The sequence below is a fragment of the Loxodonta africana genome, chromosome 7, assembly GCF_030014295.1.
Source record: "Loxodonta africana isolate mLoxAfr1 chromosome 7, mLoxAfr1.hap2, whole genome shotgun sequence".
Classification (NCBI taxonomy): Eukaryota; Metazoa; Chordata; class Mammalia; order Proboscidea; family Elephantidae; genus Loxodonta; species Loxodonta africana.
Window position 1 is genome coordinate 33,187,363 of NC_087348.1, and position 144,179 is coordinate 33,331,541.

A 144,179-nucleotide genomic window follows, 5' to 3' on the forward strand; every position below is an offset into this window, starting at 1 on the left:
CCTAACCCCTTACTCAACAAAGTAAGCAACTTCCAGAAGACTCTTTTCAAATCTACAGTATGGACCAACCCGAATTTCTTTCACCTTGAGCTCGAATAATTCAAAAGTTCTTGAATAGCTCTAATTAAATAGAAAGAACACATTCTTGGAAATCGGGATAGCTGGGTTTTATTCCACACCGTCTCTCTACTGCCTTAGGATACCTTGTTAGGATACTTACCACATTGGGCCTCAGTTTCCTCCTCTGGAGTGTGACTTGATTTTGGCTGATGACGGAATCCTAGGAGTTCAAGGGATACATCTCAGGGCTCTATCCCTTTCAAACACAGCAGCTCAGCTCATCTTCACTAAATGTTTACTCTTCCAAGTAAAATTTCCTTTGAGCCAATTTAGCACTTGAAATGTTTTATAACAACACACACTGGAATAGATTAAAATGCTCCTCTGTTGAAATCTATTAATTTATCACAATTTCGACTTTGACTACTAGTGCACATCTAAACAGAGCCTAACATTTATGACTCTCCCCCACAACTAGTCAACCTGCTATTTTTGTTCTTCTCCCTCCCACTGCAGTCAGGCCCATCTCCTGCTACAAGAACACCCACCTCAGCCAATTATTTTGTACCCTGGAAAAGGCCATGGATTCACAGTGAGCAGACTTAGTTTTCCATTCCAATCAGGCACTGGAAAAAAACAGCTTCCTTGAGTCAATTCCAACTCACAGGGACCCCATGTGTGTCAGAGTAGAACCGTGCTCCACAGGGTTTTGCATGGCTAATGTTTTGGAAGTAGATCACCAGGCCTTTCTTCCAAGGCACTTCTGGGTGGACTTGAACCTCCAATTTTTCAGGTAGCTACTAAGAGTGTTAACTGTTTACACCACCCAGGGACTCCATCAGACTGCTTACTCACTTCTTAGTATCTACTTTCCTAACCTTCAAATCCTGCAAAAAATAAAAGAATGCAATAGTAAGTAAAGTCAACATGTGTCGTACTTACCAATTGAGGGTACATGATTTTCTCTTTTAATTCCCACAAAAACTATATGATATAGGAACTATTTTTTACCATTTTTTGAAATTCCAACCTGAATTTCTGTTGCAGTGAATGAGGCTTAGGAACTTGTGAAACTTGCTTAAAGCCTTTTGGCAGGTAGTTGATTGAGTTCACAGCACAGGCCACCAGCCACTATGCTCTACAACCCTTCCGAGAATTTTATATCCTGCCTCACAATACTGTAGTGAAGGTCAAAGGAAGTAAAAAGCATGAGATTCTTTGGAGTGCACTGTTCAAATATTCATGATTATTTTCCATTCATTTAAGTTACTGTTTCCTCTGCCCATGCCCTCGACTGTCACCCAATCCATCATCATCCCTCCTTCATGCCTCACTCCTAATACCCTTTCACCACAGTCTTCATGAATATTTTGCTTGACATTTATGGTGTTTCTAATAGTCTGCCTTTCATACAACGCAGCAATGAACATCATTTTACAAACGTCTTTGTTTACTAGTTTGAATATTTTTATTGGAGAAATTCCTAGAAACATCATCACAGAGACCAGAGGCATATCTATGGAAAGTAGTGCCTAAGGAGATTAGTTTTAAGTTGCTAAATGATGTCTCACAACTAGAGATGTAAACTGCCCTTCCCTTCCTCCCCTCAAGTGGTGTCCAGGGCCTGTCTCACACTTGCCATACCCTAGTTATGCTTCTACCCTAGATGTGCTTCTAAAAATATGCACATTTTTAACTCTAATAGATTCTGTACCATTAAAACCCTTTGCCTTGGAGTTGATTTGGACTCATAGTGACCCTGCAGGGCAGAGTAGAACTGCCCCATAGGGTTTTCAAGGCTGTAATCATTACAGAAGCAGACTGTTACATCTTCCTCCTTCAGAGCAGCTGGTGGGTTCGAGCCATGAACCTTTCGGTTAGCAGCTGAGCACTTAACCACTGCGCCACAAGGGTTCCTTTCTATAGCGTTACTCTCTCAAAGTTCTGTTTTATTCCCATCAGTAGTGTATTAAAGAGTCATTTCCCTGCATTCTTACTAACTTTAGATATTCTCAATCTTGGTTATATTCAACAAATTATAGGGTGAAAAATAATATCTCATTTAATTCGCATTCATTCAAAGAATTTCATTGATGACATAGGTTACAAATTGGTACCCAGAAAAAGCTGGGTGAAATACAATGTAATGTCTGTATAGAGATATACTGTCTATATACAACTATCCATATTAAAATAATAATAACAATAAATTCTTAAGCACCTGCATTTTTGTACTTGGTTAGTTTTTGATATAACTATCTTATTTAATTCTCACATCTGGCAATGACAAGGCACAGTTTTTGACTGAAAAAGAGCAAAACAAACAAACTGCTCAAGATTATACAGGTATTAAGTGACAAAGTCTGGATTTGAATCTATTCACCATTGCACGTTACATCTCTAGTTGTGAAACATCATTCAGCAACTTAAAACTAATTGCCTTAGGCACTATTTTCTGTAGATACGCCTCTGGTCTTGGTGATGATGTTTCTAGGAATTTCTCCAATAAAAATATTCAAACTAGTAAACAAAGACATTTGTAAAGTGATGTTCATTGCTGTATTGTAGGAACTTTATAGCCAATGTATGTTTCCTCTGCCTGAATTTCTCACAGAGATAATTTCTCCCATGAAGTCCTGGATAACAAGAAGAGGTTAGCAATGTGTTCAGTGAGTGCCTCTGGGTCGTCATTTTTAATGAGCAATCAGCAGCCCTGCTTTCTTGGGAAGGTATGTGCCCCAAGCATATACATCATCAATAAGGACTTTAAAAGGACTATTTCCGTCCGTAAGTCTTCCGAATACACCTTGCTTTTCTTGAGAGTAGAAGACTTGTTAGTGAAGATGGAATAATCTCCAGTTGTGCTTTCGTGTAGGATGGAAGTTACTATATGATTGTAAATACAAAAATTAATGTTTACTTGGAATTCTTCTGCAGAAAGGGAGGGTTATTCTTTCTTAACTTCTCCACCCTCTTCCTAAGCAAATCACCAGCATCACCCCCAACACAACACCACCACCACCCCTTCAGCAGGGATGCTCACAAATAGGTGTGTAAGTTTTTATATTGTTTGAGGGATATATTTTAAAGATTTCAACTCACAATGACATTGATAATGAAAACCAGAGATCTGAAGTATCATTTACTAAGTAAAAAAGAAAAAAATAAAAACACCATGTACGTTTTTTTCTCAGAGGCTATTACTAGAAAAATTAAGGTTAAAGAAATTGGTACAAAAGGAAACAAGATATATAGATATATATAGAGAGAGAGAGAGAGAGAGCACCCTGGTGGTGTAGTGGTTAAAGCGCTGAAGTGCTAACCAAAAGATCAGGAGTTCCAACCCACCAACCACTCTGTGAGCAAAAGATGTTGCAGCCTGCTTCTGTAAAGATCGCAGCCTTGAAAACCCCATAGGGCAGTTCTACTCTGTCCTATAGGGTTGCTATGAGTCAAAATTGACTCAACTGCAATAGATATGTACATATATATATATATGTTGCTGTTGAGTTGATTCTGGCACGTAGCGACCCTATAAGACAGAGTAGAACTGCCCCACAGGGTTTCCAAGGAACGGCTGATGGAGTCGAACTGCCAACATTTTGGTTAGCAGCCAAAAGCTTAACCAATGAACCACCAGGGCTATATATATATATATAAATATGTATATGTATTTTAATGTATTAAGTATATCTAAACATATAAGAGAGAATAGAAGGAAAACAGAAAAAAAAATTTTAAATTATCCTCATCACACCAAGTGTTCCCATTCCTTTCTACAAGCACATCTTTGAATCACATATACACACTCTTTTATTTGCTAATATCCATATGTGGATAAAGGCCCAAATATTAAATTATGACATTTCTGTTTTGATAACGTGCCAAAAGTATTAAAGTAAATGAAGCTAAAAATTGTTGATAGCTCAAGGCTCTTACCCTGAGATCACAATTTGTGTAAACAGATCAAACAGGTGAATTATTAACACATTTTAGGTAAAATTGTGTGTGTTTAGATGATTCAATTATTTCAACAATTTCAAAATAGCAACTTAAATTAATAGAAACATGTTTAATACTTAAGCTTTTAGGGCCATCTCCAAAGCTCAGTCTGGTGTCACCTCTGGTTTCTGAGAACCCAGCCAGTTACCCAATGATCTCAGCAGGTAGAGGGTAGAAGGCCGTTGAGATAAATATTCTAGGATCACGTCAGAGTAACCAAAGGTCTGACTCCGGCCAGGATTTACTCACATGAAGCTTATTTTATAGAACAGCAAGAAATTAAGACATGTGAGAGTTTCAGCTTGGTTGTTCCAAATGTAGAGGCAAGTAAATCAGGACCTGTACAGCCAACAAATAGTCCTATTACTTAATGGGGAATTATTTTTATAGAACTCGATGGCAACAGGTAGAGTGTCTAATGATTTCAAAAGAAATTTAAAACAGGTGCTCTAAGTGACAAGGACTTATATAGGAAACGACCTTTGTGGTTGGCAGAATAATTTAAATTTTCTCTAAATAGGAAAGATTGCCAAAAGACAGCCAGGAAAGCTATTTACAAAATCATTCAAGGGACTGTGCCTGCCATCTGGCTGTACTTTGAGCTTAATTTGAAAGGAGTTTCCAATCCACATCTTAGAAGAAGCATCATTAATAAGATACCTGCCTTTGGGTAACGGACCTGTACTAAAGGAGGACAGAGAGCTATTTTCAAAAGCTGGAAATGCACCAACTTGCATCACTGCAATTGCATCCCTTTGAGGCCGGGTCTCTGCTGACTCAGGAGCTAATCACCGTGCGGTGAATTCCCATCTAGCCCTCGGGGGCTGAGCAGCACTGGGACCAGGCCAAGCTGATGATTCACAAGCACAAACACAGATCCTAATATTAACCATTCAGTTATTTACTCCAGGACTAAACTCTGTCCTTAAATAACAGAATGACCACAACGATCTTTCTGCTTAATAATACAGATCCAAAAAAAAATAAAAAAGAATACAATTTATTCTTGGCCATCTAGCAAGGACCAGGACTGAATTTTCCTATCGCCTAGCCTGATGATCTTTTCATCTTGTAACAATGTCATTAAAATTATATCACATCTGACTTTGTGAATTCCAAAGTCAAGAAAGACCCTCTGTGCCTTGGGTTACTGGCACATTTCTATAATCACTTAGCATTTGATAGAATTTTTCCTTGATATTTTTAACATAATGCCTCAGTTGCATATAAGATTATGGCAGAATATGTAATTATCTCATACAACAACTTTCTAATCTTCAATGGCAGTGCACTGCTGGATTGAAGAAAGATGTTCTTGGATTATTAATTTTATATTTGAATGTTTATTGTAAGACTCATTGAGTCATATTTTCATCCCCTACTCTAGAAACAATGTGAACAATTATTTTAAGGGCAAATAAAAAACATGGTGCAACACTGGGTGTTTCATTCTGCTATGTGTAAGGTTGCCATGCATAGGAACTAGCTCCACAGCAAACAACGACAACAAAAAGTTGGTTAAAGACAAAAAAAATTGGTTTCTACTATTAAGGACTGAAAAAAGTATCTCAGCCAGGAAAAATAAGGATTAACTCTCTCTTACTTCATAAGAAATTGTATTCTCAAATAACTTGTTTCCAATTTAGATATATTTGAGGTTATAGCTTTTATTCTTTTCTACCTTCATTAATAAAAAAGATACTAATATCCTACTTTTGCAACTTGTTCATTGGAGTTTACAACTGCGTAATTCATATATTTGACCTTACACTTGGGGATTTACAACTGGTTCATTGACATATTTGACCTTACACTTTGCAAGTCTCCTGAGAGGAAATTTTACAAAATATCATCCTCACAGATGATGGACAACCTCTGCATTTGGATCGTCTTTGCTAATCTACTACAATTACTCTACCTTCTCATCTAACGATTTATACATGGAGCCTTCTAAGGTCCCTGAGTGGTGCAGAGGGTTAAGCATTCAACTACGAGCAGGAAAGTTGGCCATTTGAACCCACCCAAAGGTTCCTTGGAAAACAGGTCTGGTGCTCTGCTTTTGAAAGGTCACAACCTTGAAAACCCTATGAGGCCGTTCTACTCTTATACACACGGGTCATCATGAGTCAGAATCAACTCAATGGCAACAAACAACAAAGAGACATGCTTTTCCTTATCACAGACAGGTATATTATCTACCTATTTATGTACTTCATGTATCTCTGTGCTATATATGTACACACACACACTTCAAACAACTACACAAATCTACATCCAGTTATTGTCTTTTGCATCACTCCTTAATAAAACTATTTTCTTCATTATACTTATTTCTAACAAACTTACATTTTTCATTTATTTGTTTACTTGTTCATTACTCATTTAATCCTTACTGGAATTTAAGTTCCACACAAACACGACTCTTGTCTATAGTGTTCTACACTATTTGCCCAGTCTTTGGAACTGTCTGGCACACTGTAAGCACTGAACAATATTTCTTGGATAAAAAAAATTAGGCAAAATTTCCTAAACTTAATTGACCATACAGCCATTTTTCAAGTAATATATTGCATATAACACAGTATGCAATAACACTGGGAAAAACCCTTAAGAAACAATATTTACCTCTTCAAGATTCTGCCTTCATGCCCAAGTAGAGTATCAATTCACCTGCATGGTTGAGTTGCTTATTTTTCCTCCCAACTTCTCTCTTACTTATGGGTCACTTTCTTTTAAATTCAACAATTATTTATTTATTCCTTGAGTCCATCAAATCCCACTTTTTAAGTACACATATTCTCTTGAAGGGTAGTACATTTATGGGAATGAGATCATTTTCTCTGACACAGGAATCAAGAGAGTGTGAGTAACCTGGGAAGCAGAAGTCAAGAAAGAGATGAAGGGAAGAAAGTGGCTCCCTCAAAAACAATGGACGAAAGCCTCAAGGACAATCTTTATAAGGAACAGGTCTGTGTTTTGATATTTTTGCATCATGCCAGGAAGCATTCTGTGAAGTGAAAAGAATAAAGCAGACATAGTCTAAAAATTTGACAGTGTTGCTTAACCTCATTGAGATTTGTTTGCTTCTTATAGAAAATGGGGCAAAGGCCTACTAACAATATTGTTATTGCTAGGTGCTGTCAAGTTGGTTCTGACTTATAGCAACCCCATGTACAGCAGAACGAAACACTACCTCACCCTGTGCCATCCTCACAATCATTCTAACAATACTTGTGACTAGAATTAAGAGAGTTTTAGTATATAAAGAACCTAACAAAGTATACGCCTCAAAATTGGCCTTCCACAGTGGTTAGCTCACTACCTTCACTTAGATAATGACTAATATTCTCACTGATTAAACCAAGGTATCCTCACACAGAAGATCCAAATATGATTTATCTTATTCATTTTAGGATAAACTTTGCATACTTCCTTTAAGTAAATAGAGAAAAGATTGAAGTTGTCAAAGATTTCATTTTACCTGGATTCACAATCAACACCCATGGAAGCAGCGGTCAGGAAATTAAAAGATGCATTGCACTGGCTAAATTTTTTGCAAATAAACTCTTTAAAGTGTTGAAAAGCAAAGGTGTCACCTTGAAGACTAAAGGGCGCCTGATCCAAGCCATGATATTTTCAATCACATCATATGCATGTGAAAACTGGACAGCGAATAAGGAAGAACAAAGAAAAATTGACGCCTTTGAATTGTGGTGTTGGCAAAGAATGTTGAATATACCATGGACTGCCAAAAGAATGAACAAATCTGTCTTGGAAGAAGTACAGCTAGAATGCTCCTTAGAAGACAGGATGGCGAGACTGCATTTTACATACTCTGGACATGTTGTCAGGAGGGACCAGTCCCTGGAGAAGCATATCATGCTTGGCAAAGTAGAGGGTCAGCAGAAAAGAGAAAGACCCTCAACAATATGGATTGATACAGTGGCTGCAACAGTGGGCTCAAGCATAACAACAGTTGTAAGGATGGCGCAGGATCAGGTGGTGTTTCGTTCTGTGGTACTTAGGGTAGCTACAAGTCAGAGCTGACTTGACAGCACCTAACAACAACATAGTAACCTAGAATGACCTGCATAAAGAAACACTATTGCTGGAAAATATTGCTACATGAGAGAAATATCTGCAACAAATTTGACGTAATTTTTCCTGGAGGACAAATTGAATCATTAGGACTGAAAGTAAATTTCTTATACAGAGATGTAAACATACCACAGAAAGTATATTTTATTTGCAAAGAGAATATGACTGAGATATAGAAGTTCTGGATTTAAATTCTGTACCTGAGATCTTAGACGTCTGACCTGAGGCAACTAAGTTAACTAAACCTCTTTTAGCTTCAATTTGCTTCTCTGTAAGATGGGCATATACTGAAACTACCAATTGAGTACACAGAAGAAATGACCTAACATTCATTTAATGTAAATACATTTCCAGAGCAATAGCTTTGGAACCTTACCGTAAGTCTTTGTGTTGAGATTAAATTAAAAAAAAAAAAAGTTTACCTTCATTGTTTCAAATACCTCCTCAAGTCTTGGTAAGAAAAAAAGTCCTTCATAGTCATGAAAAACTGCATGCCACATCACATTTGAGAAAATAAAATCAAATTAAAGGTAAATTCAAAATGTCTGGCTTATATTTTGTGCTGAAAAAAATTTAGAAACCTGACACGAATTGTTTCTTCTATTAGTGCCTCTTGTTTTTCTTGGTAGATTAGTGGTGAACAACAACAACAACAACAAAAAATCGGCAGTGGTTCTTTCATTCCCGGCTGTCTATACTCCCCCACCCCCCCGCCCCATATATCCAAGAACTTCTTTTCTCTTTTTTGCTTACTGCAGGCAAAACAAAATACACAAAAAAAAAAGAAGAAGAAGAAGTCCTGAGACCAAGGTGCTGTGGAAAAGCCAATTTCACCCAAGTAACATACGACTGAAGAATTTCATAAAATAGTAGTGAGACTGGAGCAAAGTGTACTCTAGAACCACCAAACAAGGGACTTGCAGTCCTTTCTCTGATGTATATCCTGAATGTATGCACAATGAGCGTTGGAGCCTCAATAAAGTACATGAAAAACAATCAAAAGCACCTATGAAAGGGCCTAACCACCATTAAATGCTCAATAAATGTTAGTTTCTGGGCCTTGTTTTGATCAGTGATCTGCAAAACTTGAAAATCCTCTTTCAGAGTTTACCACAGATATGATCCTTCCTATCTATTTACATCATCACTTTCTGGCATAATGAATAGCCTAAGCTACCCTTGTCTTCAAAAAACTTTTCATGGCATTTTTTACCTCTGTTTCTCACTGTATAAATGATAGGGTTTAACATGGGGGTGAGGATTGCAAAAAAGACAGTCACCAACTTGTCCACTGGATAGGTGTTCGCGGGATGCATGTAAGTGAATATACAGGGCACAAAGAAAAGTACAACTACAGTAAAATGGGAGCCACAGGTGGAGAGGGCTTTGTGCTGCCCTTCAGAGCCATGGGATTTCAGGGAGCACAGGATGACTATGTAGGAGATGAGTAACATGGAAAAAATGAGCAAGCACATGGCCCCACTGTTGGCAGCCACCACCAATCCAAGTATATAGGTGTCTCTGCAGGCAAGCTTCAGCAGTGGGAAGAGGTCACACATGAAATGGTCAGTGGTATTGGGGCCACAGAAGGGCAAGTTGATCACGAAGAGAATCTGCACAGTAGCATGAAGGATCCCGCCAATCCAGGCCACAACCACCAGGAGGTGGCAGAGTCCCTGTCGCATGATGGTAGTGTAGTACAGGGGCTTGCAGATGGCTACATAGAGGTCATAGGCCATGACAATGAGGAGGATGATCTCTGACCCTCCCAGGAAGTGTTCCACAAAGAGCTGAGCCAGGCAGCTGCCCAATGAGATGGTTCTCCTCTGGTAGAGCAGGTCAATGATCATTTCGGGGGTGGTGATGGAGGTGTAAGAGGCATCTATAAAGGACAAGTAGGTGAGAAAGAAGTACATGGGAGCTGAAAGTGTGGGGCTGAAGGAGATGGTGATGACAATAAGCAGATTGGTCAGCACAGTAAATAGGAAAATGCACAAAAAGACAATGAAAAGTATTTTCTGCAAGTGTGGATTCTGTGTGAGTCCCAGGAGAATAAATTCAGTCACATTGTTGGGAGGCATGAGATGATCCATTAAGGGAACGATGTCTTTCTGAGACCTGAATTACCTGCAAAAAGATAAGAAAGATACCTAATTAATGGTGAAAGGGTTATAGTTTGAATTTCACAATATACAAATAGGGTAGTTGCCATAATTATGCAGCTTGTCCTTAGTACCCTTCACCACAGTGACTGGTTCAATTATTCTTTCCTGCTTCCTCCATGTGCTTTCTCCTTATTTTCAGAGACACCTAATCAACTATAAAACATTTTCTATAGGGCAACAACTGATGTGTAATTTACTGAGAAAATACTCGGCAATATACATGAGGGGAACTGGATTCTCATCCTGCTTCTGCCTCCGTGTGACTTTGCTAAGTCCTTTCCCTACATTTCTGAGCCCTCCTTGCACCTGGGAGCTTAGCAATCGTAACTGTGAAATGTATCTTGGGAGCTTCTAAGTACTGCACACAGGTAAGAGTTATTCCTTCTTCCAGGAGAATTTGCATTCGAGCCCCCAGTTCAAACTGCAGAATGAAAGACATTATTGTCTCCTGGTCAAGAAATATCTATCATAAGGAGACAGATTAGGGAATTTTGTAACCAGTTGGAAACACTCACCACAAAACATATGCTATTCATGTCTGTTTCCTCGCTGTGCCTACTGAAGTGTCAAAGAATGTCTGCAGTGTCTGGCACTTACCAAGTGATGAACGCTTGGTGAATTGACACACTTTCTATACAACCCTGTGTAAGAATACAAATGCTTCGCCAGTCTATAAACCTAGGAACCCAAGTGCTCTGGTCCTTCCACTCTATTTATTACTACTCTCTATGAGAAAAATAAACTTTTGGAAGGTAGTTGCATTCCAGTTTGATGTTTCCAGCAAATTTCGTGGGGTGAGTTGAAAATATTAATTGACTCTAGGAAACAGCGTATTACCAGATCATTGACTGTCAAGATAATTATAATTTTGGCTCATTAATACTGTTTATTTTATAAAATTATATTGCAATGTAATTTAACTTAGTTCCACTCAGTAAAATTACAGCCTTAATAAAATCAGATAAAACAACCAACCGACCAAACCTCTTGGATAGGTTTTCAGTCCACGAAGCTCTATCAAGAAAAGGGTACCCTTATTTCCAAAGTTTTAAGAATAGAATTTTAAGTTTGAGAAGAGAAAGAAATATATTTTTGGTAAGATAAATAAAATGTTGAATATATATGAATATATACATGCATATATATATAATATATGTCCATGCAAACCTATAAAATCTACTTATTACATGTTCACTCATTCAATAGATATTTATTAGACTCTCATTGTGTACATTAATATATATGTTTGACTAAATGAAGTCATGAAAAAAGTCCTTGTTACTGTTTTAGTGATACCTCTCCCTAACACTTTATTAGCAAAGAGCAATGGCTCATTCATCCATGAGATGAATGATCCTCCTATGTCTTTTGTGCTCCTGCTATATGAATTCTTATGCCTTCTTCTCCCATCCTGCCCAGCAGGTCCATCATCCGTCACTCTTAGTTACAAGATTTTGCATTATTTATAAAGAGAGGATAATCATCCCATATTTGGAAGCATAAAGTTCCCAAAGGGAAAATATAAAGTAAAATTTATTCTGTAAAAATTATGTATTTTCCTTTCAAAGATAATCAGATAAAGGGCTTTTATTTTTTAATTAGCCAAGATGAAAATCTTACACCTATGTGAAAACACAGTGCAGCAGCTTCTCTGCAATTTCCTTATTGCGAAGTGGACTCCCCCCAAAAGAGTATAACGTACATAATGGAAAAATAAGGCATTATGTATAAAAAGTGGTTTAAAAATAGCTATGAAGAAATAGAAATCACTGCCTTTTTTCTTTGGTGCAATAATACTCTTCCTAGGAATAAACCCTTGAAAATATTTTAAAAGGAGAAAAATTGTTATGTACAAATATGTTCAACACAATTATTATTAATAAACCAATAAAAAATAAAACTGTATGACATGTGCAGCATTAGAAAAACGGTGAGGCCAAATATTTTGCATTTCATGGAATGGTGTATAACTTTTAAAAGGATTTTTTTTTTTTTAAGAATTGTGTAATGTCATAGGAAAACTCTTCTCATCATTTAAATGGGACAATTTGCATCTGAATTTGGACATCTAATTTGATTCTAACTAATTTAAATATATTTCAATTGAAAGAAAGGAAAATAATTTGAAATGTTGTTATTTGGTTGTGGGAGGAGGGGTGGAAGGTGACCATACAGTTTTAAGGTCCGTTTAAATCTGAGATTCTATAATTATATTCTTTTAAAAAAAAAAAAATTCTCACCTATGAACTTATCTGACAGCTTCATGCCCAGGGCCCCAAGCCACTGTTAAATCACCCAGACAGAAATAAGAAATAAGTAAAGTTGTAAGATTTAAAGTGCCAGTAGCTCAGCTACAATAAATCTCTTTGCTGATTTATAAATGGCACCTTTGAATAATGCCTTTCTCTAGAGGCTTAAAAATGTTACTACATATCCTATTTGCAGGCAACTTCTCTGAAGTTTCTTAGGTGTAGCTAATGAGACCTCAGGAGTATTTCATCATCATTAGCAGAGCTTGCCAACCACCCAATTATTTCCAGTTAACTGAACATCAGAGGAGAACTTTTATAAGAATCCATCTTTAATTTTTAAATTCTTCCCTAAGTCTACAAGAAGAAAAATCACATGACAAGAGAAAAAAATGAGTTGACCTCTTAAGAATAAATGAAAAGATATTAGAATCTGGATATTTTGATAACAAATTAGCTTAGTGGGCAGTTCCTAGGTGTTTCGCATTATATAAGCAGCTGCTATCTTAGTTATCTAGTGCTGCTATAAGAGAAATACCACAAGTGGAGAGCCTCAACAAAGAGAAATTTATTCTCTCTCAGTCTAGGAGGATAGAAGTCCAAATTCTGAGTGCCAACTCTAAGGTAAGGCTTTCTTTCTCTGTGGGTTGTGGAGGAAGCTCCTTATCATCAGTCTTCCCGTAGTCTAGGAGCTTCTCTGTGCAGGAACCTCAGGTCCAAAGAATGCACTCTGCTTCTGGCATTGCTTTCTTGGTGGTATGAGTTTCCCAGGTCTCTCTGCTCACTTCTTTCTTTTCTATCTCAAAAGAAATTGTCTCAAGACACAATCCAATCTTGTAGATTAAGTCCTGCCTCATTAACATAACTGCCACTAATCCCATCTCATTAATATCCTAGAGATAGGATTTACAACACATAGGAAAATCACATTAGACGACAAAATGATGGACAATCACACAATACTGGGAATCATGGCCTAGCCAAATTAATACACATTCAATTCAATCCATGATATTCCACACTTTGGCCCCCAAAACTTCATGTTCTCGCCACATGTAAACCACATTCACCCCATTGTTTCATAGCAAAAGTCTTAAGTAACTCCAAGTCCCAAATCCAAAAACTCTTCCTCATCTGCGAAATCTAGAATAGAAGCTATCTGCTTCCAAAGTACAATGGTGAAACAGGGACAAACTAAATATTTCCATTACAAATGGAAGAAATTGGAAGGAAAGAAAGGATAACAGGCACCATGCAAGTCATCAGAACACATTACATTTGCCCTTAAGGCTTTGAAAATAATCCACTGTTCTCTGAGACCATTTACACAAAGGCCCTGTCCTCCAGATCTAGCTATTGGCCGTGCTTTCTGGATTCTGAGTGGAGGTCCCTCGGCCCTGGGCCTCTGTTCCACCTTCCAGGCCCACTGGGACAGCAACTCTGCTCCTTGAGCTTTAGGCACACCATTGTCCTAGTTCATCTGAGTGGTGACTCCACTCTTAGAAATACCAGAGGCCATGGCTCCACCCTTTGAGACCCCAGAGGTTGTGGCCATACCCTTTGAGACTGAGGCAGCTTGTTTTCCTGTGTTCCTTGTCTTTTCAGCTTCTGCCTCCTGGTTTCTTGTCCTCTCAGCCCCTAGGGCCTCACAACCCACATCAGCCCTGCTGGGGAAAGATTTCCAAAGCTCTGTAGCTCCACTGATAAGTATCTGGAGGCACCCCACTCTGCCAAGAAGCCTACTGCCAAAGGCCCTCAGCTCTCTCACTTCATGGGTGGGCTCCAGTGTCATCTCATGCTGGACTCCTTGTTCTGCCACTGCTGGTTCTCTGCCCCTGCTTCTTGCCATCTGTGCCATCTCCAGTGTAACAGCTCTCTTCATTTTCCTCTGAATCCTCTATACATTCACTGTTTCAAAACTGCTTCCACATTTTAGGTATCTCTTAGAGCAGCACCCCACTCTTGGTACCAAATTCTTAGTTATCTATTGCTGCTATAATGGAAATACCACAAATGGGTGGCTTTAACAAAGAGAAATTTATTCTCTCACAACCTGGGAGGCTAGAAGGCCAAATTCAGGGTTCTAGCTCTAAGGGAAGACTTTCTCTGTCCTTGGGTTCTGGACAAAGGTCCTTGTCATCAATCTTCCTGTGGTCTAGGAGCTTCTCTGTGCAGGAATCACAGGTCCAAAGATGTGCTGTGCCTCTGGCATTGCTTTCTTGGTGGTATGAGACCCCCATGTCTCTCTGCTCACCTCTGTCTTTTCTATCTCAAAAGAGGATGGCTCAAGACACAATCTAGTCTTGTAGATTGAGTCCTGCCTCATTAACATAACTGCCATTAACCCCATCTCTTAACGTCATAGGGACAGGATTTACAACACATAGGAAAATCACATCAGATGACAAAATGGAGGAAAATCACACAATACTGGGAATCATGACCTATCCAAATTGATACACATGTTTTTGGGAAACACAATTCAATCCATGACATGTATGTAACTATCTGACTTTTTAACTCTTCGCTATAATATTTTGTGTCTTTATCAAACTACTCTTTGTGTTGTTCATAATTTTTAAGTGTTGTATTCAGGTATACAGGAAGAGACAGACATGATCCCTTCACACTGAGTACATTGTTAAGTACTTCCTCATAGCAGTTGATTCTCTAATCTTGGAATTAGACTAATATGATAATGAGGAAATAATTTCATGTCTTGAATTATTTATACACAGAAGTAGTTTATACACGAGCCATTTTCTGCAGGCTTTTAAATTGAGTCAAACAGTAGCCCTATGTAATGGGAATGACACAGCTATCAATATTCACATTGTATAACCAGGAAAACTAAGACAGGAAATTGACTGCCAAGGTAAAAGAAGAAACTAATCCTCCTGAATCCTGGTTCAGGATTCTTATTCTTAGATTATTGTTTTACAGCAGAAGTGTCATGGCACATTTATGTTGACATCCATTTTGAGTATATTACAAGTCACCTATTAAAAATAATAAAATGCCAATGTTTGAAAAATTACTTTTAAAAACAAAATAAATTCAGTTCAGAAACATTCCTATATGGGACCACATTTATTCACCTATGTTCAACTGTGCTGTTTAAATAAAAGGAAAAATAAATTGTGTTTAGCTTCTGACTTGGTTCAAGAGGGTACAGTCACTGTGAGCAGCATGTGTAGTGGGAGAAAAATAATTTAAGAAAGCTGTCTGTGCCCATGTGACTAAACTTATTTTGACTAAACATCTGCCTATTATAGTGCTTGTCATGGCAGGTTCTATAGTTTGACAGGGGATGTGAAACTATACAAAGAACTATAATGAATATGGATTTCCATCTGTGAAAATGTCTTCAACTTTGTCTTTCAACTCTGGAATGAAAGTACACAATCAGAATTAGTCAAATTAACATGTACTTCCAAGGTCATTTTGCCCATTCTCCTAAAAGATTGAAATCCATTCACAGTGACCCATTAAATTGTCATCTAATCTCTACTAAGCAACTAAAGTGGTGAGGAGAGAGATTTCTTTAGACTCCCTTACACCTGTCTAGTCTAGTTCTGCATGGCTTAGAGTAGTACAAAATAGAGAAAGGGCAGAGTCTACGGTTGTTGTTGTTAGTTGCCTTCAATTTGGCTCCAACTCATGGCAACCCTATGTAAAATGGAACAAAACACCGTCCAGTCTTTCACCATCTTCAAAATCTCTGATATATTTAAGATCTTTTTTTGGCTATTGCGACAATCCATCTCATTGAGGGCTTCCCTTGTTTTCACTGACCCTCTACTTTACCAAAAAAGATGTCCTTTCTAGCAGTTGGTTTTTCCTGATGATGTGTTAAAAGTAAGCAATGAAAACTTTCATCATCTTTATTTCTAAGGAGCATTCTGATTGTATTTATTCTAAGAATGTTTTGTTTACTTTTCTTGCAGTCCAACGTATATTCAGTATTCTTCACCAACACCACAGTTTGAACACATCAATTCTTCTATGGAAAAAAAAAAAATTAGGTCTAAATCAGTCAGGGTTGGCTCTGAAGGTAATTTTCCAAAAGGGGTGTTCCTGAAGCTATATCAGAAAAGCTTATTTCCAGAACACAGTTTCAAGGAAAGTGTGGAAAAAACACTGGATAGACAGTAACATGATTTTCAAACTGGAAGATAAATTAGAATAAAAACAGGAGAAATGAAATATGCATCAGATCACAGTTGGGAAGATACCAGTTGAGCTACAGTTTCATGTTTGACAGATTTAGGGACTGATTCCACACCAAAAAGAAGTGTGACTGCCAAAGTGTTCATCTTATGGCCAACTTCATACATTTCAATCAGCAGAGGTCCATGTTTTCAAGGTAATAAAACCTTCAAGAGCAGAGGTCTTATCCTCAATTATTTAGTCCAGGCCAAAGATCCTTTCATCAAAAGAAAACATCTCCTGAGCTATTTACCAAAAATGGAAATGTTTAGGGTGGTGGGCTGTGGCCAACTCTTGGCCTGTAGAAATATAATCTCTTATGACTCCTCCAATTTTACTTCTTCCAAATGAAATAGAATCAAATATAACAATATTTAAGGAAATAAAAATGGAATGAACAGAATCAAAGAGCTTGGGAACACCTCCTAAGTTACCTAAGTAAACTACCTGTAAATATAGGCAGACCTATATAAGATAATACGATGAGATGGTGGCATCCCAAAGAAAACCCACTGCCATCGCACAATAAGGAAAAAAACCAGTGTCTACTGATCCTGAAGCTGGTGTTCTTACCCTCCACTGTGTTTCACAGTCATAATATCTTGCTAATTATTGCTGCATCTTAGAATCCTCTGACTTCTCGAATAAAACATATGATACCCATGAGGTGGGAGGCTAGAACACTATATCAAAGTGTTCTGTAAAGACATCTATGGCATACATTCATCTTGTGGTCGCAAACTTTGTTTTTTAAAAGAACCAAAACTTACTTGCAACAAAGTCTTATGAGTTAGGTAAGTTCTTTAGCTGAGAAATCTTCCTTTGACCAACTGAGGAGTAATGCTTTCTCTTTTCTTGTACTCCTTATGCATAAGCCATCTCTAGAAGCAGTTTGCAAAGAGGAGTCTCAGATATATACTTAATAATGTTAGATTCAAGTAACAATATAGTGAATTTTTAATAGTGAAATTGATATGTTACAAAGTGTTTTTGGGGAAAAAAAGAACAGCATGTAATTACCACTAAGGAGCCATGGTGACCCAGTGATTAAGAGCTAAGTCTGTTAACCAAAAGGTCAGCAGTTTGAATCCACCAGCTGCTCCTTGGAAACCCTATGGGGCTCTTCTACTCTGTCCTATAGGATCTCTGTGACTCAGAATCAACTCAATGGCAATGGGTTTTTTGTTTTTTTCTTTGTTTAAATGATTTTAAATCTAACAAAATGTCACTTCCTATGACACATGGAGCCCTGGTGGAGTAGTGGTTAAGAGTTTGGCTGCTAAACAAAAGGTAAGCAGTTCAAATGTATCAGTCTCTCTTTGGACTATAGGGTACTATAGGGTTGCTGTGTGTCAGAATCAACTTGATGGCAACAAGTATGACATAAAATTAAAAAAATATATATTTAAAAAAGACCATAACTAAGTATAACTAAGTACTAGCACAAAAGAATTATATGTATAATGAAAAAGTCACAGGATGTGAAGTGAGAATATTTGAGCTCAAGGCTGATTTATTTGTTCTATGATCTAATTATTTAAATTTTATGAACCACCTATTTTTTTCCAGTAAAATAATAATATTAACTAAATTTCAATGTTTTAGGGTCATTGTGACCACCAAAGGACACTTTAAAATTTCACTTAGGTTTAAATACAATTAATTTTTATTACTGACAGCTTTTACTTGACAGAACAAGAAACCCATATAATTTTAAACATTGGTATATTGTCAGTGTGCTGAGAGAGTATTAGCAAGTATTTTCTTTCTAAACTGTATTCTGCACTGTCCTAGATACCAGTAGCCAATATGGGTTCTGAGTAACAACAGCTTCCATGTGCAAGTCAGTTATACAACTCTGCAATTAGAGAAGAGAATTTGCAATTTGTAACAAAGCAAGAAAGGCTTCGATATAAAATAAAGGCTGCCTTTGATCCTGATACAATTTGAAATGGTTGAAAGAATATGGGAGTTGTAATTAGAACAAATGCAGATTCAAATAGCTCTGCCTCTGACCTTGGGCTGATTATTTAGCCCTTTTTAACTTAATTTTTATCATCTGTAAATTAGAATAATTGTTGCAAACTGTGATGTGAAGGATAACTTTTGTGTGGCCTGTCTAGCCACGGTCTTGTAACTCCCAGCAGCACTCCGTGGTAGGGTAATTGTGGTCCACCAAAGGAATTGGTCAGTTTTGCCACCCAGCTGGGCTTGAAAGGAGCCACATCAAATGGGGTAAAGAAGAGATCCCACCGCCACCAAAGAATAACAGCCAGAAGCCAGCACATCCTTTGGACCTGGGGTTCCTGTGCTAAGAAGCTCCTAGAAGAAAGAGACCAAAAGAGACAACGAGCTATAACCCTGAAGATGGTGAGAAGTGGTGGGAAGAAAGAACTGGCAGGAGAAGGCTTGGTGGGCTTCCTGGCCCATGAAGAAAGTTGAGTGCCTTTGGGCAGATGCCTAGGACCAGCGAGAGTTGTGCCTGTGAACATAGCTGGGAAGAGGCTGTCCTGATGGAAGAGCTGTGTCTTGGATGTTCTTGGGCCTGAATTGTAACTGTTACTTCCCTAATAAACACCATAATCATGAGTATTGTCTGTGAGTTCTGTGTGGCCATTGCAATGGATTACCGAACCCAGCAGAGAAGTAGAGAGTGTCATGCAGGGACAGTTGGTATCAAAATTAGTAAAGATGGCAGAGAAAGGAGTCATATCTGACTTCCGCAAGGAATCAGGCTTGGACTGCTGGTTTTGATTCTACTTTCCCCTTGTGAAGTTAGAGGAGGTCAGACGCCACCTCCATGCCATTCTTGTGCAAAGGTTCTACCACAGTTAAGTGATACAGATGGGAAAGAGCTATATATCTACATATATACGCATATATATACATATGTATATACACACACACACAAACCCACATATATATTAACATAAAAATGTAAAGATTATGATAGAAATAAAATCTTCATATTGGGTCATTTATTATCTGAAATTACATTTCTTTTCAATAACATTTTGATGGCATTTTTTACTTCTGCATTCCTTACTGTGTAGATAATGGGATTTAACATGGGAGTGACAAGGGTATAGAATACAGTTATGCCTTTATCCATGGAGAAGGTGGCTACTGGTCGCATATACATAAAAATACAGGGCACAAAGAACAAGACAACAACAGTGATGTGGGAGGTACAGGTAGAGAAGGCCTTTTTCCTTCCTGCAGAGCTGTGAATCCTCAACGAATGCAGGATGAAGACATAGGATACCAACAACATTACAAAGGTAATCACAGACATTACCCCACCATTAGCAGCAATCAGGAGACCAACAAGGAAATTGTCTGTGCAGGCAAGTTGTATCAGGGGGAAGATGTCACACATGAAGTGATCCATAATGTTGGGGCCACAGAATGGGAGCCAGAAAGTGACAAGAATCTGTCCAATAGAGTGGAAAAAACCCACTGTCCAAGACACCCCCACCAAAAGGCAGCATACATGGTGGTTCATGATGGTCACATAGTGCAGAGGTCTACAGATGGCCACATAACGGTCATAGGCCATGACCACAAGGAGGGCAATCTCAGAACCACCTAAGAAATGTTCAATAAAGATCTGTGTCATGCAGCCATTGAAGGAGATGGTTTTTGTCTCAGAGAGCAAGTCAGCTAGCATTTTAGGGATTATGGAAGAGGAGTAACAAGCATCTATCAAAGATAAGAAGGCCAGGAAGAAATACATTGGGGATTTCAATGTCTGACTGCAGATTATGGTGACCACAATGAGCAGGTTTCCTGAGACGGTGACAATGTAGGTGATAAACAAAACAACAACTAGAATTCTCTGCATCTGAGGATTCTGTGTAAGTCCTATTAGAATTAAATCAGTCACGTTCATCCTGTTTTCTTCTGTTTCAGTGCTGATGATGGACACAGATATTGGCATTATCCTGTAAAGACAACATTTTTAATAGCAGGGTGATAAGCATTTCATATTTTGTGGTTTCAAATAAGAACAAAGCATTTTAATAAATAAACTATTTTCCTTCCTGGCATACAGGAAGAGAAAAAACATGCTTCTTCTATTTTACAAAAAGATTAGAACCATTGCGGCTGTCTAATCCAGCTTCTTCTCTTGATGCTGGAATCCCATCTATAACATCTTGTGACAAGTGGTCACTGGGCATTTGCTGGAGGACATAGAGGCATAGGGACCTCATCATATTATAAATTCCTTCTCAGCCAGCAAGAAATGCTAGAGAACTCATATATGTGTGTGTGTGTGAATCCCTGGTGGTACAATGGCTAAGCACTCAGTTGCTAAACAGAATGTTGGCACTTCAAACCTACCAGTCGTTCTGTGGGAGAAAAGACCTGACCATCTGCTCCCATAAAGATTTCAGCCTAGGAAACCCTATGGGGCAGTTCTACTGTGTAAATTATGGTTGCTGTGAGTCAGAATCAACCACACAACACACAACAAAAATGACACACACACACATATATACACACAAGTGTGTGTTTGTGTTAAGTATATATATATATATATACATATACATATACGTATACATATCTGTATACAAGAAGCCCTGGTGGAGCAGTAGTTAAGATCTGCCTTCTTCACTTCTTTATCCCCGGATCTACCTTAATGTTTGACTCAGAGTGGTAGTCAATAAATATTAAGTGTGCAAGCAAGTTGGAAGACAGTTTACTTATGTCTCCTGTGTTTTCTTTTTCCAAAATAGGAGTGTTCACCATCTTACCTAGAAAAACAATTTAATAAAGTGTTGGAAAGTGAGCTAGATATACTCCTCTCAGCCCTTCAGATCTATTCTCATTCTTCTCCTCCATGGTGGGCTTCCATGGTGTTCCTCAACCAGGCCTCTTTCTTCTCTGGCCAACAGGAAGTGCTAGATAAATGTTAGGAGGACAGGGTGGGAAGAAAAGAATGTCAGGGTTTATTCTCCCGGGTCCCTCCTGTGGTTTATCAGTAACAGGGTACCTTTAACTAGGGTTACAGCTCTTGTTTGGTGGATATCTCCTAGTGTTATATTTCCTTTTGCAGTAATTTCTTCCCCTTGTTCCCTCAGGCCTCCTGGTGGTAATGATTTCCTACTGGTAGCTAGCCCTGGCAAGCTTTATCATCACCCTTAATTAATTTCCTTCATACCTTGATAAATAATCTTCAATAAACTTTTTTTAATCTGCCTTTTGAGCATGCTGTTTCCTGTTAGGACTCCAATGGATATGGAAAGTTTGTATTTTTTCTTGGTAAATAATAGAAATAATTGAAAAAAATTTAGGTTATTTAAAAATTATCTCTACTTCTTTTGATGTATAGCTGCTAAATAAATTTAACTTCCAGGAGAAAAAAATTGTGAAAGACTTTGAAATATAAAAAGATTACTGGCTATCTTCAATGAAAAGCTGTGTGTTGCCTATAGCACTCCCCTTGGGATTACATGATTCTATGAGGATTATGCCTTTCACTGTCTTTGAGCTATTTTACAACTCTTCCAGTTATAGAAAACGGATAATGCAAATAATTCTTGTCCATAAAATTGAAAATATTGTCTGAAGAGGGTTCAATTGATTTCCCTCAGTTATTGTGGATAAAGTCAGTTTTGCATCTATTTGTAAATTCATGACACATCCCTGATTGAACAAATGTGCTACACTGGATTCTCCTTTAAATGGATTATAACATACCCCTGGTTCCCTCCTTAATTAATGTGTTAAATAAGAACTTTGTCATGTATTCATTTTATATTTGTATGAGAGCCATGATTTTATATTTTTTGGAGAAGTCTTTTGTCTTCGTGTATTAGAATTACTTAGAGAGAAAGCTGAAAAACTCTCAAAAATCCTGATTCTCTTTCTCTGTGTCTTATTGCATCATGGGTTTTTCTGTATTATTTTATTTGGGGGGAGTTGTTTTAATTCATTCATAAAATCTCTTTTTGACACTTTGAAATCAAATATAAACAAGATATGATATTAAAGAATATTTTATCAGCCCCTCCAACTCTGTTCCCAAACAAAATTAGAGAAAATGAATGTCATGGATTTAATTATGTCCCTCCAAAAATGTGGCCCATTTGGGCTGGGCCATGATTTCCAGTTTTGTGTGGTTGTCTTCCATATTGTGATTGTAATTTTATGTTAAAGAGGATCAGGGTGCGATTGTAACAGCCTTACCCAGGTCACATTCCTGATCCAAAGTAAAGGGAGTTTCCCTGGCATGTGTTCTGCACCAGCTTTTAACTCTCAAGAGATAAAAAGGAAAGGGAAGCAAGCAGAGAGTTGGGGACCTCATACCACCAAGAAAACTGCACCTGGAGCAGAGTGCGTATCCTTTGGACCTGGGGTCCTTGTGCTTGAGAAGCTGCTCAACCAGGGGAAGATTGATGACAAGAAATCTTCCTCCAGAGCCAACAGAGAGAGAAAACTGGCCCCTGGAGCTGACACACTGAATTTGGATTTGTAACCTACTAGACTGCGAGAGAATAAATTTCTCTTTGTTAAAGCCATCCACTTGTGGTATTTCTGTTATGGTAGCACCAGATGACTAAGATAATGAATATCCTTATTTATCAAAATAAAACCTGTGGAGTTTGGGGAGAGGTGGGGGAGAAGGATTACCTAATCAAATATAGTTTTGAGGTCCATTTAATAAGCCATTTACCAAATATTTATTAATCATCTATTATGTGCCCAACACTCTAGAAAGTTGAGAGATAGCAGTGAACAAACAGATAAAGTCTCTACACTCACATAGCATACATTCTAGTAGGGGGAGGCAGAAAATAAGCTAATAAAAAAGAAAGTAGATAGCATTTCAGATTGTAACTTCTGCTATGGACAATATTAAGCAGGGTAATGGATATTTGGAATCTGGGGGTGGGGTGCAGTTTTCTATAAGGTAGTCAGAGAAGGTTTCTTTGAAAAGGGAACATGTAAACTAGACTAGAAAGAAGTGAAGAAGGATGCAAGAAGACATCTAAGGAAAGAACATTCCAGACCAAAAAAAAAAAAAAAAACAGTAAGTGAAAACACTCTGAGGAAGGAATGTGTTTGGCATCATTGTCTAAAGGAGATCAGTGTGGCTGGAGAGTAATGAACAAGGACTGATAAGTAGCAGGTCTGATAGGGCTTTGTAGAACATTTTAACAGGTATTAATTTATTCTAAGTGAAAAACAAAGCCATTGAAATGTTTTGCACAGCAAAATGGCATGGTCTGACTAAATCTTAGAAATGATTGTTCTGGCTATTGAGTGGGGAAAAGACTATAGAGGGGCAATAGTAGAAGCAGGGAGATTATTAGTTAAGAAGATATTGTAACCATCCAGCAGAAATGTGATGGTGATTTGCGCCAGGATGGGCGTAGTGGAGGTAGATGTATGATGATGGTAGCTTCAATACTACCTGCTGATGACTTGATGTGGGGTGTCAGAAAGGAAGAAGGGTAAAAATTATTTCAAAGTTTTGTACTTCACCCCATGAAGGACATTGTTGACCTTTATTGAGACTACTTCATGTACAGATGCCATGATTAACGTGGCTAATGTTTACTTGGGTGCCTTTGAACTGCCAGGCACGTTTAATCCTTGTATCAACATTGAGTCATACATTGTTATTATCTTTATTTAGAAGATGAAATAACTAAGATAGAGGGTAAGGAAGTTTTTGGATGTTAGTCAGTAAGTTGTAACCCTAGTCTTACACTGAAATAAAGAGTTAGCAAAGGTAATTCTGTAAAATGTGTTTAACCTCTGCGCCTCTCAACTATTTTCTGTCAAATGAGGACAACTAGCTTGAAGGGTGGCTGTGAGAGTGTCAAGACTACTAGCTCTGCAATTGGCCCAAAGTAGAGGCACAATCAATATCAACTACTTTTATTCTTATTGAAATTTTTAAGAGTAGGGTATGTTTACTGCCTGTGAAATTTCATAACATACGACTGTGACTATTAAAATTATAGTGTTCTTTCTATGAGGCTGTATGTGTGCCGCCCAAACGCAACTACTTATAAAAAAGGATGAGGACACATTTTACTCTCATTTATCTGCAAGGTTTTTAAGAACCTAGCATGAGCCTTTTATTTTTTTTCTTCTTTAACAAAGTGTTTGTAAGGTATTTCACTCACACATACACACACCACCGCCGCCACCACCACTATCACCAGAATTAATGGTTAATTTTGGCTTTGAGTAGATAGAGGCAGAATCTGTCACACAATTAGTGTTTTAATATGAAGGGTGAAATCTAATTTTCTGACATCAATATATATTCTTACAAGGTTGATGCCCTCCCCTTCAATCCCACTTTTTTTTTTCCTTATTGCTAAGCGTTCCCCAACCCCAAAAAGATCTCTGCTGTCCACTGGTCTCCATCCCTTTCTCATACCTCCTTCTTATCTTTACCTCCATTTTTCAGATCTCAGAGTGAGTTCTGAGGAAATTAAGGACTGAAGAAGTTAAGCCTACTTTCCCCACAGGACATATGAAAACGTTTCATAAATTATAAAGTTCTGTATAAAGGTTAGGCATTATTATTACATGCATTGATCAAAAACTAATATTAAATGATTGCTTCTTATGTTCTTATACACTAGGCACTGTGCAAAGCACTTTACATAAATTACCTCTTTTAATTTTTTTTAAAGCACTGTATATAGTAGGAAGGTTATTCTTCCTATTTTACATATGGAAAATTGAGACACAGAGTTAGCCTTTTACCCCAGAACATATGGTTAGTGAAGAGTAGGTCAGAAGATCTAATTCAGCTCTCTCTGGCCTCAAATCCTGCTCTTGACCTTGACCCCATGTTATCTCCCATGTAAGAACTTACCTAAGTAGTTAATATGATCCTTCTTTATTATTTGTCTATCAACAAAGGCTTTAAGAAGGCTCTCATCCTAACTTGTGGAGGCATAAAAATGGATTCAAAAAAACACTTAGGAATTTGAACTATGCCTATCTCTCTAAGTCCCCTGAGAATTTTCCAGCTTCCCTCTCAGGAGAATATAGAACAAGAATTTAGAACTACTTACATACTTCTTTGGGGCCCTGGTGGCACAGTGGTTAAAAGCTACAAATGTTAACCACAAGTTTGGAAGTTCAAATGCACTAGCCACTCTTTGGAAACCCTATGGAGCAGTTCTACTCTGCCCTATAGGGTTACTATGAGTCGAAATAAACTCGAAGGCAATGAATATATACTTATTTGTTTAAGTCAGTTAGTAATGCATTACTACCCCTGTCCAAATAGTATTTCTAACCCACCCTAAATTCATCATTTAAAGTAAGTAGGCCCCTGAGTGGCACAAACAATTATCATTTGACTACTAACCTAAAGGTTGGTGATTTGAACCCACCCAACAGCTCCAAGGATAGGCCTGATGACTTGCTTCTTTAAATATTACAGCCAAGAAACCCCTCTGAAGCAATTCTACTCTGTAACACATGGGGTAACCATGAGGCAGAATCAGTACGATGGCAACAGGTTTGATTTTGATTTTTTGGATAATATATTGAGCACTTAGTATTTGCAACCTACTTTCACATTTAAACTCAAATAACCCCATGTGTATATTATTCCTGATTCACAGATGGGAAAGCCGAGGCTCAGAATGCTTCATTTCACTTGCACAGTGTGGCATAACTACTGAGCAGTAGAGCTAAAAGCCAGCTTATTCTGTTTCAGTTCCATTATCTGTTCTTTCTAACTTAAGAGTTCTCCAAAATCAGAAGTCTCTGAAAAGAGTTGGACCCCATTTCCTACTGAGCAGAGTAAAATCCTATTCATACGACATTATGATGAGAATTTTCTGAGAATTTAAGTACATACAGGCCAGAATGTGATTATATATAAATTAGGCCATAGATGATAGATGACAGGTAGGTAGATAAATGGATGAATAGATGGATGCATGGATGTATGGATGGATGGATAGATGGATGAAGGGATTGGTTGGTCAGTAGCCTGGTCTGTTGGTAGGTAGGTAGGTAGGTAGATTCTTTTCATTTTGCAAATGAGGAAACTGAGACTGAGAAAAGAAACAGACATTTACAAAATTGCACATTCAGACCATGGTAGACTAAGGATAAGTATTCAGATTTCCTGAGTCTCAACCTGTTTATCGTTTCCCTACATGGAATAGCTGATATTATCACTTGTTACAGAGTAATTCAAACAAAAGGTATTGCTTTGTCTAACTAATCTATATAATTGCTTCAATAACTGTAATGGATTGAATTGTATGCCCCCAAAATATGTGTCAACTTGGGCTAAGCCATCATTTCCAGTATTGTATGATTGCTCGCCATTTTGTCACCTGACATGATTTTCCTATGTTTCGTAAACTCTATCTCTATGATATGAATGAGTTGAGATTAGAGGCAGTTACATTAATGAGACAGGACTCAATCTACAAGATTAAGTTGTGTTTTAAGCCAATCTCTTTTGAAATATAAAAGAGAGAAATGAACAGAGAGACAGAGGGATCTCATACCACAAAGAATGTAGTGCTAGGAGAAGAGTATGTCCCTTGGACCAAGATCCCTGCACTGAGAAGCTCCTAGTCCAGAGGAAGTTTGATAATAAGGACCTTCTGACAGAGCAGACAGAGAGGAAAGTCCTTCCCCTGGCACCAATGTCCCGAATTTGGACTTCTAGCCTCATAGACTGTGAGAGAATAAACTTCCGTTTGTTAAAGCCGTCCACTTGTGGTATTTCTGTTATAGCGGCACTAGATAATAAGACAGTTACCCACATTGGTTTCCAAATGATACCAGCCTTTTGGGAAATGAAGATGTTGAAAGATCATAAGCAAATATAGCCTTTGAATTTGTTCTAAAGGATTTATCATATAAAGACAAATCACAAAATGTAAAGATCAATGATATAGAATTTTTAACCTTCTATTTTCCACACATATTAAATCTGTCTTTCCATCTTTTTCCAAGACAAGCAAGTAAATTAAATTTGAATGTGGTAAGAATCACCCCCACATCCTTCAAATATCTTTGGTAAGCTACAAACACAAAGTATGTATTATGGAAAAGAATGGATAATTCAGAAAGCAGAATCAAAATCCCAAAGGTATTTTGGGAAAAGATGCATGGAAAAATCACTACCAGAAGTACAGGACAGATAACCAAGGACCTGGAAATAACATGTGTCTAAAAAAATTTAAATAGGTTGTCAAAATTTCTATGGAACATCACTTCTGTTCACCTCTCATATTTCCCCTTTTTGAACGTAAGTGTGTTTAGAAGTTATCCCGTAACTGTCAGAGTGGGCGGGAGGTGGGGGACAGTGGGGCTGAGGAAGCAGATAAGGTGTCTCTAGTTCATAGATCTTCAGACTGAATGGAACTAGACCTCAGGAGTCTCGTCCACACTTGGACATGATTTAGATGATAAGATACTGACCCTTAAGTCAGAACTCAATACTGTCATTGGATGAGGGTTGAGAGAGGGACCTTGTGAAAGGGGACAGTGAGTATATTTTTCTTGTGGAGGGGGTGTGCATTGTTGAGGCCAAAGGACATATTGTGGCATATTATATTTCTACCACATTATATCCTGTTATATATGCTTTTCCAGAACATTGTCACTTCCTTCTCAAATGGTGGCATCTATGCCCTTTCTATTTGAACTTGGAAGGGAATTTATGACTCTGGGGACTAATAGGATATGACAGAAGTGATTCTGTGTGACTTCCAAGGTTAGGTAAAAAAAAAGACAATGCGCTTCTACCTTGCTCACTCTCTTGGTACACATACTTTTAGAGCTCTGATTCGCCATGTAAAAGTCTCCATGCTTGACAGACTATATGGACAGACAACATAGAAACAGAGAGAGATGCCCAAACAGTGCCAGTTATTCCAACCATCACTTTTCAAGACTTTCAAGACCAGGTACCAGATATATGATAAAGAAACCTGTTAGATGACCTCGTCCTCAATCACTTAACCTCATGAGAAACCATGAACCAGAAGTACGCAGCTGAGCTGCTTACAGATTCATGACCTAGAGAAACCATCTGAGATAATAAAGTGAATGTTGTTTTCAGCCACTAAATTTTGGAGCAATTTGTTACACAGCTATAGTATCTGAAACAATACAGTAATTTAAATGCTATAGTATTGGCTCATAGATAGACCAATTGATGGAAATAGAAATTCAAGAAACAGAGCAATGAATCCATAGATATTTTATATATAATAGTGATGGCATTGCACGGTAGTAGGAAATGGAATGGTTGTTCAATATATGGTGCTGGAAAAATCTAGGTAGCTATATTACTGCCTCAAACACTACCTTAAAATTCAAGCTGTATATAGATTAAAGACATAAATGTGAAAAGCAAAGCTTTAAAACTTTTGAAGTAAATTATCTTTTTAACCTCCAAGCAGGGAAGGACTTTGAGAAGTAGTTTCATTGGCCTTTCCTTCTGAATCCAGCTTCCTAATCTCTGGATCACAGCTTAGATTGTCAATTCTTGATCTCAACTGGGTCCGCTCCAATATCCAAAAGCCAGCTCCCCCTAATCCCTCCAATGATTATGTAAGTTTTTAATTCTGTGTACTGAAACTGCACACACACATTTGTACGTGAATACATGTGGGTCTGTTTCTGATCTTACACGGGTTCGTATCTGCCTACTGAGATGACTATTTGACTAAACACAGGTCTATATCCATTTACACATGATGCTATAGTTTACTATACAATGGCATGTATCTGATCACATATGGCCTGTATTCAACCACACATGGTTTTTTATGTGACCTTACAGGGGTCTGTACTCAACCAGGTATGGATCTGTATCTAGCCAAACACGGATTTAGCTATAATCAACCTCCCATATATCTGTATTCCATCCTTGGGTAGTGCAAGTGGTTTGTACTCAATGAATAAGCTAAAGGTTGGTGATTTGAACACACCCAGCAGCACTGTGAAAAAAAGGCCTGTTGATCTGGTTCAGTAAAAATTACAGCCAAAAAAAAAAAAATCCTGTGTGGAAGTTCTACTTTGTAACAGATGGGATCATCACGAGTTGGAATCAATTCTACGGCAATGGGTTTGGTTTTTGGTTCTGTCCATGGGAAAATTTTTGATTTGGTGCAACGAGATGTAATTTGGAAGAATTAATTGGTATGTAATGTCTTATTTGAATAGTTTCCTAGTGTTTTCAGCTGTGGTTTGAATTACAGACTAAGTGAAGCCCAAAGTGGAATTAAAAATCTTTCAGAAAAAAAAATTTATTTCAGGATGAATTCATTTTAAGCCACCAGGAGTTGTAGCCAGTGGTTCTTTGCGATTTCTCTACAACTATGCATTGGTCCTTGGCCCTATTTTAAGAGCTTTCCTGTTATTGCTATACAGCATAGTCTCCTACCACATTAGTGACTTTGCTTGGCTTCGGGGAATATGTTGTTATTCTGGGCATAATTGTATGTCATTCATTTTAAATATTCAACTGACCGCTTCTGGGGCTTATGCCAAAGGCATTCTATTGTTTTTTGAGCCAATGCCTGTTTTTTTTTTGTTGTCTTCTACATGACCCACTTTAATCTTCCCTCAGAACACCCATAACGCCTTCCATAACAGCATTCCCTATTACTTCATTTCTTGACTGTCCATTTCTCAAGAGATTGTTTGCCTGACCAAATGGTGAGTGCATTAACCACAACCCATGAGTGTGTAAAGAGCCAGACACAGCTCTGACTGTGAGAACCAAGTGCTTCCTGCATGCTGAATATACTGCTCATACATGTGGACACTGGGTAGAATGAACTTTGCCTTTTTTGACTAAGTTTGTACCATTCAAAGGGAGAATTTCAGCATATTTCCATATTGAATCACACCCTTCTATATGAGAACTTTCTTTTGAAAACAAAGTATCTTGTTTTTCTTTAGCAAGAAGTGAATATTGCATTCATATCTCTCAACAAGAGAAGTGGAAATCTTGCCAGAGTTTCCATTTTGTTTTGAAAATTATGCTTAAGAATATGATAGACTTCCCCTGAGCCACATTCCTTGCCATATATCTGTATGTACTATCTTGTTTTTTTAAGGGGTTTTGTTATGCTGATCAATCTCTTAGCAAATGAGCCTCTGACATCACCCATGGCATAAAGGGCACTCATGATGTCATTTACTCACGTCTCTATGAGAGCCCAGTGATCTTCTACTAGTTGCCTTTCAAATAGCATGCATCTCGAAGCTCTATCAGGAAACTTTTGAATTCCACCTCCTAGTGTTGTTCATCATGGGGTGGAAGTATTAGGCTTCTGCTAATGTGTCCATCTGCATATGTTCATAAAATAGACATTTCCAAAGTTATCTGAGCACTAGGATTATGGCTTTCTAATGCAAAGGCTGTGCTAAGAAAAAAGAAGACAAAAAACAGAATTGATACATCTTAATTGTGGTATTAACAAAGGATAATTAACATGCCATGGACTGCCAGAAGAATGTAGTGAATTAACTTAGAGTGTGCTCATGTCTAAATTTTATCTCACAAAATTGTGATTATGCTAAGTATATCCTTGGAAAAAAATAAACATATATTTCACTTCTTTCTCTTTTTTTCCACATATAACTATGCGTAACATTTCTCTGATTCTAAAAGTTCATTTCAAAGAAGAACGATATGGAAATTGTATTTAAATTTTGAAACAGTAAGGACAGATTATAATGTAAAAATTAAATCAATTGACACTGGCTTAAAAACACACTCATACACATAAATTAATCTAAATTCATATGTACATTTAAGATCAGGGTGTTTCAGTTAGGTTGCTTTTGGTTGCAAATGACAGAAAACTCAACTAAAAACTTTTGAATATGAAGTATTTATTAATTGGACATCACAGCTATAAACTTCAAGGTTATGGCAAGCTTCAGGGTTAGTTGATAAAATGTATCAATTTTGTGTAAAGGAGCCATGCATGCAAGTAAAATTTTAGCTGGCTCAAAGTTAAGGTACCAGTTTGAAGTCCTAGTCAAGATGAGTCTTGGTCCAACTGAGAATAATGTGATTAAATTAAGACACATCCTCTTGGATTGGGAGATAAATCTTTATGTTGTGACTATTGATGAAAGCAATCGTTGATTGTGTTTCAGAAATAGATCAGTATGGTTCCAGCTGACCTAGATCAACATTTGTTCCTATCCAGAGCTGTAGAATTGTGCCTATCTGCCTTTTAAGAATTGGAAGGTAAATATCAGTCACTTAGCTAGTTCCAATGTTCTCTGCCTCTGAGCCGTAGAGTTTATCGGATATACATGCTCTAACAGTCAGAGTAAGGCCTCTCTCTACTAGGAATATGGTTAGGCAAGAGAATCTGGGGCTTGTTCTCCCTTCATTTTGAAATAAACATTATCTGCATTACCTAAAGATTTACTAATATAAACCTCATAATTTATTATTCAACTTATTTTAGAATTTTCTCTTCACATTACAGACTTTTCTCATTACTTGCTTGTCTGCTACTTTTTCTTGGCAAGACCCAAGTCTTTTTTCCTTTAGGGATTGTCTGGGGAGGAAAACTGTCCAAGAGAGGTAATTTAATTTGAGTTTGTTCCAAATATTCTAACAAACTAATTTATAATGAATTTGCATTGTCTTTCGTTTAAAACAGTGATGATGTAAAACGCCACATACTACGTTTGCATTTATAAATGGAAGAATTATTTCCTGACAGAATGACCCAAGAGATTTCTGAAAACTCCAATTCCTATCCAGGCTGGAGGCTCTCTTTAATTGGCATCTAGATCTGTAGATGTTTTCTTGTTATATTTTCTGTTAATACATATCTCTCATTGCTTGTAGGAATTTCTGGAAGTGCATGATTTTCTGAAGTGAAGTTGGAGGGATGTAGGGTCATTCTTTAATGAGGAAAGAAATGGTCTTTGGATATGCTTTTTGAATGACTAAATTGCTGAAAAGTTCTGCTCCTATCTGTGAGAAAACTCTGTCTTTGACTTTTCTGGGAAGATAAATCCCAGCATTTGCCCTGTTAGGTACAGAATTAATGACTAGGGACATGAGTGTTACCCTAAATCCTCAGTCAAAGTAAAATATTTTTTGGTTGCTTCATCTTAATTGATTAAAAGGAGAAAAATTCAAATAACTAACATCAGTAATTTTTCCTTTTTTCTTTGTGTCACTAAATAACAGGCTTGGCCAGGTTAATTTCCATTAATCTGCCCAGTTTTTACAGACTCATGCAAACACAGCATCTTCATTGTTCTTTGAACACATTTTCCCAACAGGTAAGAACATTCATGTATATACTATCTTTGTACTGTAAAAACTGACCAAAACCAAAATCAAGCCAAACCCTTTGTAGTCGAGTCGATCTTGATTCATAGTGACCCTATAGGACAGAGTAGAACTGCCCCCATAGAGTTTCCAAAAAGTGCCTGGAGGATTCAAACTACTGACCTTTTGGTTAGCAGCTGCAGCAGTTAACTACTAACCACCAGGGTTTCCATTAAAAACTGACAATATTTTTAAATGCTTTCATATTCCAGGCATCCACTTTGGATACATATACACCTCCACATTTATAATATATATATATATATACATATATATATATATATATTTGATGAACAGCTTATATGGAAGTATGAAAATTGTTACCACTTGGAACTATTTCTAGATCCACTGAACACATATTGCCATGTGTTCTGTGTGTGCAGATAAATACATGAGATATCCGCAATTATTCTCAGTGAAAGAAGCCCTGATTTTCAGGACCAAGGACAAGACCAAGAGGTGAGTTTTTGAAACCTCTAATGGAAAACACTTATTATAAATTTACATGATATATTGAAATATAGCTAATGTCTTAAATATATTTCATTAGGTTAATTCTGAATTTGTAAAATTAAGCAAGAGAAACACAAAAATTAATCAGAATATACATAGTCTATTTGGCTTTAGTATTTTAGCCTGATAGACATTTACTGTCCATTTGCCAAATAACAAAAGAAACGTGTTGTGCATTAAAAATAAGTTGATAGATTTATAATTTTGGTTCATAGGTAACAGGATATATTAATAAATGTTTATAATTAATTTAGATGTATTTGAACTAAATCAAATAACCAAGCCTGTTGCCATCCAATTGAGTTGATTCTAACTCATAGCAACGGGTAAAACTACAGGGTTTCCAGGGAGTGGCTGGTGGATTGGAACTGCTGACCTTTTGGTTAACAGCCAAGCTCTTAACCACTGAGCCACCAAGGCTTTGTATTTGAACTACCCCAGTAAAACCCAGTGCCATCGAGTTGATTCCGACTCATAGCAACCCTATAGGACAGAGTAGAACTGCCCCATAAAGTTTCCAAGGAGTGCCTGGTGGATTCGAACTGCCTACCCTTTGGTTAGCAGCTTTAGCTAGAGAATTTAAAACTATGTATTATATCAAGTGTGTCAGGGTATAAAGAACAAATGCCTATTGTGTTTGCAAGCTTGATATATGATTTTATGTGTGAATATTTTACAATAATGACAACAACCTTATTAGGATATATACAAAAAGAAACAGGGGATCAGGAAATGCCTCGTCTACTGTAACTTAGAGAGACTTATAAAACTGTAATTGTACTATAGAGGTTTTTTTTTTTTAAAAAAAAATTTTTTATAGAGGTTGTTTTTGTTACTACGGCATTTTAATTTCTATTGTAAAAAGCAAAGGATTTTTTTTCTAGAAAGATGTTAACTTAGACATTTAAGTTGAAAGCCTACTCATACTTTTAGTTTTTATAGTATCAAATCTTTGAGGACTGAAACTGTAGTGGATTCTTTACATACTCATTTTCTTTACATGTAATTTAGCTGGCCAATAGAATATTTCAGTGAAATCCAACATTAATTATTAATAAGATTAAGAACATTAGACTTTGCAGGTCAGTAGTTAAAAAATAATTAGATATAAACTATCTTTACCATTATATTCTTCAACAGATGTGCCTTTATTAATCTACAACTTCTAAAATGATAGAAATCCTGAACCACCCAGACATATAGAACTCTCATTACAGCTGGTTTCTAAAAGAAAGCTCAGAATTCTTCTACACATGTTCCCGCCCCCGCCAAACCAAATCAATATAAATGAAATCAGCTTGTCTACATCTGAGGTTTAGCCATTCAGCAACTTTCTCCAACAATGAATAATCCTAAAGTTTATGTTTATATCTATATAGGTACTATTCACTCTTATTTGAATTTGTCCTTAACCATAAGAGCTAGGGACTTTGAGGAGTCAATGTTCTTATTCTTTTTGTTGTTTTCTTTGTTTTTCCTTTTGAATTTTCTTTTCTTTTTCCCCTTTTACTTCCCTTCTTTTCTTTTTTCTTACCTTTCCTTCTCCTCTCCTCCCATCTTTCTTTTATCTTTTCTTCCTTTTCATCTTTCTTTGCTTTCATTTTCTTTTCTTTTTTATCCTTTATTTTCTAAGAGGGTCTCTGTTTATTTGCAATGGCTTCCCAAGAAGCCTCCTGAGTAAGTTCAGAAAGCCTCAGAGGTTGGCCTTCCAGCACTCTTTCACTAGAAGAAATCTTCCTGAAGAAGATTTGTTAAGAACACTATCCACACTTAACACATTAATATTACTCGTGTATAATTTACTGGGTATAATATTTCTTAAATATAATTTCTCTGCTTCCTGATTTGATTCTTCTTTTCTTTCATTTTCTACTCTTTAGGTCTCCATCTGAAGCATGGGTACAATCTTTTCCTTTTTTCTGCTTAACTTCCATCAATATACATAACATGACAGGTAGATATTACTACAGATATGCAGCAAAATAGATAATTCTTACAATGTACAGTTTTACCCTATGTCCAAAACTGGGTGTTCATGAGTTATAGGTATATAATATTGTTTTTATAAGTAATGTACATATTACTAAACGGACAAAGATCCAGATCATTTGTTTTGATCCGATGTCTATAGTGAAACATTCAAGAACAATAATAAAAGTTATGGTTTGTTGATTCTTTATCAAGTTCCAAGCAGTGATCTAGGCGCTTTACATGCAAAAAAAGAAACACACAACCTTAAGAGATAGGTATTATTAGTATCCCCATTTTACAAATTCTGAAACTGAGCCACAAAGAGGTTTATTAAGTTGCCCAAGGTCACATAGATAGTAAGCGGTGAAGGTGGAATTCAAACACTGTTTTTCCAGAGTTCACATTATTCTTCACTGCTATGTTCTCTCTAAGGATATCCTGGGCCTTAAATAGGTACACTGAGTGAGATACTTTAACCATTATTTGGTCACTATAAAGGTCAAATCTCAACACTGGCTAGCATTTTTAAAGTCATAGTGATGAGCTTGGAGATTGTTGTTTAATTATAAATATATAAATAGAAGTATCCAGCAGAATCAAATTAGGTGGGTTTTCACTGAAAGTATCATAGACAGTCGAACTAGGAAGGATTCCAAGATTATCTAATTTAATCCTTTTATTTTCCAGTGAGTAAATTGAGACAGACTTGTGACTAAATTTAGAAAATGACTACAACTCATACTTTCTTATGCTGAGTTTGGACTTTTCCTTTGAATATGCTCCTTTTTGAAATCTGGGCATTGAAGTTCTAATTTTGACCACTCTCAGTGCCTAAGAAGCATATATATAAAATGCTGTTCCATTGTCTTCTACCTATCTTTACAGTGTCTGTTTTCTCCCCCAGTCACTACCCAGCTCACCCCCAATTGGTTTGAAAATACTGGCTGCTAAAGTACTAGTTGGTAACTTCAGTTCAAAATATAGATCATATTGCAAGGGTACTCATCACAAATACTACCAACGTAAAGTAACAATTCTATGCCAATATAAATCCGATTTGGCCAAGAGATTTGGTTGCTATGCAACTAGGCGGCACTTGTTTTCTAAAGGGAGATTAAGTTTCTATCTGGTGGATGGGGGGGTTTGGGGAAAGGTCCAATCACATCGCTGGAAACAAGGTTGCTAGGCAATCATTTAAGGTTGCAGTCAACTTGGAAAGGAGTGCAGCTGTTACCCCCCGCCCCCCAAACTAATTCCAACTCAAGTAGAGGTTGGTAGGCAACACTTAATGGATGTTTTCTGGGAGAGGGCCCAGAAACTGACCAAAGACATAAATACATTCCAGGTGGATTAAAAATCTGAATAAATGAAACCATGAAAACATACGAAGTAAAGCAGAAGCACACTGTGTAATCTTGAAAACTGGAAAAGAGTTTCATGGCAGGTGTCATGGACTGAACTGTGTCCCCCAAAAATACCTGTCGATTTAGCTGGGCCATAAGTCTCAGTATTGTGTGATTGTCCACCATTTTATGTGATTTTCTTATGCGTTGTAAATCCTATCACTATGATGTAATATAAAATGGATTAGCAACATGGAAATGTGTTAATAGTTGTAGGATAGGCAAAGAGGAAATGGAAAGCATTATGGACCCTTAAGAAGAGACCAAGAATCTATGTCCAAATAATTGCTACAGGGAATTTTGTGCTAAATAATTGATACATTTCAAATTCCAGCCTCTTCAAATTTAAGGATTCATGAAGACTGGACAACCTTTGAGGCAAGAGGGACTGAGCTTCTAATAGTGGAACATCATAATATTTAGTGAGATATTCCTGAAGAGGGGTTAATTTTGTTGCTATATAGATCATATTGTAAAGGTACTCACCACAAATAGTACCAACTCTAAGTACTGATTCTATGTAAATTTATTTCTTTAGAGTTTATCTTCACCACCAGAGAATAAGTTTCTTGAGAGCAGAAATAGTTTCCTTCGTTGTCATTGCTGACTTCAGTGCCAAGCACTGTCATATTCTAAAAAAGGATTAACTGTTCGGTCTCTGACTGTTCTTCTCTATAGAAGATCCACTAACATTTAGAGATTAAAAAAAAAACCAGTGTCGTTGAGTCGATTCTGACTCACAGCGACCCCATAGGACAGAGTAGAACTGCCCCATAGAGTTTCCAAGGGTCGCCTGGTGGATTCAAACTGCTGGTGGATTCAAACTGCTGAACCTCTAGTTAGCAGCTGTAGCACTTAACCACTATGCCACCAGGGTTTCCACATTTAGAGATAGAACCTCTTATTTGTAGGTCCAATCCAGTCATCTGAGAAGTAGAATTGTTGAGGGAATTGGGATATTTGGAAGAGAAACCCAGTAAAAACAAACCTAGTGCTGTCGAGTCAATTCCGACTCATAGAGACCCTATAAGACAGAGTAGAACTGCCCCACAGAGTTTCCAAAGAGCACCTGGCAGATTCGAACTGCCAACCCTTTGGTTAGCAGCTGTAGTACTTAACCACTACGGCACCCAGTAGACATTTCTAAATGTTTATTAAGTACAAGCCACTGTAGAGGATTAATAGTGAAGAAGTGTTCCATTACCTAATGGATATACTAATAATTGTGCTCATGATTTCATTACAGGTCTTGTTCTACTCAGCTCCCATCTCTGAAACAGGTCTTGTAGAAGAGTAATTGGGACACAGTAACAATGTAACAGATTTTGTCCTCCTGGGACTCACTCAGGATTCTGAGGGCCAAAAAGCGTTTTTTGTCATGTTTTTGCTCATCTACATTGTAATGATGGTGGGCAACTTGCTCATTGTCATGACTGCTGTTGTCAGCCCCTCCCTGGACTCTCTCATGTACTTCTGCATTGTCTATCTGTCACTCATGGATGCTGTTTTTTCCACTGCTGTTTCCCCTAAAATGATTGTAGGCTTACTCTATGATAAAAAGACTATTTCCTTCTCAGCTTGCATGGGCCAGCACTTTATAGAACATTTATTTGGTGGTGCTGAGGTCTTTCTTCTGGTGGCAATGGCCTATGACTGCTATGTTGCCATCTGTAAGCCACTGCATTACTTGATCATCATGAATCAACGGGTTTGCATTCTGTTGCTGGTGGTGGCCTGGGTTGGAGGTTTTTTGCACTCTGTGGTTCAACTTCTCTTTGTGTACAGCCTCCCATTCTGTGGGCCCAAGGTCATTGATCACTTCATCTGTGACATGTACCCGTTGTTGGAACTTGCTTGCTCTGACACCTATTTTATAGGGCTCACTGTTGTTGCCAATGGTGGAGCCATCTGTATGGTAATTTTTATCCTTCTACTAATCTCCTAGGGGGTCATCCTAAGCTCCCTGAAGACTCACAGTCAGGAAGGGAGGTGCAAAGCCCTGTCTACCTGCAGCTCTCACATCACAGTAGTTGTCCTCTTTTTTGTTCCCTCTATTTTCATGTATGTTAGACCTGTTTCCAACTTTCCCGTTGACAAATCTATGACCGCAGTCTTTACAGTTATCACTCCAATGTTGAATCCTCTGATATACAGCTTGAGAAATTCTGAGATGAAAAATGCTATGGAAAAAATCTGGAATAGAAAATTAACCACAGGTAGACTAAGAATATGCTTCCACAATGAAAATATTATTGCTAATGCTAAAGCAAGAAATAGGAAATAAATTATCACAATGACTGCTTTAGTCAGTTCTATGGATTCTCTAGTTATACTTCTCTTTATTGATACAAAGGCATAGAAAATATAGAATAAATTATTCTTCTAGTTTGGAATTAGGCTAGTAGAGACATTCTGGAGGCTGGATAAAAGGCATAGGTATTTTTCTTCTTATAAACAAAAATAAAACTAAGCTCACATTGTAAATTTATTTTTCTGATTATATACTGAAACAGGACTTAGAAGAATTTTTTTTCTTTCTCTTTTAAAAAGAGTAAAACAAGTTACTATAGAAATTTTTCTATCATTGAATTTAATGAGAAAACATTTTGGCTAACACTTAGAACAAATTTCTGAGGCCAAGAGAGTGATGTAAAATTTTACTGTTCATTATTCTCTTAGCACAACAGCTTTTTTTAGCTGTACTTTGCATTTTGTGTTTAAAATTACTTCTGTTCCTCTGGCCAATGTCCATGTATTTTTAATTCTGCATATTTAAGTGGGACATGATATTGTGTTTTGTTTGAGACACCATGAGTGAGTAATTTTGATAGATGGGATGTGGTTGATGAAGAAAACTCATTCTACTTCTTGATTAGAGGACAGATACTATTTCAATTTGGATTTGAAAATCACAATCTAAGTTATAAACATATTTTATACATTCCTCATTAGTTATTATGTGCATTTTTTTTGCAGTTCTTAAAAGAGTAGGTAGAGCTTCTGATTTTATCTCCATAAAATTGAAAATATGGAAAGAAATGTGTTATGTCACATAAACAGCATGTTCCCTAAAAGTTATATTAAACTTAAATGCTTTTTACATAAAGACTTAGTAATGATTTGTTCTGGTAAAAGCAAAATTTTGTTTTTTCAACTTTACGTAAAAAAATAAGTTTTTCTCAGTCTACAGCCCATCCAGGGACATCCCAAAGCCAGAAAGCAGGAAGAATTTTCTCAGTGTAACATGGATCTTTATCTATGCTTAACAAGAGTTTACTTTTCTAACTAAAAGAAAGATTTTAGAATTTTTCTTATTTTTAAAATTTAGTGTGTAATTTTTCATGTGTATCCAACAACATATGCAACTGTTTGTAAATCTTGTAGCCTCTTACCTAGAATATTATCAATATCATTGAAACTGCCTGATTTCACTTCTCTGATGCCATTTCTGCACCTCTTCTCAGAAGTAATTCAATTCCTAGTTTTTTAATCATAGTTAAAAATAGTTTAACTATGAATGTATATATCCTTCATGTATATTTAGATTTCTTATTCCTTACTTTTATTAATATTACTTTATGTAGCTCATAGTTTTCTGAATCTTAACTTTTATCACTCAATGTTTACTATTTAATATTTGATTATATATCTGCATGTCGCTCTTGTCCAATTATTTTTCCTGCTACATATTATTTCATTGTTTGTATTTACCATAGGTTATGTATCCATCCCTGGTCAGTGCTCGTACAGATTGTTTCCAGTTATTGTTATCATAAGCAGTGTCATTGTGGATATTCTAAAAGAAATTATTTTGTGTTAAATAGGGTATTTACATGTTCACTTTTACAGATGGTTGCAATTTTTTCCTGAAATGGTATCATCAGTTATACTCCTGCCACCAGAGTTGAACAGTTCCATTTCTTTATATACTTACCAACACCAGATATTGTAGATGCTTGATATTTTGGTCATTCAATGGGTATAAAACTGTGATTTCACTGTGGTTTTAATTTGCATTTCTTATTTCTATTGAAGTTGAGCATGTTTTCATGTTTATTAGATGTCACTGTGTTCCCCTCTTCTATGACATGTATAGTATATTCTTGCCTTTTGCCAGTTTTTCAATTGGATTGTCTTTCTGTTATTAAATTGTTTATGTATCCTGTGTACTAATTCTTAAATTTCATTTAAAAGTAGTACAAAACTCTTTTCCCTGTTTGTGTTTTTTTTTTTTTTTTACACTTTTATAATTTCATTTGAAAATACTTCTTAATGTAGTTAAATTTCTCAGTCTTTATGTATTGGGTTAACACTTCTATGTCTTACTTAAGATGTCCTCTAATATAAAACCAAAACTTGTTGGGGTTGAGTAGATTCGGACTCATAGCAACCCTATAGGACAAAGTAGAACTGCCCCCATATGGTTTCCAAGGAGTAACTGGTAGATTTGAACTGCCAACCTTTTGGTTTGTTGGCAAACTCTTAACTATTGTACCACGAGGGCTCCATCCTCTATTACAAGGACATGAAAACATTCTATATTGTCTTCTAAAGATTTCAAAATTTTGAATTTTTAATATCTGATTTAAATCTACTGAATATTTTATTTTTATAGCTAAACATGACATCAGCACAGTAATCTATTCTTTCTGCCTTTTTCATCAGCATAAAATCCCCAAATAAAAATGGGACTAATTCCATTTAAATGTAATGGAAGAACAGCTGTGTTCATTGGCAGACACATTTCTTTCTTATCAACTAGGGCTTCCATAGCCAGCTCAAAATTTTGAATACACAAAGCAGAAATACTTTAAGTGCTTTATTATGAATATTAGACATAATAGTGACAAGAGCCACTCTGACCTCTCTGTTTTGTTCACAAGCTTTTTATTCTGGCTACAGGAGAGATGGTCTTGGTTTCAGTATATACCACATTCTGTAGGATAACATACCAATGCTATTTTTGTTGTCTTTTGTTTTCCAGGCAGCACTATCATAGAGTATTCAGAACCAAATCCATAATTTTATCATGTCTCATGGGTAATGGGAGCATTAGTAAGACCAGTAAAGTTCACACATATTAGTAGATTGCTTTGCTGTGAAATGTATTTCTTGGTCATAGATAATCTTTGGTGAGACTTCATGGCAATGAATAAAAAGTTTCTTGCAAATCTACATACAGCAATGCTAAAAAGAGAACATTATCTGTTCCTTGAAGACAAATCACTGCCTCTTTCATGATTGACTGGGTCTAATATAATAATAATAACAACCACTTGTCTGTCAGCTTGTTGTACTGTCATGGCTCACGTGTTGCTGTGATGGTGAAAAATATGCCATCAGTATTTCAAATACCAGCAAGGTCACCCATGGCTGACAAGTTTCAGCAGAGCTTCCAGACTAAGACAGACTAGGAGGAAGAACCTGGCAATCTACTTCCAAAAAAAAAAAAAAATCGACCAGTGAAAACCTTATGAATAGCAATGGAACATTGTCTGAAGTAGTGCTGGATGATGAGATCCTCAGGTTGGAAGGCTCTTAACATACAACTGGGGAAGAGCTGTCTCCTCCAAGTACAGCTGACTTTAATGACATACATGGAGTCAAGTTTTCAGGACCTTCATCTGCTGATGTGGCACAACTCAAAATGAGAAGAAACAGCTGCAAGCATCCCTTAGTAATGAGAACATGGAATGTATGAAGAATGAATCGAGGAAAACTGGAAATTCTCAAAAATGAAATGGAACATTTGAAGATTGATATCCTAGGCATTGGTGAGCTGAAATGGACTGGTGTTGGCCATTTTGAATCAGACAATCATATGGTCTACTATGCCCAGAATGACAAGTTGAAGGGAAATGGCATCACATTCACTGTCAAAAAGAACATTTCAAGATCTATCTATCCTGAAGTACAATGTTGTCAGTGATAGGGTAATAGTGATACACCTAAAAGGAAGACTAGCTAATACAACTATTATTCACATTTACACACAAACCACTAATGCCAAAGATCAAGAAATTGAAGATTCAGACTTCTGCAGTCTGAAATTGATCAAACATGTAATCAAGATGCATTGATAACTTTTGGTGATTGGGATGCAAAAGTTGGAAACAAGAAAGAGCAAACAGTAATTGGAAAATATGGTCTTGGTCATAGAAATGATGTTAGAGATTGCAAGATAGAATTCTGTAAGACCAATGGCTTATTCATTGGAAACACCTTTTTTTAAACAACATAAACGGTGACTATACAGGTGGACTTTACCAGATGGAATACACAGGAATCAAATTGGCTACATCTGTGGAGTGAGACAATGAAGAAGCTCAATATCATCAGTCAGAACAAGGACAGTGGCTGACTGAGGAACAGACCATCAATCAGTCATGTGTAAATTCAAATTGAAGCAGAAGAAAATTGAAACAAGCCCATGAGAGCCAAAGTACAACCTTGAGTATATCCCACCTGAATTTAGAGACTATTTCTCAACACTAGATTTGATGCACTGAACACTAACGACCAAAGACTAGATGAGTTGTGGAATGACATCAAGGACATCATACATGAAGAAAGCAAAAGGTCACTAAAAAATGGTAAAGGAAGAAAACACGAAAATGTATGTCAGAAGAGGCCCTGAAATTTCCTCTTGAAGTCAGAATACCTAATGTATATGGGACAAATTATGAAGAAAAAGAGCTGAACAGAAGAGTTCAAAGGATGGATTGAGAAGGCAAAGTATTATGATGAAATGTGTAAAAACCTGCAAATAGAAAACCAAAAAGGAAGAACATGCTTAGCATTTCCCAAGCTGAAAAAAAAAAAATTAAGCCTTGATTTGCAATATTGAAGAAATCTATGGGAAAAATATTAAACAATGCTGGCAGCATCTAAAGAAGATGGATGGACAGGAGAAAGATGTGGCAGTCTGCTTCCGTAAAGATTATAGCCTTGGAAACCCTATAGGGCAGTTCTACTCTCTCCTATAGGGCCACTATGATTTCGAATTGACTCCATGGCAATAGGTTTTTTTTTTCTTTTTCTTTTTTTATTTTACTAAATAAGGAGTCCTGGTGCTGCAACATTTAAGCACTAGGCTGCTAATCGGTAGGTTGGTGGTTGGAGCCCATCCACTGGCTCTGCAGGGGAAAGACCTGTCTCAAACCGCTTCTGTAAAGATTACAGCCTAGGTTAGGAGCAATGAGTTTGTGACAATTGTGGAGGAAAAACTCACAAAAAGAGGAGAAGAATGGTTGCACAACACAAAGAATATAACAAATGTAACTGAATTGTACATGTAAAAAATGTTGAATCAGTGTATATTCTGCTGTGTATATTATCAACAACAACAAAACAAAATAAACTACTGAAAAAAGAAGATGGAAGGAAAACAGTCATTGTACTAAAAGAATTGGTGAAGTTCAACCATTTCAGCAGATAGCGTATAAACAAGAACTGATGGTACTGAAGGAAGAAAGCTAAGTTGTGCTGAAGGCATTGGTGAAAAACAAGCCTCCAGGAATTGATGGAATACCAGTTGAGATGTATCAACAAATGGATGCAACCCTGGAAATTATTCACAACTTCAATCTTTTCTCCATTTATCATGATGTTACTTATTGGTCCATATGTGAGGATTTTTGTTTTCTTTCTGTTGAGGGGTAATCCATACGGAAACCCCGGTGCCGTAGTGGTTAAGTGCGATGGCTGCTAACCAAGAGGTCGGCGGTTCGAATCTGCCGGGTGCTCCTTGGAAACTCTATCGGGCAGTTCTACCCTGTCCTATAGGGTGGCTATGAGTCAGAATCGACTTTAAGGCAGTGGGTTTGTTTGTTTGTGTGGGTAATCCATACTGAAGGCTGTGGCCTTTGATCTTCATCAGTAAGTTCTTCAAGTCCTCTTCGCTTTCAGCAAGCAAGGTTGTGTAATCTGCATAATGTAGGTTGGTTTCTGGTTATAATATAGAGCTCATAAAATGAAATAAACGATATATAATGTTAAATTCAGTATTTTGAAGGACATTCTGGAGAAAGCCTTCTTATTGTCAGCAGATCGTGTCACAGAAGTAGCCACTCACATATAGAACTCAGCTTTAATACCAAAGTCTCATCATGGAGAGTGAAGCAAAAAACATAGGAAAATTATGTGGGAGACGATTCCAAGGACCCATTTTCTAAAGAACGCTTGTGTGCAAGGCTCTATGAAGGAAACATTGTTGAGTAGGGCATCAAATTCTTGGCCTACAGTTTCTGTTCTTCTCAAATTTATTATTGGCCCTTTGGTTTGCAGGCTCTGACACTGAGTTCAACATCTTCAAAAGAAAACATGAAGAATGGAAACACTGTGACTGAGTTTGTCCTCCCTGTACTCACTCAATATCCTGAAGGGGGAGAAAGTTTCATTTGTCACATTCTTACCCATCTACATTGTGAAGGTAGTGGTCAATCTGCTCATCATGGTGACAATCATAGCCAGCCAATCCCTGGGTTTCCCCATGTGTTTTTTTTCTTGCCTATTTATCATTTACATAGACTGTGTATTCTACTTCTATTGCTCCCAAAATGATCATAGACATGCTCTACTAGAAAAAAAGTTCATTTTCCTCCACGCTTACATGGCACAAGTCTTTACAGATCATTTATTTACTAGTGCTGAAGTTATTCTTCTGGTGGTGATGGCATATGACTAATATGTGGCCATCTATAAACCTCTCCATTATTTGGTGGATATGTGTTCTCATGCTGATGATAGCCTGGATTGGAGGCTTTCTACATTCTTTGGTTCAAGTCTCTTTATTTATCAGCCCCCTTTCTGTGGCCCCAAAGTCACTGACAGCTTTGTGTGTGATGTGTATTCCTTACTGAAACTTCCTTGCATGAACACCTACCTTATTAGACTTTCTGTGATAGCCAATGGAGAGGCAATTTTCACTGTGATAATCTTCATCCTACTCGTCTTCTATGGGGCCATCTTACACTCCTTGAAAACTAATTGTTTGGAAGGGAAACACCTGTGCATCTCATATAACTGTGGTCTTTTTATTCTTTATTTTCTGTACCTTCCTGTATGCAAGGCCCACATCTCCCTTCCCACTAATATATTCATGACTGTGGCTTTAGCTTTCATAATCCTATGTTGAACCATTTAATCTAACTGTAACCTGAGACACTCAGAAATGAAAAATGCTGTGGGGAAACTTTGGAGTAAAAAAATAACCTTAGTTGAAAGAGGGCTGTAGACCTCACTCAGAACAAGATATTCATTATTTCACAGAGTCAAGGAATGCTTTCACTATCAGTGATCCCAATCTTTTTTTTTTTTTAATCATTTTTGTTGGATTCTTTAGACTGTTTATTTTTAGACTTATACATAAATTATTCTTTATATGAGTAGAATTTGTTATAGCCCTTAGAGACAAAGAAAATTTCATAGGTTTAACCCCCTATATATTGACTCATACTGTGTTAATATTCCTTTGTGGACAGCAATATTTGGTTTTATTTCAAATTCTTATTTGTGAAGCATGGTGCCTTTCTGAAACATAAAAATGTGACCTAATCAAACATTTCTTTTGGTCCTAGACAGTGAGATTTTAAAATTAAAAATTAAGATTTTTAAAAAATGAATAAACCCTAAGAATCACGTGGGACTCTATCAAGAAGGATAACTTGCATGTGATTGGAGTCCCAGAACAGGGAAGGAGGACAGAAAACACAGAGAGAACAGTTGAAGATCTGATGACAGAAAACTTCCCTGGCATCATGAAAGACGAAAGGATATCTATCCAAGATGCTCATCGAACCCCATTTAAGATTGATCCAAAAAGAAAAACACCAAGACATATTATCATCAAACTTGCCAAAACCAAAGATAAAGAGAAAATTTTAAAAGCAGCCAGGGATAAAAGAAAGGTCTCCTACAAGGGAGAATCAATAAGTTCAGACTACTCAGCAGAAATCATGCAGGCAAGAAGGCAATGGGATGACATATACAGAGCACTGAAGGAGAAAAACTGCCAGTCAAGGATCATATATCCAGCAAAACTCTCTCTGAAATATGAAGGTGAAATTAAGATATTTACAGATAAACACAAGCTTAGAGAATTTGCAAAAACCAAAGCTACAAGAAATACTAAAGGAAATGGTTTGGTCAGGAAACCAATAACATCAGATACCAGCACAACACAAGGTCACAGCACAGAACATCCTGATATCAACTCAAATAGAGAAATCGCAAAAACAAATTCAGATTAACTAAAAAAAAATGCTCAAAACAGGGAATCATTGAAGTCAATATGTAAAAGATCACAATAATCAAAAAGAGGGACTAAATACAGGTGGCATAGAACTGCCATATGGAGAGGGATGCAAGGTGATATAGGACAATACAAGTTAGGTTTTTACTTAGAAAAATAGGGGTAAATATTAAGGTAACCACAAAGAGGTATAACAAATCCATAACTCAAAATAAAAATCAAGAAAAACGTAACGACTTAACAAACATGAAGTCAAATACTATGAAAATGAGGATCTCACAATTTACGAAGAAAAACGTCTCAGCACAAAACAGTAAGTGGAAAAATGACATCGTCAACAACACACATAAAAAGGCATCAAAATGACAACACTAAACACTTAAAAAAAAATTATCTATAATTACGCTGAATGTAAAAGGACTAAATGCACCAATAAAGAGACAGAGAGTCTCAGACTGCATAAAGAAACACGATCCGTCTATATGCTGCCTACAAGAGACACACCTTAGACTTAGAGACACAAACAAACTAAAACTCAAAGGATGGAAAAAAAATATATCAAGCAAACAATAAGCAAATAGAAGAGTAGCAACATTAATTTCTGACAAAATGGACTTTAAAGTTAAATCCACCACAAAGGATAAAGAAGGACACTACATAATGATAAAAGGGACAATTGACCAGGAAGATATAACCATATTAAATATTTATGCACCCAATGACAGGGCTGCAAGATACATAAATCAAATTTCAGCAGAACTGAAAAGTGAGATAGACACCTCCACAATTATAGTAGGAGACTTCAACACACCACTTTCGGAGAAGGACAGGACATCCAGTAAGAAGCTCGATAGAGACACGGAAGACCTAATTTAAGCAATCAACCAACTTGACCTCATTGCCTTATACAGAACTCTCCACCAAACTGCTGCAAAGTATACTTTTTTTTCTAGCGCACATGGAACATTCTCTAGAATAGACCACATATTAGGTCATAAAACAAACCTTTGCAGAATCCAAAACATCGAAATATTACAAAGCATCTTCTCAGACCACAAGGCCATAAAAGTGGAAATCAATAACAGAAAAACTACGGAAAAGAAATCAAATACTTGGAAACTGAAGAATACCCTCCTGAAAAAAGACTGGGTTACAGAAGACATTAAGGAGGGAATAAGGAAATTCATAGAATGCAACAAGAATGAAAATACTTCTTATCAAAACCTCTGGGACACAGCAAAAGCAGTGCTCAGAGTCCAATTTATATCGATAAATGCACACATACAAAAAGAAGAAAGAGCCAAAATCAGAGAACTGTCCCTACAACTTGAACAAATAGAAAATGAGCAACAAAAGAACCCATCAGGCACCAGAACAAAACAAATAATAAAAATTAGAGCTGAACTAAATGAATTAGAGAACAGAAAAACAATTGAAAGAATTAACAAAGTCAAAAGCTGGTTCTTCGAAAAAATTAACAAAATTGATAAACCATTGGTTAGACTGGCTAAAGAAATACAGGAAAAGAAACAAATAAGAAACGAGAAGGACCACATCACAACAGACCCAACTGAAATTAAAAGAATTGTAACAGATTATTACAAAAAATTGTATTCTAACAAATTTGAAAACCTAGAAGAAATGTATGAATTCCTGGAAAAACACTACCTACCTAAACTAACACATTCAGAAGTAGAACAACTAAATAGACCCATAACAAAAAAAGAGATTGAAACGGTAATCAAAAAACTCCCAACAAAAAAAAGCCCTGGCCCGGATGGCCATACTACAGAGTTCTACCAAACTTTCAGAGAAGAGTTAACACCACTACTTCTGAAGGTATTCCAAAGCATAGAAAATGACAGAATACTACCCAACTCATTCTATGAAGCCACCATCTCCCTGATACCAAAACCAGGTAAAGACATTACAAAAAATGAAAATTATAGACCTATATCCCTCATGAACATAGATGCAAAAATCCTCAACAAAATTCTAGCCAATAGAATCCAACAACACATCAAAAAAATAATTCACCATGATCAAGTGGGATTTATACCAGGTATGCAAGGCTGGTTTAATATCAGAAAAACCATTAATGCAATCCACCATATAAATAAAACAAGACAAAAACCACATGATCTTATCAATCGATGCAGAAAAGGCATTTGACAAAGTCCAACACTCATTAATGATAAAAATTCTCACCAAAATAGGAATTGAAGGAAAATTCCTCAACGTAATAAAGGGTTTCTATACAAAGCCAACAGCCAACATCACTCTAAATGGAGAGAGCCTGAAAGCATTTCCCTTGAGAACGGAAACCAGACAAGGATGCCCTTTATCACCGCTCTTATTCAACATTGTGCTAGAGGTCCTAGCCAGAGCAATTAGGCTAAAGAAAGAAATAAAGGGCAAATGGATTGGCAAGGAAGAAGTAAAATGATCTCTCTTTGTAGATGACATGATGTTATACACAGAAAACCCTAAGGAATCCTCCAAAAAACTACTGAAACTATTAGAAGAGTTTGACAGAGTCTCAGGTTATAAAATAAACATACAAAAATCACTTGGATTCCTCTACATCAACAAAAAGAATATCGAAGAGGAAATCACCAAATCAATACCATTCACAGTAGCCCCCAAGAAGATAAAATACTTAGGAATAAATCTTACCAAAGATGTAAAAGACCTATACAAAGAAAACTACAAAGCACTACTACAGGAAATTAAAGAGGACATACTTAAGTGGAAAAACATACCTTGCTCATGGATAGGAAGACTTAACATAGTAAAAATGTCTATTCTACCAAAAGCCATCTATACATACAATGCACTTCCGATCCAAATTCCAATGACATTTTTTAATGTGATGGAGAAACAAATCACCAACTTCATATGGAAGGGAAAGAAGCCTCGGATAAGTAAGCATTACTGAAAAAGAAGAAGAAAGTGGGAGGCCTCATTCTACCTGATTTCAGAACATACTATACAGCCACAGTAGTCAAAACAGTCTGGCACTGGTACAACGACAGACACGTAGACCAATGGAACAGAATTGAGAACCCAGATATAAATCCATCCCCATATGAGCAGCTGATATTTGACAAAGGCCCAGTGTCAGTTAATTGGGGAAAAGATAGTCTTTTTAACAAATGGTGCTGGCATAACTGGAAATCCATTAGCAAAAAAATGAAACAGGACCCATACCTCACACAATGCACAAAAACTACAAGTGGATCAAAGACCTAAACGTAAAGACTAAAACGATAAAGATCATGGAAGAAAAAACAGGGACAACCTTAGGGACCCTAATACAAGGCATAAACAGAATACAAAACATTACCAACAATGACGAAGAGAAACCAGATAACTGGGAGCTCCTAAAAATCAAACACCTATGCTCATCTAAAGACTTCACCAAAAGAGTAAAAAGAACACCTACAGACGGGGAAAGACTTTTCAGCTATGACCTCTCCGACCAGTGCCTGATCTCTAAAATCTATATGATTCTGCCGAAACTCAACCACAAAAAGACAAACAACCCAATCAAGAAGTGGGCAAAGGATATGAACACACACTACACTAAAAAAGATATTCAGGCAGCTAGCAGATACATGAGAAAATGCTCTCGATCATTAGCCATTAGAGAAATGCAAATTAAAACCACGATGAGATTCCATCTCACTCCAATGAGGCTGGCATTAATGCAAAAAAAACAAAATAATAAATGTTGGAGAGGCTGCGGAGAGATTGGAACTCTTATACACTGCTGGTGGGTATGTAAAATGGTACAACCACTTTGGAAATCTATCTGGCATTATCTTAAACAGTTAGAAATAGAACTACCATACAACCCAGAAATTCCACTCCTCGGAATATACCCTAGAGAAATAAGAGCCTTCACACAAACAGATATATGCACACCCATGTTTATTGCAGCTCTGTTTACAATAGCAAAAAGCTGGAAGCAACCAAGGTGTCCATCAACTGATGAATGGGTAAATAAATTGTGGTATATTCACACAATGGAATACTACCCATCGATAAAGAACAGTGACGAATCTGTGAAACATTTCATAACATTGAGGAACCTGGAAGGCATTATGCTGAGCGAAATGAGTCAGAGGCAAAAGGACAACTATTGTGTAAGACCACTATTATAAGATCTTGAGAAATAGTATAAACTGAGAAGAACACATACTTTCATGGTTACGAGGGGGGGAGGGAGGGAGGGTGGGAGAGGGTTTTTTACTGATTAATTAGTAGATAAGAACTGCTTTAGGTGAAGGGAAGGACAATACTCAATACATGGAAGGTCAGCTCAACTAGACTGGACTGGACCAAAAGCAAAGAAGTTTCCGGAATAAACTGAATATTTCAAAGGTCAGCGGAGCAAGGGCGGGGGTTTGGGGACTACGGCTTAAGGGGACTTCTAAGTCAATTGGCAAAATAATTCTATTATGAAAAGATTGTGCATTCCACTTTGAAATGTGGTGTCTGGGATCTTAAATGCTAATAATCGGCCATCTAAGATGCATCAATTGGTCTCAACCCACCTGGATCAAAGGAGAATGAAGAACACCAAGGTCACACGATAACTAAGAGCCCAAGAGACAGAAAGGGCCACATGAACTAGAGACTTACATCATTCTGAGACCAAAAGAACTGGATGATGCCCTGCTACAACCGACGACTGCCCTGGCAGGGAACACATCAGAGAACCCCTGAGGGAGCAGGAGATCAGTGGGATGCAGACCCCAAATTCTCACAAAAACACCGTACTTAATGGTCTGACTGAGACTAGAGGAATCCCGGCGGTTATGGTCCCCAAACCTTCAGTTGTATCAGTACAGGAACCATTCCCGAAGACAACTCAGCAGTCATGAAAGGGACTGGACAGTGGGTGGTAGAGAGATGCTGAAGAAGAGTGAGCTAATGATATCAGGTGGACACTTGAGACGGTGTTGGCATCTCCTGTCTGGAGGGGCGGTGGGAGGATAGAGAGAGTTGGAAGCTGGAAAAATTGTCAGGAAAGGAGAGACTGGAAGGTCTGACTCATCAGGGGGAGAGCAAGTGGGAGAACGGAGTAAGGTGTATATAAACTTATATGTGATGGTCTGACTTGATTTGTAAACGTTCACTTGAAGCTCAATAAAAGTTAATTTAAAAAAAAATTAAGATTTTTAAAAAAGTTAATCTAACAAAAAAATAAGTGACTTTGTCAAATTAATTAAATTTACATGGCATATGTTCATAGATGAGGATAAATTCATAAGAAATGAACTTTGTTAACTTTGCACGGTGATGAAGCAAGGATAGTCAAGTATGTACGGTCGATTTTGTGAATTGTGACTCATTTTTGAACAGAAAAGTAGTTCAACCCCATTTAGTATATCTAGTTAATCGACCTTCTCCAATAGTTGAAATACATGCTTAAAGTCATTCATATCACAGATAATTCAAAAACATTTGCAGTAGTACATCCACAGGGAACTGCCGGAAGTTCAAGGTGAATTCAGAAGAGGACACAAAATGAGGGATATCATCGCTGATGTCAGATGGATTTTGACTAAAACAAAGAACTCCAGAAGGTTGTTAACCAGTATTTTATTGACTATTGAAAGGCATTTGTGTGGATCCTAACAAATTATGGAAAACATCGCAAAGAATGGGAATTGCAGAATACTTAATTGTGCTCTTTTGGAACCTGTAAACAGACCCAGAGGCAGCTGTTTGAACAGAACAAGGGGATACGGTATGGTTTAAAATCAGGAAAGGTGTGCATCAGGGTTGTGTCCTTTCATCATACTTACGTCATCTGTACGCTGAGCAAATAATCTGAGAAACTGGACTATATGAAGAAGAACGTGGTATCTGGATAAATGGAAGATTCATCAATAATCTGAGATATGCAGATGGTATAGCCTTGCTTGCTGAAACCCTGGTGGCGTAGTGGTTAAGTGCTACAGCTGCTAACCAACAGGTCAGCAGTTTGAATCTACCAGGCACTCCTTGAAAACTCTGTGGGGCAGTAGTTCTCTGTGTATAAGGTTGCTATGAGTTGGAGTCTACTCGATGGCAATGGGTTTGGTTCTTGGTTTGGTTTTGCTGACAGCAAAGAGGACTTGAAGCACTTACTGATGAAAATCAAAGACTACACCCTTCAGTATGGATTGCATCTCTACGTATAGAAAACAAAAATTCTCACAACTGGACCAATAAGAAACATCATGATAAACGGAAGTAAGACTGAAGTTGTCAAGGATTTCATTTTGCTTGGATTCAAAATCAAGCCCTTTGGAAGCAGCAGTCAAGAAATAAAATGAAGTATTGCATTGGAAAAATCTGCTGCAAAAATCTCTTTAAAGTGTTGAAAGTAAAGATGTCACTTTGCAAACTAATGAGTGCCTGGTTGAAGCCATGATATTTTCAATCACCTCATATGCATGCAAAAGGTAGGCAACGAATAAGGAAGACTGAGGAAGAATTGATGTCTTTGAATTACGGTGTTGCTGAAAAAATTTGAAAGTACTATGAACTGCCAGAAGAATGAACAAGTCTGTCTTGGAAGAAGAACAGGCAGAGTTCTCTGGAAGGGAGGATGGCAAGACTTTGCTTCCTGTACTTTGGACATGTTTTCCAGGAGGGACCAGTCCCTAGAGAAGAACATTGTGCTTGGTAAGATAGAAGGTCAATGAAAAAGAGGAAGACAGTAGATGAAATGGATTGATACAGTGGCTGCAACAATGAGCTCAAACATAGCAACAATTGTGGGGATGGTTAAGGACTGGGCAATGTTTACTTCTGTTGTATACAGGGTCACTATGAGTTGGAACCTACTCAATGGCACCTAACAACAACAACATATCACAGAGCAGAGCTTCAGGATCTGCCTACATTAAACACTTTGAGTATACTTTTTTTTTCTTTTTAACGCAATGTTATGGATTGAATTGGGCCATCTCCAAAATAAGTACTGAAATTCTAACCCCTGTACTTGCATATATGATCCCGTTTAGAAATAGCAGTTTCATTTTGTTATGTTAATGAGGCTATACCAGTGTAGGGTGGATCTTAAGCCTTTTTTTGTCTGAGTTATTAAAAGACCAGAATATACACAGGCACACAAACCATGTGAGGATTGTTTAAAAGCCAAAGAATGTCAAGGTACCAAGGAATGCCCAGGGCTATTCAAAGCAAGGAATTCACACAGCCAGTACTTTATTTGGACTTTTAGCTTCCAGAAAAATGAGAAAATAAATTTCTTTTATTTTAAATTTAAGGCTACCTAGTTTTGGTATTTGTGTCATAGCAAATAAAAATAATACCAAACCCACTGTCTTTGAGTCAATTCTGACTTGTAGTCACCCTATAGGACAGAGTAAAGCTGCCCATAGGGTTTCCAAGGAATGCCTGGTGAATTCGAATGACCAAACTTTTAGTTAGCAGTCATAGCTCTTAACCACTATGTCACCAGCAGCATTAGGTAATTAAAACACACTGTAAATATTCAATATTTTTGAAACAGATTATTTTGTTTATGTAATGAATGCCTTTCTGATTCTCAGTAAAATGAACTATACATTCTTGTTGACTTAGGTGATAAATCACAGGTGTCTCTCTGTTTACAATTGTTCTGTAGCAGTTTGGTGCAATGGATAAGTGCTTGGCTGCTAACCGAAATTTGACGTTGTGAATCCACCAAGTGGCTTCTCAGGAAAAGACCTGGGGATCTGCTTTCATAAAAATTATAGCCAAGAAAATTCAATGGAGCAGTGGTACAGTCACGTGAGTCACCATGACTCGAAAATCAACTTGATGACACCCAATAACAACAACAATTCTGTATTACAAAGATCATTTGTTTAAGGCTCTGACCTTAGATGTTTCCCTCTTGGTAAGTGTACCCATAACATACATACTAAGGCATTAAAATTAGTGTGTGTGTGTGTGTGTGTGTGTGTGTGTGTGTTTTCCCCCCTTAATCATTTTCTGAATTTATAATTGGATTTTCTTATGGCACTTAGAGATATTAATACCTCCATTTATTGAACAAATATTGAATAAATCCCAATCATGTAGTCACATTTACTCTTCAGCAAAGGAAATAAAAACTTCTGTAGAACTTTTAATAACGAATAAATCCAGTGCACGAAATTAAAAACTTACATAATCATTGGAGGGGTTGGAGGAGCTGACTTTTAGATTTGTGGATTCGGAAAGAAAATCCACTGCAACTACTTCTGAAAATACTTCCCTGTTCAGAGTTTAAAAAGATAATTTACTTCAAAAGTTTTAAGGCTTTACTTTTTCACATTTACCTCTTTAATCCATATAGAGCTTGAATTTTAAGGTAGTGTTTGAAGTGGAAATATGGTTAAGGATAACTAGATTTTTCCAGCACCATTTATTGAATACCCATTTCATTTCCTACTATGCTGAAATGTCATCATTTTTATATATAAAATATCTACAGATCCATTGTTCTGTTTCTTGAATTTCTATTTTCTTCAATTTGTCTATCCGTGAGCCAATACTATAGTGTTTAATTACTGTATTGTTTCAGATAGATACTATAGTTGTATAACAAATTGCTCCAATATTTAGTTGCTGAAAACAACAACAATCACTTTATTTCCAGATGGTTTCTCTAGGTCATGAATACGGTTCATGGTTTCTCATGAGGCTAAAATCAGAGGTGATTGGGGATGAGGTCATCTAACAGTTTTCTTTATCATATATCTGGTACCTGGTCTTGAAAGTCTTGAACAGTGATGGCTGAAATAACTGGCACTGTTTGGACATCTCCCTCTATTTCTATGTGGTCTCTCTACATAGCCTCTCAAGCATGGTCTTTCAAGCATGGAGACTTTTACATGGTGAATCAGAGGTCTAAAATCATGTGTGTCAAGAGAGTGAGCAAGGAAGTAATGCATTGTGTTTTTTTACCTAACCTTGGAAGTCACATAGAATCACTTCTGTCATATTCTATTTGTCCAGAGAGTCATAAATTTCCTTCCATTTTCAAGTAGAAAGGGCATGGACTCTACCACTTCAGGAGGAAATGTCAATGTTCTGAAAGAGCATATATAACAGGCTATAATGTGGTGGAAATATGCCAAAATCTCCCCTTTGGCCACAACAATGCGCATGCCCCCCCACAAGCAAAACACACTCACTGTCCCCTTTCCCAAGGTCCCTCTCTCAACCCTCATCCAATTACAGTATCAGGTTTTGACTTAAGGTTCAGGATCTTCTCATCTAAATTGCATCCAAGTAGGGATGAGGCTCGTGAGGTGTGGTTCCTTGGACACAACTCTTTTAGTACTATTCAGTCTGAAGACCTATGAACTATTCATACATTATCTGTGCTCCCCCCACCTCAGTGCACAATGCTCTGACAGGTGTGGGATAACTTCTGTACACACTTATGTTCAAAAAACAGAAACATGAGAGGTGCACAGTAGTGATGTTCCATAGAAATTTTGACAACCTATTTAGACACATGTTATTTCCAGATTCGTTGTTATCTGTCCAGGACTTTTGGTAGTGATTTTTCCATGCATCTTGCCCCAAAATACCTTTGGTATTTTGATTCTGGTTTCTGAATTATCCAATCTTTCCTATAATATATAGCTTGTGTTTGTAGGTTACCAGACATACTTGAAAGATACAGGGGAGATTATTCTCACATTCCCATTTAACTTATTTGGCTTGGAAAAAGATGGAGAGACAGACTTAATATGTGTGGAAAATGGAAGCTTAAAAATTCCAAATCATTTATCCTTATATTTTGTGATTTGTCTTTATACAATAAATCCTATAGAATAAATTCAAAGGCTATATTCGGTTATGATATCTCAACATCTTCATTTCCCAAAAGGCAGGTCTCTCTTGGAAACAACATGGGTAATTGTCTTAGTTATCTAGTGCTACTATAACAGAAATACCACAGGCGAATGGCTTTAACAAACAGAAGTTTATTTTCTCAGTCTATTAGGCTAGAAGTCCAAATCAAGGTGTCAGCTCTTTCTCTCTGTCAGCTCTGTAAAAAGGTCTTTATCATCAATCTTCTGTTGGACTCAGAGCAGGGATCCCAGGTCCAAACACTCGCTCTTCTCCTGGCACTACTTTCTTGGTGGTATGAGGTCCCTCTGTCTCTCTGTCCCCTTCTTTCTTTTATATCTTAAAAGAGATTGGCTTAAGAAAAGCTTAATCTTGTATTTGAGTCCTGCCTCATTAGCACAACTGCCACTAATCCCAACTCATTAACATCACAACACATAGGAAATTCATATCAGATTACAAAAAGGTGGACAATCACACAAGACTGAAAATCATGGCTTAGCCAAGTTGACACATATTTTGGGAGGACACAATTCAATCCATTACAGTAATTGAAGCAACTACATAGATCAATTAGGCAAACAGTAACTTTTGTTTGAATTACTCTGTAAAAAGTGAGACTATCAGCTATCCCACGTAGGGAAAAGATAAACAGGCTGAGACTCAGGAAACCTGAGTTCTTATCCTTAATCTACCACCATCTAAATGTGCAATTTTGTTAAGGTCTTTTTCTTCTCTTAATCTCAGTTTCCTCATTTTCAAAATGAAAAGAATCTGTCTACCTACCTACCAACTGACCAACCCATCAACCAGCCCATCCATCCGTCCATCCATCCGTCCATCCACCCACCCATCTATCTATCATCTATCTACTTATTTATTTATAGGTCATATTCTGGCCTCAGTGTGCTTAAATTCTCAGAAAAATTTCATTGTAATGTGATATGAATAGGTTATTACTCTGCTCAATAGGAAACATGGTCCAACTTTTTTCAGAGACTTCTTATTTTGGAGAACTCCTAAATTAGAGAACAAAATGGAATCCAAACACAATAAGCTGGCTTTTAGTTCTACTGCTTAGCAGTTATACCACACTGGGCAAGTGAGATGAGACATTCTGAGCCTTAGATTTCCCGTCTATGAATTAGGAAAAGTATACTCTGGGGTTATTTGAGTTTAAATGTGAAAATGACTTCCAAATACTAAGTGCAAAAAAATCAAAATCAAACCTGTTGCCATCGTCTTGATTCCACCTCATGGTGACCCCATGAGTTGCAGAGTAGAACTGCTGCATAGGGTTTTCTTGGCTGTAGTCCTTACAGAAGGAGGTCACTAGGCCTATATTCCATGGAGCTGTTGGGTGGGTTCAAGCCACCAACCTTTAGGTTAGTAGTCTAATGAAAACTATTTGTACCAGCCAGGGTCCTAAACCTAAAAAAACCAAACCCAGTGCCGTTGAGTCGATTCCGACTCCCAGGGACCAACTTTAAATAACAAATTTAAGGTGGGATAGAAATAATATTTGGATGGGGTAGCAATGTGTTATTAACTGACATAAAACAAAACAAAACAAAGAAAGTATTTATCCATTGCCTTCGAGCCGATGTTGACTCATAAAGACCCTACAGGACAGAGTGGATCTGCTCCAAAGGCTTTCCAAGAAGTGCCTGGTGTATTTGAATTGCCAACCTTTTTGTTAATAGCTGTAGCTCTTAACCACTATACCACCACGTCCCCAAATAAGTGTATAAGTAGTTCTAAATTCTCCTGAGAGGGAAGTTGGGAAATTCTCAGGGGAAGTACAGAGACTGGCATAGTTCAAATCCGTAAGTGTTTTTTGAATCCAGTTTTATGCCTCCATGAGTTAGGGTGAGAGTCTTCTTAAAGCTTTTGTTGATAGATGAATATTAAAGAAGGATCATGCTAACTATGTACGTAAGGTTTTAAATGGCAGATAACACGGGGTCAAGGTCAAGAGCAAGACTTGAGGCCAGATACTTGAATTAGATCTTCTGATCTGCTCCTCACTAACTGTATGTCCTGAGGTAAAAGGCTAACTCCCTCTTTTTCTCAATTTTCCTATATGTAAAATAGAAGGAATAACCTTCCTACTGTATATATAAAAAAAAAAATTTTACAGTCCTTTTAAAAAAATATTAAATGAGGTAATTTATGTGAAGTGCTTTGCACAGTGTCTAGCATATAAGAGTATAAGAAGTAATCAATTAATATTAGTTTTTGATCATTGCATATAATAATAATGTTTAACCTTTACATAGAACTTTATAATTTATGAAACATTTTCATATCTCCTATGGGGAAAGTAGGCTTAATTTCTTTAGTTCTTCGTTTTCCCAGGACTCACGCTGAGATCACAAAAATGGAGGTAGGGATAAGACAGAGATATGAAAAGGGAACGGAGAGCAATGAACAGTAGAGATCTTTTGGGGGTGGGCAATGCTGAGCAATAAGGTAGAAAACAGTGGGATTGAAGGGGAGGACATCAGTGAGTGAGAACCCTTGTAAGTAAATCTATATATAGGTGTCAGAAAATTAGATTTGACATTGACATTAAAACGCTAACCATATGGCGAATTTGCCTCTACCGACTCAATGCCAAAATTAACCCCTAATTCTGGTGGTGGGGGTGGTGATGTGCCTGTGTGGGTGTATGCGTGTGTGCAAGTGTATGTGCAATATCTTATAATCACTTTGATAAATAATAATAATAAAAAGACTCATGCTCTTGGTTAAAAACCTTGCAGATGAATGAGAGAAAAATGTGTCCTCATCTGTTTTTATAAGTACTTGTTTTGGGGTGGCACAGATACAGCCTCATAGAAAGTACACTGTAAATTTAATAGTCACAGTTATATGTTATGGACTTTCACAGGCAATAAACAAAGCTTACTCATAAAAATTTCAATAAAAGTAGTTGATATTGTTTGCGCACCTACTTTGGGCCAATTGCAGAGCTAGTAGCCTTGTCACTCTCACAGCCATTCTTCAAGCTAATTGTCCACATTTGACAGAAAATAGTTGAGAAGTTCAGGCGTTAAACACATTTTATAGAATTACCTTTGTTAGCTCTTTATTTCACTGTGAGACTAGGGTTACAAACCACTGACTAACATCAGAAAACTTCCTTACCCTCTTCTTATCTTAGTTATTTCATCTACTAAATAAGGATAATAATAGTGTATGACTCAATATTGATATAAGGATTAAATATGCCTGGCATTTCAAAGGCACCCAAGCAAAAATTAGCTGTGTTAATCATGGCATCTGTACGTGAGGTTCTCAATAAAGGGTGACAATGTCTTTCATGGAGTGAAGTCCAAAACTTTGGAATAATTTTTATTCTTCTTCCTTTCTGACACCCCACATCAAGTCCATCAGCAGATACTACTGCAGCTACCTTCATCATACATCTACCTCCACTAAGCCCATCCTGATGCAAATCACCATCACGTTTCTGCGGAATGGTTACAATATTCTCCTAACTAACCATCTCCCTGCTTCTACTATTGCCCCTCTATAGTCTATTCCCCACACAGTAGCCAGAACAATCAATTCTAAGATTCAGTCAGACCATGCCATTTTGCTGTGCAAAACCTTTCAATGACTTTGTTTTTCACTTAGAATAAATTCATACCCCTTAAAATGATCTACAAAGCCCTATAAAAACTGCCACTTATCAATCCTTGTTCATTCCACTCCAGCCACACTGACCTCCTTTAGACAATGATGCCAACCACTTTCCCTCCTCAGAGTGTTTTCACTTACTGATTTTTTTTTGTCTGGAATGTTCTTTCCTTATATATCTCCTCGCATTCTTCTTCACTTCTTTCTAGTCTAGTTCACATGTTCCCTTCTCAATGAAGCCTTCTGTGACTACCTTATAGAAAATAACACCCCACCCCCAGATTCCATATATGCATTACCCTACTTAATTTTCCCCATAGCAGATATTATGATCTGAAATACTATCTACTTTCTATTTTATTTGCTTATTTTCTGTCTCCCCCTACTAGAATGTAGACTACAGAGTGTAGAGACTTTACCTGTTTGTTCACTGCTATCTTTCAACTTTCTAGAGTGTTGGGCACATAGTAGATGATTCATAAATATTTAGTAAATTACTTATTAAATGGAGCTTAAAGCTATATTTCATTAGGTAATCCTTCTCCCCAGACTCTACAGGTTTTATTTTCATTAATAAGAATATTCATTTTGTCTAATTTTGTGTGGATGTGGAGTTTGGCAGACTGGTCAAAAGTTCCTTAAGATTATATCTGGTTTCTGTTTGACTTCAAAATCTCAAAAGGAGATTTTATAAGTGATTAAAACTACCCCTCCAAAATAAAATAAAACAGAAAAACTCAGGATGCAAAAACACACAGAGAAAGAGAATCTGGATTTTTGTGAGTTTTTCAGCTTACTTTCTAAGTAATTCTAATATACAAAGACAAATACATTCCCAAAAAAGATAACATCATGGCTCTCATAGAAATTTAAAATAAACACATGGCAAAGCTTTTATTTAACACATTAATTAATGAATGAACCAGGAATATGTTGTAATCCATTTAAAGGAGAATCCAGCGTAGTACATTTGTTCAATCAGGGATGTGTAATGAATTTACAAATAGATGCAAGACTGACTTTGTCCACAATGATTGAGGGAAATCATTTGAACCTCCATCAGACAACATTTTCAGTTTTATGGACAGAAATTATTTGTGTTATCAGTTTTCTATAACTCAAAGAGTTATAAAATAGCTCAAAGACAGTAAAAGGCATAAGCCTCACAGAATCTTGTAGCCCCAAGGGAAGTGCTATAGATAACACATAGCTTTCATTGAAGATCGCCAGTAATCTTTTTATATTTCAAAGTCTTTCAAAGTTTTTTCCTCACAGAAGTTAAATTTCTTTAGCAGCTATACATCAAAAGAAGTAGAGATTATTTTTAAATAACATAAAATTACATAAAGGGAAAAATATTTTTCCATTTATTTCTATTATTTACAAAGGAAAAGTGCAAACTTTCTATATCCATTGGAGTCTTCACAAGAAACAGCATACTCAAATGGCAGATTAAAAAATTTTAAAGAAGATTCTTTATCGAGGTATGAAAAAGTTTAAGGGGAATTAATTAGGGATGATGATAAAGCATTCCAGGCCTAGCTACCAGTAGGAAACCATAACCACAATTATGGCTAAGGGAATGAGTGGAATAAATGATTACAAAAGGAAATATGAGAGTAGGAGATGCCTACCCAACAAGTTCTGTGACCCTAGTTTAAGATACCCTGTTACTGATAAACCATGGGAGGGGCCCAGAAGAATAAACCCTGACATTCTTTTCTTCCCACCCTGTCCTCTAACATTCATCTAGTACTTCCTCTTGACCAGAGAAGAAGGAGGCCTGGTTGAGGAACACCGTGGAAGCCCGCCATGGAGGAGAAGAGTGAGAATATATCTGAAGGGCTGAAAGGAGTATATCTTGCTCACTTTCCAACACTTTATTAAATTGTTTTTCTTCATAAGATGGTGAGCACTCCTATTTTGGAAAAGAGAGAACACAGGAGAAATAAGTAAATTGTCTTCCAACTTATTTGTACACTTAATGTTTATTGACCTCCACTCTGGGTCAAACATTAAAGTAGTTCTGGGGATAAAAGAGGTGAAGAAGGCAGATACAGCTTTCCTTCTCTGTGGCTTAATTAAAGGGTTTTTGAATGGAAGAGTGAGGTGATTTGGTCTTAATCTGTATATCAACAGTGTGTAAAACAAGAACTAAGAGTTGGTTAGAAGCCATAGCTCTTAACCACTGCCTCACCAGGGCCCCTCATATACAGGTGTATATATATACATATATATATACTTATATGTGTGTGTGTTTCTATGTGTATGTGCTGTTGTTTTTGTTGTGTGCTGTGCGGTTGATTTTTACTCATAGTGACCCTATATGACACAGTAGAACTGCCCCATAGGGTTTCCTAGGCTGAAATCTTTATGAGAGCAGATGGCCAGGTCTTTTCTCCCACAGAGTGACTCATAGGTTTGAACTGCCAATCTTTTGGTTAGCAGCAGAGTGCTTTAACTGTTGTGGCACCAGGGCTCCACATCCACACATAGATGAGTTCCATAATATTTCTTGGTGGCCAGGAAGGAGTTAAGTTTATTATGTGATGAGCTCCCTCTGCCTGGATATCCTCCGGCAAATGTCCAGTGGCCACTTGTCAGAATATGTTGTAGATGGCATTCCAGCACCAACAGAAAAAGCTGGATTAGACAGCTTCAATGGTTCTAATCTTTTTGTAAAATAGAAATTGCTTGTTTTTTTCTCTTCTTGTATAGCATAAGGAAAAGAGTTTATATTATTAAAATGCTTTGTTCTTATTTGCAAACCCAAAATCTCATCACCCTGCTTTAATAATGCTGTTTTTACAGGATAATCCCAATATCTGTGTCCATCATCGGCACTGAAATGAAAGAAAACAGGATGAATGTGACTGATTTAATTCTAATAGGACTTACACAGAATCCTCAGATGCAGAGAATTCTAGTTGTTGTGTTGTTTATCACCTACATTGTCACTGTTACAGGAAACCTGCTCATTGTGGTCACCATAATCTACAGTCAGACATTGAAATCCCCGATGTATTTTTTCCTGGCCTTCTTATCTTTGATAGATGCCTGCTACTCCTCTTCCATAATCCCTAAAATGCTAGCTGACTTGCTCTCTGAGACAAAAACCATCTCCTTCAATGGCTGCATGACACAGATCTTTATTGAACATTTCTTAGGTGGTTCTGAGATTGCCCTCCTTGTGGTCATGGCCTATGACCGTTATGTGGCCATCTGTAGACCTCTGCACTATGTGACCACCATGAACCACCATGTATGCTGCCTTTTGGTGGGTGTGTCTTGGGCAGTGGGTTTTTTCCATTCTATTGGACAGATTCTTGTCACTTTCTGGCTCCCATTCTGTGGCCCCAACATTATAGATCACTTCATGTGTGACGTCTTTCCACTGATACAACTTGCCTGCACAGACACTTTCCTTGTTGGTCTCTTGATTGCTGCCAATGGTGGGGTAATCTGTGTAATAACCTTTGCAATGTTGTCGATATCCTATGTTGCCATCCTATATCACCTGAGGACTCAGAGCTCTGCAGGGAGGAAAAAGGCCCTCTCTACCTGTGGTTCCCACATCACTGTTGTTGTCTTGTTCTTTGTGCCCTGTATTTTTATGTATATGCGACCAGTAGCCACCTTCTCCATGGATAAAGCCATAGCTGTATTCTATACTCTTGTCACTCCCATGTTAAATCCCATTATCTACACAGTAAGGAATGCAGAAGTAAAAAATGCCATCAAAATGTTACTGAAAAGAAATGTAATTTCAGATCATAAATGACCCAATATGAAGATTTTATTTCTATCATAATATTTACATTTTTGTTTTATGTTACATACATATATGTGTAAAAATGTGTATGTTTGTGTGTGTGTGTATATATATATAGCTCTTTCTCACATATATCATTTAACTTCCATATAACCTTTGTGCAAGAATGGCATGGAGGTGGTGTCTGACCTCCTCTGTCTTCACAAGGAGGAAGAAGAATCAAAATTAGCAACCCAAGCCTGATTCCTTGAGGAAGTCAGACATGCCTCCTCTCTCCACTATCTTTACTAATTCTGACACCAACTGCCCCTCCTATGTCTCTACTTCTCTGCTGGGTTCAATAATTCATTGCAATAGCCACACAGAACTCACAGACAATACTCACTATTATGGCGTTTATTAGGGAAGTAACAGTTACAATTCAGGCCCAAGAACATTCAAGATACAGTTCTTCCATAAGAACAGCCTCTTTCCAGCTGTGCTGAAAGGCAAACCTCTCCCTGGTCCTAGACATATGCCCAAAGGCACTCAACTTTCTCCATCAGCCTGGAAGCCCACCAGGCAGTTGCCTGCTACTGGTTGTCTCCTGTTGCTGGGTGTCTCCTACTGGGTCTTTTCTGCCACTGCTTCTTACCATCTTCAGGGTTTCAGCTCACTCTCTCTGTTGGTCTCCTGCTTCCAGGAGCTTCTCAGCACAGGGACCCCATGTCCAAAGGGCGTGCTGGCTCCTGGCTGTTCTTCCTTGGCAGTGGTGGGATCTTCTCTTTTCCCCCTCTGTGGTGGCTGATGTCCAGCAGGATGACAAAACTGACCAAACCCTTTGGTGGGCCATAATTACCCTACCACTCAATCGCACCCAATCACTTGGGTGGGGATTCCAAGACCATGGCTATAAAGTCATCACAAAAGTCATCCATCACACCACACTTTGCAACAATTATTCTGATTTTCCAGATGAAGAGGAATAAAGTTAAAAGAGGTTAAATGATCAGCCCAAAGTCTGAGTCAGAGCTATTTGGATTTTTTTAATTGTTTGAATTCCAAATCCCATGCTCTTTCAACCATTTCAGATGCTATCAGAATAAAAGGCAGCATTTATATCAAAGCCTTTCTTGTTTTGTTACAAATTGAAAATTCTCCTCTCTAATTGCAGAGTTGTATAACAGACCTGCATGTGTAAGCTGTTGGCACTCAGAACCTGTATTGCCTATTGGTATCTAGGACAGTGCAGAATACAGTTTAGAAAGAAAATACTTGCTAATACTCTCTCAATACACTGTCAATATACCAATGTTTAAAATTATATGGGCTTCTTGTTCTGTTGAGTAAAAGTTGACAGTAATAAAAATTAATTGCATTTAAACCTATGTGAAATTTTAAAATGTCCTTTGGTGGTCACAATGACCCTATAAAACTGAAATTTAGTTAGTGTTATTATTTTACAGATAGAAAAATGGGCGGAGTTGTAAAATTTAAATAATTAGATCATAGAACAAATAAGTCAGCCTTGAGCTCAAATATTCTCTCTTCACATCCTGTGAACTTTTCATTATATGTATACTTCTTTGGTGCTGGTACTTATGGTCTGCTTTTTTAAAACTGTTTTTTTTTTTTTAGTTGTATATCATACCTATTGCCATTGAGTTCATGCTGTACTCTTAGCGACCCTACAGTACCCTATAGACCAAAGAGCGACTGATGCATTTTAACCACTGAACTTTTGGTTAGCAGCCAAACTCTTCTTAACTACTACTCCACCAGGGCTCCATATGTGGTAGGAAGTGACGTTTCATTAGATACAAAATCATTTAAAAAAACAAACAGATTGCCGTCTGGCCGATTTGGACTCATAGAGACTCTATAGGACAGATTAGAGCTGCCCCACAGCATTTCCAAGGAGTGGCTGGAGGATTCAAACTGCTGACCTTTTGGTTAGCAGCTGTATCTCTTAACCACTGGGCCACCAGGACTCCTTAGTGGTAATTAAATGCAGATTTTTTTCAAAAGCACATGGTAACATAACAATTTCACTATTAAAATTTGGCTATATAATTAGTTACTGGAATCTAACATTGTTAAGTATGTATCTGAGACTCCTCTGGCAAACTGCTTTCAGAGATGGCTTAAGCATAAGGCTTGTAAGAAAAGAGAAATCATTACTCCTCAGTTGATCAAAGGAAGATTTCTCAGCTAAACAACTTACCTAAGTCATAAGAGTTTGTTGCAAATAACTTCTGATACTTTTCAAAAATGAAGTCTGCTACCACAAGACAAATGTATGTCATAGTTGTCTTTACAGCTACCTGTTTCGACAGAGAGTTCCATCTCATGGGTATCCTATGTTTTACTGAAGAAGTCAGAGAACTCTATAATGTAAGAATATTTAGCAAGACTATTATGATTCTGAAACACAATGGTGGTTAAGAACATCAGCTTCAGGATTAGTAGACATGGGTTTTCTTTCTCACTGTGCCACAATCTCATTGCATGATCTTAAATAGGTCTCACTATTGCTATAGGCAGTCCACTTAGGTACCTTAGAAAGTGTCTTAGTAATCTAGTGCTGCTATAAAAGAAATACCCCAAGTGGATAGCTTCAATAAAGAGAAATTTATTCTCTCACAGTCTAGTAAGCTGGAAGCCCAAAATTCAGGGCGTCAGCTCCAGAGGAAGGCTTTCTCTGTCGACACTGGAGGAAGATCCTTGTCATCAATCTTCTCCTGGACTAGAAGCTTCTCTGCACAGGAACCCTGGGTCCAAAAGTCATGCTCTGCTCCCGGCACTGCTTTCTTGCTGGTATGAGTTGACTCACTCTCTGCTTGCTTCCCTTTCATTTCGTCTCTTGTAAGATAAAAGGTTGTCAGGTCACACCCCAGGGAAACTCCCTTTACACCGAATCACATATGTGAGCTGAAGAAGGGTGTTACATCACACACTAATCCTCTTTTACCACGGGTAGAGATTATGATTTAAAACACATAAGATACTGTAACAATTGAGCAGGAATGTGATGGTGGTTTGCACCAGGATGGGAGTAGCGGAGGTAGATATATTATGATGGTAGCTTCAATAATACCTGCTGATGGACTTGATGTGGGGTGTCAGAAAGAAAGAAGAGTAAAAATTATTCCAAAGTTTTGGACTTCACCCTCTGAAAGATAGTATTGCTCTTTATTGAGACAACTTCATGTACAGATGCCATGATTAACATGGCTAACTTTTACGGGACTGCTTTTCAAATGCCAAGCGCATTTAATCCTTGTGTCAATATTGAGTCATATACTATTATAGTAGATGAAATAACTAGGATAGAGAGAGGGTAAGGAAGTTTTTTGATGTTAGTCACTAGGTCATACCCCTAGTCTTACACCGAAATAAAGATTAACAAAGGTAATTCTGAAAATGTGTTTAACCTCTGAACCCCTCTACTATTTTCTGTCAAATGAGGACAACTAGCTTGAAGTATGGCTGTGAGAGTGACAAGGCTACTAGCTCTGCAATTGGCCCAAAGTAGGTGCACATTCAATGTCAACTACTTTTATTGGCTATTGAAATTTTTAAGAGTAAAACCAAAACCCACTGCAGGTGAGTCGATTTCAACTCATCGCGACCCTATAGGACAGAGTAGAACTGCCCCATATGGTTTCCAAGGAGTGCCTGGTGGATTAAAACTGCTGACCTTTTGGTTAGCAGCTATAGCTCTTAACCACTACACCACTAGGGTATCTATGTTTACTGTCTATGAAAGGGGTAACATGACTGTGACTATTAAAATTATAGTGTTCTTTCTGTGAGGCTGTATCTATGCCACCCCAAAACACCTAGTTATCGTAAAGAATGTGGACAAATTTTTCTCTCATTTATCTGCAATCTACATTTTCTTCTTGTTTATGAAAGGTTTTTAAACACCCAGCATGAATCTTTTTTTCTTCTCTATCAAAGTGATTACAAGCTATTTCACACAGACACATACACCCAAGCACACGCACATAACCACCAACACCACCACCACTATCACCAGAATTAATGGTTAATTTTGGCAGTAGAGGAAAAATTTGTCACATGATTATTGTTTTAACGTGAATGTCACATCTAATTTTCTAACATCAATATATAGATTTACTTACAAGCGTTCTCACTCACTGATGCCCTTCCCTTCAATCCCACTTTTTTTTTTTTTAAATAATGACAACATTTATTTTGTGTATGACTCTGTAATCTTAGTAGGGCTTGGTGAGAACAGCTCATCTGTATTCCAGTTGGCCTTTGTTGGGGTGGCTTGAAAGCTGGGGGCTAGAATCATCTGGAGGCACTCACTCACAGTTGATGTTTGCTGTTGACTGGCCTACCCGAGCTGTTGGCCAGAACACCTTCACGTGGCCTCTATATGTACCTTGGGCTTCCTCACAACACGGTGGCTGAGTTCCAAGGATGAGCCTCCCAAGAGAGAGAGTCAGGTGGAAGCTGTATTACCTTTTCTGATCAAGCCTCTGCAGCATTGCTTATACTGCATTTTTATTTTTATTTTTATTGAGCTTCAAGTGAACATTTACAAATCAAGTCAGTCTGTCACATATAAGTTTATATACACCTTACTCCATACTCCCACTTGCTCTCCTACTAATGAGTCAGCCCTTCCAGTCTCTCCATTCATGACAATTTTGCCAGCTTCCAACTCACTCTATCCTCCCATCCCCCCTCCAGACAGAAGATGCCAACACAGTCTCAAGTGTCCACCTGATACAAATAGCTCACTCTTCATCAGCATCTCTCTCCTACCTACTGTCCAGTCCCTTCCATGCCTGATGAGTTGTCTTCGGGAATGGTTCCTGTCCTGGTCCAACAGAAGGTTTGGGGACATGACGGCTGGGATTCCTCTAGTCTCAGTCAGACCATTAACTATGGTCTTTTTATGAGAATTTGGGGTCTGCATCCCACTGATCTCCTGCTCCCTCAGGGGTTCTCTGTTGTGCTCCCTGTCAGGGCAGTCATCGGCTGTGGCCGGGCACCAACTAGTACTTCTGGTCTCAGGATGATGTAAGTTTCTGGTTCATGGGGCCCTTTCTGTCTCTTGGGCTCATAGTTATCCTGTGACCTTGGTGTTCTTCATTCTCCTTTGATCCAGGTGGGTTGAGACCAATTGATGCATCTTAGATGGCCGATTATTAGCATTTAAGGCCCCAGACGCCACATTTCAAAGTGGAATGCAGAATCTTTTCATAATAGAACTATTTTGCCAATTGACTTAGAAGTCCCCTTAAACCATGGTCCCCAAACCCCAGCCCTTGCTCCACTGACCTTTGAAGCATTCAGTTTATCCCAGAAACGTCTTTGCTTTTGGTCCAGTCCAGTTGAGCTGACCTTCCATGTATTGAGTATTGTCCTCCCCTTCACCTAAAGTAGTTCTTATCTACTAACTAATCAGTAAAAAACTCTCACCCACCCTCCCTCCCTCCCCACTCTCGTAACCACAAAAGTATGTGTTCTTCTCAGTTTACACTATTTCTCAAGATCTTATAATAGTGGTCTTATACAATATTTGTCCTTTTGTCTCTGACTAATTTCGCTCAGCATAATGCCTTCCAGGTTCCTCCATGTTATGAAATGTTTCACAGATTCGTCACTGTTCTTTATCGATGCGTAGTATTCCATTGTGTGAATATACCACAATTTATTTACCCATTCATCCGTTGATGGACACCTTGGTTGCTTCCAGCTTTTTGCTATTATAAACAGAGCTGTCATAAACATGGGTGTGCCTATATCTGTGTGAAGGCTCTTATTTCTCTAGGGTGTATTCCAAGAAGTGGGATTTCTGGGTTATATGGTAATTCTATTTCTAACTGTTTAAGATAACGACAGATAGATTTCCAAAGTGGTTGTACCATTTTACAATCCCACCAGCAGTGTATAAGACTTCCAATCTCTCCGCAGCCTCTCCGACAGTTATTATTTTGTGTTTCTTGGATTAATGCCAGCCTCACTGGAGTGAGATGGAATCTCATGGTAGTTTTAATTTGCATTTCTCTTATGGCTAATGATCGAGGGCATTTTCTCATGTATCTGTTAGCTGCCTGAATATCTTCTTTAGTGAAGTGTGTGTTCATATCCTTTGCCCACTTCTCGATTGGGTTGTTTGTCTTTTTGTGGTTGAGTTTTGACAGAATCACATAGATTTTAGAGATCAGGCACTGGTCGGAGATGTCATAGCTGAAAAGTCTTTCCCCGTCTGTAGGTGTTCTTTTTACTCTTTTGGTGAAGTCTTTAGATGAGCATAGGTGTTTGATTTTTAGGAGCTCCCAGTTATCTGTTTTCCATTCGTCATTTTTGGTAATGTTTTGTATTCTGTTTATGCCTTGTATTAGGGCTCCTTGGGTTGTCCCTATTTTTTCTTCCATGATCTTTATTGTTTTAGTCTTTATGTTCAGGTCTTTGATACACTTGGAGATAGTTTTTGTGCATGGTGTGAGGTATGGATCCTGTTTCATTTTTTTGCAAATGGATATCCAGTTATGCCAGCACCATTTGTTAAAAAGACTATCTTTTCCCCAATTAACTGACACTGGGCCTTTGTCAAATATCAGCTGCTCATATGGGGATGGATTTATATCTGGGATCTCAATTCTGTTCCATTGGTCTATGTGCCTGTTGTTGTGCCAGTTCCAGGCTGTTTTGGCTACTGCGGCTGTATAATAGGTTCTAAAATCAGGTAGAGTGAGGCCTCCCACTTTCTTCTTCTTTTTCAGTAATGCTTTACTTATCCGGGTCTTCTTTCCCTTCCATATGAAGTTGGTGATTTGTTTCTCCATCACATTAAAAAATGACATTGGAATTTGGATCGGAAGTGCCTTGTATGTATAGATGGCTTATGGTAGAATAGACATTTTTACTATGTTAAGTCTTCCTATCCATGAGCAAGGTATGTTTTTCCACTTAAGTAGGTCCTTTTTGGTTTCTTGTAGTAGTACTTTGTAGTTTTCTTTGTATAGGTCTTTTACATCTTTGGTAAGATTTATTCCTAAGTATTTTATCTTCTTGGGGGCTACTCTGAATGGTACTGATTTGGTTATTTCCTCTTCGATGTTCTTTTTGTTGATGTAGAGGAATCCAAGTGATTTTTGTATGTTTATCTTATAACCTGAGACTCTGCCAAACTCTTCTATTAATTTCAGTAGCTTTCTGGAGGATTCCTTAGGGTTTTCTGTGTATAAGATCATGTCATCTGCAAATAGAGATCATTTTACTTCCTCCTTGCCAATCTGGATGCCCTTCATTTCTTTGTCTAGCCTAATTGCTCTGGCTAGGACCTCTAGCACAATGTTGAATATGAGCGGTGATAAAGGGCATCCTTGTCTGGTTCCCGTTATTAAGGGAAATGCTTTCAGGCTCTCTCCATTTAGAGTGATGTTGGCTGTTGGCTTTGTATAGATGCCCTTTATTATGTTGAAGAATTTTCCTTCAATTCCTATTTTGGTGAGAGTTTTTATCATAAATGGGTGTTGGACTTTGTCAAATGGCCTTTTCTGCATCAATTGATAAGATCATGTGGTTTTGTCTTTTGTTTTATTTATATAGTGGATTACATTAATGGTTTTTCTAATATTAAACCAGCCTTGCATACCTGGTATAAATCCCACTTGGTCATGGTGGATTATTTTTTGATATGTTGTTGAATTCTATTGGCTAGAACTCTGTTGAGGATTCTTGCATCTATGTTCATGAGGGATATAGGTCTGTAATTTGAGGGATATAGGTCTGTAATTTTCTTTTTTTGTGATGTCTTTACCTGGTTTTGATATCAGGGAGATGGTGGCTTCATAGAATGAGTTAGGTAGTATTCCATCATTTTCTATGCTTTGAAATACCTTTAGTAGTAGTGGTGTTAAGTCTTCTCTGAAAGTTTCATAGAACTCTGCAGTAAAGCCATCCGGGCCAGGACTTTTTTTTTTGTTGAGAGTTTTTTGATTACCGTTTCAATCTCTTTTTTAGTTATGGGTCTATTTAGTTGTTCTACTTCTGATTTTGTTAGTTTAGGTAGGTAGTGTTTTTCCAAGAATTCATCCATTTCTTCTAGGTTTGCAAATTTGTTAGAGTACAATTTTTTGTAATAATCTGATATGATTCTTTTAATTTCAGTTGGGTCTGTTGTGATGTGGCCCATCTCGTTTCTTATTTGGATTATTTGTTTCCTTTCCTGTATTTCTTTAGTCAGTCTAGCCAATGGTTTATCAATTTTCTTAATTTTTTCGAAGAACCAGCTTTTGACTTTGTTAATTCTTTCAATTGTTTTTCCGTTCTCTAATTCATTTAGTTCAGCTCTAATTTTTATTTGTTTTCTTCTGGTGCCTGATGGATTCTTTTGTTACTCACTCTCTATTTGTTCATGTTGTAGGGACAGTTCTCTGATTTTGGCTCTTTCTTCTTTTTGTATGTGTACATTTATCGATATAAATTGGCCTCTGAGCACTGCTTTTGCTGTGTCCCAGAGGTTTTATAGGAAGCGTTTTCAGTCTCGTTGCATTCTATGAATTTCTTTATTCCCTCCTTAATGTCTTCTATAACCCAGTCTTTTTTGAGCAGGGTGTTGTTCTGTTTCCAAGTATTTGATTTATTTTCCCTAATTTTTTTGCTATTGATTTCTACTTTTATGGCCTTGTGGTCTGAGAAGATGCTTTCTAATATTTTGATGTTTTGGATTCTGCAAAGGTTGGTTTTATGACCTAATATGTGGTCTATTCTAGAGAACGTTCCATGTGCACTACGAAAAAAAGTATACTTTGTAGCAGTTGGGTGGAGTGTTCTGTATAAGTCAATGAGGTCAAGTTGGTTGATTGTTTTAATTAGGTCTTCCGTGTCTCTGTTGAGCTTCTTACTGGATGCCCTATCCTTCTCTGCAAGTGGTGTGTTGAAGTCTCCTGTTATAATTGTGGAGGTGCCTATCTCACTTTTCAGTTCTGTTAAAATTTGTTTTATGTATCTTGCAGCCCTGTCATTGGGTGCATAAATGTTTAATATGGTTATATCTTCCTGGTCAATTGTCCCTTTTATCATTTTGTAGTGTCCTTCTTTATCCTTTGTGGTGGATTTAAGTTTAAAGTCTATTTTGTCAGAAATTAATATTGCTACTCCTCTTCTTTTTTGCTTATTGTTTGCTTGATATATTTTTTTCCATCCTTCGAGTTTTAGTTTGTTTGTATCTCTAAGTCTAAGGTGTGTCTCTTGTAGGCAGCATATAGACGGATCGTGTTTCTTTATCCAGTCTGAGACTCTCTGTCTCTTTATTGGTGCATTTAGTCCATTCACATTCAGCGTAATTGTAGATAAGTATGTGTTTAGTGCTGTCATTTTGATGCCTTTTTATGTGTGTTGTTGACAATTTCATTTTTCCAGTTACCTTTTTGTGCTGAGACGTTTTTCTTTTTAAATTATGTGTTCGTCGTTTTCATAGTCGTTGACTTTATGTTTGCTGAGTCGTTATGTTTTTCTTGGTTTTTATTTTGAGTATGGAATTGTTATACTTCTTTGTGGTTACGTTAATATTTACCCCTATTTTTCTAAGTAAAAACCTAACTTGTATTGTCCTATATCGACTTGTGTCCCTCTCCATATGGTAGTTCTATGCCACCTGTATTTAGTCCCTCTTTTTGATTATTGTGATCTTTTAAATATTGGCTTTAATGATTCCCTGTTTTTAGCATTTTTTTCTTTTTTAATTAATCTGAATTTCTTTTTGTGATTTCCCTATTTGAGTTGATATCAGGATGTTCTGTTCTGTGACCTTGTGTTGTGCTGGTATCTGATATTATTGGTTTTCTGACCTTTTCCTTTATTATTTCTTGTAGCTTTGGTTTGGTTTTTGCAAATTCTCTAAGCTTGTGTTTATCTGTAAATATCTTAATTTCGCCTTCATATTTCAGAGACAGCTTTGCTGGATATACGAACCTTGGCTGGCAGTTTTTCTCCTTCAGTGCTCTGTATATGTCATCCCATTGCCTTCTTGCCTGCATGGTTTCTGCTGAGTAGTCTGAACTTATTCTTATTGATTCTCCCTTGAAGGAGACCTTTCTTTTATCCCTGGCTGCTTTTAAAATTTTCTCTTTATCTTTGGTTTTGGCAAGTTTGATGATAATATGTCTTGGTGTTTTTCTTTTTGGATCAATCTTAAATGGGGTTCGATGAACATCTTGGATAGATATCCTTTCGTCTTTCATGATGTCAGGGAAGTTTTCTGCCAGCAGATCTTCAACTATTCTCTCTGTGTTTTCTGTTATCCCTCCCTGTTCTGGGACTCCAATCACATGCAAGTTATCCTTCTTGATAGAGTCCCACGTGATTCTTAGGGTTTCTTCAGTTTTTTTTTTAATTCTTTTATCTGATTTTTTTTCAGCTGTATTGGTGTTAATTCCCTGGTCCTCCAGATTTCCCACTCTGCATTCTAATTGCTCGAGTCTGCTCCTCTGAATTCCTATTGCATTGTCTAATTCTGTAATTTTTTTGATAATCTTTTGGATTTCTGAATGCTGTCTCTCTATGGATTCTTGCAGCTTATTAATTTTTCCACTCTATTCTTGAATAATCTTTTTTAGTTTTTCGACTGCTTTATCATTGTGTTCCTTGGCTTTTTCTATAGATTGCCTTATTTCATTTCTGAGGTCATCCCTGATGTCTTGAAGCATTCTGTAAATTAGTTTTTTATATTCTGTATCTGGTAATTCCAGGATTGTATCTTCATTGGGAAAGATTTTGATTCTTTAGTTTGGGGAGTTGTAGAAGCAGTCATGGTCTGCTTCTTTATGTGGTTTGATATCGACTGCTGTCTCTGAGGCATCACTAAGATATTATAGTGATTTATTCTATATTTGCTCACTGAGTCTTATCTTGTTTTGTTTTCTTTCAATATACGTAGATGGGCTACTAGATTGTGCTGTCTTGATTGTTGTAGCCCTTGACTCACTTATGACCTATTACCAGTTGGTTTGGGCTGTTGCCAGATATATATGCCTGAGTCCATTCACTATTCTTCAGTAGAATCTGATTTGGGGTCATCAAGTGTGTGTGCAGACTGTCACCTATCCACCTTGATAAGTAGTGGTGATAGTTGTGTGCACCAGATTCTAATAGCAGCTGGGGTTCACACTCCAGGGGGAGCAGGATGTTGACAGGCTTCCCCCAAGTGTCAGTGAGGTAGGTGTGTCTCTATTCCTAAAGCACCTTGGTGGGTGGGATCTGCAGCTGTACCTTAGGCTCCCAATGCAAGTATCTCTACAGATTGGTAGGTGTCACCCTCCTTAGACCCCTAAGGCAGGAAGCTAGGTGGTCTGGGGGGAGCTTCAGCCCTCAGTTCCCTGTTGTGGGTCAGTGAGTTCTCTGTTGAATACACAGAGATATCAGACCTGGAAAACTTGTCTTTCCAGTAAATCCGCTAAAACAAATGCAGTCAGATCCCTATCAGAAATGCCTTTGCATTATAATATCCACCTTGTTCCCTGTAGGGTCAATCCCACTTTTTTACACCTTGTTGCTCAGCAATCCCCACACCCAGAATGATCTCTGCTGTCCACTGGTCTCCATCATCTTCTCATGATTCTTTCTTTTCTCTACTTCCATTTTTGCAATCTCAGACTGAGTCCTGAGAAAACAAAGGACTGAAGAAATTAAGCCAGCTTTCCCCATAGGAGATATTAAAATGTTTCATAAATTATGAAGCTCTATGTAAAGGTTAAACATTATTATTACATGCAATGATCAAAAACTAATATTAATTGATTGCTTCTTATATTCTTATATTGTAGGCACTGTGCAAATCACTTCACATAGATTATCTGTTTTGATTTTTTTAAAAAACGCTATATATAGTAGGAAACTTATTCCTTCTATTTTACGTATTGAAAACTTGAGACAACTAAAGATTTAGACTTTTACCCCAAGACATGTGGTTAATGAGGAGCAGGTCTGAAGACCTAATTCAAGCCTCTCTAGCCACAAGTCGTTCTTTTGACCTTGATCACTTGATCACTTGTGATTTCTCATGTAAAAACTTACTTTACCTAGGTAGTTAGCATGATCCTTCTTTAATATTTATGTATCAACACGGGCTTTAAGAAGACTCTCAACCTAACTCATGGAGCATAAGATTGTATTCAAAAAACACTTAGGGGTTTGAACTATGCCTATCTCTCTATTTCCTCTGAGAATTTCCCATCTTCCCTTTCAGGAGAATTTAGAATGAGAATTTAGAACTGCTTATATACTTATTTGGGGTCCTGTTGGCACAGTGGTTAAGAGCTACAGCTGTTAACAAAAAGGTTGGCAGTTCAAATCCACCAGCCACTCCTTAGAAACCCTATGGAGCAGTTCTCCTCTGTCCTGTAGGTTTTTATGAGCCAAAATCAACTTGAAGGAAATGGGTATATACTTATTTATTTGAAGTTGGCTAATAACACATTACTACCCTTGTCAACATAGACTTACAGACACAAACTAAAACTCAAAGGATGGAAAAAAATATATCAAGCAAACAACAAGCAAAAAAGTGCAGAGGAGGCAATATTAATTTCTGACAAAATAGACTTTAAAGTAAAATCCACAACAAGGATAAAGAAGGACACTATATAATGATTAAAGGGACAATTTACCAGGAAGATATAACCATATTAAATATTTATGCACCCAATGACAAGGCTGCAAGATACATAAAACAAACTTTAACAGAACTGAAAAGTGAAATAGACACCTCCACAATTATAGTAGGAGACTTCAACATGCCACTTTCGGAGAAGGATAGGACTTCCAGTAAGACGCTCAATAGAGATACAGAAGATCTAATTGCTACAATCAACCAACTTGACCTCATGGACTTATACAGAACACTTTACCCAACAGCTGCAAAGTATACTTTTTTTTCTAGTGCACATAGAACATTCTCTAGAATAGATCACATATTTGGTCATAAAACAAACCTTTGCAGAATCCAAAATATCAAAATATTACAAAGCATCTTCTCAGACCACAAGGCCATAAAAGCAGAAATCAATAACAGAAAAATTAGGGAAAAGAAATCAAATACTTGGAAACTGAACAAGACCCTGCTCAAAAAAGACTGGGTTATAGAAGACATTAAGGAAGGGAATAAAGAAATTCATAGACTGCAACGAGACTGAAAACGCTTCCTATAAAACCTCTGGGACACAGCAAAAGCACTGCTCAGAGGTCAATTTATATCAATAAATGCACACATACATAAAGAAGACAGAGCCAAAATCAGGGAACTGTCCCTACAACTTGAACAAATAGCAAGCAAGCAACAAAAGAATCCATCAGGCACCAGAAGAAAACAAATAATAAAAATTAGAGCAGAATTAAATGAATTAGAGAACAGAAAAACAATTGAAAGAATTAACAAAACCAAAAGCTGATTGTTTGAAAAAATTAACAAAATTGATAAACCTTTGGCTAGACTGACTAAAGAAATACAGGAAAGGAAACAAATAACCCGAATAAAAAAAATGAGATGGGCTATATCAAAACAGACCTAAATGAAATTAGAAGAATCATATCAGATTACTATGAAAAATTGTACTCTAAGAAATTTGAAAACCTAGAAGAAATGGATGAATTCCTAGAAACACACTGCCTACCTAAGCTAACACAAGCAAAAGTATGATGACTAAATAGACCTGTAACAAAAAAAGATATTGAAAAGGTAATCGAAAAAAGCCCAACAACAACAACAAAAAAAACCCTGGCCCGGAGGGCTTCACTGCAGAGTTCTACCAAATTTTCAGAGAGCAGTTAACACCACTGCTACTATTTCAAAGCATAGAAAAGGATGGAATACTACCTAACTCATTCAATGAAGCCAGCATATCCCTGATACCAAAACCAGGTAAAGACACCACAAAAAAGAAAAATACAGACCTATATCCCACATGAACATAGATGCAAAAATCCTCAACAAAATTCTAGCCAATAGAATTCAACAACATATCAAAAAAAGAATCCATCACGACCAAGTGGGATTTATACCAGGTATGCAAGGTTAGTTCAATATTAGAAAAACAATTAATGTGATCCACCAAATAAATAAAACAAAAAAACAAAAAAAACACATGATCTTATCCATTGATGTAGAAAAGGCATTTGACAAAGTCCAACACCCATTCATGATAAAGACTCTCAGCAAAATAGGAATAGAAGGAAAATTCCTCAACATAATAAAGGGCATTTACACTAAGCCAACAGCCAACATCATCTTAAATGGGGAGAGCCTGAAAGCATTTCCCTTGAGAACAAGAACCAGACAAATATGCCCTTTATCACCACTCTTATTCAACATTGTGTTGGAGGTTCTAGCCAGAGCAATTAGGCTAGACAAAGAAGTGAAGGGCATCCAGATTAGTAAGAAAGAAGTAAAATTATTTCTGTTTGCAGACATGATCTTATAATCAGAAAGCTCTAAGAAATCCTCAAGAAAACTACTGAAACTAACAGAAGAGTTCAGCAGAGTTTCAGGTTACAAGATAAACATACAAAAATCAGTTGGTTTCCTCTACACCAACAAAAAGAACATCGAAGTGGAAATCACCAAATCAATACCATTCACAGTAGTCCCCAAGAAGATAGAACACTTAGGAATAAATCTAATCAAAGATGTAAAAGACCTAAGCAAATAAAACTACAAGGTACTACTGCAAGAAACTAAAAGTGACTTACATAAGCGGGAAAACAAACCTTGCTGGTGGATAGGAAGACTTAACATAGTAAAAATGTCTATTATACCAAAAGCCACCTATATATACAATGCACTTCTGATCCAAATTACAACAGCATTTTTTAATCTGATGGGGAAACAAATCACCAGCTTCATATGGAAGGATAAGAAGCCCCGGATAAGTAAAGCATTATTGAAAAAGAAGAAGAAAATGGTAGGCCTCACTCTACCTGATCTTAGAACATATTATAGAGCCACAATAGTCAAAACAGCCTGGTACTGGTACAACAGCACATAGACCAATGGGATAGACTTGAGAACCCAGATATAAATCCATCCACATATGAGCAGCTGATATTTGACAAAGGCCCAGTGTCTGTTAATTGAGGAAAAGATAGTCTTTTTAACAAATGGTGCTGGCATAACTGGATATCTATCTGCAAAAAAATGAAACAGGATCCATACCTCACATCATGCACAAAAACTAACTCCAAAAGGATCAAAGACCTAAACATAAAGTCTAAAATGATAAAGATCATGGAAGAAAAAATAAGGACAACATTAGTAGCCCTAATACAAGGCATAAACAGAATACAAAACATTACTAAAAATGAAGAAGAGGACCAAATAACTGGGAGCTCCTAAAAATCAAACACCTATGCTTACCTAAATAATTCACCAAAAGAGTAAAAAGACCACCTGCAGATTGGGAAAAAATTCTCAGCTCTGATATCTCCAGCCAGCACCTGATCTCTCAAATCTATATGATTCAGCTAAAACTCAACCACAAAAAGACAAACAACCCAATTAAAAATTGGGCAAAGGGTATGAACACGCACTTCACTAAAGAAGATATTCAGGCGGCTAACAGATATATGAGGAAATGTTCTCTATCACTAGCCTTTAGAGAAATGCAAATTAAAACTACAGTGAGATTCCATCTCACTCCAAAAAGGCTGGCATTAATCCAAAAAACAGAAAATAATAAATGTTGGAGAGGCTGTGGAGAAATTGGAACACTTATACACTGCTGGTGGAAATGTAAAATGGTACAACCACTTTGGAAATCTATCTGGCGTTTCCTTAAAAAGCTAGAAATAAAACTACCATATGACCCAGAAATCCCACTCCTCAGAATATATCCTAGAGAAATAAGAGCCTTTATAAGAACAGATATATGCATACCCATGTGTATTGCAGCACTATATACAATAGCAAAAAGATGGAAGCAACCAAAGTGCCCATCAACGGATGAATGGCTAAATAAATTATGGTATATTCACACAATGGGATACTACGCAACAATAAAGAACAGTGAGGAATCTGTGAAACATTTCATAACAAAGAGGAACCTGGAAGGCATTGTGCTGAGTGAAATTAGTCAGAGACAAAAGGACAAATATTGTATAAGACCACTATTATAAGATCTTGAGAAATAGTTTAAACTGAGAAGAACACATTCTTTTGTGGTTACAAAAGTGGGGAGGGATTGAAGGTGGGAGAGGGTTATTTACTGATTAGATAGTAGATAAGAACTACTTTAAGTGAAGGGAAGGACAACACTCAATACAGGGAGGTCAGCACAACTGGACTCTACCAAAAGCAAAGAAGTTTCCTGAATAAACTGAATGCTTCGAAGGTCAGCAGAGCAGGGGTGAGGGTTTGGGAACTATAGCTTCAGGGGAGATCTAAGTGAATTGGCAAAATAAATTCTATTAAGAAAACATTCTGCATCCCACTTTGAAGAGTGGCATCTGGGGTCATAAACGCTAGCAAGCGGCCATCTAAGATGCATCAATGAGTCTCATCCCACCTGGATCAAAGGAGAATGAAGAACACCAAGGTCACAAGGTAATTATGAGCCCAAGAGACAGAAAGGGCTACATGAACTAGAGACTACATCATCCTGAGACCAGAAGAACTAGATGGTGCCCGGCCTCAACCGATGACTGCCCTGACAGGGAACACAACAGAGAACCCCTGAGGGAGCAGGAGATCAGTGGGATGCAGACTGCAAATTCTCATAAAAAGACTAGACTTAATGATCTGACTAAGACTAGAAGAATCCCGGCGGTCGTTGTCCCCAAACCTGTTGGCCCAGGACAGGAACCACTCCCTATGCCAACTCATCAGACATGGATTGGACTGGACAACGGGTTTGAGAGAGATGCTGATGAGGCATGAGCTACTTGCTTCAGGTGGACACTTGAGACTGTGTTGGCATCTCGTGTCTGGAGGGGAGATGTGATAGTAGAGGGGGTTAGAAACTGTCAAAATGGTCACAAAAGGAGAGACTGGAAGGAGGGAGCAGGCTGACTCATTAGGGGTAGAGTAAGTGGGAGTATGTAGTAAGGTATATATAAGTTCACACGTGAGAGACTGACTTGATTTGTAAACTGTCACTTAAAGCACAATAAAAATTATTTAAAAAAATATTTGATTACTGAAATAGTGTGTGTTAGTGGCAGAGAAATAAACCAAAAAAAAGTAGAAGAAAAGATTTTTTTTTTTATGTATAAAATGACATATTAACAGAAAAAAAATTAAATTGGTACTTCAAATAATTAATAATCTATGCTGGCAGAATATTTTACTGATTTGTAGAAAATAGGTTTAGATAGTCTCTCACCACAAAAAAAAAATCTAGATGGGTTGAAGACAGGATTATTTTAAAAGTTGTTTACAAAACAAAAAAAGATTAAAAAGTATAAAGTCAATGAAAGGAAATGGAATTGTCCAAGTATATGTAAATGAAGAAAACAAAAAGTAAAATATTTTTAAATATAACATCTGTATGTAAAAACAATCATAATTACAATATGAAAAACATGTAAGGTAAACATTTGTAGCAAATATCAAAGAAAATTGGTACACATATTTAATATATAAAAAATTCATCAAAATTCATCAGTAAAATTCTGACTCCAATAGACTGAGAATTCAAAAATACAAATCATTTACAAAGGTTTCTGGGGTCAATTCTACATCCCACATGTTGCACAAAAAAGAGAGGGCACAAAAATAATTAATTTTCCACCATCAGGTAACTTAAAAATCAGTGAACATAAATAGACAATTAATTAGAATTTTTATCTTGTCGCTTGATATAACTATGCACATTTGAAAAAGCCAAAAGTGGAGGATTTAGTTATGCTAACTCAGACCAACCAAATGTTTGCTGTTATTTGATGAACAATGTTATGCTTAGGAAGGGTTGAGATGGTGGTATAAGAAATAGCCATGTAATAACACTGGAGATAAATACCAGGATACAAAGCCATGCATGCAGTGTGCTTTACCAGTGAAATGGACCGAATCCTGCATTGCATTAAGCCAAAACCAAACCCACTGCTGCTGAGTCCATTCCGAATCATAGCAACCCTATAGGACAGAGTAGAACTGCCCCATAGAGTTTCCAAAGAGCACCTGCTGGATTCGAACAGCGGACCTCTTGGTTAGCAGCTGTAGCACTTAACCACTACACCACCAGGGTTTCCCATTGCATTAGATCATCATAAAACAAGACTAAATAAGAGAGGCAGGGACCACGAGTGCCTTTGACCACAAGTTTCCTACAATCACCGGGGCAAATAATATTTTAAGCCTGATTCAAAAGAAAAATGTTCACAAAGATGTAATGAATGAGGCCTCTATCAAATAAAACAATCTATTCTGATCTCTTTCTTACCTAATAATCTGCATTCCCCTAGGAAGAGACGTGAGGATGGAAACAACATGAATGGTCAGCATCATTCTTGAAATGAAATCATGCAAAATAATCCATTGTCAAGTTCTGGAATGTATACTTGAAGCTCATTGGTTATGGATTTTGCTAATTTTCCGTGAGTATGGCAGGGTCTAGGTCCTTTTGGAAACACTGGTGGCGTAGTGGTTAACAGCCACAGCTGCTAACCAAAAGGTAGGCAGTTTGATTCAATGAAGCAGTCCTTGGAAACCCTATGGGGCAACCCTACTCTGTCCTACAGGGTTGCTATGAGTTAAAATCAACTAGAGAGCAATGGGTTTGTTTGTTTGTTTTCCTTTAGGACCTTTTAGAAGGCCATGAAACACTATGAGCAAGAAGGAGATGGGATATTGAAAAATAGCAAAGCCTTCATTAAGTGTTTTAAACGACTTTAGAAGACGAATTCATCATCTTTATGCAAATATAACACCAAAGCTGCTCCATTTGAGGAGATAAGATGATTTCCCATTTGGGAAAATAAGATTCAATTTTCTGCCTGTCTTCCTTGCTCATTCACATTCTTTTTGTATGTTTAGCTTCCTTATCAACGGCAGTAGGTTTAGTGGGTGGAGCCTCCTTATAATTAATTTAGAGTTCTGAAGCATTCTTATAAACTTTAACATGCTAACCAGTATAAGCAAGCACTATATTTAAAACATCTTGCAGATAAAAAAATAAATACATAAATTTCTAAGTAATATGTTCTATCTCGTTTTGGGGTGGAAGGAACAATTTTGTATGTTATATCTCAAAATGTATTTTTCTGAAATTGTCAATGAGCACTATGAATTGTGAAAAAAGGTTTAGATTTATTTAAGAGACGTGGGAGAACCTTCCATCAACTAAAACAGATTTCTGGCATTAGATTTAGTGTAAGTCATCACACATAATGTAAATCCATAGACTCAACAGAACTATTCTACATAAAAAAAAAGTACGTATATTTTCTTAGGAAATAAAAATCTTAAAAATATATTTTCAACAAAATTAATCCTTGGAGGTATCCTAATAAATGTTTTCCATCATGCACAATCATGTTGACTGGAGGAAATATTTACTATAATTAAATAATTACACACATCTTCCCTGGAATTGACTGGATAGCAGTGGATTTCAGTTTTTTCTTTTATTTTCCTGGAAGAGAAAACCTTTATTCAAAGTAGATGATGCATTTGCCTGTTGCCTCATTTTCTTTTTCTGATACAAAGCTTCTTCATGGCATTTTTCATCTCTGAATTTCTCAAAGTATAGATTAAGGGATTAAACATAGGTGTGAAAACAGTGCAAAATACTGTCACGAATTTATCAATGGGTAAGGTGGAAGGAGGTTTCACATACAGAAAAACACAAGGGACAAAGAAGAGGACCACCACGGTGACGTGGGAGCCACAGGTGGATAAAGCTTTGTGCCTCCCTTCCTGTCTAAGATTCTTCAGGGAGTGCATAATGACTCCATAGGAGATGAATAACAGCATAAAGATGACCACACATATTACCCCATCATTGGCAATCACAGTGAGACCAATGACATAGGTGTCAGTGCAGGCAAGTTTTAATAATGGGTACATGTCACAGCAAAAGTGGTCAATAACATTGGGACCACAGAAGAGAAGATTGTAAACAAAGAGAAGGTGAGCTATACCATGCACAAAACCTCCAACCCAGGTCACCAGCAGCAGCAGAACACGCACCTGTTGGTTCATGATCATAATATAATGCAGGGGTCTACATATAGCCACGTAGCGATCATAGGCCATGACCACCAGAAGTAAAATCTCAGAACCACCAAATAAGTGTTCTGCAAAAAGCTGGGTCAGGCAAGCTTGGAAAGAGATGGTTTTCTTCTCATAGAGTAAGTCTATAATCATATTTGGGGTAACCGCAGTAGAATAAACAGCATCCATAAATGATAAGTAGCCAAGAAAGAAGTACATAGGAGCATCCAGCGTTGGGCTGACCACCACAGTTATGACAATGAGGAGGTTGCCCACCATTGTCACAATGTAGATGAGCAAGAACACAAAAAATAATACCTTCTGACCCTGGAGACTCTGAGTGAGCCCCAAGAGGACAAACTCAGTCACGTTGCTCTGTTGTTCCATACGTTCTTCTGTGTGTCCTTATTTTAGACGTCAGGACAAATTTACCTGTAAATGTAATAGCAACTAGTGACTTTATGAAATCTCCAGATAAATTGTTTATTCATTCAACAAATAGGCATTATGATTTATTATGTTTCAGCACTATATAATTTTTTAGGAATATAAGGCTGATTAAAATATGGTCCATAACCGCAGTGATCTTATCAAATAACAAAGATAAACAAGTAATTAGAAACATACGGGAAAACAGCAGATTATGAAATAAATAGGTTTAACACACTAACTTGCCACATCTGGTAGAAAATAAAATTGGGTGTATATACTCAATACTATTTATAAAAATAAAATGCAAATAAAGTTTTAGGACAAAAATAAAGGAAGATTTACTTAATATTCACTTTCATGTTAGTAAATGAGATTTTTTTTTTCCTGTATTGTAGGAATGGCAGAATCTTTTTAACTAATAACTGAAATCCACAATGGACATATTTCACAATTTTAAAAATACTTATAACAAGTACTGTTGAGCAACAAAGAAATAAGCATGAAATTATGTATAATACTATTATAAAACAAAATAATTATGTGAGCATGAATAAAACATGGAAAGATTAAATTTTTGTTGAAAACCATTTACTTTTTGCTGGTGATGTGTGTGCAGGAGTGAAAAAGATTGAAGAGATTCCAAGGAAAAAATGAAAAAGAACATGGCACACACACACACACACACACACACACACACAAACTATATCATAAATATCTTCAATATTAACCAACCCTGGTTTCTCTTAAAATAATCCTAGTAATGATATCCAGTTACTCTTGAAGCCCTTATTGACATTTGCTTCAATATCTGACATCACAATTCTTCTGGACCTCTTCACAATGCATGAATTTTCTGTTTCCATGACCAAACCCTCTGTGTTCACTAGATCCCATCTCTTTATCACTCTTAAAATAGCCCTCCTGTAATTGTCTCTTCCATTTTCTACAGTAACAATTTTCCTCTCTATATTTAAACAGTGTAGTATCTCCATTGTTTAAATAATTAATCCATCTACTCCACATCTATTTCAAGCAAGCAACCCAATTGTGTTCTTCATTGTAAAAACACTATTTGCTAAGCCTACTGATCAATTTCAGTCCTCTTCTTACCCAATCTATCACTCCCATGAATTGAAGGAATAACCTGCTTGCATAAGTATCATCTTAGGTCCTTGAAAGCCACTCATGCAAGGTTTAAAGATTTACATTATAATCTAATTATTAACAGATTACAGAGCACTTCCGTTGATCCTATATGAGCTTTACAAATCTCTGCCTATTAGAATAACCCCCAAATACCCTTACATTAGTTTCTAAGAATACTGAAGTAAGAGGAGGTAAATGTATTTTAGGTCTTTCCACTATGAAAGTATCCAAAAGGGTATTTCAGAATTAAGTCAATCCCCATATTTTTATCGACCACAAAGGTTCTCTAACATGGCTCATTATCAGAATCACTCAGGAGAACTTTTAAAAGACTATGACTTTTCAAATCACAGTACCAATGTACCCTTGCATAATATAAACCGTAATGAAGACTCTTATGTGTACAAACACTTCCTGGTTACCTACATAATGAAACAGTCATTCATTCTAAGTTCTGAATTGTGGTTCCTTCTCCCTTGTCCTAAAAGATAACAGCCTCATACACTGATGCCGTCTCTGTGAACACAGAGAGTAAGATAGTACATGCACCATTACCAGAACTGGAAGTGTTTCTCTGTGACCAAACTTTCCAAGTTTCAGGAAGTCTGTCTCAATCTTTCATAAAACTGTTACCTTTTAAATTATTGGGACTTCTAACTCAAATATCAAAAATGTCTTCTAACCAAAAGAAGTCTGAATCTTCATTACAAGCAGAGGGAGCCAAAGACCTCAACACTGGGATAATTTGTTCTAAAAAATCAAATGTTAAATAAGTTGTATGAGGTTAAAAAATTAAATAAAAAGTCAATTTTGTGGGAGAGAGAAGAGTGAATAGAAAAATATTTTACATTTTGTGGTTTAGATGTGAAATAGCCCTTACAACATTTTGATTCTCAATCTGTTATATTGATCTGACTTCTTACAACAAAGTCAAACTTTGGTTTTCTGAAGGATGGAGAATAATTTCATTTTCATATGTCATTATGCTTTGGGTCCAACATTTCAATTCCTGAAAAAACTAGTCATGTAAACACTCACATAGGCAAGTACTCTCTGTGGTAACATAAGAATCTTTGGCATTTTATTTACAGTTGAACTACAAAAAATATTTTTGATTCATTTAATAGATGCATCTTAAATAGTGATTCTTCCGTCATTAAATTCATTGTGACCTTAATCATAATTCTGAGAGTAGGTTCTGCATCTCCAGAGATGTTGCAAGGATAATCAACCCATGTAAAATAGAATTTACAGGACCAGGTACTCAGGGGAGAAAAATCACAAAAATATAACCTGAGGTCAAATCATCCCAAGGGAAGAGTCCAGATTGGGAAGAACTTAAATATGTAACAATTCTCCTTTTTAAATCATGATCTCGAAAATAGGCAAGCCTTTTGAAAGTGTACTTTTAAGTTATATCTTTGCAGATGATATCTGAACTCACTACCACTGGACGAAGACTATTGATTTCAGAACAAATCATTGAAAATTCAATTCAAATATATGTAACGCAGGATTCTCACTTATTATGGATTGAGTTGTGTCCCTCAGAAACAAAAGTTGAAGTGCAAACCCCTATACTTGTGAATGTGACTCTTTTTTGTAAATAGGGTCTATGAAAATGTTATTAGTTAGATTAATAAGAGATTTTACTGGAGTAGGGTGGGTCACACTGGTGATTTTATAAAAGAGAAGGTACATAGAGACAAAGAGAGAAAGATGAAGGACTCCATGTGATGCTGCAGTAGCAACTCAGGAATTCTTGGAGCTACTAGGAACTAGGTTAGAGGAGTAGAACAGACCTCCATCAAAGCCTCAGAAGGAATCAACACAGTTGACACCCTGATGCTGAACCTCCACCTCCAGAACTGAGACTAACTTTCTGTTGTTTAAAGCCACCTATTTTGCAGAATTTTGTTATGGTGGCCCTAGGAAACTAATATATCACACTAGCAGTAACAGTTTTGAGTTTGTCACGGTAAGAGTTTCAGACAGGCAAATTGGTAAAATCTGTATTAAACAATAAATAAAGGAAGTAAAAAAAAATTAAAGGAATAGCTTGCAAATCTAGGATTCTTAGTGTTAGACCTTATATTTCCAGGGAAATCAGTAGTCCCAGATTTAAAAAAAAATTAAATTTCCCAGCATTCTTTGAAAACTAAGGTAGCGTAAGATACAAGTTAAGTCATTAAATGAGACATGCAGGAAGTGAAATGATCAAATTCGAAGCCAAACTCCCTTTTACCCTTCCACCTTGATGCTTCTCTAGATCTCAGACAAATTGTTCAGAGCTCCAGCAACCATCCTGTGACCACAATCATGCCAAAGAATGGAAGTTAAGAGAATGGGAGGTGAGAGTCCTTCTACACTGCTCTTTTTCAAGATCGCTTAGGCAACTAAGAGCCCTTGGCAGTTTCACGCACCTTTGAGGATTAATTTTTCCATTTCTGGAAAGAAGACTGTTGAAACTTTGAGGGGGATTTTCTTGAATTTATAAGCTGTTTTAGGTAGTATTAACATCTTGGCAATACTGAGTCTTCCAATCCACGAGCATGAAATGCCCTTCCATTTATTTAAGTCGTCTTTAATCCATTTTAGTACTCTTTTACACTTTCTCTGTACAAGTCTTTCTAAAATTATTCCTAGTGATTATATTCTTTTAGATGATATTGTAAAAGGGAATTTTTTTCTTTGTTTCCTCTTTAGTATGTTCATTGCTGATGAAGAAAAACCCAACTTACATGCATAAGCACCAGAAAATCTTTCCCAGGGATACTCTTAAAGTTTAAATCTTAAACTAAAGCTAATCCCTGATGTCTTCTTTGAACAAAAAAAAAAATACATTATTTTCATTAGTAAATTACATCTGCTTTGAGCATTGTGCGCTTTTAAAGAATGATCTATGTGAGATCAAATTTACAAATGGCAACTCAAAACATTGAATGGGAAACTTAGGCAGCAGTTAGTTTAAAATAATGGTAGTAGAATAATGAGGAAATGGTAACTAGCAAGTATGGTAGCACAATTTGAATAATGTAACCGATGTCACTGAAATGTGTAAGTAGAAATTATTAAAATGATGTATCTTTGGCTCAGTAAACTTTCTCCAAAATAAAGAAATTAAGAAAAATAAAATAACATGGAAGTCAAGAGTTAATAATTGCTGAGTAGAAGAATTCAGTGTCCATAAGCAACCTACTCTCTACTTCTTTTGTAAACAGAAAATCAAAACTCTACCTTGTTAAGGTCACAGTTCTTTTAGATCTTTCTTACTAGCGGCCCCCAAATCATCTTAATTACACTTCAGAATGTATGGTGAAGGATTCTGTGGCATGTCCTAGTTCTCCTTCAGGCTGCTCAGTCTTGATAGAAATGAAAATTGTTGCATACATCTATGATTCCCCACTATCTAATTTCCTTGTATAATCAATCCTATTGTCAAAAATCATGAGTGTGTCTATTTACAAGTTAAAACACGTAGCTTAATTTTTTTAAACATTTCATACAATTTTATTAGCCAATATCCATAAAAGAGTGCTTAAATTGACAATTACCTACATTTCATGCTGAAGAAATTTTTAGAAATAAATATTTCTAGATTGGAATATAATTATAGATATAAATTCATTTTAAGGAAATGATAAAATCACTGCAATTTATACTACAAAAAGAATTTGTATACAATTATTTGTTAACATTAAATCAGATTATAAAACTCAACCCAAAATTCCTATAATAATTCTAAAATGAGAAGTTATAGTTTATACAATAAAATGTTGGGTAATGATCATCTGACTTAAAGCTTTATATTAAACCAATAAAGACAGAAGTAAAGTGACGGTATGGCAATAGAGAAGAGAAAGAAAATGTGGGACTGTTCTATTTATCACAAAGTCCTCATGGAACATTCCCCCCAAATAGACAATATCCTAGCACAAAACAAGCTGCAATACATTTCAGAGGACTTATACAGAAATATGTGTGATAATATTAACATTCAACTAGGAAACTTGATTAAACAAGTAACTATACACTCCCCAACTATTTAAAAATTAAAAAACACAGTTTTTAATAAGCTATGGATCAAAGAAAAAGTCACAATGAAAATTAGAATGTATTGTGTGCATTATTATAAAAAATACTAAAATTTGTTGTATGCAGCTTACTTAGATAGTGCATAAAGAGAAATGTATACCTTAAATTGCAAATATTAGAAAATAGGAAAGATTATTTAAAAAATGAACTAGCTTCTATCTCAAGAATCTAGAAAGGAAAGAGCAAAATAAACCCCAAGAATATTGTAGAATTGAAACAGTAAATATAAAAAAGAAATCATAAACATAGAAATTAATTTAAAATAGAGAAAATACATAAAACTAGGAGTTGGTTTTTGACAACACTAATAAAATGGATAACTATCTAGCAAAATGAATTAAAAAAAAAAGAGGAAAAACAAACCGAGATCTGGTAGAGAAGAAAGTGTCATCACTGCTGATTCTGTATATTCTAAAGGATAATAAAAGGATATTCTAAATAAATACATGCCAATATTTTTCTCAACTGAGAAGACGTGGAGGAAGCCTTTGAAAAATGCAACTTTCTGAACACACACACACAAAATTAAAAATCATAATAACATGATACCTGTTAAATGATGCTTTAATTTCTCCCCCCTCCCCCCCCCAAAAACAGATCCATTCACATATACCTTTATCAATGAATTCTACTCATCATTTCAGCAAAAAATCCTTTTGGGACAAAAGAAAATTAAAATATTTTCAAACTCACTTTCTACACACAGCATAACTCAAGCAAAGATAAAAAAGGGGTTACAAAATTTTGTAAAAATTCATCAAAATAGCCTCAAAATCTCTCAAGTATTATTTACCAATTCAAATACAGCCATATATTTTAAAAATCTAACATGACAAAGTAGGTTTTATTTTAAGAATAAAACCTGGCCTTAATATTTGAAATAAATTGATGTTAGTCCACTGACTACAGGAAGCACCATAGTCTTTCGCTTGCCAGTCTTTTGAAAAGTAGTGTCTATTTTGATAATCTTGCGTTCCCTCCCATTGTATGTTGTGTGTGTGAAAGAGAGAACATGACTCCAGTTCATATATCTTTAAATACAGAGAAACAATAATTTAGGAGCTGTACGAAATGAACTGTACCCAAGGAGTCTCACCCATACCTGATATTGATTTAGAAATTGAGGTCCTGAACTTCAAGCTGAGGCAATGATGAGATAAGATGTTGGTGAAGAGGAAGAGTGTACCTTGCCAGTGTATGATTGTTATCGTGACCTTAGGCAAACTGGTACAAATTGTATTTCTAAAGGTGGACACAACTCTTCTATCTTATGCTTTTCTACATGTTACGTTAAAACCACCCAAAGATATGGTGTGAGTTTCTTCACCCTTATCAACCTGGACAAATATATGGTTGCCTTGGTCTCTAGAATACGACAGAATGTTGAGCCAATTGTGAGGATAGCCCTTAACTAGCCTGGCAGCTTCTACCTGCTCCCTCTGAGAGGCATGAGTGGTCATTTTAGAAGTCTAATAAGCTCGCTGGAGAAATCTTCTCTACATAGGTCTACATGGACTGTAAAACAAATGTAATTAACACTCTGTTACACTGTTGCACAATTACACAGTTGAACAAAATTGAACACAGAGTCAAGAAATAGAACCATACATATATACACGTGAAATTTCAACAAAGTTTCATTAAATTCAATAGGTAAGTGAAAGAGTTTTAAGGAATGGGTATTCAAACAACTGGATACCCATATTAAAAAATGAATCATGTGACTCCAGCCTACATTACATCCTAGACAGATGCACCATGCCATCTCTCTGCAGCAAAGACCCCAAAAAATAAGTAAAAGAGATACAAACATCAATCCTAGAACTTTAAGCATCAAATGAAGGGATGAGGAACTAGGTCAAATAGTGAATGAAAGAAGATATTGATAGAAAGCAGAGAACTAGGAGAGACATGAAGTAGAGGTCCCTGTCAACTATTATGAACCAGCCAACAATGACCCCAGACAGGGAAGATGGGAATCAACTTCAAAGTGCTCACAACATGATACAGAACACTTCATAATCAGAAAACAAGCTTTTTCACACCTCACCCTTCAATACATATGCCACTTTCTCCCCTTTATCTTGGACCCCCTCCCTGCTGCCAAGACTAGAGCATCCCCAACACTCAGGCATACCTCCACCCCAGACTCCCATTGCACGTGCCTTTCCACCATTCTACCAACAGCTGAATGGTGGGCAGTGAACCTGTACCACCACCCATCTGACACCCTGTTCCATATGGTGAGGGACTGTGAATGCTCCCACACCTCTGGACCAACATCAGAAAGTAAATATCACCCACCCAAGCCACCTTCACCCACCTCACCAAAACAGTGTAGAAAGAAGTGGCCTTACCCTGACTGCTGCTGCTCTGCCCACCGGACAAGGTGGTGAGAACTATTGTGTCCACAACAAGCAAGCAGCAAGCAAGCCCAGCCTACCCACCCTGACATCAAAAGAAAAGAGAAAAACAGGATGCAACAAACAAATATACAATCAATAAACAAAGAAAATAAGACCTTAATGTCTTAGAAACTTGTTCTAGTTGGTTCCAGAAAGTGACCAAAATAAAGAATCAGATAAACTTCTGGTAGAAGGAAAGGCAGTGGAACTACCTGATAATACAAAATACTAATATTTAGAGCTCTCCAAGACATTAGGAAAGAGATAAAGAAACACAGAAAAAAAAACACAAGGAAAAAATACACAAAATTATGAAAAAAAATATAGATGAAAGCAACAAAAACAAAGACGAAAAAAAAGGAACATAGACAAAAATATAGAAGAATTCAGGAAAATAATACAAGAACAAATCTACACAATAAATAAAGAATTAGAAATCATGCAAAAAAGGTAACTAGAAACCAAAAAGATAACAAAATTTCAGAAATAGACAACTCAATAGAAGGCTTTAGAAGCACAACTGAAACAATGGAAGACAGAATCAGTGATATTGAAGGAAAATATATGGACACCACTTTGAGGAAAAATTAGAGAAGACAATTAACAAAAATTAAGAATTATGTGGGATACAATTAAGAGCAAAATTTGCACATGATTGGAGTTCCAGAGCAGGGGAAGAAAGTGGAAAAAACAGAGAAGATTGCTGAAGATGTGCTGACAGAAAACTTCCAAAATAGCATGAAAGAAGAAAAACTGACCATCCAGTAAGTTCAAAAATCACATATAGGATGGACTCCAAAAGAAATTACCATCATATATCATAACTACACTTTCCAAAACCAAAGAAAAATAAAGAAAACTGAGAGCAGCTCTAGAAAAACAAAGTCACTTACAAAGAGGAAAAATAAGATTAAACTCTGATTACTCGGCAAAAACAATGCAGGCAAGAAGGTGATGGGATGACATATAAAAAACCTCAAATTAATAAAATTGCCAACCAAGAGTAATATATCTTGCAAAACTCTCCAATAAAATAGCAAAATTAGCACTTATCCAGATAAACACAAATGAAGGGAATTCTAAAAAACCAAACCAAACTTACAGGAAATATAAAGGGAGACCTTCTGTTATAGGACTAACATCAGACAACAACCGCAGTCTAGGACAAAGGTAAGCATCAGCCAGATACCAACCTAGGCAAAGAACTCTCAATAATAAAAGAAAGCTAACTCAGAAAGGAAAACAGAAACATCAATCAATAAATGATGGCAATGCCAAAACAATAAAAAGGAGAATAAATGGGTAGGTATAGAACTTTCAGATGGAGAGGCAGTCAAGGCAATATCAAGTAATAAATGACTGACTCAAACATAGGAAGATAAGGGTAAATTTCAAGGAAACCATAAAGAAAGTTAACAAACCTAACTATCCAAAAAAAAAAAAAAAGAAAAAAAACACACAAAGACTCAGTAAACACAAAATTTATAGTAATGAAAGAGAAGAAAAGAAAAACCACAAACAAAAGGAACTCAGCATGGGAAAGTAAGAGAAAAAAGAAAATGTCAGCACCACAGAACAAAAGCACAGTATGACAGCAATAAACTCATACCCATCTAACAATAATTACACTGAATATAAACAGCTTAAATGCACCCATAAAGAGACAGAGAGTGGCAGAATGACTTAAAAAAAAATAATTCATCAATATGCTATCTACAAGAGACATATCATTAACAAAAAGACATAAAAATACTAAAAATTAAAAGACAAAAAAAAATCAAGCAAACAGTAACCAAAAAAGAGTAGGAGTGGAAATATTGTTCTCAGATAAAATAGACTTTGAGGTAAAATAGAACATAAAGACAAGGAAGGACAGTATATAAAGATTAAAATGACAATCATATATCTATACATTCAATGACAGGGTTCCAAAATACATAAAACAAACTCTAAGATCATGGAGAAGAGAAATACTCAGTTCCACAATAATAACAGAAGATTTCAACACATCACTGTAAAAAGGACAGAACATCTAGAAAGAAATACAGCAAAAATGCAGAACATATAAAGGCCATGATCAGCCAGCTCTACCTCATAGAATTTTATAGAACACGCCAGCAAACAACAGCAAAGTGTGAATTTTTCTCAATGCACATGAAACATTCTCCAGAATAGACCACATTTTAGGGACAAAACAACTCTCAATAAAATCAAAAACATTAAAATAATACAAAACGTTCTCTCTAATCACACCACCATAAAAGTAGAAATCAACACCAAAAGAACAAGGGAAAAATCAAACACATGAAACCTGAATAACATCTTACTTAAAAACCACTGGCTAATAGAAGAAATCAAAGAGGGAATCAAAAAAATTCCTGGAATCAAATGAGAATGTGAACATATCATATCAAAGGTCTTGAGAAACAGCAAAGGCAGTGTTCAGAGGTCAATTTATAGCAGTAAATGCACACATCAAAATAGAAGAAAATATCAAAAGAAAAATGTTATCTCTACAACTACAACAAATAGAGAATAGCAAAAAGAGGCCACAGTCAACAGAAGAAAGGAAGTAATAAAGATTAGAGCAGAAATAAATGAAATATCAGAAAAAAAAACAATATAAAGAATCAACAAGACCAAAACTTTGTTCTTTGAAAAGACCAAACAATTCTGCAAACCATCGGACAAGCTGACGAAAGAAAAAAAAGGAGAGGAAAAAAATAACCCAAATAAAATGAGAAGAGAGACATTACAACAAACCTGTCTAAAATAAAAAAGATCATAATAGAATACTATGAAAAATTGTACTCCAACAAATTCAAGAAACTAGAGGAAATAGTTAAGTTTCTAGAAACACCCTACCTAACTAAATGAACAAAAACTGAGATAGAAAATCTGAAAAATGCATAACAAGAGAAGAGATAGAATGGGGTAAAAAAAAAAAAAAAGAACTGCCAACAAATAAAAGCCCTGGCCTGAATGGCTTCACTGGATAATACTACCAAATATTCGAGAAGAGCTCACACCAGCACTATTCAAACTATTTCAGAGCAAAGAAATGAAGGAAATCCCCTAAATTCATTCTATAAAGTCAGTAAAACCCTGGTACCAAAGCCAGGAAAAAACATAAATTTAAAAAATAAAAGTACAGACTAAATTTTATCTCTCATGGACATAAATGCGAAAATGCACAGCAAAATTCTTGCCTATAGAATTCAGCATCGTATTAAAAAAGTAATACACCACTACCAAGTGGGATTCATACCAGGTGTATAAAGATGGTTCAACATTAGAAAATCAATCAACATAATCCATCATACAAAAAGAATGAAAGAAAATAATCACATAATAAAACAATTGACATTTGATAAAGCCCAACACATTCCTGATTTAAAGAAAACCCTGAATAATATAGGAATAGTAGAGAAATTTAAGGAACATTTATACAAAACCAAAAGCCAGCATCATTCTCAATGGATAGAGGTTGAAAGCATTCCCCCTGAGAACAGGAACAAGACATAGAGGCCCTTTATCACCACTCCTATTTTTTATTTAACCTAGTGCTGGAAGTCCTAGCTGGAGCAATAAGGCAAGAAAAATAAATAATGGCATCCAACTTTAAAAAGAATTGTTAAAACTATCCATATACAGAGATGATATGATCCTACACATAGACAACACCAAATATTCCATAAGGAAACTCCTGGAATAAGAAAATCTAAACAATATTCTTTAAGGATACATATATACATAAACTATTTTTAACTATGGTTAAAAATTAGGATTGGGATTAATTCTGAGAAGAGGTGGAGAAATGGCATCAGAGAAGTGCAATCACGTAGTTTCAATGATATTGATAATATTCTAGGTAAGAGGCTGCAAGATTTATAAATAATTGCATATGTAGCTGGATATACACGAAAAATTACACACTAAGATTTTAAAAATAAGAAATGTTCTAAAATCTTTCTTTCAGTTAGAAAAGTAAACTCTTGTTAAGCACAGATAATGTTCCATATTACACTGAGAAAATTCTTTCCGCTTTCTGGTTTCTGATGTTCCTGGATGGGCTGTAGACTAAGAAAAACTTATTTTTTTACATAATATTGAAAAAATAAAATTTTGTTTTTATCAAAACAAATCATTACTAAGTGCTACATAAAAAAGCATTTAAGTTTAATACAACTTTTAGGGAACACGCTGCTTATGAAAAATAAGACGTTTCTTTCTACATCTTCAATTTCATGGAGGTAAAATCAGAAGCTCTATTTAATCTTTTAAGAACCACAAAAAATGCACATAACAACTAATGAGGAAAATATAAATATGTTTATAACTTAGATTAATGTCATTTTCAACTCCAAAGTGAGAGAGTAGTATCTTTCCTCTAATCGAGAACTAGATTGGGTTTTCTTCATCAACCACATCCCATCTATCAAAATTGCTCACTGATGGTGTCTCAAACCAAACACAATATCACATCCAACTAAAATATGCAGAATTGTAAATACATAGAAATTGCCCAGAGAAATAGAAGTAATCTTAAACACAAAACGGATAGTGGAGCTAAAAAAAAACTGTTGTGCTAATAGAATAATGAAGAGTAAAATTTTAAAACCACACTCTTGGCCTCAAAAATTTGTTCTAAGTATTGGTCAAACTGTTTTCTCATTAATTTGGATGATAGAAAATTTTTGTAAGTAACTCTTTTTTTCTCTTTTTAAAAGGAAAAAAAATAATTTTTTCTAAGTCCTGTTTCAGTATATACTGAGAAAAATAAAATTAAATGTGAGCTTATTTTTATTTATAAGAGGAAAAATACTTAGGGCTTCTATCCAGCCTCCAGAATGTCTCGATTACTTTCATTCTAATGTCAAAGAATAATTTTTTCTACATTTTGGATGCCTTTACATCAGTAAAGAGAAGTATTCCTAGAGAATCCATTGAATTGACTTAATCATTCAATGTAATAATTCATTGCCTATTACTTGCTTTAGAATTACCAATATTTTCAGTGTGGATGCAAATTCTTCTACATGTGGTTAACTTTCTACTCCAGATTTTTTCCATAGCATTTTTCATCTCAGAATTTCTCAGAGTGTATATCAGAGGATTCAACGTGGGAGTGATAACTGTATAAACCACAGTCATAAATTTGTCAGTTGGAAAGTTGGAAACAGGTCTAACATACATGAAAATACAGGGAACAAAAAAGAGGGCAACCACTGTAATGTGGGAGCTGCAGGTAGACAGGGCTTTGTGCCTCCCTTCCTGACTGTGAGTCTTCAGGGATCTTAGGATGACCCCATAGGAGATTGTGTTAGAAGGATAAAAATTACCATACAGATGGCTCCACCATTGGCAACAACAGTGAGCCCTACAAAATAGGTGTCAGAGAAAGCAAGTTCCAATAATGGGTACATGTCACACATGAAGTGATCAATGACATTGGGGCCACAGAAGGGGAGGCTGTACACAAAGAGAAGTTGAACTACAGAGTGCAAAAAACCTCCAACCCAGGCCACCACTAGCAACAGAATGCAAACCTGTCGATTCATGATGGTTAAATAATGCAGTGGCTTACAGATGGCCACGTAGCGATCATAGGCCATTGCCACCAGAAGAAAGATCTCAGCACCACCAAATAAGTGCTCTATAAAGAGCTGGCCCATGCAAGCTGAGAAGGAAGTAGTCTTTTTATCACAGAGTAAGTCTACAATCATTTTGGGGGAAATGGCAGTGGAATAAACAGCATCAATGAATGACAGGTAGGCAAGGAAGAAGTACATGGGGGAGCCCAGGGAGGGGCTGACAACAACAGTCATGACAATGAGCAGGTTGCCCACCATTGCCACAATGTAGATGAGCAAAAACATGACAGTTAACACTCTTTGGCCCTCAGGATCCTGTGTGAATCCCAGGAGGACAAATTCTGTTACATTGTTACTGTGTCCCATTTACTCTTCTATAAGACGTACTTCAGAGATGAGAGCTCAGGAGAACAAGACCTGTAAAGAAATCATGAACATCAGTGTGAATATGTCCATTAGGTCTTGGAGTTCTTCTTCACTATTAATCTTGTGCAGTGGCTTACTCATAATAAACATTTAGAAATATGTACTGAGTTTTCTTCCAAAGATCCCAGTATGTCTTCCCTTAACAATTCTACTTCTATTCATGTGCCCATGAATAACGGGCTGTATCTCTAAATCTTAGTGGATCTTCTACAGAGAAGATCAGTCAGGGGCTCAACAGTCTTTCATTCATTTAATACTCCTTTTTTAAAACATGACAGTGCTTGGCACAGAGGTCAGCAATGACGAAGAGGGAAAGGATTTCTGCTCTCAAGAAACATTCTCTGGTGGCGAAGATAAATTGACATAAAACCAGTACTTACAGTTGGTAATATTTGTGGTGAGTCCCTTTACAATATGATCTATATAGCAGCAAAAATAACCCCTCTTCAGGAATATCTCACTAAATATTATGATATTCCACTATTAGAAGTTTGGTCCTTCCTGCCTCAAATGGCTTTCAATGTTTATGAATCTCTCATTAAATGTGAAGAGCCTGGACTTTGAAATGCATCAGATAACTACAAAATTATTTAGTTTATTATTCCCTGTAGCAATTATTTGGACATAGATTTTCTGTCCCTTACAATATGATCTGTATTTTCAGCAAATATTTTTGAACTGAAGTTAACTGACACATAAGAATTAACAAGTACCTTAGCAGCCAGCATTTTGCAAATCCATTGCAGGTGTGCTGGGTAGCCATGGGGGAGAAAATAGACACTTTAAGGAGAGATGGAGGACAAAGGGAGAGGGATTTATAGATAATACTTAGGCACTGAGAGTGGTCAGAATTAGAACTTCGATATCCAGACTTCGAAAGGGAACATACTCAAAGGAAAAATCGAAACTCAGTGTAAGAAGGTATGAGTTTTAGTTATTTTCTTTATTTAGCCACAAATCTGTCTCAGTTTACTCATTGGAAAATAAAGAATTGAACTAGATGATCTTAGAATCCTTTCTAGTCCAACTGTCTATGACATTATCAGTGAAACCCCATCTTATTTTATTCTGCTGGATATTTCTATTTATATATTTGTAATTAAACAACAATCTCCAAGCTCATCAATGATACTTTAAAAAATGCTAGTCAGTGTTGGAATTGGATCACTCAAGTGACCAAATACTGATTAGCTTTCTCATTCAGTGTGCGCTTGTTTAAGGCCCAGGACACCCCTGGAAAGAGCGCACAGCACAGTGACGAATAATGCGTACTCTGGGGCAACACTGTCTGTGTTTGAATTCCACCTTCACCGCTTACTGTCTCTGTGACCTTGTGCAACTTCATAAACCTCTTTGTGCCTCAGTTTCATAATTTGTAAAATGGGGAAATCAATTGTATGTATCTCTGAAGTTAGTGTGTGTGTGTTTTTACATGCAAAGTACCTAAAGCACTGCCTGGATCCTGATAAAGAATCAATAAACGATAGCTTTTTATTATTGTCCTTGAATGTTTCTCTATGGACATTTGATCAGAACAAATCATCTGGATCTTTTTCACATTAGGAATAAGTATTTTACTTGTAAAAAGAATATTATGTATTTATAATTCACAGACACACATTTTGGGACATAGGATAAAACCATACATTATGAGAATTATCTATTTTGTTGAATGTGTGTCTTAATATCTACCTCTAATGGTGAGTATATTGGTGAAAGTTAAGCAGGAAAAAAGGAAAAACTTGTAGCCATGCATCAGATGGAGACCTAAAGAGTAGAAAATGAAAGAAAAGAAGAATCAAATCAGGAAGCAGAGAAATTATATTTAAGAAATTAATATACACAGGTAATTGGGATATTAATATGTTAAGTGGGGATAGCTTTCTTAAGAAATCTTCAGAAAGATTTTTTCTTGTGAAAGAGTGCTGGAAGGCCAACCACTGAGGCTTCCTGAACTTACTCAGGAGGCTTCTTGGGAAGCCATTACAATTAAACACAGAGCCCATCCTACAAAATAAAGAATAAAAAGGGAAAGGAAGGGGAAAACAGAGATGAGAGTGAAACAAAAAAAAAAGAAAAAGAAGAAGAACAAGAGTGGACGAAAGGAGAGAAGGAAAGAGAAAGGAAGTGAAGGAAAGGGGGAAAAAGAAAAGAAAATTCAAAGAAAAAAAAAAAAAGAACATTGATCCCTCAGAGGCCCTAGCACTTACGGTTAAAGACAAACTCAAATAAGAGAGGATAGTACATATATAGATACAAACACAATCTTTAGGATTATTCTTTCTTGCAGAAAATTGCTGAATTACTAAACCTCAAATGTAGACAAGCTGATTTCATTGATATTGATTTGGCTGAGGGGAAAGAACATGTGCAGAGGAATTTTGAGCTATCTTTTAGGAACCAGCTCTAATGAGTTTTCTATATGTCTGGGTGGTTCAGGAGTTCTTTCATTTTTGAAGTGGTAGATTAATAAAGGTACAGCTGTTGAAGAACATAATGGTTAAAGATAGCTTATATCTAATTTTTCTTTAACTACCTATTTTCTTCAAGGTCTAGTGCTCTTAATTTTATTAATGTCAATGCCGGATTTCACTGAAATAAATATTCTATTGGCCAGCTAAATTATTTCCATGTAAAACAATCAGTATGTGAAGTATCCACTATAGTTTCAGTCCTCAAAGATTTGATACTATAAAAACTAAAATAATTACTAGGCTCTCGATGTAAACCACTAAGCTTACACCTTTCTAGAAAAAAAAAACATTTATTTTTATAACGACATGGCTTTTTACAAATAGAAATTAAAATGTCATAGTAACAAAAATAACCTCTATAGTACATTACAATTACAGTTTTATAAGTCTCTCTAAGTGGCAGTAGGCAAGGTACTTCCTGATCACCAGTTTCTTTTTGTATAATTAAAAAAATTGTGTATATATATAGGCATTTGTACATATGGTTACTGTCATAATTTTGTATATATACAAAAAGGTATACATATGTATAAATGTGGTTGTTACCATAATTTTAAAATATTCCCACTTAAAAGCACATATCAAATTTCCAGGCATAACTTTTTTTTTAAACCCTGACACTTGAGGTAATACATAGTTTTAAATTTTCTTATTCAAATATGGAGCCTCGGTGGTGCAGCAGTTAAGAGCATGGCTGTTAACCAAAGGTCAGCAGTTTGAATCCACCAGCTCCTCCCTTGAAACTCTATGGGGCAGTTCTACTCTGTCTTTCAGGGTCACTATAAGATAGAATCTACTTGAAGCAAAGGGTTTGGTTTTTTGATTTAGCTGAAATATTTCTAAAATAACTATATATATTAATATATCACATATCCTACAAGCCAAGATTACAAATCTATTGACTTATTCTAATGCATAACTTGCTTCATTTGTTATCTGGCAAATAGTAAACATCTATCAGGATAAAATACTTAAGCGAAATAGACTGTGTATGTTCTGGCTAATTTCTGTGTTTCTCTTGCTTAATTTTACAAACTCACAATTAATCTAGTGAAATATATTTAAGAAATTAACTCTATTTCAATATATCATGGAAATTTTTAATGAGTGTCCTCCATCAGATGTTTCAAAAATTCACCTCTTGGTTCTTGTCCTTGGTCCTGAAAATCAGGGGTTCTTTCATTGAGAGTAATTGTAGATACCTCATGCATTTATCTAAAATCACAGAACACATGGCAATGTGCACTGCTCAGTGGATCTAGAAATAGTTCCAAGTGGTTACACTTTTCATACTTCCACACAAGCTGCCCATCATATCTTTTTTTTTTTTTTTTTTCAGAAAACTGTAGAACTGTATATGTGGTTGCCTGGAACATGAAGACACTTAAAAATAACAGTAAACAGCTGAACGTTCTCACCTGTTAGAAAATGTGCTGGAAGAAAAATGAGGATGCTACGTTTGCATGACTATGTAAAAACTAGGCAAATTAATGGAAATTAACCTGGCCAGGCTCGTTTTTTAGTGACACAAACAGTAAAAATCACTGAAATTTGTTATTTGAAATTTTCTTTGTTTAATCAATTATGATGAAGCAAACAAAAGTTTTTAACTGAGGATTTAGGGTCATACTCATGTCTCCCTCCTCATTAATTCTGTACCTAACAAGGCAAAGGCTGGGATTTAACTTCCTAGAAAAGCCAATGCCAGAGCTTCTCACAGATAGGAACAGAACTTTTCAGCAATTCAGTCATTCAAAAAGCATATCCAAAGACCATTTCTTCCCTCGCTAGAAGAATGCCCCTACATCTCCCCAGCCTCAGTCCAGAAAATCATGACTTTCCATAAATTCCAACAAGCAATGACAGATATGTATCAACAGAAAATATAACATGAAACCATCTACAGGACTAGATGCTAATTACAGAGAGTCACCATCCTAGACAGGAATTTGAGTTTTCAGAAATCTCTTGGGTCATTCTATCAGGAAATAATTCTTCCGTTTATATGTGCAGACATAGTGTGTGGCTTTTTATATATCAATACTGTTTTAAATGAAAGATAATGCAAGTTCACTATAAATTAGATTGTTAGAATATTTGGAACAAATTCAAATGAAGTTACCTCTCCTGGACACTTTTCTTCCCTAGACAATCCTTAGAGGGAAAAGGCTTGAGTCTTGCCAAGAAAAAGTAGTGGAAAGCCAAGTAATGTGAAATGTCTGTAATGAGAAGAGAAAATTCTAAAATAAAGTGAATAATAAATTATGAGTTTTATATTAGTAAATCTTTAGGTAAGGTAGATAATGTTTATTCCAAAATGACTGGAGAACAAGCAGCAGATTCTCTTGCCTAACCATATTCCTAGCAGAAGAAGGCCTTACTCTGACTGTTAGAGCCTCTATACCCAATAAACCCTATGGCTCAGAGGCAGAGAACATTGGGACTAAGTAAGTTACTGAAATTTACCTTCCAATTTTTGAAAAGGCAGATAATCACAGTTCTGCACTTCTGGATTAGAGCAGATGTTGTTGATCTAAGCCTGAATCTAGGTCAGCTGGAGCCATAACGATTTATTTCTCAAACACAGTCAGCAGTTGTTTTCATGAATAGTCACAACATGATCCAAGAGGATGTATCTTAACTTAATCACTTTATTCTCAGTTGTATCAAGACTCAACTTGACTAGGACTTAAAACAGGTACCTTAACTTTGAGTGAGCTAAATTTTATTTGTGTGCATGGCTCTATTGCAGAAATCGATATACTTTATCAACTAACCCTGAAGCTTGCCATAACCTTGAAGTTTAAAGTTACCATGACCAATTAATAAGTACATTTATAGTTCAAAAAGTTTTTAGTTGAATTTTCTGTCATTTGCAACCAAAAGCAGCTTAACTGAAACACCCCGATCTTAAAGGTGTGTGTGAATTTAGGTTAGTTTATGTGTATGAGTGTGTTTTTTAAACAGTATCACTTGATTTTAATTTTTACATCATAGCCTGTCTTATTAGCAACAACAGTTCATTAATCTTTCAAAATTTAAATGTATTTTCCATATTTTTCCGCTTCCAAATGAACTTTTAGAATTAGAGAAATGCTAGGCATAGTTATATGCAGAAAAAAGTGAACTATGTATTTACATTTTTCCCCAAGGATTGACTTAGCATACTGTCACATTTTTGTGAGATAAAATCTACACACGATCCTGTTCAAACTTAATTCATTACATTCTTCCGACAATCCATGCTATATTAAATATCCTTTGCTAACGCCACAACTCGGATGTACTAATTCTCCTTTTGTCTTCTTTTTTTTTTTGTACAGCTTTTGCATTAGAAAGCCATAATCCTAGTGCTCAGATAACTTTGGAAATGTCTATTACATGAATATTTGCACATGGAGACACTGGCAGAAGCCTAATACTGCCACCCAGTGACGAACGCTAGGAGGCGGGATTAATAAATTCCCTGATACACTGGTAACATGCATGCTATTTGAAAGACAGCTAGTGTAAGGTCATTGGGTTTCATAGTGACACAAGGAAATGCACCATGAGTGCCCTTATGTCATGCTTGATGTCAGAGAGTCATTCACTTAAAAATTAAGCAGCATAACAAAAGTCCTTAATAAAAACAAAATTGTACATACAGATATATGGCCAGGAATGAAGCTAGGGGGAAGTATATCATATTCATAAGTATAATTTGCAGAACAAATGAAACCTTTGTCAAGATTTCCATTTCTGTTGTTGAGTGATATGAATGCAATGCTCACTTCCTGAAAGAAAAATTTTTTTTTTGCTTTCAAAGGAGAGTTCTTAAATAGAAGGATGTAGTGTAGTAGTCAAAGAGTTCAGCTTCTAACCCCAAAATTCAGCATTTTGAATCTACCGACTGCTCCTTGGACACACAATGGGGCAGTTCTGCTCTGTCCTATACAGTGGCTATGAATCAGAATAGACTCAATGGTAATGGATTTGGTTTCTTTTTGGGGGGGACCAGGTATAAATAACATTAAAAATATTTGATTACTGAAATAGTGTGTGTTAGTGGCAGAGAAATAAACCAAAAAAATAAAAAAGTGGAAGAAAATATTGATTATTTTAAAGATGTACAAAATGACATATTAACAGGAAAAAAAATTAAATTTGTACTTAAAATAATTAAACAGCTAGGCTGGCAGAATACTTTACCAATTTGGAGAAAATAGGTTTAAATATTATCTCACCACAAATAAAAATAAATTCTAGATGGGTTGAAAACAGAATTATTTGAAAAGTTATTTATAATACAATACCAAATATAAAGATTAAAATGTATAAAGTCTGTGAAAGAAAACAGAATTCTCCAAGTAAATGAAGAAGTCAAAAAGTAAAAGAATTTTTAAATATAACATCTGTATATAAAAACACTCATAATTATAATATGAAAAACATGCTAAGGTAAACATCTGTAGCAAACATCAAAGAAAACTGGTACATATATGCAATATATAAAAAGTTCATCTGATTCCAATAGAATGAGAATTCAAAAAAAAATTTTTTTAGTTTCTGGTGTGAATTCTATATCCCACACATTGCACAAGAAAGAGAGAGCACAAAAATAATTAAACTTTCTACCTTCAGGTTACTTATAAATCAGCTATATTGAAGGCAAACATATGTACACCACCTTCTCCGAGGAAAAATTAGAGAAGACAATGAAGAAAAATTAAGAATTATGTGGGACACAATCAAGAGGAAAAATTTGCATGTGATTAGAGTTTCAGAACAGGGAGAGAAGGTGGAAAACACAATGAAGGTTGTTGAAGATTTACTGACAGAAAACTTCCAAAATATCATGAAAAGAATATCAAGAAAACCTGACCATCTAATAAGCTCAAATAGCCCCATACATGATGAACTGCAAAAGAATGTCACAACAATACATCATAATCACACTTGCCAAAACCAAAGACAAAGAAAGAATCCTGAGAGCAGATGTAGAAAAACAAAAAGTCACTTATAAAAGGGAAAAATAAAATTAAACTCTAATTACTTGGCAAAAACAATGCAGGTAAGAAGGTGATGGGATGACATATATAAAACCCTGAATTGATAAAAATACAAACAAAGAATAACATATCCTGCAAGACTCTCCAATACAATTGTAAAATTAGTACATACCCAGATAAACAGAAATTGAGATAATTCTGAAAAACCAAACCAAACTTACAAGAAATACTAAAGGCAGACCTTATGTTAGAGAACTGGCAACATCAGACAACACCAGAGTCTAGGACATAGGTCAGCATCAGCCAGATACCAACCTAGGCAAAGAACTCTCAATATTAAAATAAAGCTAAAGACTTAAAAAGGAAAACAGAAATGTCAATCAGTAAATGATGACAGTGTCAAAACAATAAAAAGGAGAATAAATGGGGTAAACATAGAATTTTCAGATGGAGAGGAAGTCAAGGCAATATCAAGTAATAAACAATTGATTTTTTTTTTTCAGACTTAGGAAGATAAGGGTAAATTTCAAGAAAACCACAAAGAAAATTAACAAACCTAACCATCCAAATAAGAAAAAGAAGAAATACACAAAAATTCAGTAAACACAAAACCTACACAAACGAAAGAAAAGAAAAGAAAATCCACAAAAAAAAGGAACTCAGCACAGGAAAGTAAGAGCAACAAAGAAAACATCAGCACCACAAAAGAAAAGCACAATATGAAGGCAGCAAATGCATACCTGTCTATCAATAGTCACACTGAATGTTAATGGCTTAAATGCACCCATAAGGAGGCAGAGAGTGTCAGAATGGATTTAAAAAAAATGATTCATCAATATGCTGTCTACAAGAGACATATCATTGACACAAAGACATAAACATAATAAAAATTAAAAGAAAGAAAAACTATATCAAGCAAGCAGTAACCAAAAAAGAGTAAGTGTAGCAAATATTACTCTCAGATAAATAAGAGTTTAAGGTAAAATCGATCATCTAGACAAGGGAGGACATTACATAATGACTGAGGTGACAATCAACCAATAACACTTAACCTTAATAAACATCTATGCACTCAATGACAGGGTTCCAAAATACATACAAGAAATTCTAAGAGCAAGGAAAAAAGAAATGCTCAGTTCCACAATAATAATAGAAGACTTCAACACATTGCTAGGTAAAGGACAGAACATTTAGAAAGAAACTCAGCAAAAATACAGAACATCTAAAGGCCATGATCACCCAACCTGACCTCAGAGATATATGTAGAACACTCCACCAAAACAGCAGCAGCGTGTGCATTTTTTCAAAGTATATGAAACATTCTCTAGAATAGACCACATTTTAGCACAAAACAAGCCTCAATAAAATCGAAAACATCAAAATAATACAAAACATTCTCTCTAATCACACCATCATAAAAGTAGGAATCAACAATAAGAACAGCAAGGGAAAAATCAAATACGTGAAACCTGAATAACATCTTGCTTAAAAACCACTGGCTAATAGAAGAAATCAAGAGGGAATCAAAAAATTCCCAGAATCAAATGAGAATGTAAACGTATCCTATCGAAGCTTTTGCAACACAGCAAAGGCAGTGTTCAGCGGTCAACTCATAGCAATAAATGCACTCATCAAAATAGAAGGACAAATCAAAATGAAAATGTTAGCACTATGACTCAAATAGAAAGAGAATAGCAAAAAGAGGCCAGAGGCAAGAGGAGAAAGGAAGTAATAAGGATTGGAGCAGAAATAAATGAAATATCAGGAAAAAAAAAATAACCAACGAGACAAAAACTTCTCTCCCTGAATAGATCAAAAAATTTGGCAAACCATTGGACAAGCTGACAAAAGACAAACAGAAGAGGAAACCACCCAAATAAGATGAGACGAGAGACTTTACTACAGAAATAACTAAAATAAAGATCACACCAGAATACTATGAAAAATTGCACTCCAACAAATTTGAGAAACTAGAGGAAATGGACAAATTTCTAGAAACACACTACCTACCTAAACTAACAAAACCTGAGATAGAAAATCTGAAAAATGCATAACAAGAGAAGAGATTGAATGGGGTAAAAATAAAAAATTAAATTAAAAACTCCCAACAAAGAAAAGCCCTGGTCTGGACAGCTTCACTGGAGAATTCTACCAAACATTCAGAGAAGAGCTCACACCAGTGCTATTCAAACTATTTCAGAGCACAGGAATGCAGGAAATCTCCCAAATTCATTCTCTAAAGCCAGTATAACCCTGATACCAAAGCCAGGAAAACACACAAATTTAAAAAATAAAAATACAGACCAATATCTCTCATGAACATAAAAGCAAAAATGCACAGCAAAATTCTAGCCAAAAGTATTCAGCATCACATTAAAAAGGTAATACAGGGGGGCGGAGCCAAGATGGCGGACTAGGCAGACGTTACCTCGGATCCCTCTTACAACAAAGACACGGAAAAACAAGTGAATCGATCACATACATAACAATCTACGAACCCTGAACAACAAACACGGATTTAGAGACGGAGAACGAACTAATACGGGGAAGCAGCGATAGTTTCCAGAGCCTGGAGCCAGCGTACCAGTCAGGTACGGCACAAGCACAGAGACCTGCTCCACCCCCCTGAACTAACCCCGGGAGGGGGACCAGCCGGTTCCACGGGCGGCGTGGGACGCAGCCGGTAGGAGAAGTCCCCGGGAGGCAGTGACTGATCTTGGAGCAGAAAGAGCAGCCTCCGAGCCGGGGAACCGCTCCGCAGGGATTTGGACTGGACGCAGGTACGCCATAAACACGGAGAGTTGCTCCACCCCCTGAACTAACCCCGGGAAGGGGACCAGCCGGGTCGCGCGGGCAGCGTGGGACGCAGCCGCTAGGAGAAGTCCCCGGGAGGCAGCGACTGGTATTGGAGTGGGGAGAACAGCGTTCCAGCTGGGACACTTGGTCGCGGCACAAGCACGGGGAGCTACTCCACCCATCTGAACTAACCCCGGGAGGGGGCCCACCTGGTTCACGGAGGCGGCACAGCCACGCGGCTGGAGGGACGAGAAGTCCCCGGGAGGCAGCGACTGATTTTGGAGTTGAGAGTGCACCGTCCCAGTAGGGGAGCCTTGACGCTGGGCGTGGGGCTGGAAGCGGAGGATCTGACCGTGACTCCAGCGGGCCAGACCCCCTGGGGGCAATCTCCACACAGCCAGCACACATAGGCGATGCGCCCGCAGGAATCTCAGATATAACAGTCATTCCAAGCAAGACAAGCAACTCTGGCTATATTCTGAGGTGCTACTCTCCTATCTCTCTGTTCCCTCCCCCACCCTCCCCAGGCGGCTTCATTAACATCTGAATAGCCTGAGCCAGAGGGAGAACTCTGATAGGGATCTGACTGCAGTTTTTTTTAGCGGATTTTCTGGAAAAACTAGTTTCCCAGTGATGGCTCGGAGACAACAATCCATATCAAACCACTTAAAGAAGCAGACCGTGACAGCTTCTCCAACCCCCCAAACAAAAGAATCAAAATCTTTCCCAAATGAAGATACAATTTTGGAATTATCAGATACAGAATATAAAAAACTAATTTACAGAATGCTTAATGATATCACAAATGAAATTAGGATATCTGCAGAAAAAGCCAAGGAACACACTGATAAAACTGTTGAAGAACTCAAAAAGATTATTCAAGAACATAGTGGAAAAATTAATAAGTTGCAAGAATCCATAGAGAGACAACATGTAGAAATCCAAAAGATTAACAATAAAATAACAGAATTAGACAACACACTAGGAAGTCAGAGGAGCAGACTCGAGCAATTAGAATGCAGACTGGGACATCTGGAGGACCAGGGAATCAACACCAACATAGCTGAAAAAAAATCAGATAAAAGAATTAAAAAAAATGAAGAAACCCTAAGAATTATGTGGGACTCTATCAAGAAGGATAACCTGCGGGTGATTGGAGTCCCAGAACAGGGAGGGGGGACAGAAAACACAGAGAAAATAGTTGAAGAACTTCTGACAGAAAACTTCCCTGACATCATGAAAGACGAAAGGGTATCTATCCAAGATGCTCATCGAACCCCATTTAAGATTGATCCAAAAAGAAAAACACCAAGACATATTATCATCAAACTCACCAAAACCAAAGATAAACAGAAAATTTTAAAAGCAGCCAGGGAGAAAAGAAAGGTTTCCTTCAAGGGAGAATCAATAAGAATATGTTCTGACTACTCAGCAGAAACCATGCAGGCAAGAAGGGAATGGGACGACATATACAGAACACTGAAGGAGAAAAACTGCCAACCAAGGATCATATATCCAGCAAAACTCTCTCTGAAATATGAAGGCGAAATTAAGATATTTACAGACAAACACAAGTTTAGAGAATTTGCAAAAACCAAACCAAAGCTACAAGAAATACTAAAGGATATTGTTTGGTCACAGAACCAATAATATCAGATATCAGCACAACACAAGGTCACAAAACAGAACGTCCTGATATCAACTCAAATAGGGAAATCACAAAAACAAACAAATTAAGATTAATTAAAAAAAAAAATACACATAACAGGGAATTATGGAAGTCAATAGGTAAAAGATCACAATAATCAAAAAGAGGGACTAAATACAGGAGGCATTGAACTGCCATATGGAGAGTGATACAAGGCGATATAAAACAATACAAGTTAGGTTTTTACTTAGAAAAATAGGGGCATATAATGAGGTAACCACAAAAAGGCATAACAACTCTATAACTCAAGACAAAAACCAAGAAAAACGTAACGACTCAACTAACATAAAGTCAAACACTATGAAAATGAGGATCTCACAGTTTACTAAGAAAAACGCCTCAGCACAAAAAAGTGTGTGGAAAAATGAAATTGTCAACAACACACATAAAAAGGCATCAAAATGACAGCACTAAAAACTTATTTATCTATAATTACCCTGAATGTAAATGGACTAAATGCACCAATAAAGAGACAGAGAGTCACAGACTGGATAAAGAAACACGATCCATCTATATGCTGCCTACAAGAGACACACCTTAGACTTAGAGACACAAACAAACTAAAACTCAAAGGATGGAAAAAAGTATATCAAGCAAACAATAAGCAAAAAAGAAGAGGAGTAGCAATATTAATTTCTGACAAAATAGACTTTAGACTTAAATCCACCACAAAGGATAAAGAAGGACACTATATAATGATAAAAGGGACAATTGATCAGGAAGACATAACCATATTAAATATTTACGCACCCAATGACAGGCCTGCAAAATACATAAATCAAATTTTAACAGAACTGAAAAGCGAGATAGATACCTCCACAATTATAGTAGGAGACTTCAACACACCACTTTCGGAGAAGGACAGGACATCCAGTAAGAAGCTAAACAGAGACACGGAAGATCTAATTACAACAATTAACCAACTTGACCTCATTGACTTATACAGAACTCTCCACCCAACTGCTGCAAAATATACTTTTTTTTCCAGCGCACATGGAACATTCTCTAGAATAGACCACATATTAGGTCATAAAACAAACCTTTGCAGAGTCCAAAACATCGAAATATTACAAAGCATCTTCTCAGACCACAAGGCAATAAAACTAGAGATCAATAACAGAAAAACGAGGGAAAAGAAATCAAATACTTGGAAAATGAACAATACCCTCCTGAAAAAAGACTGGGTTATAGAAGACATCAAGGAGGTAATAAGGAAATTCATAGAAAGCAACGAGAATGAAAATACTTCCTATCAAAACCTCTGGGACACAGCAAAAGCAGTGCTCAGAGGCCAATTTATATCAATAAATGCACACATACAAAAAGAAGAAAGAGCCAAAATCAGAGAACTGTCCCTACAACTTGAACAAATAGAAAGTGAGCAACAAAAGAATCCATCAGGGACCAGAAGAAAACAAATAATAAAAATTAGAGCTGAACTAAATGAATTAGAGAACAGAAAAACAATCGAAAGAATTAACAAAGCCAAAAGCTGGTTCTTCGAAAAAATTAACAAAATTGATAAACCATTGGCTAGACTGACTAAAGAAATACAGGAAAGGAAACAAATAACCCGAATAAGAAATGAGAAGGACCACATCACAACAGAACCAAATGAAATTAAAAGAATCATTTCAGATTATTATGAAAAATTGTACTCTAACAAATTTGAAAACCTAGAAGAAATGGATGAATTCCTGGAAAAACACTACCTACCTAAACTAACACATTCAGAAGTAGAACAGCTAAATAGACCCATAACAAAAAAAGAGATTGAAACGGTAATCAAAAAACTCCCAACAAAAAAAAGTCCTGGCCCGGACGGCTTCACTGCAGAGTTCTACCAAATTTTCAGAAAAGAGTTAACACCACTACTACTAAAGGTATTCCAAAGCATAGAAAATGACGGAATACTACCCAACTCATTCTATGAAGCCACCATCTCCCTGATACCAAAACCAGGTAAAGACATTACAAAAAAAGAAAATTATAGACCTATATCCCTCATGAACATTGATGCAAAAATCCTCAACAAAATTCTAGCCAATAGAATCCAACAACACATCAAAAAAATAATTCACCCTGATCAAGTGGGATTTATACCAGGTATGCAAGGCTGGTTTAATCTCAGAAAAACCATTAATGGAATCCATCACATAAATAAAACAAAAGACAAAAACCACATGATCTTATCAATTGATGCAGAAAAGGCATTTGACAAAGTCCAACACCCATTCATGATAAAAACTCTTACCAAAATAGGAATTGAAGGAAAATTCCTCAACATAATAAAGGGCATCTATGCAAAGCCAACAGCCAATATCACTCTAAATGGAGAGAACCTGAAAGCATTTCCCTTGAGAACGGGAACCAGACAAGGATGCCCTTTATCACCACTCTTATTCAACATCGTGTTGGAAGTCTTAGCCAGGGCAATCAGGCTAGACAAAGAAATAAAAGGTATCCGGATTGGCAAGGAAGAAGTAAAGTTATCACTATTTGCAGATGACATGATTATATACACAGAAAACCCTAAGGAATCCTCCAGAAAACTACTGAAACTAATAGAAGAGTTTGGCAGAGTCTCAGGTTATAAAATAAACATACAAAAATCACTTGGATTCCTCTACATCAACAAAAAGAACACCGAAGAGGAAATAACCAAATCAATACCATTCACAGTAGTCCCCAAGAAGATAAGATACTTAGGAATAAATCTTACCAAGGATGTAAAAGACCTATACAAAGAAAACTACAAAGCTCTACTACAAGAAATTCAAACGGACATACTTAAGTGGAAAAACATACCTTGCTCATGGATAGGAAGACTTAACATAGTAAAAATGTCTATTCTACCAAAAGCCATCTATACATTTAACGCACTTCCGATGCAAATTCCAATGTCATATTTTAAGGGGATAGAGAAACAAATCACCAATTTCATATGGAAGGGAAAGAAGCCCCGGATAAGCAAAGCACTACTGAAAAAGAAGAAGAAAGTGGGAGGCCTCACCTTACCTGACTTCAGAACCTATTATACAGCCACAGTAGTCAAAACAGCCTGGTATTGGTACAACAACAGACACATAGACCAATGGAACAGAATTGAGAACCCAGACATAGATCCATCCACGTATGAGCAGCTGATATTTGACAAAGGACCAGTGTCAATTAACTGGGGAAAAGAAAGCCTTTTTAACAAATGGTGCTGGCATAACTGGATATCCATTTGCAAAAAAATGAAACAGGACCCATACCTCACACCATGCACAAAAACTAACTCCAAGTGGATCAAAGACCTAAACATAAAGACTAAAACGATAAAGATCATGGAAGAAAAAATTGGGACAACCCTAGGAGCCCTAATACAAGGTATAAACAGAATACAAAACATTACCAAAAATGATGAAGAGAAACCCGATAACTGGGAGCTCCTAAAAATCAAACACCTATGCTCATCTAAAGACTTCTCCAAAAGAGTAAAAAGACCACCTACAGACTGGGAAAGAATTTTCAGCTATGACATCTCCGACCAGCGCCTGATCTCTAAAATCTACATGATTCTGTCAAAACTCAACCACAAAAAGACAAACAACCCAATCAAGAAGTGGGCAAAGGATATGAACACACATTTCTCTAAAGAAGATATTCAGGCAGCCAACAGATACATGAGAAAATGCTCTCGATCATTAGCCATTAGAGAAATGCAAATTAAAACTACGATGAGATTCCATCTCACACCAGCAAGGCTGGCATTAATCCAAAAAACACAAAATAATAAATGTTGGAGAGGCTGCGGAGAGATTGGAACTCTCATACACTGCTGGTGGGAATGTAAAATGGTACAACCACTTTGGAAATCTATCTGGCGTTATCTTAAACAGTTAGAAATAGAACTACCATACAACCCAGAAATCCCACTCCTAGGAATATACCCTAGAGATACAAGAGCCTTCATACAAACAGATATATGCACACCCATGTTTATTGCAGCTCTGTTTACAATAGCAAAAAGTTGGAAGCAACCAAGGTGTCCATCAACGGATGAATGGTTAAATAAATTGTGGTATATTCACACAATGGAATACTACGCATCGATAAAGAACAGTGACGAATCTCTGAAACATTTCATAACATGGAGGAACCTGGAAGGCATTATGCTGAGCGAAATTAGTCAGAGGCAAAAGGACAAATATTGTATAAGACCACTATTATAAGATCTTGAGAAACAGTAAACCTGAGAAGAACACATACTTTTGTGGTTACGAGGGGGGGAGGGAGGGAGGGTGGGAGAGGGTTTTTTTATTGATTAATCAGTAGATAAGAACTGCTTTAGGTGAAGGGAAAGACAACACTCAATACATGGAAGGTCAGCTCAATTGGACTGGACCAAAAGCAAAGAAGTTTCTGGGATAAAATGAATGCTTCAAAGGTCAGCGGAGCAAGCGCGGGGGTCTGGGGAGCATGGTTTGCGGGGACTTCTAAGTCAATTGGCAAAATAATTCTATTATGAAATCATTCTGCATCCCACTTTGAAATGTGGCGTCTGGGGTCTTAAATGCTAACAAGCAGCCATCTAAGATGCAGCAATTGGTCTCAACCCACCTGGAGCAAAGGAAAATGAAGAACACCAAGGTCACACGACAACTAGGAGCCCAAGAGACAGAAAGGGCCACATGAACCAGCGACTACATCATCCTGAGACCAGAAGAACTAGTTGGTGCCCGGCCACAATTGATGACTGCCCTGACAGGGAGCTCAGCAGAGGACCCCTGAGGGAGCAGGAGATCAGTGGGATGCAGACCCCAAATTCTCGTAAGAAGACCAAACTTAATGGTCTGACTGAGACTGGAGGAATCCCGGCGGCCATGCTCCCCAGACCTTCAGTTGACACAGGACAGGAACCATCCCCGAAGACAACTCATCAGAAATGAAAGGGACTGGTCAGCGGGTGGGAGAGAGATGCTGATGAAGAGTGAGCTAATTATATCAGGTGGACACTTGAGATTGTGTTGGCAACTCTTGTCTGGAGGGGGGATGGGAGGATAGAGAGAGAGGGAAGCCGGCAAAATTGTCAAGAAAGGAGAGACTGAAAGGGCTGACTCAAGACGGGGAGAGTAAGTGGGAGTAGGGAGTGAGATGTATGTAAACTTATATGTGACAGACTGATTGGATTTGTAAACGTTCACTTGAAGCTTAATAAAAGTTATTATAAAAAAAAAAAAAAAAAAAAAAGGTAATACACCCCTACCAAGTGAGAGTCATACCAGGTATGCAAGGTTGGTTCAACATTAGAAAATCAATCAACATAATCTATCATATAAATAGAACAAAAGAAAAAGAATCACATAACACAATAGACATTTGATAAAGCTCAACACTTATTCCTGATAAAAACTCTCAATAAAATAGGAATAGTAGAGAAATTCCTCAACATAATAAAGGACATCTATGCAAAACCAAAAGCCAACATCATTCTCAGTGGAGAGAGGCTGAAAGCATTCCCCCTTAGAACATGAACAAGACAAGGAGGCCCTTTATTGCCACTCCTATAAAAAATTTTTTTTTTTTTATTTAACATTGTGCTGGAAGTCCTAGCTAGAGGAACAAGGCAAGAAAAAGAAATAACGGCATCCAAATTGAAAAGAAATTGGCAAAACTATCCCTATTCGCAGATGATATGATCCTACACATAGACAATACCAAATTGTCCATAAGGAAACTACTGGAATAGGAAAATCTAAACAATATACATTAAGGATACATACATACATAATTAAACTATTTTTAATCGTGATTAAAAACTTAGGATTGGTATTACTTCTGAGAAGAGGTGGAGAAATGTCTTCAGAGAAGTGAAATCAGGTAGTTTCAATGATATTGATAATATACTAGGTAAGAGGCTACAAGATTTATAAATAATTGCATATGTTGCTGGATATACATGAAAAATTATACACTAAAATTTAAAAATAAGAAAAGTTCTAAAATCTTTCTTTTAGTTAAAAAAGTAAAATCTTGTTAAGAGTAGATTGTGTTCCATATGACATTAAGAAAATTTTTTCTGTTTTCCGGTTTGGGGATGTGTCTGGATGGGCTGTAGACTGAGAAAAACTTATTTTTTTTTACATGAAAATGAAAAAACCAAAACTTTATTTTTACCAAAACAAATCATTACTAAGTGTTTACATTAAAACATATTTAAATTTAATACAACTTTTAGAGAACATGCTGCTTATGTAAAATAACACATTTCTTTTCATAAATTCAATTTCATGGAGATAAAATCAGAACCTCTATCTAATCTTTTAAGAATTGCAAAAATGCACATAATTGCTAATGAGGAAAACATTGTTTATAACTTGGATTAATGCTATTTTCAAACCCACGTGAGCATACTATCTGTCCTCTAATCAAGAGCTAGAATGAGTTTTCTTCATCAACCACATCCTATCTACCAAAATTGCTCACCGATGGTGTTTCAAACCAAACACAATATCATGTCCCACTAAAATATGCAAAATTATAAATGCATAGACATTGCCCAGAGGAACAGAAGTAATCTTAAACACAAAGTGCATACTGGAGCTTAAAAAAAACTGTTGTGCTGATAGAATAATGAACAGTAAAACTTTAAAACCTTACTTTTGGCCTCAGAAATTTGTTCTAAGTATTGGCCTAATTGTATTCTCATTAATTTGAATAATACAAAATTTCCCAAAGTAGCTTGTTTTTACACATTTTAAAAGGAAAAAAAAAATTCTTCTAAGTCTTGTTTCAGCATGTACTGAGAAAAATAAAATTACAATGTGAGCTTAGTTTTACTTTTATTTATAAAATAAAAAATACGATTGCTCTTCATCCAGCCTCCAGAATGCCTCTATTAGTGTAACTGTAATGTCAAAGAATAATTCATTCTACATTTTGGATGCCTTTCTATCAGTAAAGAGAAGCATTCCTAGAGAATCCATTGAATTGACTTAATCGTTCATTGAGATAATTTTTGCCTGTTTCTTGCTTTAGAATTAGCAATAACATTTTCAGCGTGGATGCAAATTCTTATTCTACATGTGGTTAACTTCCTACTCCAGATTTTTTCCACAGCATTTTTCATCTCAGAATTTCTCAGGGTGTATATCAGAGGATTCAACATGGGAGTGATAACTGTATAAACCACAGTTATAGATTTGTCAATGGGAAAGTTGGAAACAGGTCTAACATACATGAAAATACAGGGAACAAAGAAGAGGACAACCACTGTGATATGGGAGCTGCAGGTAGACAGGGCTTTGTGCCTCCCCGCCTGACTGTGAGTCTTCAGGGAGTTTAGGATGGCCGAACAGGAGATTAGTAGAAGGATAAAAATTATCATACAGATGGCTCCACCATTGGCAACCACAATGAGGCCAATAAAATAGGTGTCAGTGCAAGCAAGTTCCAATAATGGGTACGTGTCACAGCCAAAGTGATTAATGACATTGGAGCCACAGAAGGGGAGGCTGTACACAAAGAGAAGTTGAACCACAGAGTGAAAAAAATCTCCAACCCAGGCCGCCACCAGTAACAGAATGCAAAACCGTCGATTCATGATGGTCAAGTAGTGCAGTGGCTTACAGATGGCCACATAGCGGTCATAGGCCATTGCCACCAGAAGAAAGACCTCAGCACCACTAAATAAGTGTTCTATAAAGAGCTGGCCCACGCAAGCTGGGAAGGAAATAGTCTTTTTATCACGGAGTAAGTCTAGAATCATTTTGGGGGAAATGGCAGTGGAATAAACAGCATCCATGAGTGACAGATAGGCAAGGAAGAAGTACATGGGAGAGCCAAGGGAGGGGCTGACAATAACAGTCATGACAATAAGCAGGTTGCCCACCATTGTCACAATGTAGATGAGCAGAAACATGACAAATAACACTTTTTGGCCTTCAGGATCCTGAGTGAGTCCCAGGAGAACAAATTCTGTTACATTGTTAGTGTATCCCATTTACTCTTCTATAAGACCTGCTTCAGAGATGAGAGCTCAGAAAAACAAGACCTGTAATGAAATCAAGGACATCACTGTGAATATATGCATTAGGTCATGGAGCTCTTCTTCACTATTAATCTTGTACAGTGGCTTATTCACAATAAACATTTAGAAATATCTACTGAGGTTCTCTTTCAAAGATCCCAGTATGTCTTCACTTAAGAATTCTACTTATTCTCAGATGACTGGATTGGGCCTATGATTACGAGGTTCTATCTCTAAATCTTAGTGGACCTTCTGTAGAGAAAATCAGTCAGAGGTGCAACAGCCTTTCATTCATTTAATACTCCTTTTTTAAAACATGACAGTGCTTGGCACAGAGATCAGCAATAACAAAGAGGGAAAGGATTTCTGCTCTCAAGAAACATTCTCTAATGATGAAGATAAGCTCTAAACAAATAAATTGACATAGAATCAGTACTTAGAGTTGGTAATATTTGTGGTGAGTCCCTTTACAATATGATCTATACAGCACCAAAAATAACCCCTTTTCAGGAATATCTCACTAAATATTATGATATTCCACTCTTAGAAGTTTGGTCCTTTCTGCCTCAAATGTTTTTCTGTCTTTATGAATCTCTCATTAAATTTGAAGGGGCTGGAATTTGAAATGTATCAGATAACTACAAAATTATTTAGGATATTATTCCCTGTACCAATTATTGGGCCATAGATTAAATGTCTCTTCTTAAGGATCCACAGTGCCTTCCATTTTCACTTTGGTTATCCCACAACTCCTAACACACTTCTGTACACTATTGACATACAGTCAGTATCTTGAGTTGGTTGTATTTGTGGTGAGTACCCTTGCAATATACTCTATATTTTCAGCAAACATTTTTGAACTGAAGTTAACTGACATATAACAACTAACAACTAGTACCTTAGTAGCCAGCATTTTTCAAATCCATTGCATGTGAGCTGGGTAGCCATGGGGGAGAAAATAGATGCTGTAAAGAGAGGTAGAGGACAACGGAAGAGGGTTTAATATATAATACTTCTTAGGCACTGAGAGTGGTTAGAATTAGAACTTCAATATCCAGATTCCGAAAAGGAACATACTCAAAGGAAAAATCCAAACTCAGTGTAAGAAGGTATGAGTTTTATTTATTTTCTATATTTAGCCACAAATCAGTCTCAATTTACTCATTGAAAAATAAAGATTCAAACTAGATGATCTTAATATCCTTTCTAGTCCAACTGTCTATGGTACTATCAGTGAAACCCCATCTTATTTTATTCTGCTGGATGTTTCTATTTATATATTTGTAACTAAACAACAATCTCCAAGCTCATCAATGTTACTTTAAAAAATGCTAGTCGGTGTTGGAATTGGATCATTCAAGTGACCAAATAATGGTTAGCTTTCTCACTCAGTGTGCGCCTGTTTAAGGCCCAGGACACCCTTGGAAAGAGCGCACAGCACAGTGACGAATAATGCGTACTCTGGGGCAACACTGTCTGTGTTTGAATTCCACCTTCACTGCTTACTATCTCTGTGACCTTGTGCAACTTCGTAAACCTCTTTGTGCCTCAGTTTCAGAATTTGTAAAATGGGAAACCAGTAGTACATATCTCTGAAATTTGTGTGTGTGTGTGTTTTTATATGTAAAGTGCCTAGAGCACTGCTGGATCCTGATAAAGAATCAATAAACAATCGCTTTTTATTATTGTCCTTGAATGTTCTCTATGGACATTTCATCAGAATAAATCTTCTGGATCTTTTTCACATTAGGAATAAGCATACTACTTATAAAAATAATATTATATACCTGTAACTCACAGACACACATTTTTGGACATAGGATAAAACTGTACATTATAAGAACTATCTATTTTGTTGTATTTGTGTCATAATATCTACCTGTCATGGTATGTACATTGATGAATGTTAAGCAGAAAAAAGGAAAAACTTGTACCCATGGATCAGATGGAGACCTAAAGAGTAGAAAATGAAAGAAAAGAAGACTCAAAACAGAGAAATTATATTTAAAAAATTAATATACACAGGAAATGGGGATATTAATGTGTTAAGTGGGGATAGCTTTCTTAAGAAATCTTCAGAAAGACTTCTAGTGAAAGAGTGCTGGAAGGTCAATCTCTGAGGCTTCCTGAATTTACTCAGGAGGCTTTCTGGGAAGCCATTACAAATAAACACAGAGCCCATCCTAGAAAATAAAGAATAAAAAAGGAAAGGAAATGAAAGGAAGGGGAAAAGGGAGACAAGAAAGAGTAAAACAAACAACAAAAAAAAGAAGAGCAGAGGAGAGAAGATAGGAGGGGAGGAGAGAAGGAAAGAGAAAGGAAGGGAAGGAAAAGAAGAAAAAGAAAAGAAAATTCAAAGGAAAAAAAAGAACATTGATCCCTCCGAGGACCTAGCACTTCTGGTTAAAGACAAACTCAGATAAGGCAGAACAGTACATATACAGATACAAACACAATCTCTAGGATTATTCATTCTTGCAGAAAATTGCCAAATTACTACTCCTCAAATGTAGACAAGCTGATTTCATTTATATTGATTTGGTTGAGGGGAAGAACATGTGCAGAAGAATTCTGAGCTTTCTTTTAGAAACCAGCTGTAACGAGCACTCTGCATGTCTGGGTGATTCAGGAGTTCTATCATTTTTGAAGCTATAGATTAATAAAGGCACAGCTATTGAAGAACATAATGGTAAAGATAGTTTATATCTAATTGTTTTTTAACTACTTATTTTCTGCAAGGTCTAGTGCCCTTAATGTTATTAATAATCAATGCTGGATTTCACTGAAATAAATATTCTGTTGCCCAGCTAAATTATTTCCATGTAAAACAATCAGTATGTGAAGTATCCACTATAATTTCACTCCTCACAGATTTGATACTATAAAGACTAAAATAATTACTAGGCTGTCAACTTAAACCACTAAGTTTACACCTTTCTAGAAAAAAAAACCATTTAACTTATTTTTATAAGGACATGGCTTTTTACAAATATTAATTAAAATGCCATAGTAACAAAAATAACCTCTATAGTACATTACAATTACAGATTTATAAGTCTCTCTAAGCGGCAGTAGGCAAGGTACTTCCTGTTCACCAGTTTCTTTTAGTATAAATTTAAAAAAAAACATATATATATCATTATGGTTGTTGTCAAAATTTTGTATATATACAAAAAGATATACATATGTATATATAATATATACATACATATATATAAGGTTGTTGTCATCATTTAAAACATTCACACTTAAAAGCACATATCAAACTTCCAGACATACCAGATATTTTTTTACACCCTGACACACTTGATATAATACGTAGTTGTAAATTTTCTAGTTCAAATATGGAGCCTTGGAGGTGCAGTGGTTAAGAGTATGGCTGTTAACCAAAAGGTCGGCCTTTTGATTCCACCAGCTGCTCTTTGGAAACTCTATGGGGCAGCTCTACTCTGTCCTTCAGGGTCGCTATGAGTTAAAATCCACTTGACAACAATGGGTTTGGTTTTTTTATTTACCTCAAATATATCTAAATTAATTATAAATCTTTATTAACATATCGCATATCTTACGAACCAAGGTTACAAACCTACTGACTTCCTTGTAATGCACAGCATGCTTCTTTTGTTATCTGGCAAACGGACAGTAAATGTCTATCTGATAAAATACTAAAGCGAAATAGACTGTGTAGGTTCTGGTTAATTTCTGTGTTTCTCTTGCTTAATTTTACCAATTAGCAATAAACCTAAATAGATATTTTTAAGAAACTACCTCTATTTCTATATATATATAAAAAAAATACCATGTAATATTTTTAATGAGTGTCCTCCTTCAGATGTTTCAAAATCTCACCTCTTGGTTCTTGTCCTTGGTCCTGAAAATCAGGGCTTCTTTCATTGAGAGTAATTGTAGATACCTCATGCATTTATCTGAAATCACGGAACACATGGCAATGTGCATCTGATCAGTGGGCCCAGAAATAGTTCCAAGTGGTTACACTCTTCACACTTCCACACAAGCTGCCCATCATACCATTTTTTTTTCAGATAACTGTAGAAGTGTATATATAGATGTCTGGAAAATGAAGATATTTAAAAATAATAGTAAACAGTTTAACGTTCTCACCTGTTGGGAAAATGGGCTAGAAGAACAATGAGGATGCTATGTTTGCATGACTACGTAAAAACTAGGCAAATTAATGAAAATTAACCTGGCCAAGCTCGTTGTTTAGTGACACAAAGTAAAAATCACTGAAATTAGTTATTTGAATTTTTCTTTCTTAATCAATTATAATGAAGCAAACAAAAGTTTTTGACTGAGGATTTAGGGTCATACTCATGTCTCCCTCTTCATTAATTCTGTACCTAGCAAGGCAAAGGCTGGGATTTAGCTTCCTGGAAAAGCCAACAAAAGAGCTTCTCACAGATAGGAACAGAACTTTTCAGCAATTCAGTCATTCAAAAAGCGTATCAAAGACCATTTCTTTCCTCACTAGAATAATGCTCCTACATCTCTCCAACCGCACTCCAGAAAATCATGACCTTCCAGGAATTCCTACAAGCAATGAGAGACATGTATCAAGAGAAAATATCACAAAAAAACCATTTCCAGGACTAGATGCCAATTAAAGAGAGTCTCCAGCCTGGACAGGAATTTGAATTTTCGGAAATCTCTTGGGTCATTCTATCTGGAAATAATTCCTCCATTTATATGTGCAGACGTAGTGTGTGGTTTTTTACATCATCACTATTTTAAATGAAAGACAATGCAAGTTCATTATAAATTAGTTTATTAGAATATTTGGAACAAATTCAAATGAAATTTCCTCTCCTGGACAGTTTTCTTCCCTAGACATCCTAGAGGAAAAAGGCTTGAGTCTTGCTAAGAAAAAGTAGCAGATAAGCAAGTAATGAGAAAAGTCTGTAATGAGAAGAGAAAATTCTAAAATAAAGTGAATACTAAATTATGAATTTTATAGTAGTAAATCTTTAGATAAAATGTTGTTGTTGTTGTTAGGTGCCATTGAGTCGGTTCCGACTCATAGAAACCCAATGCACAACAGAACGAAACACCGCCTGATTCTGAGCTATCCCTACAATAATTGTTACACCTGAGCTCATTGTTGCAGCCACTGCGTCAATCCACCTCCTTGAGGGTCCTCCTCTTTTCCACTGACCCTGTACTCTGCCAAGCATGATGTTCTTCTCCAGGGACTGATTCCTCCTGACAACACCTCCAAAGTATGTAAGACGCAGTTTCACCATCCTTGCCTCTAAGGAGCATTCTGGCTGTACTTCTAAATCAGGTTTGTTCTTTCTTTTGGCAGTCCACGGTATATTCAATATTCTTCGTCAACACCACAATTCAAAGGCGTCAATTCTTCGGTCTTCCTTATTCATTGTCCAGCTTTCACATGCATATGATGTGATTGAAAATACCATGGCTTGGGCCAGGCCCACCTTAGTTTTCAAGGTGGCATCTTTGTTCTTCAACACTTTGAAGAGGTCCTTTGCAGCAGATTTGCCCAATGCAATGCGTCTTTTGATTTCTTGACTGCTGCTTCCATAGCTGTTGATTGCGGATCCAAGTAAAATGAAATCCTTGACAATTTCAATCTTTTCTCCATTTATCATGATGTTGCTCATAGGTCCACTTGTGAGGATTTTTGTTTTCTTTGTGCTGAGGTGCAATCCATACTGAAGGCTGTGTTCTTTGATCTTCACTAGTAAGTCCTTCAAGTCCTCTTCAGTTTCAGCAAGCGAGGTTGTGTTATCTGCATAACGCAGGTTGTCTATGAGTCTTCCTCCACTCCTCATGCCCCGTTCGTCTTCCTATAGTCCAGCTTCTCGTATTATTTGCTCAATATACAGATTGAATAGGCTTGAAGAAAGAATACAAGCCTGACTCACACCTTTCCTGACTTTAAACCAATCAGTATCCCCTTGTCCTGTCCGAACAACTGCTTCTTGATCTATGTAAAGGTTCCCCATGAGCACAATTAAGTGTTCTGGAATTCCCACTCTTTGCAGTGTTATCCATAGTTTGTTATGATCCACACAGTCGAATGCCTTTGTATAGTCAATAAAACACAGGTAAACATCCTTCTGGTATTCTCTGCTTTCAGCCAGGATCCATCTGACATCAGCAATGATATCCCTGGTTCCACATCCTCTTCTGAAACCGGCCTGAATTTCTGGCAGTTCCCTGTCGATATACTGCTGCAGCCATTTTTGAATGATCTTCAGCAAAATTTTGCTTGGGTGTGATATTAATGATATTGTTCTATAGTTTCCACATTTGGTTGGATCACCTTTCTTGGGAATAGGCATAAATATGGATCTCTTCCAGTCAGTTGGCCAGGAAGCTGTCTTCCATATTTCTTGGCATAGACAAGTGAGCACCTCAGGTGTTGCATCTGTCTGTTGAAACATCTCAATTGATATTCCATCAATTCCTGGAGCCTTGTTTTTCACCAATGTCTTCAGAGCAGCTTGGACTTCTTCCTTCAGTACCATTGGTTCCTGATCATATGCCACCTCTTGAAATGGTTGAACATTGATTAATTCTTTAGATAAAGTAGATAATATTTATTCCAAAGTGAAGGGAGAACAAGTCCCAGATTCTCATGCGTTACTATATTCCTAGGAGAGGAAGGCCTTACTCTGACTCTTAGAGGGATTATACCCAATAAATCTTATGGCTCAGAGGCAGAGAACATTGGGACTAGGTAAGTTACTGAAATTTACCTTCCAATTCTTGAAAAGGCAGATAATCACAGTTCTGCACTTCTGGATTGGAGCAGATGTTGTTGATCTAAGCCTGAATCTAGATCAGCTGGAACCATACTGATCTATTTCTCAAACATCATCAGCAATTGCTTTCATGAATAGTCACAACATGAAGATTTAACTCCCAATCTAAGAGTATGTGTCTTAATCACTTCATTCTTTGTTGGACCAAGACTCAACTTGACTAGGACTTCAAACTGGCACCTTAACTTTGAGTGAGCTAAATTTTACTTGCATGCATGGCTCCTTTACACAAAATTGATACACTTTATCAACTAACTCTGAAGTTTGCCATAACCTTGAAGTTTATAGTTACGATGACCAATTATTAAGTACATTTATAGTTCGAAAAGTTTTTAGTTGATTTTTTTGTCATTTGCAACCAAAAGCGTGCTAACTGAAACACCCTGATCTTAAATGCATATATGAATTTAGGTTAGTTTATGTGTATGAGTGTGTTTTTTGGGCAGTATCACTTGACTTTAATTTTACATTGTAGTCTCTGTTCTTATCAGCAACAGTTCGTTAATCTTCCAAAATTTTAATTGAATTTCCATGTTTTTCTGCTTCCAAATGAACTTTTAGAATTAGAGAAGTTTTTTTTAGGCATACTTATATGTAGAAAAAAGGTAAATATGTATTTACACTTTTCCCCAAGGATTGACTTAGAATATTATCACACTTTTGTGAAATAAAATTTAGACAGGATCATACTCAAAGTAAGTTAACTCATTACATTCTTCTGACAGTCCATGGTATTTTAAATATCCTTTGCTGACGCCACAATTCAGATGTACTAATTCTCCTTTTGTCTTCTTTTTTCTTTGTACACCTTTTGCATTAGAAGGCCATAATCCTAATGCTCAGATAGCTTTGGAAATGTCTGTTATACGAACATTTGTGCATGGAGACACTGGCAGAAGTCTAATACTGCCATCCAGTGATGAACACTAGGAGGCAGGATTCAATAGTTCCCTGATACACTGGTAACATGCATGCTATTTGAAAGACAGCTAGTGTAAGGTCATTGGAATTCATAGGGACACAAGGAAATGACATCATGAGTACCCTTTACATCATACTTGGTATCAGAGAGTCATTCCCTAAAAGACTGAACAGCATAACAAAACTCCTTAATAAAAACAAAATTGTACATACAGATACATAGCCAGGGATGTGGCTCAGGGGAAGTATACCATATTCATAAGCATAATTTTCAGAACAAACGAAACCTCTGTCAAGATTTCCATTTCTGTTTTTGAGTGATATGACTGTGATGCTCACTTTCTGAAAGAAAAACAAAATCCTTTGTTTTCCAAAGAGAGCTCTTAAATAAAAGGGTGTGGCATAGTGGTCAAAGAGCTCAGCTGCTAGCCAAAAAGTCAGCATTTTGAATCTACCAGCTGCTCCTTGGAAACTCTATGGGACAGTTCTGCTCTGTTCTACAGATTGGCTATGAGTCAGAGTAGAATCGATGGCAACAGATTTGGTTTCTTTTTTGGGGGGGACCAGGTATAAATAACATTAGAAATATTTGATTACTGAAATAGTGTGTTTTAATAGCAGAGAAATAAACCAAAAAAAGAAAAAGTAGAAGAAAAGATTTGATTCTTATAAAGATGTATAAAATGACATATTAACAGGAAAAATTTTTCAATTTCTACTTAATTAATAAGCTATGCTGGCAGAATATTTTACCAATTTGGAGAAAATAGGTTTAGATAGTCTCTTTCCAGAAATAAAAATAAATCCTAGATGGGCTGAAAACAGAATTATTTGAAAAGTTACTTACAAAACAAAACGAAAAAGATTAAAACGTATAGTCAATGAAAGGGAATAGAATTCCTCAAGTTTAAGTAAATGAAGAGTTCTAAAAGTAAAAAAAAATTTAAATAGAATGTATATAAAAAACCGTCATAATGATAATATGAAAAACATGGTATGCTAAACATTTCTAGCAAATATCAAAGAAAACCAGTACATATATTTAATACATGGAGAGTTCATCAGAATCCATCAGTAAAAATTCTGATTCCAATAGATTGAGAATTCAAAAATACAAATAATTTAAAAGTTTCTGGTGTGATTTCTATATCCCACACATTGCACAAGAAAGAGAGAGCACAACAATAATTAACTTTTCTACCTTCAGGTAACTTATAAATCAGTGAACATAAATAGATAACTAGAATTTTTATCTCATTGCTTGAGATAACTATGCAAATTTTAAAATTGACAAAAGTGAAGGATTTAGTTATGTTAACTCAGACCAACCAAATGTTTGACATTATTTGATGAATTGTGTTAGGCTTAGGAAGGGTTGAGTTGGTATAAGGAATAGCCGTGTAATAATACTGGACATAAATACCAGGATACAAAGTCATGCATACAGTGTACTTTGCCAGTGAAATGGACCCAATCCCCCATCGCATTAGACCATCATAACACAGGCCTAAATAGGGGAGGCAGGGACCACGAGTGTCTTTGACCACAAGTTTCCTACTATCAAAGGGTAGATAATATTTTAACCCTGTTTCAATAGAGAAATGTTCACAAAAATGTAATGAATGAGGCCTCTGTCAAATAAAACAATATATTCCAATCTCTTTATTACCTAATAACCTGCATTTCCCTAGGAAGAGATGTGAGGATGGAAATGGCATGAATGGTCAGCATCTTTGTTGACAATGAAATCACACAAAATAATCCAGTGCCAAGTTCTGGAGTGTACACGTGAAGCTCATTGATTATGGATTTTGCTAATTTTCTAAGTGAAAGTCAGCCTTTTGGAAACCTTGGTGTCATAGTGGTTAATAGCTAAAGCTGCTAACCAAAAGATGGGCAGTTAGATTCCACCAGGCACTCCTCGGAAACCCTATGGGGCAATTCTACTCTGTCCTACAGGCTCTCTATGAGTCGGAATCGGCAACAGGTTTGTTTCTTTTTTGTTGTTGTTGTTTAGGACCTTTTGGAAGACCATGAAACACTATGAGAAAGAAGGAGAAGGGATATTGAAAAATAACAAAGGCTCCATCAGGTATTTTAAATGATTTTGGAAGATGAATGCTTCATTTTTATGAAAATATAACACCAAACAAAGCTTCCCCACTTGAGGAGATGATTTCCCAATTTGGAAAACAAGCCAGATTGAGTCATTTTTCTGCTTATCTGCCTTGTTCATTCACATTCCTTTTGTATCTTTAGCCACCTTAGGATTAATTTAGAATTCTGAAGCATTCTTTCTATAAACCTTAACATGCTAACCAATATAAGCAAAACTACATATTTAAAAGATCTTTCAGATATAAAAATATAAAAGTTTAATGTAATGTGACCTATCTCTGTATGGGGTGGAGTGAAACATATTTTTATGTCATATTTAAAAATGTATTATTCTGAAATAGGCAATAACACTATTAATTGTAAAAAAAAAAAGGATTAGTTTTACTTAAGAAAGAGACATTAGAGAATCTTCTATCATCTAAAATAAATTTCTGGCATCAGCTGTAGCATAAGTCATCACATGCAACATAAATCTATTGACTCAACAGAACTATTCTACACCAAGAAAAAAAAGAAAATGTATATATTCCCAGGAAATGAAAATCTTAAAAATATATTTTCAACAAAAGAAATCATCGGAAGCATCCTAATAAATGTTTTACATCATGTACAATCATGATGACACGAGGAAATATTTACTACAGTTAAATAATTACACGCAGCTTCCCTGGAATTGACTGGATGGCAGTGGATTTCAGTGTTTTGTTTTGTTTTCCTGGTAGGGTGGTAGGGACAGTTTTTTTTTTTTTTTATTGAAAGTAGGTGATGCATTTGTTTAAGACCTCATTTTCTTTTTCTGGTCGAGAGCTTCTTCATGGTATTTTTCATCTCCGCATTTCTCAGAGTATAGATTAAGGGATTCAACATAGGGGTGAAACAGTGCAAAACACAGTCAAGAATTTACAGTCAAGTAAGGTGGAAGGAGGTTTCACATACAGGAAAACACAAGGGGCAAAGAAGAGGACTACCATGGTGATGTTGGAGCCACGGGTAGGTAAGGCTTTGCACCTTCCTTCCGGACTAAGGTTCTTCAGGGAGTGCATAATGACTCCATTAGAGATGAGTAACAGCATAAAAATGACCACACATATTTCCCCATCATTGGCAACCACAGTGAGACATAGATGTCAGTGCCGGCAAGTTATAATAAGGGGTACATGTCACAGCAGAAGTGGTCAATGACATTGGTAGTACAGGAAGGAAGATTGTAAACAAAGAGAAGATGAAGTACAGCATGCACAAACCTCCAACCCTGGTCATCGACAGCAACAGAACATGCACCTGTTGGTTCATGATGGTCATCTAATGCAAGGGTGTGCAGATAGCCACATAGCGATCATAGGCCATGACCATCAGAAGTAAAACCTCAGAACCACCAAATAAGTGTTCTGCAGAAAGCTGGGTCAGGCAATCTTGGAAAGAAATGGTTTTCTTCTCATAGAGTAAGTCTATAATCATATTTGGATTAACTGCAGTAGAAGAAACAGCATCCATACATGCTAAGCAGACAAGACAGAAGTACATAGGGGCATCCAGTGTTGGGCTGACCACTACAGTCACACCAATAAATAGGTTGCCCACCATTGTCACAATATAGATGAGCAAGAACACAACAAATAATATTTTCTGACCCTGAAGACTGAGTGAGCCCCAAGAGGGCAAACTAGGTCACATTTTTCCTTTGTTCCATAAGTTCTTCTGTGTGTCCTTACTTCAGAGTTCAGGACAAATTTACATGTAATTATAATGACTAGTGACTTTATGAAATCCCCAGATAATCTATTTATTCATTCAACAAATAGGCATTATGATTATGTTTCAGCCCTGTACAATATTTTTAGAATACAAGGCTGATTAAAATATGGCCCATAACCTCGGTGATCTTATCAAATAACGAAAGACAAAAATGTAATTAGAAACATAGGGGAAAGGCATAGATTATGAAATAAATAGGGTTACCACACTAACTGGCCACATCTGGTAGAAAATAAAATTGTGTATATATGGTTAGCGCTATTTATAAAAATAAAGTATAAATAGAATAAAGCTTTAATATAAAAATAAAGGAAGATTTACTTAATAATTTCATGTTAGTAAATGGGATTATTGTCTACATTCTAGAAATGGTAGAATCTTTTTAACTAATAACTGAAATCCCCAATGGACATATTTCACAATTTCAAAAACTGGTACTGACTAAGTACTGCTGAGCAACAAATAAATAAGCATAAAACTATGTATAATACTACCATAAAACAAAATAAAAATAATTATATGAGCATGAATAGAACATGGAAAGATACAATTTTTGTTGTAAAAAGTTTACTTTTTTACTGGTGATGTGTGTGTAGGAGTGAAAGAGATGAGAGAAGAGATCCCAAGGAAAAAAGAACACCACACACACACACACACAAACTATATAATAAATATCATCAACATTAACCAGCCCTGCTATCTCTTAAAATAATCCTAGTAATGATATCCAGTTACTCTTGAAGTTTCTGTTGACATTTACTTCAATATCTGATGCCATAATTCTGCTGGACCTCTTCTTCACAGTACATGGATTTTCTGTTTCTATGGCTAAAACCTCTGTGTGTGCACTAGACCCCATCCTCTTTGTCACTCCTCCTCCTTTAAGGGTACATACATAGTTAAACTATTATTAAAGTATGATTAAAAATTTAGAATTGTGATTACTTCTGAGAAGAGGTGGAAAATGGCATCAGAGAAGTGAATCAGTAAGTTTCAATGATTTTGATAATATTCTTAGTAAGAGGCTACAAGTTTATAAATAATTGCATATGTTGCTGGATATTCATGAAAAATTACACATTAAAAATGAAAACTAAGAGAAGTTCTAAAATCTTTCTTTTAGTTAGAAAAGTAAACTCTTGTTAAGCATAGATAACGTTCCATGTTACCCTGAGAAAATTCTTTCAGCTTTCTGGATTTGGGATGTTCCAGGATGGGCTGTAGATGGAGAAAAACTTATGTTTTTTACATAAGATAGAAAAAAACAAAATTTTATTTTTACCAAAACAAATCATAACTAAGTATCTACATAAAAAAGTAAGTTTAATACAACTTTTGGGAACATGCTGCTTGTGTAAAATAACACATTTCTTTGCAAATATTCAATTTCATGGTGATAAAATCAGAAGCGCTGTCTACTCATTTAAGAATCACAAAAAGTGCGTATACTGACTAATGAGGAAAACATAAAATATGTTTATAACTTAGATTAGTGTTATTTTCAAATTCAAACTGAAAGAATACTATCTGTCTTCTAGTCAAGAAAACTAGAATGAGTTTTCTTCATCAACCACATCCTATCTACCAAAATTGCTCACTGATGGTGTCTCAAACCAAACACAATATCATGTGTCACTAAAATATGCAGAATTGCAAAGGCATAGACATTGCCCAGAGGAACAGAAGTAATCTTAAACACAAAATGCATAGTGAGGTTAAAAAAAGCTCTTGTGTGAAGAGAATAATGAACAGTAAATTTTTTTTAAAGCACACTTTTAACCTCAGAAATTTGTTCTAAGTATTGGCCAAATTGTTTTCTCATTAATTGGAATGATATAAAATTTTCCATAGTAACTTGTTTTTTCTCTTTCTAAAAGGAAAAAAACAATTTCTTTGAAGCCCTTTTTCAGTATATAGTGAGAAAAATGAAATTACAATGTTAGCTTAGTTTTATTTTTATTTATAAGAGAAAAAATATGTTTCCCTTTTATCCAGCCTCCAGAATGTCTCTACTAGATTAATTCTAATGTCAAAGAATAATTTATTCTACATTTTGGATGCCTTTTTGTCAACAAAGAGAAGTATTCCTAGAGAATCCATTGAATTGACTTAATCATTCATTGTGATCATTCGTTGCCTATTTCTTGCTTTAGAATTAGCAATGTTATTTTCAGTGTGGATGCTCATTCTTACTCTACCTGTGGTTAAATTTCTACCCCAGATTTTTTCCATAGCATTTTTCATCTCAGAATTTCTCAGGGTGTATATCAGAGGATTCAACATGGGAGTGATAACTGTATAAACCACAGTCACGGATTTGTCAATGGGAAATTTGGAAACAGGTCTAACATACATGAAAATACAGGGAACAAAAAAGAGGACAACCACTGTGATGTGGGAGCTGCAGGTAGACAGGGCTTTGTGCCTCCCCTCCTGACTGTGAGTCTTCAGGGAGCTTAGGACGACCCCATAGGAGATTAGTAGAAGGATAAAAATTATCATACAGATGGCTCCACCATTGGCAACAACAGTGAGGCCTATAAAATAGGTGTCAGTGCAAGCGAGCTCCAATAATGGGTATATAGCACAGCAGAAGTGATCTATGATGTTGGGGCCACAGAAGGGGAGGCTGTGCACAAAGAGAAGTTGAACCAAAGAGTGAAAAAAACCTCCAACCCAGGCCACCACCAGCAACAGAATGCAAACCTGTCGATTCATGATGGTCAAGTAGTGTAGTGGCTTACAGATGGCCACATAGCGATCATAGGCCATTGCCACCAGAAGAAAGACCTCGGCACCACCAAATAAGTGTTCTATAAAGAGCTGGCCCATGCAAGCCGAGAAGGAAATAGTCTTTTTATCACAGAGTAAGTCTAGAATCATTTTGGGAGAAATGGCAGTGGAATAAACAGCATCCATGAGTGACAGATAGGCAAGGAAGAAGTACATGGGACAGCCAAGGGATGGGCTGACAACAACAGTCATGACAATGAGCAGGTTGCCCACCATCGTGACAATGTAGATGAGCAGAAACATGACAAATAACACTTTTTGGCCCTCAGGATCCTGAGTGAGTCCCAGGAGGACAAATTCTGTTACATTGTTACTGTGTCCCATTTATTCTTCTGCAAGACCTGTTTCAGAGATGGGAGCTCAAGAGAACAAGCCTGTAATGAAATCATGAACATCACTATGAATATGTCCATTAGGTCATGGAGCACTTCAGTGTTAATCTTCTACAGTGGCTTATACATAATAAACATTTAAGAATGTCTACTGAGGTTCTCTTCCAAAGATCCTAATATGTCTTCCCTTAACAATTCTACTTCTTTTCAGAAGACTGCATTGGGCCTACGAATAACAAGTTCTATCTCTAAATCTTAGTGGACCTTCTGTAGAGAAGATCAGTCAGAGGCCTAACAGACTTTCATTCATTTAATATTCCTCTTTTAAACATGACCGTGCTTGGTACAGAGGTTAGCAAAATAATGACAAAGAGGGAAAGGGTTTCTGCTCTCAAGAAACTTATTCTCTGGTGGCGAAGGTAAACTCTAAATTAATAAATTGAAATAGAATCAGTACTTAGAGTTGATAATATTTGTGATGAGTACCTTTACAGTGTAATCTATATAAAACCAAATAATAGCACCAAAAATAACCCCTCTTCAGGAATATGTCGTACATATTATGACATTCCACTATTAGAAGTGTGGGCCTTCCTGCCTCAAAGGTTGTTCAGTCTTTATGAATCTCTCACTAAATTTGAAAAGCCTGGACTTTGAAATGTATCAGATCACTATAAAATTATTTAGCACACTATTCCCTGTAGCAATTATTTGGGTATAGATTGCTCTTTTCTTAAGCATCCATAATCTTTTCTATTTCCTCTTTGCTTATCCCACAACTCTTAACACATTTCTACAGTCTACTGTCATACAGTCAGCACTTTAAGTTGGTAGGATTTGTGGTGAGTACCCTTACAATACGATCCTTATTTTAAGCAAACATTTTTGAACTGAAGTTAACTGACACATAACAATTACCAACTAGTACATTAGCAGCCACTATTTTCATACCAATTGGGGGTAAACTGGGCAGTGATGGGGGAGAAAACAGACACTGTAAAGAAAGGTAGAAGACAGTGGAATGGGGTTTTGTATATAATGCTTCTTAGGCAATGAGAGTGGTCAAATTTAAGAACATCACTGACAAGATTCCAAAAAGGAACATACTCAAAGGAAAAGCCCAAACAGTGTAAGAAAGTATGAGCTTTAGTCATTTTCTAAATTTAGTCACAAGTCTGTCTCAATTTACTCATTGGAAAATAAGGAGTTTAAATAAGATGATCTTAGAATCCTTCCTAGACCAACTGTCTATGATAAATGATACTATCAGTGAAAGCCCATCTTATTTTATTCTGCTGGGTACTTCTATTTGTATATTTGGAATTAAACAACAATCTCCAAGCTCGTCGATGTTACTTTAAAAATGCTAGCCAGTGTTGGAATTGGATCATTACTGTGACCAAATATTGGGTAAGGTTTCTCACTCAGTGTGCACCTTTGTACAGCCCAGGGCTTCCTTGAGGAGAGAGCACAGCACAGTGATGACTAATGTGCACTACAGAGCAACACTGTCTGTGTAGGAATTTCCCCTTCACCAATTAATATCCCGGTGACCCTGAGCAACTTCATAAACTTCTTTGTGCCTCAGTTTCATAATTTGTGAATGGGGGAACCAATCGTACCTATCTCTTAAGTTTTTGAGTGTGTTTGTTTACATGTAAAGTGCCTAGAGCACTCCCTGGATGCTGATAAAGGATCAATAAATAATAGCTTTTTATTATTGTTCTTGAATGTTTCTCTACGGACATTCTATCAGAACAAATCATCTGGATCTTCGTCACATTAGTAATAAAAATATTACTTATAGAAAGAATATTATATACCTATAACTACAAGCACACAATTTTGGACATAGGATAAATTGTACATTATTAGAATTATCTATTTTATCGTATATGTGTGGTAATATCAACCTGTCACGGTGTGTATATTGGTGGAAGTTAAGCAGAAAAAAGGAAAAACTTGTACCCATGCATCAGATGGAGGCCTAAAGAGTAGAAAATGAAAGAAAAGAAGAACCAAATCAGGAAGCAGATAAATTATATTTAAGAAATTAATATACACAAGTAATAGGGATATTAATGTGTTAAGTGGGGATAGCAGAATGATTTCTTTTAGTGAAAGAGAGCTGAAAGGCCAACCTCTGAGGCTTGCTGAACTTACTCTTCTTGGGAAGCCATTAGAAATAAACACAGAGCCCATCCTAGAAAAGAAATAATAAAAAAGAAAAGGAAATGAAAGCAAAAGAAGGGGAAACCGGAGAAGAGACGAAAAGAAAAAAAAGACAAGAGGACAAGAGAGATGATGGGAGGAGAAGAGAGGAGGAGAGAGGAAAGACAAAGGAAAGGAAGGAAAAGAAGATAAAAGAAAAGAAAATCCAAAGGAAAAAAAAAAAAAAGAACATTGAATCCTCAGAGTTCCTAGCACCTATAGTTAAAGACAAACTCAAGAGAGAAGAGTACATATGTAGATTCAAACACAATCTTTAGGATTATTCATTGTTACAGAAAATCACTGAATTACTAAACCTCAAATGTAGACAAGCTGATTTCATTTATATTGATTTGGTTGAGGGGAAAGAACATGTGCAGAAGAATTCTGAGCTTTCTTTTAGAAACCAGATGAAATGAGCACTCTGTATGTCCAAGTGATTCAGGGGTTCTATCATTTTTTGAAGCTGTAGACTAATAAAGGCACAGCTGTTGGAGAACATAATGGTAAAGATAGTTTATATCTAATTGTTTTTTAACAACTTATTTTCTGCAAGGTCTAATGTCCTTAATCTTAGTAATAATCAATGCTGGATTGCACTGAAATAAGTATTCTATTGGCCAGCTAAATTATTTCCATGTAAAACAATCAGTATGTAAAGTATCCACTATAGTTTCAGTCCTCAAATATTTGATATTATACAAACTAAAAGAATTACTAAGCTTTCAACTTAAACCACTAAGTTTACACCTTTATAGAAAAAAAAATCCTTTAACTTATTTTTATAAGAACACGGCATTTTACAAAGAGAAATTAAAATACCATTGTAACAAAAATAAAATAACCTCTAAACCTCTATAAAAAACCTCTATAGTACATTACAATTACAGTTTTATAAGTCTCTCTAAGTGACAGTAGGCAAGGTACTTCATGATCGTTGCTTTCTTTTTGTATATATAAAAAGATACATATATATATATAAATATGGTTATTGTCATAATTTTGTATGCACACAAAAAGGACACACAGTATAAAGTTATCATAATTTTAAAATATTCACACTTAAAAGCACATATCACATTTCCAGGCATAACAGGTATTTTTTCTTTACACCTTGACACATTTGATATAATACACAGTTTAAAATTTTCTAGTTTAAATACGGAGCCTTGGTGGTGCAGTGGTGAAGAACATGGCTGCTAACCAAAAGGTCAGCAGTTTGAATCCACCAGCTGCTCCCTGGAAACTCAACGGGGCAGTTCTACCCTGTCTTATAGGGTCCCTATGAGTTGGAATCCACTTGACTCGACAGCAATGGGTTTGGATTTTTTATTTAGTTCAAATATATCTAAATTAAGTATAAATCATTATTAACATATCATATATCCTATGAACCAAGATGACAAACCTATTGACTTACTTGTAATGCATAACATACTTCTTTTGCTACCTGGTAAAAGGACAGTAAACATCTATCAGGATAAAATACTAAAGCAGAATAGACTGTGTATGTTCTGGTTTATTTCTGTGTTTTTCTTGCTTAATTTTACAAACTCAAAATTAATATAAAGGAAATATATTTAAGAAATTAGCTCTATTTCAATATATCATGTAAATTTTTAATAAGCGTCCTCTGTCAGATGTCTCAAAAACTCACCTCTTGGTTCTTGTCCTTAGGCCTGAAAATCAGGGCTTCTTTCCTTGAGAGTGACTGTGATACCTCATGCATTTATCTGCAATCACAGAACACATGGCAACGTGTGGGTGATCAGTGGATCTAGAAATAGTTCCAAGTGGTTACACTTTTCATACTTCCACACAAGCTGCCCATCATATCATTTTTTTTTTTCAGGTAACTGTAGAAGTGTGTATGTGGATGACTGGAACATGAAGATATTTAAAAATAATAATAAACAGTTGAAGGTTCTCACCTGTTGGGAAAATGTGCGGGAAGAACAATGAAGATGCTGTGAGTACATGACTGTAGATACTGGGCAAATTAATGGAAATTAACCTGGCCAAGACTGTTACTTAGTGACACAAACAAAAAAAACAGAAAAAAATCACTCAATTTAGTTTATTGAAATTTTCCCTTTTTAATCAATTTTGATGAAGTAAGCAAAAATTACTTTATTTTGACTGAGGTTTTAGAGTAACACTCATATCCCTAGTCATTAAATCTGTACCAAACAAGGCAAAGGCTGAGATTTAACTTCCCAGAAATGCCAATGACAGAGCTTCTCACAAATAGAAGCAGAACTTTTCAGCAATCAGTCATTCAAAATGCATATCCAAAGATCATTTCTTTCCTCATTAGAAGAATGCCCCTATATCTCTCCAACCACACTCTAGAAAATCGTGGCCTTCCATAAATTCCTACAAGCAACGGGAGGTACGTATCAATGGAAAATATAACAAGAGAATATCTACAGGATTAGATGCCAGTTAAAGAGAGTATCTCCAGCCTCAACAGGAATTTGAGTTTTAAGTAATCTCTTGGGTCATTCTGTCAGGAAATAATTATTCCACTTATATGTGCAGAGGTAGTGTGTGGCTTTTTACATCATCACTGTTTTAAATGAAAGATAATGCAAGTTCCTTGTAAATTAGTTTGTTAGAATATTTGGAACAAAGTCAAATGAAATTACCGCTCCTGGACACTTTTCTCCCCTAGACATCCCTAGAGGAAAAAGACTTGGGTCTTGCCAAGAAAAAGTAGCAGACGACAAAGTGATTAGAAAAGTCTGTGATGTGAAGAGAAAATTTTAAAATAAAGTGAATAATAAATTATGAGTTTTATATTAGTAAGTCTTTAGATAAAGTAAATAATATTTATTCCAAAATGAAGGAAGAACAAGCCCCAGATTCTCTTGCCTAACCATATTCCTAGCAGAGGAAGGCCTTACTCTGACTATTAGAGGGTCTAATACCAAAAACCCTTATGGCTCAGAGGCAGAGAACATTGGGACTAGGTAACTTATTAAAATTTACTGTCCATTTCTTGAAACGGCAGATAATCACAGTTCCGCACTTCTGGATTAGAGCAAATGTTGTTGCTCTAAGCCTGAATCTAGGTCAGCTGGAACCTTAAAGATCTATTTCTCAAACACAGTCAACAATTGCTTTCATGAATAGTCACAACATGAAGATTTAACTCCTGATTCAGGAGGATGTCTCTTAACTTAATCACTGTTTTCATTTGGACCAAGACCCAACTTGACTAAGACTTCAAACTGTTACTTAACTTTGCATAAGCTGAAATTTTACTTGCATGCATGGCTCCTTTACACAAAATTGATATACTTTATCAGCTCATCCTGAACCTTGTCATAACCTTGAAGTTTATGGATATGATGGCCTATTAATAAATACCTTTATATTTCAAAAAGGTTTTAGTTGAGTTTCCTGTCATTTGTAACTAGAAGCATCCTATCTGAAACACCTCGAATTTAGGTTAGCTTACATTTTTGAGTGTGTTTTCTGAGCATTATCACTTGATTTTGATTTTTACGACATTAGAATCTGTCATATTATCAACAACAGTTCGTTGCTTTTTCAAAATTTGATGCAATTTCCATATTGTTCTGCTTCCAAATGAGCTCTTAGAATTAGAGAAATGTTATTTGTGGAAAGAAGTGAACATATATTTACATTTTTCTTCAAGGATTGACTTAGCATACTCTCACAGTTCTGTGAGATAAAAACTTAGACATGATCATACTCAAAGTATGTTAATTCATTACAATCTTCAGGCAGTCCATACTATGTTAAATATCCTTTGTTAACACCACAATTCAGATGTATCAATTCTTCTTTGGTCTTTTTTCTTTGTTCAGCTTTTCATTAGAAAGCCGCAATCCTAGTACTCAGACAACTCTGGAAATGTCTATTATATAAACATATGCAGACGGTGACACTGGCAGAAGCCAATACTGCCACCCAGTGGTGAACACTAAGAGGTGGGATTCAAAAATTCCCTGATACAGTGACAAGATGCATGTTATTTGAAAGACTACTAGTGGAAGGTCATTGGGCTTTCAGAGAGACACAAGAAGATCACATCATGAGTGCCCTTTAGTTCATGGGTGATGTCAGAGGGTCATTCACTAAAAGACTGAACAGCATAACAAAAAACTTTAATAAAAAAAAAAAATACTACATACAGATATACGGCAAAGAATGTGGCTCAGGGGAAGTCTATCATTTAGGTATAATTTTCAGAACTAAATGGAGCCTCTGGAAAGATTTCCATTTCTGTTGTTGAGTGTTATGAATGATGCAACATTCACCTCCTGAAAGAAAAACAAAATTCTTTATTTTCCAAAGAGAGTTTTCTAATAGAAGGGTGTGGCTTAGTGGTTAAAGAGGTTTGCTGCTAACTAAAAAGTCAGCACTTCGAATCCATCAGCTGCTCCTTGGAAACCCTACAGGGCAGCTATAGGGTGACTATGAATCAGAACAGACTTGATGGTAACAGATTTGGTTTCTTTCTTTTTTTTTTTTTTTTTGACCAGGTATAAATAATTTTAAAAATATGTGATTACTGAAATAGTGTGTGTTAGTGCCAGAGAAATAAGCCAAAAGAAAAAAAAAGTAGAAGAAAAGATTGACACTTTTAGATGTATGAAATGACATATTAACAGAAAAAAGATTAAGTTAGTACTGAAAATAATTAATAAACTATGATGTCAAAATATTTTACTCATTTGGAGAAAACAGGTTTAGGTTCCTTCACCACAAACGAAGATAAACTCTAGATGGTTGAAAGCAGAATTATTTCAAAAGTTATTTACAAGACAGAAAAAAAAGGTTAAAGTGTATAAAGTCAATGAGAGGGAATGGAATTCTCCAAGTATATGTAAATGAAGAAATCAAAAAGTAAAAGAGTTCTTAAATATAACATTTGTATATAAAAAAGCCCATAATTATAATATGAAAAACATGGTACAGTAAATATTTACAGCAAATATTAAAGAAAAGTGGTACATGTATTTAATACACAAAAAGTTCATCAAAATTCTTCAGTAAAAATTCTAACTCCAATAGATTGAGAATTCAAGAATACAAATAATTGACAAAGTTTTTGAGGTGAATTCTTTATCCCAGACATTGTACAAGAAACAGAGAGCACAAAAATAATTATCTGCCTTCAGGTAACTTATAAATCAGTGAACATAAATAGGCAATTAACTAGAATTTTTATCTCATCACTTGATATAACTACACAAATTTGAAAATTGACTAGATAGCCAAAAGCAGAGCATTTAGTTATACTAACTCAGAACAACCAAATGTTTAATATTATTTGATGAATAGTGTTATGCTTAGGAAGGGTTGAAATGGTATAAAAAATAGCGGTGTAATAATACTGTAGATAAATACCAGGATACAAAGTCAAGCATACAGAATGCTTTACCAGTGTAATGGACCCAACGCCCCAACACATTAAAAAAAAAAAATTTTTTTTTTTTTTAGCCCTCGTGAAATAACACTAAACAGGGGAGGCAGGGACCATGAGTGCCTTTGACCACAAGTTTCCTACTATCACAGGGGCAGATAATATTTTAAGCCTGAGTCCAAAGAGAAATGTTCACAAAGATGTAATGAATGAGGCCTCTGTCAAATAAAACAATATATTCCGATCTCTTTATTACCTAATAATCTGCGTTCCACTAGGAAGAGATGTGAGGATGAAAACAGCATGAATGATCAGCATCTTTCTTGACAATGACATGATGCAATATAATCCAGTGTCAAGATGTGGACTGTATATTTGAAGTTCACTGATTATGGATTTTGCTAATTTTCCATATGAAAGGCAGGGTGTGGGCCCTTTTGGAAACCCTGGTGGCATAGTGGTTAAGAGCTACAGCTGTTAACCAAAAGGTCAGCAGTTTGATTCCACCAGGCACTCCTTGGAAATGCTATTAGGCAATTCTACTCTGTCCTACAGGGTCGCTATGAGTTGAAATCGGCAACAGGTTTGCTTTTCTTTTTTTTGGTTTAAGACCTTTTAGAAGACCATGAAACACTATGAGCAAGAAGGAGATGAGATATTCAAAAACAACAAAGTCTTCATCAGATATTTTAAATGACCTTGAAAGATGAATACATCATCTTTATGAAAATACAACACTGAACAAAGCTGCTCCACATGAGGAGATGATTAGCCAACTGGGAAAAGAAGCAAGATTGAGTCATTTTTCGGCCTACCTGTCTTGTTCATTCACATTCTTTTTTGTATGTTTAGCCTCCTTATGGTTAATTTAGAATTCCGAAGAATTATTTCTCATAAACCTTAACATACTAGCCAATATAAGTGAAACTACATATTTCAAATATTTCGCAGATACAAAAATAAATATATAAGCTTCTAAGTAACATGAGCTATCTCTGTACGGGGTGAAAGGAAAGATTTTTATATTTCAAAAAGTATTTTTCAGAAATCGGTAATGACCGCTATTAATTGTGAAAAAAGGATTAGATTAATTTAAGAAAGAGAAATTAGAGAATCTTCTATCAACTAAAATAAAATTATGGCATTAGCTGTAGCATAAGTCATCACATACAACATAAATCTATAGACTCAACAGAACTAATCTACACCAAAAAAAGTATGTATATTTTCTAAGGAAAAGAAAATCTTAAAAATATATTTTCAACAAAATTTATCTCTGGAAATATCCCAATGTATGTTTTTCATCAGACACAAACATGATGATTTGAGGAAATATTTACCACAATTAAATAATTACATACAACTTCCCTATAATCAACGGGATGGCAAAGGATTTCAGCGTTTTGTTTTGTCTTGTTTTCCTGAAAGGGACAGTTCTTTATTGAAAGTAAGTGATGCATTTGCCTGTCACCTCATTTTCTTTTTCTGATTGAGAGCTTCTTCATGGCATTTTTCATCTCCGCATTTCTCAGAGTACACATTAAAGGATTCAACATAGGGGTGAAAACAGTGCAAAACACAGTCAAGAATTTGTCAATGGGCAAGGTGGAAAGAGATTTCACATACAGAAAAATACAAGGGACAAGGAAGAGGACCACCACGGTAATGTGGAAGCCACACATGGATAAGGCTTTGCGCCTCCCTTCCTGATTGAGGTTCTTCAGGGACTGCATAATGACTCCATAAGAGATGAGTAACAGCATAAAAATGACCACACATATTGCCCCATCATCAGCAATCACAGTGAGACTACTGACATAGGTATGAGTGCAGGCAAGTTTTAATAAGAGATACATGTCACAACAGAAGTGTTCAATGACATTGGGACCAGAGTAGGGAAGATGGTAAACAAAGAGAAGGTGAGCTATAGCATGCACAAAACCTCCAACCCAGGTCACCAGCAGCAGCAGAACACGCACCTGTTGGTTCATGATCATCATATAATGCAGGGGTCTACAGATAGCCAAGTATCAATCATAGGCCATGACCACCAGAAGTAAAATCTCAGAACCACCAAATAAGTGTTCTACAAAACCTGGGTCAGGCAACCTTGAAAAGAAATGGTTTTCTTCTCATAGAGTAAGTCTATAATCTTATTTGGGGTAGCTGTAGTAAATAAACAGCATCCATTAATGATAAGTAATTAAGAAAGAAGCACATAAGGGAATCCAGTGTTGGGCTGACCATAACAGTCACGCCAAAAATTAGGTTGCCCACTATTGTCACAATGTACATGAGCAAGAACACAACAAAAAATATTTTCCGACCCTGGAGACTGTGAGTGAACCCCAAGAGGACAAATTCAGTCACATTGTTCCGTTGTTCCATATGTTCTTCTGTGTGTCCTTATTTCAGAGCTCAGGACAAATTTACCTGTAAATATAACGGCAACTAGTCACTTTATGAAATCTCCAGATAATTTATTTATTCATTCAACAAATAGGAATTATGACTTATTATGTTTCAACACTGTACAATATTTTAGGAATATAGGGCTGATTAAAATATGGTCGATAACTTCAGTAATCTTATCAAATAATGAAAGACAAACAAATAATTAGAAACTTAGGGGAAAAGAGAAGATTATGAAATAATTAAGGTTACCACACTAAATTGTCACATCTGGTAGAAAATAAAATTCTGTATATATAATTAATACTATTTATAAAAATAAAATCTAAATAGAATAAGTTTTAATATAAAATGAAGATTTACTTAATATTCACCCTCATGTTAATAAATGAGATTTTTTTTTTCTGCATTCTACGAATGGCAGAACCTTTTTAACTAATAACTGAAATCCACAATGGACATATTTCATAATTTTAAAAATTGTTCCTGACAAGGTACTGTTGAACAACAAAGAAATAAGCATAAAATTATGAACAATACTATTATAAAAAATAAAAAAAATATGAGCATGAATAAAACATGGAAAGAAACAATTTTTGTTGTAAATGGTTTACTTTTTTGCTGGTGATGTGTGTGCAGGAGTGAAAAAGATGAGAGA

General features: G+C 36.3%; 5 protein-coding genes and 3 pseudogenes across 5 annotated transcripts; 2 read left to right on the forward strand and 6 right to left on the reverse strand.

The window, feature by feature from the left end:
* Positions 1-9,328: 9,328 nt before the first annotated feature.
* LOC135232124 (olfactory receptor 4C3D-like) lies at positions 9,329-10,619 on the reverse strand (annotated as a pseudogene).
* An 8,974-nt stretch (positions 10,620-19,593) lies between these two features.
* On the reverse strand, positions 19,594-20,723 carry LOC135232125 (olfactory receptor 4C3D-like). Its single transcript, XM_064289428.1, has one exon. It carries the CDS (start codon positions 20,721-20,723, stop codon positions 19,758-19,760), a length of 966 nt encoding a protein of 321 aa, XP_064145498.1. The 3' UTR covers positions 19,594-19,757.
* Positions 20,724-38,408: 17,685 nt separating this feature from the next.
* On the forward strand, positions 38,409-39,287 carry LOC135232126 (olfactory receptor 4A16-like; annotated as a pseudogene).
* Positions 39,288-63,597: 24,310 nt separating this feature from the next.
* On the forward strand, positions 63,598-64,530 carry LOC135232127 (olfactory receptor 4C3D-like). Its single transcript, XM_064289429.1, has one exon. It carries the CDS (start codon positions 63,598-63,600, stop codon positions 64,528-64,530), a length of 933 nt encoding a protein of 310 aa, XP_064145499.1.
* Positions 64,531-84,160: 19,630 nt separating this feature from the next.
* LOC135232128 (olfactory receptor 4A47-like) lies at positions 84,161-85,249 on the reverse strand. Its single transcript, XM_064289430.1, has one exon. The coding sequence runs from the start codon at positions 85,076-85,078 to the stop codon at positions 84,161-84,163; it is 918 nt and encodes a 305-aa protein (XP_064145500.1). The 5' UTR covers positions 85,079-85,249.
* Positions 85,250-97,532: 12,283 nt separating this feature from the next.
* LOC100661412 (olfactory receptor 4A5-like) lies at positions 97,533-98,738 on the reverse strand (annotated as a pseudogene).
* An 18,984-nt stretch (positions 98,739-117,722) lies between these two features.
* Positions 117,723-118,802, reverse strand: LOC111748968 (olfactory receptor 4A16-like). Its single transcript, XM_064289159.1, has one exon. The coding sequence runs from the start codon at positions 118,743-118,745 to the stop codon at positions 117,747-117,749; it is 999 nt and encodes a 332-aa protein (XP_064145229.1). The 5' UTR covers positions 118,746-118,802; the 3' UTR covers positions 117,723-117,746.
* Positions 118,803-132,446: 13,644 nt separating this feature from the next.
* LOC135231682 (olfactory receptor 4A5-like) lies at positions 132,447-135,111 on the reverse strand. Its single transcript, XM_064288112.1, has one exon. It carries the CDS (start codon positions 133,490-133,492, stop codon positions 132,485-132,487), a length of 1,008 nt encoding a protein of 335 aa, XP_064144182.1. The 5' UTR covers positions 133,493-135,111; the 3' UTR covers positions 132,447-132,484.
* Between the last annotated feature and the right edge of the window lie 9,068 nt (positions 135,112-144,179).

What these genes read in the sequence shown, in the direction of transcription:
- LOC135232125 (XM_064289428.1), bottom strand. Translation starts at nt 20,723, where the DNA reads ATGCCAATATCTGTGTCCATCATCAGCACTGAAACAGAAGAAAACAGG.
- LOC135232127 (XM_064289429.1), top strand. Translation starts at nt 63,598, where the DNA reads ATGAAAGAAAACAGGATGAATGTGACTGATTTAATTCTAATAGGACTT.
- LOC135232128 (XM_064289430.1), bottom strand. Translation starts at nt 85,078, where the DNA reads ATGGAACAACAGAGCAACGTGACTGAGTTTGTCCTCTTGGGGCTCACT.
- LOC111748968 (XM_064289159.1), bottom strand. Translation starts at nt 118,745, where the DNA reads ATGGGATACACTAACAATGTAACAGAATTTGTTCTCCTGGGACTCACT.
- LOC135231682 (XM_064288112.1), bottom strand. Translation starts at nt 133,492, where the DNA reads ATGGGACACAGTAACAATGTAACAGAATTTGTCCTCCTGGGACTCACT.